The sequence below is a fragment of the Pleurodeles waltl genome, chromosome 5 (assembly GCF_031143425.1).
Source record: "Pleurodeles waltl isolate 20211129_DDA chromosome 5, aPleWal1.hap1.20221129, whole genome shotgun sequence".
NCBI lineage: Eukaryota > Metazoa > Chordata > Amphibia > Caudata > Salamandridae > Pleurodeles > Pleurodeles waltl.
Genome location: NC_090444.1, coordinates 12,886,551 through 13,030,729, shown reverse-complemented (window position 1 = coordinate 13,030,729; position 144,179 = coordinate 12,886,551). Strand labels below are relative to the sequence as shown.

Below are 144,179 nucleotides of genomic sequence, written 5' to 3'. Positions count from 1 at the left end.
AATAAAGGGACTTTATTTTAGTGACAATATGCCAAAAGTATCTCAGAGGATATACTCCCTTAAGAGGTAAGTAAAATACACAAAATATACACACAAACCAAAACCAGGTAAGTAAACAGTTAGAAAAGTAGTGCAAACACTGTAGAATACAATAGGATGCAATAGGAGATAATAGGCCTAGGGGCAACACAAACCGTATACTCCAAAAGTGAAATGCGAACCACGAATGGACCCCAGGGCTAGTTTAGTGTGTAGAGGGTCGCTGGGAGTGTAAGAAAACACTAAGGGTGTCCAAGATACCCCACCCCAAGACCCTGAAAAGTAGGAGTAAAGTTACCCTACTACCCCAGAAAGACAGTAAAGTCGAGATAGGGGATTCTGCAAAGGCAACAACCGACTGCAATGCACTGAAGACGGATTCCTGGACCTGAGGACCTGCAAAGGAAGGGGACCAAGTCCAAGAGTCACGCAAGTGTCCGGGGGGGGGCAGGAGCCCACTAAACCCCGGATGAAGGTGCAAAAGGGCTGCCTCCGGGTGGAATAAGCCAAAGATTCTGCAACAATGGAAGGTGCCAGGAACTTCTCCTTTGGTCAGAAGATGCCCCACGGCGTGCTGGAGGATGCAGAGTTGTTTCCAAGCAGAAAGACCACAAACAAGCCTTGCTAGCTGCAAGAGTCGCGGCTGAAGATAATGGGTGCTGGCCAGGCCCAGGAAGGACCAGGAGGTCGCCCCTTCGAGGAGACAGAGGGGGCGCTCAGCAACAGAGAGAGCCCACGCAGAACCAGGCAGCACCCACAGAAGCACTTGAACAGGCATTCAAGAAATATGAGCACGGTGGTCGTCTCAACACAACAAAAGAGGGTGCCACGAAGTCGGTGGTCAACTCAGCGAGTTGAGCAATGCAGGACAGAGTCCTGGGGACCTGGGCTGTGCTGTGCACAAAGGATTCCTTGCAAAAGTGCACAGAAGCCCTAGCAGCTGCAGATCACGCAGTACACAGGATTACTGGCTGGCGTGGGGAGGCAAGGACTTACCTCCACCAAATTTGGACAGAAGGACCACTGGACTGTCGGGGTCACTTGGATCCAGCTCCTGTGTTCCAGGGACCACACTCGTCAAGATGAGAGGGGACACAGAGGACCGGTGATGCAGAAGTTTGGCGCCAGCGTTAACAGGGGGAAGATTCCGTCGACCCACAGGAGATTTCTTCTTGGGTTCTAGTACAGGGAGAAGGCAGACAGCACTCAGAGCATGCACCCCCAGGAAACAGTCGAGAAAACCGGCAGGATTAGGCGCTACAATGTTGCTGGTAGTCGTCTTGCTACTTTGTTGCGGTTTTGCAGGCGTCCTGGAGCAGTCAGCGGTCGATCCATGGCAGAAGTTGAAGAGAGAGATGCAGAGGAACTCTTGTGAGCTCTTGCATTTGTTATCTGAAGTGAAACCCACAGGAGAGACCCTAAATAGCCCTCAGAGGAGGATTGGCCACCTAACCAGGTAAGCATCTATCAGGAGGGGTCTCAGACGTCACCTGCTGGCACTGGCCACTCAGAGGTCTCCATTGTGCCCTCACACCTCTGCATTCAAGATGGCAGACGTCTGGGACACACTGGAGGAGCTCTGGGCACCACCCCTGGGGTGGTGATGGACAGGGGAGTGGTCACTCCCCTTTCCTTTGTCCAGTTTCACGCCAGATCAGAGGCTGGGGGATCCCTGAACCGGTGTAGACTGGCTTATGCAAGGAGGGCACCATCAGTGCCCTTCAAAGCATTTCCAGAGGCTGGGGGAGGCTACTCCTCCCCAGCCCTTAACACCTATTTCCAAAGGGAGAGGGTGTAACACCCTCTCTCAGAGGAAATCCTTTGTTCTGCCTTCCTGGGACTGAGCTGCCCAGACCCCAGGAGGGCAGAAGCCTGTCTGTGGGTTGGCAGCAGCGGTAGCTGCAGTGAAAACCCCAGAGCTAGTTTGGCAGTACCCGGGGTCCATGCTGGAGCCCCGAGGATATATCGGATTGGCACCCCAATGCCAGATTTGGCATGGGGGGACAATTCCATGATCTTAGACATGTTACGTGGCTATATTTGGAGTTACCATTGTGAAGCTACATATAGGTATTGACCTATATGTAGTGCACGGGTGTAATGGTGTCCTCGCACTCACAAAGTCCGGGGAAATTGCCCTGAACAATGTGGGGGCACCTTGGCTAGTGCCAGGGTGCCCTCACACTTAGTAACTTTGCATCTAACCTTCACTAAGTGAGGGTTAGACATATAGGTGACTTATAAGTTACTTAAGTACAGTGTAAAATGGCTGTGAAATAATGTGGACATTATTTCACTCAGGCTGCAGTGGCAGTCCTGTGTAAGAATTGTCTGAGCTCCCTATGGGTGGCAAAAGAAATGCTGCAGCCCATAGGGGTCTCCTGGTACCCCAATACCATGGGTACCTAGGTACCATATACTAGGGAATTATAAGGGTGTTCCAGTGTGCCAATTAGAATTGGTAATATTGGCCACTAGCCTGCAGTGACAATTTTAGAAAGCAGAGAGCATAAACACTGAGGTTGTGGTTAGCAGAGCCTCAGTGATACAGTTAGGCACCACACAGGTAACACATACAGGGCATACATTATGAGAACGGGGTCCTACCTGGCAGGATCCCAGTGACACATGGGCAAAAACAAACATACATACAGTGAAAATTGGGGTAACATGCCAGGCAAGATGGTACTTTCCTACAGTAGGCACCATCAGGCACCACCCCCACTGCAAAAAGTGATGCCCCAGCAGTGACTGAGACCTGTTGGGTCTGTAACCCACTGATGCCCAGAACCTTTCACATTTTAAAGGTTTGTTTCTGGCACTCCCTGTGCTGAAAATAGTGGAGCTGGCCTCATTTCATCATGTGATTGTGGGCGAGATGACGCATTTATAGGTACGCAAAAGTGTACATTTTTGTAACGTAAAGTAATTTTCATAATGTGATTTCAACCAGTCTCCCTCATACACATGCTCAGCGGGTGCATAAACCAACCAGGCTATCCTACTGGCTTTAGCACAAGTGACCTGCATGTTATCTACAGACCACCCCAGCAGGCACTGGACTTCCTGACCTCTCAGGGGCACTGGACTGTGGAACCTGCAGGTGACAGTTCATGGCAAGGGCTCCACTCACCTGTTCATTGACAGCTTCTCAGCCTCTTTGTGTACAACTCACAGACCTCAGTACTGGGAGAGGTTTGAAGAATGATTCTACCTTTTCCACTACAGTCCACCCTGACACTTGTCTGATCCCCCACAACTCACCCTCAGCTCCACCTCCTTTTGTTTCTCCCATTCTTGTGTGTTTAGTGCTGCACATACAATAAAAACATGCAAAGTAAACACTGAAATACAGTGTTGTGCGTCTTGGAGAGAAAAGGGAAGTGTGTGGGAGAAAGGGGGGCAGAGTGGCGAGGGGGACAGACGCGAGAGGGGAGAGAAGGAGGCAGAGGGGAGAGAGAGGGAGGCAGAGGAGAGAGAGAAGGGCAGAGGAGAGAGAGAAGGGCAGAGAGGAGAGAGAGAAGGGCGGAGAGAGAGAAGGGCAGAGAGGAGAGAGGGGGCATAGGGAACGGGGTGGGGGCAGATTTTTAAAGCACTCTCCAGCCCAAAGCCAACCACACAGTAGCTCTTCTGTAGCCCAATGCTGCTACTCCTAGGAAGGAGGGGCATGGGCAGAGTCAAGCAGGCAGTAAATGGAGATTTGTGCCCGGACCCTTCCGCAGAGGGGGTGGGCGCAGAATGTCTGCTCCTGCTAACTGCTTACTTTCTCTCTGAGTCCTCATGGGGGGCATTTTCAGGGAGCTGAAGCTCGACCTGGGGGTACTGGGGGGCTTTACTTGACACTAGTTACATTACACAAGGACACATTATTCATTTATTTTATGCACAGGGCAATTAAGTGATCTGCCCAGGATCACAGGATGTTGAGCCAGCGCCGAGACTGGATCCTGACTCCCCAGTTCTAAGTCACCAGCTCTGGCGAATTTTAAGCAAAGTTGTCAAAGGAGATTGTTAATGTGAGGAGCTGAGATTTCTTTCCATGGACTCGGTTACCTTCCACCCCCCTGGAAACTGTCCAACAAACTGTGGATTAAACAAGCAGGGCTTTCATGCTGGCAAATCACAGGGTCCTGCGCCCACAAAGGGAATGTAAATGGCGTCGAGGCGCTATCTGCCGCTCTGTACAATAAAGGTTTATGTTGTTAAACTCCCATTGTTCAGGGAAGCTTCTGGAAGTGCAGATGTGTGTGTGGGGGGGGGGGGGGGGGGGGTTCGGGGGGGGGGGCTGCTGAAATGCAGGTGACTCGGCTGCACTTCTAACGTTTCTTCACTTCTCACCTTGCAGGGGCTCCGAGCTCAGGGATACAACCCACAAAAGACTGATCCTGTAACCCACACACATTTCTAAATTCCAGCCCAATATGCTAAAAATAGCAGAAAGTCATTTATAAAACAGACCAATATTTACCAATCCACAACACCGGGAAAAATGTGGCCCCACTGTGCGTGATGTGGACCAACCTGCCCCTTCCCAGGACAGAGGTCACTTTTATACCAACATAGACCAGTGTCAGGGGTCACCGGCCTGAGACCCCCGGGAGCGGGAGGGGTCGGGGAGAAGGAAACCATTCACCGTTTTTATTCCACTAATTACACTGTAAACAGGAGGAGGGAGCAAACCCCCTCACTCAGTGACTTCCCGGCTCCGACCCTCCCACCCCGATAACTCACCCGCAGCAGATCACACGGCGACAAGTCACTCACCCGCAGCAGATCACACGGCCACAACTCACTCACCTGCAGCAGATCACACGGCGACAACTAACTCACCTGCAGCAGATCACACGGCGACAACTCACCTGCACCAGATCACACGGCGACAACTCACTCACCTGCAGCAGATCACACGGCGACAACTCACCTGCAGCAGATCACACGGCCACAACTCACTCACCCGCAGCAGATCACACGGCCACAACTCACTCACCTGCAGCAGATCACACGGCCACAACTCACTCACCTGCAGCAGATCACACGGCCACAACTCATTCACCTGCAGCAGATCACACGGCCACAACTCACTCACTCACCTGCAGCGGATCACACGACCACAACTCACTCACCCGCAGCAGATCACACGGCGACTACTCACCTGCAGCGAATCACACGGCGACAACTCACTCACCTACAGCAGATCACACGGCGCGCTCCCTTCTCACGGAACTTCTGGGTGATAATAATTCACTGTCTGTGTCCATCCAGGGCTTGTGTGGTCGCCCCCACCTCTGCCATTAGGAGGGACTGCGGAAGTGCTTCATCTAGTGGGGGTGGTCTGCACCCGCAATCACCCCCACCCGAGGGATGGTGAAGGGATGCAGCAGGGAGGGATAGGGGGCGCGATGCTCTCTCTCTCCTCACACAATAAATGTGACCTCCCCCCGAGATCTGTGGTTCAGCCTCCCGTAGAGATGAGTGAAGTACCTCCCACACCTGGTGCTTGCACCGCTGTCCTGGCTGCACCCCCACACCTGGTGCTTGCACCGCTGTCCTGGCTGCACCCCCACACCTGGTCCTTGCACCCCGGTCCTGGCTGCACCCCCACACCTGGTCCTTGCACCCCTGTCCTGGCTGCACCCTCACACCTGGTACTTGCCCCCGTGTCCTGGCTGCACCCCCTCACAGCTGGTCCCTGCACCCCTGTTCTGGCTGCACCCCCTCCTAGTGTTTGCACCCCTGTCTTGGATGCACCCCCTCACAGTTGGAGCTTGCACCCCTGTCCTGGCTGCACCCCCACACCTGGTGCTTGCTCCCATGTCCTGGCTGCACGCCCAAACTCCGGGTGCTTGGTCCCCTGCCCTGGATGAACCCCTCACACCTGGTGCTTGCACCCCCCACACTGCTGGTGCTTACACCCCTGTCCTGGCTGCACCCCTTAGACTACAAAACAACTCTTCCCACCAGCCCTGGACCCTTCCCTTCTCCTGCAGACTCCTCCCTCTCCCACAAATTCCTGCGGGAGGGGCTGTTATTCTTTTCTCCCCCTCTCTCCCTCCCTCCCTCGTAGCTCAGTCCAGAATCTGGACCTCGTCACCCGCAAATATGACACAGCCTCGCCCCACGGCCATGTAAACCCTTCTCCTCTGATGAAATATTCCTCTTCGTTTCGGTAATGTCAGCGCTATATGATTGTGCATAAATGAATAAATAAAAAACTCCCTGTAACTCTTCCCGACCGCCCCCATTCGTGCCCCCTGCGGACTCACCCTCCTGCCCCCTCCACGAATGCTTCAGATGGGGGCTGTTATAGTTATCGTTCCCCAGGGGCTCCTCTCTTCATATGTAGTGCTTCGCAGCGCTCTGCTGTGGGAGGGGCCATCTAGAGGGCCTGGGAGGGGCAGGAGCCCCCACTGAGGCCTGGCTACCCGTGTCTGCATGGGGGTCTCTTGGAACCACCCCCGGCTCCGTTTCTGCTATTTGTAAGCACATAGACGAATGGTAGATGAAACTACAAGTCCCAGAATGCAACTTTAAATGTGAAGGGTGCAGTACAAATCATACAGTGTTGTGTGTGTATTTTTGAAGACCTACGGACAGCGAAGGCTGACTGAAGATGGGGGTGATGAGTGGTGGGTGGGGGCTCCCTTGGACAGGGGGGGCAGAGGGGAGTATGTGGCCTCCAACCCCAGAGCACACTGCACAATGCACTGCATTTATTTAATACCAGATCTATGTGAATATTGGGAGCAAACTAACTCAGCCGCAGATAAAACCAGTGGAGACAAAACTCCTGGCTTGCCCTGCACTGGGTTTGTAATCACGTGTCCTGTGAGTGTTCATGTGATGGGCAGTTTCTTATTGGCTTCATGACAAGAGACACAAACATGAGTGAATCTGGAATAACTGCTCAAAAAACGCAAAGAAAGTCTTACAGTGAAAGATTTTTTAAGTTAAGCTACAGCTCTCTGGCATACACGGCGCTTATTTACACAGTCATGAGGAATACTCCAGTGTACGTTTCGTATCCCACTGTGTGTGTACTTCTTGTATAGCAGTGTATGTGTACGTGTGTACTTTTCATATGTCAGTGACTGTGTGCACTTTTCATATGGCAGTGACTGTGTGTACTTTTCATATGGCAGTGTATGTGTGCACTTTTCATATGGCAGTGTATGTGTGCACTTTTCATATGTCAGGGTATGTATGTACTTTTCATATGTCAGTGTATGTGTGCACTTTTCATATGTCAGTGTATGTGTGCACTTTTCATATGTCAGTGTGTGTGTGTACTTTTCATATGGCAGTGACTGTGTGCACTTTTCCTATGTCAGTGTATGTGTGTACTTTTCATATGTCAGTGTGTGTGTGCACTTTTCATATGGCAGTGTATGTGTGCACTTTTCCTATGTCAGTGTATGTGTGTACTTTTCATATGTCAGTGTGTGTGTGCACTTTTCATATGTCAGCGGCTGTGTGTACTTTTCATATGGCAGTGTATGTGTGTACTTTTCATATGTCAGTGTGTGTGTGCACTTTTCATATGTCAGTGTATGTGTGCACTTTTCATATGGCAGTGTATGTGTGCACTTTTCATATGGCAGTGTATGTGTGCACTTTTCATATGTCAGTGTATGTGTGTACTTTTCATATGTCAGTGTGTGTGTGTGCACTTTTCATATGGCAGTGTATGTGTGCACTTTTCATATGGCAGTGTATGTGTTCACTTTTCATATGGCAGTGTATGTGTGTACTTTTCATATGGCAGTGTATGTGTGCACTTTTCATATGGCAGTGTATGTATGCAGTTTTCATATGTCAGTGTATGTATGCACTTTTCATATGGCAGTGTATGTGTGCACTTTTCATATCAGTGTATCTGTGTACTTTACATATGGCAGTGACTGTGTGTACTTTTCATATGTCAGTGTATGTGTGCACTTTTCATATGGCAGTGTATGTATGCACTTTTCATATGGCATTGTATGTGTGCACTTTTCATATGTCAGTGTATGTGTGTATTTTTCATATGTCAGTGTATGTGTCTATTTTTCATGTCAGTGTATGTGTCTATTTTTCATATGACAGTGTATGTGTGTATTTTTCATATCAGTGTATGTGTGCACTTTTGATATGTTAGTGTATGTGTGTACTTTTCATATGTCAGTGTATGTGTGTATTTTTCATTTGCAGTGACTGTGTGTACTTTTCATATGGAAGTGTGTGTGTTCTTTTCATGTCAGTGTATGTGTGTTATTTTCATGTCAGTGTATGTGTGTTCTTTGCATATGGCAGTGACTGTGTGTACTTTTCATATTGTAATTGTATTTTATTAGAATAGTATTTATATAGCGCTTACTACCCCTGACGAGGTGCTGAAGCACTTTTCGGCAAGTAGCACGCTACCCCGGAACCCAAAAGGAATTAGTGGTGGATTGGTATAGGGAAATATGCGTACAGTTTTAGTATTGTTATGAGTTGATTTGAGGGGAGGATATGAGAGTTTGTTAGTTGGATTGACTGGAGTAATGGAGGGGTGGAGGAGGGAAGAATCCAGAAGTGTTAATTCTGAGTTTATGGTAATAGGATTTAGGCTTGGGATGAGTAAAGGGGGGATGGAGGAGGGAAGAGTCTGTGGAAAGGGTTAGGGTGATCTTAGTGGCAGGGTGAGATAAATGAGGGAGAATTTAGTAGGGTAGTTTGGGAGATCATGGTAGTAAAGTGAGGTTTGGGTGAGTTAGATGTGGAAGATGAGGGAAGAGCTTAGGCAGGGTTATTTAGGAGATTAAAGTAGTAGAATGGATTTGCGATGAGTCCGAGTGGGAATGAATGATAGATTGATAGAGACATGACATGGTGATGGGTAGACAAAGTGTGATATAAGGTGAGAGCAGGGATTCATAATCTAACAACTTATCTATGAGTTATGCAATGACCTATGAACATGTTAAGCATAGAATAACATACACATATTATATATATATATATACATATATATATATATGCACACACATACACACACACATGAATACACACATATATGTACAGTACATACATATACCTATTTAAACCATGAGTAAATATACATTAGTTAAACAGGTTTAAAGAGTATGTGTGTAGTTTATTGCTATGACATAGTAGCGATACATTCTTCTTACAGGTGTGGCAGCAGAAGTAGATAAAAAAATGTTCTTGAAGATGTGTGGTGGACAAGGGTCAGAAGGGCAACCAGAAGGTCTGCTTGCTTCGACCAAATCTATAAATTCACCTTGGGATATTTGTTTGAAGGACTGTAGAGGCTGGGTTGGTTTATTCTTAGAGGGTATTTTAGGAAAGGGGTTGGTGCTGATGGTTTTCTTCTGTTTTAAATAGGAGTCCAATGTGTCTCCCTTGGTTGTGTAATGAGTTGCCAGTGTGTTCGTGAAATCTTGAGTAGTGGGATGACTTCCTTCCATACATGTAGGTTTTCAAAATTTATTGAGAATTTTATAAAATTCTTTGGTTGCAGATTTAGCATTTTGAATTCTGTCTGAGTAGTACCTTTTTTTTTAAGCTTTTTTGATGATTTGTATATTCTGTTAAGTTTGTGTAGCTGCAGTTTGTCTTGACTGTTGTTTGTTTTGAGCCAGGTCCGCTGCAACTTTCTGATTTGTTGCTTTATCTTTTTAAGTTCTGTGTTTCTCCAAGGTGTTGGTTTTCTTTTGTCCTGTTTAGTTTTTCTGAGTGGTATTAGGATATCAAAAGCTTCCTGTAGCCACTCATAAAGTTTTGGAACAGAATTATTTGTATCTTGATCTGTGCTGGCTGTTAGTTGTGTTTCTAAGTCATCAAAATTGAGTTTGCTCCAAGGTTGATATGTGCATGTATGTAAGTAGTTGTTGGGTGTATTGATTTGTGGAGTTTTATTTCGGAAAGTTATCAAATGGTGGTCTGACCATGTGATTGTTGTGATTCTATGAACAGTAACTAGTTCAGGCTTAGCAGAAATGACATCTAGGATGCGTCCAGCGATGTGTGTGGGATTGTGTACAATCTGATGTAGGTTCAATGCGACTAGGCTAGTGGTGATATTGTTTGGATGGGGCATATTGGGTTTGTCAAACCAAATGTTTAGGTCCCCGAGAATGCATAGGTTTGAGTATAATGTAATAAGGTTTGAGACTGTATCTAGAAAAGCGTCTGGGAATGTTGAGTTGTTAGGTGGAGGTCTGTAAAGGAGGAGAAAGTTACAGGAGGAAGTTGGAGTAGGGTTGCATCTGGTGAGGAGGGCTTCACAACCTTGTATGGAAATGTTGTCTGTTTTACTGAGATTTATTGCCTGTTTGAATATAATAGCTAGTCCACCTCCTCTCTTGCCTATATGGTTTTGTGTGATGGTTTGATTGTGCGAAGGAAGGGCATTGTGCAACACTGGGGCCATGTCTTCTCCCAACCATGATTGTGTTATGAATAGTAAGTCAGGTTGCGTGTCTGTGAGCAGGTCGTAGATGTGGTGCTTGTTTTTTTAGATTGACCGAGCATTTATGAGCTGGCAGTTTAGAAAAAGTGTGTTAGTGGCGGTGTTGTTTTGCTTAGGAGAAGGGTAAGGAGTATAATCTGAGCTTGAAGCAGGTGTGTTGTTAGTTGTGATAACTGTGTGAGGGTCACAATAGTCTTGTTTTTCAATATAGTGTTCCTCTTCCAGCAGGTTTAGGAGGCATTTTGTTGGGTCTGTGTGTGTGGGTGGTGGACTTGGTGGCTGAGAGAGACATGAAGAGTGTACTTTTTTTGTAGGGTAGCTTTATTATGTAATAGACAAGGGGATGCTAAGTTGTTAAGAGTGGCATGTTGTTTATTTTGTTTGCATCTGTTTAGTGTGGATGGAGCATGGTTTAGGGGTGGTGGGGGAGCATGTGGATCATGATGTGAGGCTCTAAATTGTGCAATGGAGGAGAGGCGAGTGAATGAAAGTTGCTAGGTTGGGGTGCTTGTGGTAGATGTTTGTGAAGAGTGAGGATGTAGGGGTAAAGATAGGACGGGATTTGTATTCTTTGTGTAGTCATGAGGGTGGGAGTGTGTGTGATGATAAGTATAATGAAAGTTTGTGTTGATTTGATGTGCTGATGTGTGTGGTCTGTATTGTTTTTGTAGAATAATGAGAGGGGGTATTGATGTAGTTGTTCTTGGTGAGGGATTTGTATGTGGCTTAGTGCTGGTGAGTGGAATTAGAGTCTTACAGGGGGTGTTGATGTGTTTTTTAGATGAATGTATGAGGTGTGTAAGAGGGGATGGATGTGTGTCAGTGGAGTTTGTGTTAGTTGTGATGAGTGGAAAAGGTAATATGTGTGGTGGAATGGAGTGTGAGGGTTGTGTGTAATTGGTGAAGAGAGGGGAAGGGCGTTTGTAAATGGTGTGTTGGAAGGCTGGGTTTGGGAATTGTTATGATGAAAGGTGGTCTGTGTGGAGCAAACAGAGGATAGTGTTGTTGGTTTGTATGACCTGGGAGTGTGTATCTGGAAGGCTGGAGGTAATGTATAGTGTGGTTTTGTGTTGTGTGGGTGATGGCAGGTTGTGTTAGTGGGAGTGGACAGAGTAGTGTTTGCTGTGAGAATGCAGGGGTTTGACTGCTGTAGATGGGAGGATATGTGTATATGTGTTGTATAAGGGGTATCGTGTTGGATGATGGGACATTGCAATCTGTCTCCGGTCAGTTTGTGATGCACAAGTTGGAAGTCTTTGCAGATAATGTGTTTGCATGTTGATGGATGTGTAGGATGTAAAGTCCTCTCTGTGATAAATTCTAAATTGGGCAGTATTTCTGGCCCTAGGCCCTACCAGTCCCAAACAGGCAACTGCCCTTGTCCTCTCCGCCCTTAGCCTTGACGCCCGGGCTGAGACGCCCTGAGCCCTAGGCTTAAATAGCCCTACTGGCCAATAGAAACCTAGTCCTAACCAATCAGATTTGTAACCCTGATTCAAACAACCAATGAGAGACCCAGCCCTAATCACCAATCATACCCCTAATCCTGACAACCAATCACAACCCCAACCCTAAAAACCAGGAACCAATCAGAGTCTCAGCCCTACCACCAATCACAATCCCAGCCCTAGAACCAGGAACCAATCAGAATCTCAACCCTACTACCAATCACACCCCAAGCCCTAGAACCAGGAACCAATCAGAATCTCAGCCAGACAGAACAACAGCCGAGGCAAACAGTTACAGTATCCTTTGGAATGGTGCTTGAGAGGGACAAGGAATCCAGCAAAAATGCATATAGAACCTTTGTCAACCTTGCAAGGGAAATGATGTGCAAACTAACAGCCGAGGCAAACAGTTACAGTATCCTTTGGCATGGTGCTTGAGAGGGACAAGGAAACCAGCAAAAATGCATATAGAACCTTTGTCAACCTTGCAAGGGAAATGATGTGCAAACTAACAACCTATGATGCCTTTGGTATTACTGTGAACAGGGGGCCAAGCTTCTGAGATACAGCACCACCATATTCACACTTTCCTAAACTTTAACCACAAGTTTAACACAGCTATGGGATTTCAAGGTTTTGGAACATCTCTAAAGTGAAGAAGGTGGACCTTGCCACAGAGTCCTGTCTGGAGTCCACCAGTCAACCACGTGCAGCGGTCACGTACCCTCTGCATCAAATGTTGAACCCTTTTTGTCTAGAACAGTATCAGTGCAATGAGATGTTAGGCCACAGTGCATCATTCAAAATCTGAGTTCCTCTTTTGTGGGAGTAGTTGGAACTCCTGATGCTGAAAGCACTATTAGAAATGGGGCCTTTGGTTGACAGTCAGGTTATCCCCTGGTCAAGCAAGGACCCTCATTCTAGTCAGGGTAAAAGAGAATCACCCTCAGCTAACCCCTGCTTACCCCCTTGGTAGCTTGGCAGAGCAGTAGGCTTAACTTCAGAGTGCTAGGTGTAAAGTATTTGTACCAACATACACAGTAACTTAATGAAAATACTACAAAATGACACAACACCAGTTTAGAAAAATAGGAAATATTTATCTAAACAATACAAGACCAAAATGACAAAAATCTGACATACACAAGTCAAGTTATGAATTTTTAAAGATTAAACTAAAAAATAGAGCTTAGAAACACAAAATGCTTCAATGTGGTGTTAACACTGCGTCGTGTTGGAGTCATTCCCAACAAGCCGACACCAGCGGCGCCGTATGTGGAATTGCGTAGACCCTCAAGTACAGTACTTTTGGTGAAGAGTGAAAACAAGTCGATGCGCGAAGTCGGGGATCGCGACGTCTGTGCGAAACATTGAATTTGTGCACTTCGAGCTGCGTCGGTCATGACGTAATGCAGCAACTTCCACGGAGTCGCAGACTTCAGCGGGGCTGCTGCGGCGTCAGGACTGCGAAGGTCGTCGCGTTCCAGCGAAGATCACGGAGTCAGTTGCAGGCGGCGTCACCAGATTCAGCAGCGGCGGCGGTCCGAAGTCGTCCGAAGTCGATTTCCTTGGATTTCCACCAGCTTTACTTTCAAGGGCCCAGGGACTGGATAGGGCACCACTTGTCAGAGCAGGAGTCTCTCCAGAGACTCGAGGTGCTGGCAGAGAGAAGTCTTTGCTGTCCCTGGGACTTCAAACAACAGGAGGCAAGCTCTAAATCAAGCCCTTGGAGATTTCTTCACAAGATGGAAGGCACACAAAGTCCATTCTTTGCCCTCTTGCTCTGGCAGAAGCAGCAACTGTAGGATAGCTCCACAAAGCACAGTTACAGGCAGGGCAGCACTTCTCCTCAGCTCTTCAGCTCTTCTCCAGGCAGAGGTTCCTCTTGATGCCCAGACGTGATCTAAAGTCTGTGGTTTTTGGGTGCCCTTCTTATACCCAATTTCTCCTTTGAAGTAGGCCTAGTTCAAAGTAAAGTCTCTTGTGAGTGTGAAATCCTGCCTTGCCCAGGCCACGCCCCAGACACTCACCAGGGGGGTCGGAGACTGCATTGTGTGAGGACAGACACAGCCCTTTCATGTGTAAGTGACCACTGCTCCCCTCCCTCCTAGCACAGATGGCTCATCAGGAATTGCAGACTACACCCCAGCTCCCTTTGTGTCACTGTCTAGTGTGAGGTGTAACCAGCCCAACTGTCAAACTGACCCAGACAGGGAATCCACAAACAGGCAGAGTCACTGAAATGGTATAAGCAAGAAAATGCTCACTTTCTAAAAGTGGCATTTTCAAACACACAATCTTAAAATCAACTTTACTAAAAGATGTATTTTTAAATTGTGAGCTCAGAGACTCCAAACTCCACATGTCCATCCGCTCCCAAAGGGAATCTACACTTTAATCAGATTTAAAGGTAGCCCCCATGTTAACCTATGAGAGGGACAGGCCTTGCAACAGTGAAAAACGAATTTAGCAATATTTCACTGTCAGGACATTTGAAAAACACATTACTATGGGGGTCATTACAACATTGGCGGTAAAAGGCGGTTACCGCCGTGCAGAAGACCGCCAATACAACGCCGCGGCGGCGGTATTCCGCCACAGCTATTATGACACACATCTTGGAATCTGCCGAAATTCAGACACCCACACAAGACCGCCACACCAAAGGTCAGTGATAAACTGTCGGAAACAAATCCTCCACCTCCACGCCAACAGAAACACGCCCATGCTATTACGACCCACGAATCCACGCAGCGGTCTTTCAACCGCGGTATTCCATTGGCGGTACACACCGCCGCGCTCAAAATACACACACATTTACAAAACACCGCCACATTGGACAATTCCAAATACACACACCTGATACACATACAAACAACACTCCTACACACCCAATACAATATAAAACACCCACCCACATCACCCACAAAACCCTACGACCAAAAAAACACGAACGAAGGACAGAGAGAGAGCACAGAATAGACAACCCCATCACACAGAGGCACACAACACCATCACCCACACAACATCCACGCACAAAACACCACACACCACTACACTCACCACACTCATCACCACATACACCACCCCACACATCACCCACACCACCCCATGTCACGCCAAAGACACCCCCGCTTCTCTGAGGAGGAGCTCAGGGTCATGGTGGAGGAAATCGACCTGGTAGAGCCACAGCTATTTGGCTCACAGGTACAGCACACATCAATAGCCAGGAAGATGGAGTTATGGTGCAGAATAGTGGACAGGGTGAACGCCGTGGGACAGCACCCAAGAAATAGGGAGGACATCAGGAAGAGGTGGAACGACCTACGGGGAAGGTGCGTTCAACGGTCTCCAGGCAAAACATTGCGGTACAGCGGACTGGTGGCGGACCCCCACCTCCTCCCCCACAACTAACAACATGGGAGGAGCAAGTCTTGACCATCTTGCATCCTGAGGGCCTCGCAGGAGTCGGTGGAGTATGGGACACTGGTAAGTCAAATCTTAACTATCATATCCCCCACCCTACTTGCATGCTATCACACCCCCTCGCCCTCACCCCATCCCCTATCACTACAACTCCTCACTAATGTACCCATGACACAAACCACCCATCCCAACACCAAGCCCTGCATGACACAACTAAGCATGGACACCCATCACTAAAGCATGCCCACTGCACATACCCAGAACACCCTCCAACCATCACCACACAAACCCACACACAGGAATGCTTGCACTGGGGTACACAAACACCCACCCACCCATTGCACACCATTACACACACACATGCAATAATCATGCTCTTATGCCCCTGCAGGAACCCGAAGGACCGTCACCACACCAGAGGGTCCAGACAACTCCACTCCACCCCCAGAAGAGGCCCACAGTGACAATAGCAGCTCTGCCCTACTGGATCCTGATTACCAGCCCGGACCATCGTGGGCCTCGGGACAGTCGGTTCCCCTTGCACAGGCACAGCCCAACACCTACCTTCCACCCTCTGGTAACACCAGCACAGCACCCACCCAGCGGGCCCAAACCTCCCTACCCAGGACAGGTCAATCAGCGGTGTGTCCACCACTACAGGGCACCCAGGGTAACCCACCACCCCAACAACAACAGGGACCTGGGGGCAGTGGTAGTGGGCACACGGTCCAGGGGACGGAGGCACTGGAACACAGGGGAACTGGGAGGGCTGCTGTGCGACAGGGGGCAGACATGCCAAGGGAACCCACTCTCCACGAGGCCCTATCCTCCATCATGGGAGCATACCACTCCCAGGAGACGATGGCCACGGTCCTGGACAAGTTGCAGGAAACCCAGCGCCTGCAGGACGAACTGTATTTGGGGTTCAGGGAGGAGCTCAGGACCATCAGCTCCGCCCTGGGCACCATCGTAGGGGTGCTGAAGGACATACAGCAGACCTTGAGGGACACCATGGCACTCCAAGGGGCCCCTGACACTAGCCAGGACGATGAACTGCCCACCACCTCCGCCGGCGCTAGTGGACAGGACGCCCCGCCACAGGACCAACACACCAGTACCCCACCCCCTGCAGACGGACAACCACCACGCAAGCGGTCCCTGAGATCCAGGAACAGGACAGAGCAAGATGGCAAGACCCCCGCCAGGAAATGGGACCACCCTGATTGTCCTCCCACTGTCCCACTTTGTTACCCTGTCCATACTTAAACTCCACCAGCTCCACTTCCTATGCCCAGATGGGCAGTGCACCTGTGAGACTAATAGACTGGATTCTGCCATGGACATTCCTCCGCCATCACCCATCCTCCTTTTACAAACCCCTCACATTTCAGAGCACTTCACTAAACACCATTGAAACTCAAAACAATCTGGAGTCAGTCTGTGATTTAGTAAATATGTATTATCAATGACAGTGTCATAATGGGTTTACCATTGTAAGGCTAACATACCTATGTCACACATCACAAGCCCTTGAAGGATGCAAGCAGTTGACACGTAGTTAACCACACCTGTGAAACCGTAATGGAAGGGTACAACTCAGTTACCAAATAGTGATTTAAATCAAGAAACAGGATAGAGGTAGACGTGTTAAAGTTAATGTAATGCTAAAAATGAAAATGTTCTCACCTGTGTCTCACTGGAAATATTGCTGTATGACTGACTCCCTGTTGTCGTTGTCTTCTTCCTCAGCTTCATCCTCATCACTGTCCACAGGCTCCACAAACTCCACAGCTGCTACAACACCTTCATCTGGATCATCCTCCTGCAGAAATGGCACCTGGCGTCGCAAAGTCAAATTATGGAGCATGGAGCAGGCGATGATGATGTCGCACATCTTCTTCGGTGAGTAGAATAGGGATCCACCTGTCATATGGAGGCACCTGAACCTGGCCTTCAGGAGGCCGAAGGTGCGTTCGATCACCCTCCTAGTCCGCCCATGGGCCTCATTGTACCGTTCCTCTGCCCTGGTCCTGGGATTCCTCACTGGGGTCAATAGCCAAGACAGATTGGGGTAACCAGAGTCCCCCAATAGCCATACATGGTGCCTCTTGAGTTGACCCATCATATCAGGGATGCTGCTATTCCGCAGGATGTAGGAGTCATGCACTGAACCAGGGAACATTGCATTTACCTGCGAGATGTACTGGTCTGCCAAACATACCATCTGTACATTCATGGAATGATAACTCTTCCTGTTCCTGTACACCTGTTCACTCCTGTGGGGGGGACCAAAGCTGCATGGGTCCCATCAATGGCACCTATGACGTTGGGGATATGTCCAAGGGCATAGAAGACACCTTTCACTGTAGGCAAATCCTCCACCTGAGGGAAAATGATGTATCTACTTACGTGTTTCAGCAGGGCAGACAACACTCTGGACAACACGTTGGAAAACATAGGCTGGGACATCCCTGATGCCATGGCCACTGTTGTCTGAAAAGACCTACTTGCAAGGAAATGGAGCACTGACAGCACTTGCACGTGAGGGGGGATTCCAGTCGGATGGCGGATTGGTGACATCAGGTCTGGCTCCAGCTGGGTACATAGTTCCTGGATAGTGGCACGGTCAAACCGGTAGATGACGATGACACGTCTCTCTTCCATTGTCAACAGGTCCACCAGCGGTCGGTACACTGGAGGATTCCGCCATCTTCTCATATGTCCCAGCTGACGGTGCCTACGAAGGACAACAGCGAAGAACCAGTCATTATTCCTCCAGGTATGTACCCACAGTTACACACAAGACTACACCACTCACAAAACCCTTCCTGTATGTGTGTTGAGTGTAGGCCTAGCTATGTGTGACGCAGTAGTAAATGAAGGCATGTGGACCCCTGAAATGGCAGCTGCCTGACCTCTAAACTGGGACAATGGGATCGTGGGGTAACTGCGCTGGCGTTGCACACCGTCGCAGTAGGCGGTCGTAGACCGCGGCGCAATGCTGCATTGGTTAACATGGGACCCTATGGGTCCCAGGAGCCAATGAACAGGTGCGCCGGCGGTGATGATGCGCACCGCCGCGGACGTCACCGCCGTGGAGGTCACCGCCATTTTCTATCTGTTCACTCACTAGATACCTGACCTTCGACAGGAGAGGACCTACACGGCAAGTGCTGCTGTGACCTCGGTCTGGAAGCACCGATGGCTGCTGCGTCTGGGGAAAGGGCCCCTGCCTTCACTGCACAGGAGTTGGAGAAACTGGTAGATGGGGTCCTCCCCCAGTACACGCTACTCTACGGTCCTCCAGACCAACATGTTAGTACACAGGGAGCACGTTGTATGGGCTAGGCCTGGGTGAAGAGGGCTGGTTGGAAGAGGGAAGGGGGCAGAATGCAGTGAACATGAAGGACTGTGAATGCATGTGCCACATGGCAAGGGCAGGGATGTGGGCCACTCACTTCGACGGTGCTCTTGCTAATTACTTCTCTTCTTCCCCTGTGCATGTCATGTAGGTCAACGCCCACCAGAAGAGGGACATCTGGCGTGCCATCGCCAAGGAGGTCCGGACCCTGGGGGGCCCACCAGAGATGGGGCACCCACTGCCTTAAGAGATGGGAGGACATTCGCCGCTGCAGCAAGAAGATGGCGGAGGCTCAGCTGGGGATGGCCTCCCAACGTGGGAGGGGTGCCCGTTGCACCATGACCCCCCTGATGTTCCGGATCCTGGCGGTGGCCTACCCGGAGTTGGATGGGCGCTTGAGGGCATCACAGCAGACACAAGGGGGTGAGTACAACCTCATTCTGCGGACTTTGCATGCAGTGGAGGTGTCTGGGTGGGGTAGGTGGGCTGTGGGTGTCCCTAGGCCAGCGCGAGTTAGATAGGCCCCTCCGTAATGTAGGCCATGTGGCACTATACCCCACCTCAGCAGAGTGCCAAGTCGAGGTATAGTTGCCCCTGTGGCATCCATGTGCGCAGATGTCCACCATTGCCATATAGGCCATATCCCAGAAATTGCATGTGCAGAGGGCAGGAGCACGGCGTAATGCAGGGGGCTGCTGCGTTTGTCTTGTCCGCCAACGGTAGCGGTATGCCATGCACTAAAACTCTCTTTCTTCTGTCTCCCCCCCTTTTTCTGCTCTCCCTGTCCTTTTGTACATCAGCATCAACAGGCGGAGGTACAGTGGCACCGGAGCACGAGGGAGCTGCATCCCACATGGCCATGGAGGGCCACACCACGGACTCAGAATGCACCAGTGGGACGGAGGGCGAGAGGAGCTTCATGTCGGCCACCGGATCACCAACAGCGACACGGACTCGTCTGCCGATGTGGGCTCCCTTGTGGTGATGGCACCATCTGTGCCCCCCACCTCTACAGGTACAGCCGCCACCTCCCCTACCAGCCCCGCCCTCCCAGCAGCCCCTCAGCGTTCGCCCCGTGCCCGCTCACCCAGGAGGGTGGGCATCACCTTCGCCCCAGGCACCTCAGGCCCTGCCCCAGTCACCCCAGCCGCCCTCAGTGAGTAGGCCATTGACCTCCTCAGGTCACTCACTGTTGTGCAGTCTACCATTGTGAATGCCATCCAGGGTGTAGAACGAGAGTTGCAAACCGGTAATGCATTCCTGGAGGGCATTTATTCTGGTCAGGCTGTCCTTCAGCGAACCCTGCAATCTCTGGCCTCAGCACTGATGGCAGCCATTGTCCCTGTCTCTAGCCTCCCCCCTCCAACTTCCTCCACCCAGACCCAATCTCCTGTACCCCAGCCCATCCCAAGCACACCTACAGACCAGCATGCACACAAGTCAACACACACAAGTAGCTCAAGCAAACATAGGCACCACACACACCACAGGCACTCACGCAAGCCTCACCCACTTACAGACACAGCAACATCCACTGCCTCCACTGTGTCCCCCTCCTCCTCTTCTCCCTCCTCCCTCCCAGTCTCGTCTACACACACACCTGCATGCACCACATCTACAGTCACTATGAATCGCACCAGGACACCCAGCACCACAAGCCGCTCACCTGCACTCACCACCTCCACTGCCATTTACACGTCCCCTGTGTCCTCTCCCAGTGTGTCTGTGACGCCCCCTCCCAAAGTACACAAATGCCGGCAATCACTCACCCAACATCCATCCACCTCACGACAGCCTCCAGTACCTGCATCTGCACCCAAAACACCTAAAGTGACACCTCCGACAACCACCTCCTCTACTCCCAGACCCCCTCCAGCTACCCATCCCAGTGTTCGTCAGAAACTGTCCCTCTGTAAAGTTGATCTTTTTGCCCCCACCCCCCCCTCCAATTCATCAGTCCCGTCGTAGCGCCTCAGCCAAAAAGCCTCCAATACCAGTGGGGCCTGTTCAAGGTTTGTGGAGTGCACCGGCCACCAGGGCAGGCAGTAGGACCCGGAGCCAAGGCACTGGCAGCGCACCCCCTGTAAAGGCTCCAAAATTGGAGAGTGGACAACGGGACCGTGTTAAGACTCCTGGTGGTTATACAACTGACATGGGTTCCAAGGGGATTGGAGAGTCAGCTGTGACTCCACCAAAGGTAGGGAAGGGCCAGAGGAAGTTGAGACACAACCGCCAGCACCGTCGTCACTGGTCCAGAGACCACCGCCAGAGTCACAGCCCAGGAGGGTCCAAGTATCGTCACTGGTCAGGAGACCACCGCCGGAGTCAGTGCCCAGGAGGGCCCAAGTATCGTCACTGGTCCAGAGACCACCGCCAGAGTCACAGCCCAGGAGGGCACAAGTATCGTCACTGGTACAGAGACCACTGCCAGAGTCACAGCCCAGGAGGGCACAAGTATCGTCACTGGTCCAGAGACCACCGCCAGAGTCACATCCCATGAGGGCACAATTATCGTCACTGGTCCAGAGACCACCGTCAGAGTCACAGCCCATGAGGGCACAATTATCGTCACTGGTCCAGAGACCACCGTCAGAGTCACAGCCCAGGAGGGCACAAGTATCGTCACTGGTTAGGAAACCACCGCCGGAGTCACAGCCCAGGAGGGCACAAGTACCGTCACTGGTCCAGAGACCACCGCCAGAGTCACAGCCCATGAGGGCCCAAGTATCGTCACTGGTCAGGAGACCACCGCCGGAGTCAGTGCCCAGGAGGGCACAACTATCGTCACTGGTCAGGAGACCACCGCCAGAGTCACAGTATCGTCACTGGTCAGGAGACCACCGCCACTGCCGGAGTCAGTGCCCAGGAGGGCACAAGTATCGTCACTGGTCAGGAGACCACCGCCAGAGTCACAGCCCATGAGGGCACAAGTATCGTCACTGGTCAGGAGACCACCGCCAGAGTCAGTGCCCAGGAGGGCCCAAGTATCGTCACTGGTCAGGAGACCACCGCCACCGCCTGAGTCAGTGCCCTGGAGGGCCCCGGCTGCCACAGCCCTGCTGGGCAATGATGGAACGTCATGCCACACACCAATGTCCAGTGTAGAGAATGTCATGCCACACAACAATGTCCAGTGTAGAGAACGTCATGCCACATACCAATGTCTGTATCAGAACCGCCATGTCAAAGCACCGCTGAACAGGGCAAAGACCGCCATGGCAAAGCACCGCTGAACAGTCCTGAACCGCCATGGCAAAGCACCGCTGAACAGGGCAAAGACCGCCATGGCAAAGCACCGCTGAACAGTCCTGAACCGCCATGGCAAAGCACCGCTGAACAGGGCAAAGACCGCCATGTCAAAGCACCGCTGAACAGGGCAAAGACCGCCATGTCAAAGCACCGCTGAACAGGGCAAAGACCGCCATGTCAAAGCACAGCTGAACAGGGCAAAGACCGCCATGTCAAAGCACCGCTGAACAGGGCAAAGACCGCCATGTCAAAGCACCGCTGAACAGGGCAAAGACCGCCATGGCAAAGCACCGCTGAACAGGGCAAAGACCGCCATGGCAAAGCACCGCTGAACAGGGCAAAGACCGCCATGTCAAAGCACCGCTGAACAGGGCAAAGACCGCCATGGCAAAGCACCGCTGAACAGTCCTGAACTGCCATGGCAAAACACCGCTGAACAGGGCAAAGACCGCCATGGCAAAGCACCGCTGAACAGGGCAAAGACCGCCATGGCAAAGCACCGCTGAACAGTCCTGAACCGCCATGTCAAAGCACCGCTGAACAGGGTAAGACCGCCATTTCAAAGCACCGCTGAACAGGGCAAAGACCGCCATGTCAAAGCACCACTGAACAGGGCAAAGACCGCCATGGCAAAGCACCGCTGAACAGGACAAGCACCGGGTAGGACTGAATGGACTGCCACATCAGGCATCCTTATCCCATGTGCAGCTGGGACAGTGACAGGACACAACCTTTCACGGGGAGACTCGTCCAGTCTGGGCACCAGTCCCACCCAATACCAGTAGAGACCTGCATCTATTTGAGAGACTGTGGCTTTGCACTCCCCAGGATGGCACAGTGGGCAACCCACCCACTGTAGAGAGTTGAGAGACTGTGGCTTTGCACTCCCCAGGATGGCACAGTGGGCAAGCCACCCACTGTAGAGACTTGAGAGACAGTGGCTTTGCACTCCCCAGGATGGCACAGTGGGCAACCCACCCACTGTAGAGACTTGAGAGACTGTGGCTTTGCACTCCCCAGGATACATCAATGGGCATGGAGCCCCGTCGTGGATCTGGCTTTGCAGTCATCTGGCTGAGGTGCCCACCCTTCGCTTCCCCCTGAGGTGCCTGTAGTATTTCTATCTGATTCCCCGGCAGTGTTCTCTCCGATTGTGGTCAGGTATCGTTAGTGGGCCTCGCCCATGCATTTTTGGACTGTTGGTGCACGGACATTGTTGTGTACATATCTGCACTACTTCTCAGATTGTATGTGTAAATAAGAGTGATTTTGAGATATATATCTGTATATTTTTGTATGACATGTATATTGGCACATTACAATTTTTGTGAATGCATTGGTGTGTATGTTGTAATATGCCAGGGTGAGGGTGGGGGTGTTTGGTGGGTGTCCCCCTAACTTTTGCCTCCCCCTCCCCGTGTCGTAGATGCAGTACTCACCGGTGTCTTCGGTGCCTACATAGTTGTTGGTCGTAGAGGAGCAGAAAGACAAGGGCAGGTAGGATTTGGAGTTCCGGCTCTATGGAGTCGTCGTTCCTCATGGAGTGTGTTCAGGTGAGCGTTTTCCCATAGCAAAAGCTGTTTCCGCTGTGTTTTTATCCACGGAGAATCCGCCCCGGAAAAGGTGGTGGATTGGTGTGTTGTGATAGTGTGGGCGGTACATTGTCTCCCGCCTGTCTGTTGGCGGTGACCGCCAGGCTGTTTGTCTGTACCGCCGTGGCGGGCGGTGTATTAAAGTGGCTGTCTTTGTTGGCGGTTTCCGCCAGGGTCATAATTCCCTTTTTTTGTCCGCCGGCCTGTTTGCGGTATTACCGCACCTTTAACACCGTCCGCCAGGGTTTTAATGACCCCCATAGTTTTATGAGATTGTTTGATTTGTGGAAACAGTATGACCCTCATCTGAGTAAAATCTTAACCGTTTGGTACAAGGTAACCAGAAAAAAACATGAGTTTGAATGGAGTGAAGAGCAGCAGTGTGCTAGTGATTTAGCAAATAAAATAATTCAAGAGGCTTTAGACTTGTGGCCAGTGCAAGAGGGAGACATTGAGTTACAAGTAACTGTTCAGGGACAATATGCAAACTGGAGTATGTAGCAGAAACAGGGGAGGACAAGGGTGCCCCTAGGTCAGTCCAGATCTAAAAATATATTTGATCCTTAATTTTCCAAAAACTACTTAGTAGGGAGCAACTACTCAACCTCATGGGAGTTCTCATCACTATGGCGGAAGAACCTGGACAGACCATCAGCATTGGCGTGTTCTGTACCAGGACGGTGTTCCACCGTAAACTCCATCCCTTGTAGGGAAATGGACCACCTCAAAAGTTTTGGATTCTCACCCCTCATCTGCATTAACCATCTGAGGGGCCTGTGGTCGGTCTGAACTCAGAACTGAGTCCCAAACAAGTAGGGTCTTAGCTTCTTCAGTGCCCAGACCACAGCAAACGCTTCATGTTCTATGGCACTCCACCTACGTTCCCTGGGTAGTAACCTCCTGCTAATGAAGGCTATGGGTTGATCTAGGCCCTCTTCATTAAGCTGTGAGAGTACTGCTCCAATACCATGCTCTGAGGCGTGTGTTTGCATAACAAACTCCTTGGAGTAGTCAGGTGCCTTCAGCACAGGTGCTGTGTGTTGTAGTTTAGCAGCGATTAGATTAAGCATTAGCAGAAGACATCTGTATTTGTAACTATTGTGAACATTTAGCGGAATCCATTTTGTATTCATGGCAGCCATTTTCTCTGTCACATGCTGCCATGTGCTCACCATATGCTCTGTCCTACCTTTCTGTTAACTACTCTTGAAATCTGCCTAGTGACAAGTTATATTTAGCATCTCCCACTTTCGCACATGCTCAGTAAGGTCTGCAGCTGTTAGTCCTTGAAAACTGTTAGCTCCTCCTACCTGTCGACTGTGCGTGCATTTTCCACACGACCTTACATGTGTACAAGTCTTGCTTCTATAATTGTACCACCTCCTTTTAGCCCCTGCGTGGGTATAAAAGGACCATGCTCTCTCAGTTCAGTGTGCTACTTCAGACATTACCTAAGGGTGCTGTTTGAACTGTAGTACCACCTCATGAGGTTAATAAACTTTGTCTTTTATTTCAGTTCCTGTGCCAACTTCTTCCTACATGGTCTGAGGACTTTGTGCAGAGAAAGGTGAACCCTTTGCACTAGTAGGCCTTGCTGAGGCTTACTTCAACAAATTGGCGCCCGAACAGGGACTCATCGGTGACTCGGATGCCCAACGGATTGGTCGCGACGAAGGATTGGGATCTCGCTGCGGACGATCAATGCCTGAGGAGACCAGAGTCTTGGCAACCATGGCGTTTTTCCCTTCTTTGTGATTTGACCATCCAGGTGGCGCCGGTCCTCGACTGAGATCCTTTTTGTTCATTCGTCATGCAGTGACCATTTGGTGGATTTTAGAACTTTGCAGTTGGAACCTGGACACCCTGTGATTGGTAAGAGCCGTTTTACGGCACTTGCTGTGGGTTTTGATGCCTTTGTTTGGTAATGTAGTGTAGCACTACTTACTGTGGCTCTCGTGTTTTGGGTGACTAGTCAATTTGTGTCCTTTGAATTGATATATAAATTGCAATTTATATAGGCATCCGCTCCCAAAGGGAATCTATACTTTAATCAGATTTAAAGGTAAGCCCCCATGTTAACCTATGAGAGGCACAGGCCTTGCACTAGTGAAAAACGAATTTAGCAATATTTCACTGTCAGGACATTAAAACACATTACTATATGTCCTACCTTAACCATACACTGGGGATGGTTTAGGCCTGTCAAGTGGGTACACTTGCCAAGTTGAATTTACAGTTAAAACTGCACACACAGACACTGCAGTGGCAGGTCTGAGACATGATTACAGAGCTACATATGTGGGTGGCACAACCAGTGCTTCAGGCCCACTAGTAGCATTTCATTTACAGGCCCTGGCACCTCTAGTGCACTTTACTAGGGACTTACTAGTAAACCAAATATGCCAATCATGGATAAGCCAATTACATACACATTTTGTAAAGGAAAACGTGCACTTTAGCACTGGTTAGCAGTGGTAAAGTGCCCAGACTAACAAAAACAGTAAAATCAGAGTCCAGCACACATCAACAACCTGGGAAACAGAGGCAAAAAGTTAAGGGAGACCACGCCAAGGATGAAAAGTCTAACAAGCACATTTTAATGTATCGCCAAAGAAGAAAGACTTCACTACTGACTGACTTTGGTACTGTGGAACGAGCTTGGGAACTTTGAGACACAACTTTTTCCCAGCAATGTTAAGTCTAAGCATCCTTCCTGTTGTTTGCCATATATTAGCCCTGTCTATTATGTTCTTGAAAGTGACAAGATGCTTTGAAGTGGTCATTATGGTGGAAAATTGAGTTTTATTACCTAGCTCCTTTTTATTGAAATAGACTGCCCCTCTCCATCTGCCTCTGCCAGGGCACGCTAAATTCAAAAAGATGTCAAAAACATGATTGTTCAATGCTGCTTTCTAAGCTCCTAACAATGCTAACTCTCGTCCTGTTGCGCAAAGTGCCAAGATGCTCTTGTGGGAGTGAGTCGAGCACTAAAATAAAAGCCCTGTAATGTAATATTGCTAACTTTTTAAAGATCTGTGTCACTGTTACTGTTTTTGAATTGGGGTGGAATATGACAGGAGAGCACTACCTCCTCAGGTTGGCTCCACAGTATAAATGTCTTAATTTCCGGCATCTTCATATAAATGGTTCAGTTTCCTGTATCTGCACATGTCAGCGGCTGTGTGTACTTTGCATATGTCAGGGACTGTGTGTACTTTTCATATGTGACTTTGTGTACTTTTTATGTCAGTGTATATGTGTACATTTTGTATGTCAGTGACTGTGTGTACGTTTCATATGGCAGTGCATGTGTGTACTTTTCATATGTCAGTGACTGTGTGTACTTTTCATATGGCAGGGTATGTGTGTACTTTTCATATGGCAGTGTGTGTGTGTACTTTTCATATGGCAGTGTATGTGTGTACTTTTCATATGTGACTTTGTGTACTTTTTATTTTACATTTCGTATGTCAGTGACTGTGTGTACTTTTCATATGGCAGGGTATGTGTGTACTTTTCATATGGCAGTGTGTGTGTGTACTTTTGATATGTCAGTAACTGTGTGTACATTTTGTATGTCAGTGACTGTGTGTACGTTTCATATGGCAGTGCATGTGTGTACTTTTCATATGTCAGTGACTGTGTGTACTTTTCATATGTCAGGGTATGTGTGTACTTTTCATATGGCAGTGTATGTGTGTACTTTTCATATGGCAGGGTATGTGTGTACTTTTCATATGTTATTGACTGTGTGTGCTTTTCATATGCAGGGTATGCATAGATTACTTACTTGTAATGTCATTACTTTGAGTCCAGACTTCCCTTTTCCAATCATTACAAAATGAGGCATTCATGCCTCCACAGACGCTTTCCTAAGCCCAAATTCCTGTAAAATATATACTTAACACAAACCCCACCTCTCCCTCCTGGTACATATAGCTTTGTCTTGCCTGGAAACAGCCTGTAATATACCAAGCTTCATAATCATTTGAATTAAGTACCTGAGGCGGGAGGGAGGGATGTAATGATCGGAACAGGGAAGTCTGAACTCAGAGTAATGACATTATCGGGAAGTAATCTTTGCATTACCTCTTCGTCCCCTTCCCTGATCCTCTCATTACGAAATGAGGTACGCCAACACTATGTTGTCAAATGATTATGAGGACCACACCAAACACATCCTGTTGACCAGAAACATGATCAATTCAGTAATGTCTTACAAAAGTGGGTGATGTAGACCATGTGGCTGCTCCACATATTTCTTTTTTTAGAGAGGTGCCCTGAAACTCTGCCCAGTAAACTGCCACACTCCTTGTGGACCTGCCCTCAATCCCTGCTGGAGGACAAACCCCTCTTAACAGGTATGCTGTAGAAATGATAGATTTCAACAATCTACTGAAAGTCTGTCTGGAAGGACATCCACCCTTTGTTCACTGCACCGAAATTAACAAAAAGAGCTCCTGTAGATCCAAATTGAGAAACCCTCGCCAAATAAATCAAAATGGCTCTCCGCACATCCAATTTATTCCATTCCAGCTCCTCCTGAGACGAAGGATTGGGAAAAAACTCAGGGAGGATGACTTCTTGCTACAAATTAGATGCAGATGGAACCTTCGGGGAAAAAGCTGGGACTACTCCCTATACAATACTATCTGGAAAAGTCCTCAGATAGGGATGATTTGCTGAAAAAGAGCCCAATTTTCTAATTCTCTTGGCTGTGGTAATTGCCACTAGAAAAGACACCCTCCAGGTCTGAAACTTTAGATGCACAGAGTCAAGTGGTTCAAACGGACCCTTTGAGAACATCTAACACTAAGGGAAGATAACATAAGGGCCAAGGATTACTTGTTTCAGGTCTAAGATTAGAGAAACCTTTGAAGAGTCTAGAAACCAAAACCTCACATTCAGAAATATCTATCCAATTTTCCCTGAATGCCTTTATGGCTGCACATTGTAATTTCATGGTAGCACACTTGAGACCCAGATCAAAACTGTCTTGCCAAAATTGTAAGATTGAAAAATTCAGACAGGATAAAGGACCTAGCCGCTTAATCTCACACCACTTCTAGAATGAAGACCAATGATGATTGTAAGATTTCAGAGTTGACCCCTTCCTAGATGCCTGAATTGTTTTAGACAGCCTGTCTGGAACACCTAACCTTTTCAAACCTAACCTCTCAATTTCCAAGCTGTCAGTTGAAGACGTTGAAGAGACCTCAGGGACAATGGCGGAAATACTATGTGAGGTGGAATCAGAGGAAGAGCCCACTCCTGACCCTCATTCATGCTCACTATCAGAGGAAACCAGGATGAGCGGCTCCAGGCTGGAGCAATCAGAACCATTGATGCTTTGTCTGTCTTAACCCTCATGAGAAACCTCGCTAACAAAGGGAATGGTGGAAAGGCATACAACATCCCCTTAGGCCATTGACAGGAAAGAGCATCTACATTCCAAGAGCCCTTCTCCCAGACCCTGGAACAAAACACTGGCAGAAGGGAATAGTCCTGGCTGTCAAAAAGATCTTTCACCAGAGTCCTCCATTTCTTGCAAATTTCTGCAAAAACCAGAGGATCCAGATGATAGTCATGAGATGATGGAAACATCCTGCTTAAGTTGTCTGCTCTCTGATTTGAAATCCTTGAATATAAATAGCAGACAGACTCTGTAGATGTAACTCGTCCCACTGAAAAATCAGAGTTGCACAACCCATCACAGATTTTGATCCTGTGCCCCCTTGTCTGTTCAAATAAGCTTTTGTGGAATCAATCTCTGGAATTTCCTTCATCCCACAATCCCTATGTTGCGGGAAAGTTCACTCAGTGAGTTTTGCTTCAGATTTAGCACTTCTCCTATAAATTGGAGGATTCTCCCTTATTACGCACTTCTGAACCAGGGCTTTAGGCTGTAGGAGACAGATAGCGCCTCCCACGGACTAGCCATAACTCTCTTATTACATCTCTTGTAACTGAAAACTCCTGACAACTTCTCTCCTTCCTCTCTTCACGGTTTGCCAATTATTCCTCTCCTTCTGTCTTTATTCTCTTCTCCTCCCCATTTCACTTTCCACGCTCTCTACCTTTTGTTTTCCCTTTCATTCCTTGTCCTCTCCATCTTTCCTCTTGCCCCGTTTCCTTTTATCTTCTCTGTTTCTGTTCCTAAACTCTACATTTCTTTTTCCTTCCTCACTGCTGTCTCTCCTCTTCTCATACTACCACCTAACCCCTTCTTTTGTCTATGTCTTGTCCTCTCCATCACCCTTTCTCTCTCTTCTCCCATTGTGGCTCTTTCCCTAGTCTCTCCCCTCTTCCCATCTCTCCCTATCAAAAATAAACCTTGTTTAAAGCTTCAGGTGCTAGCGCATAAAAACAGAAGAAGCTCCCACAATCAATGAGACAAAGATTCAAAGTGTACCTCTGACATTTGACAAATTTAGACATCAGTTATTTACAGTGGATCATTAGGTGTTCTCAGAGTTGGATTGGGAAGGGGGGCCTTCGGCCGGTGCTCGAGGCGAGAAGCAGGCCGTTTGTTTCATTCTGAGCTGCAGCAGCCCCTCCCCATCCTAGAAGAAGACATATTGAAGGTCTCCATGCTGCTCATTCCCACATACAGACTGATAAGGGGTCAGCCCCAGCAGGCACAGCACGTGCTGCACCTTCTCTTGTCCTGGCCTTAAGGTACAACAGGGAGGCTTTGCCCCAGGAGGTACTGCTTCTGAGCAGAAACCTTCACACTCACCTCGCAAGGGAGGTGGTGGGGGCATTGATGACATTCTGCTTTTATTGAGGGGCCCAGCTAGCATTGCTAGAGCCTGTGCAGTGCACAGAGGCCCGAGGCAATAGTCTTCCCACCCCACCTGCAATGGCTGCTCTTGCTTTAGCCTCCTGCGTAAACCCCTTTAAACCAATCTTTAAGTGCTCTAAGGAGAAGGCCTGGGTGGTAAACTCCGCTCCACCCTACAGAGTTTGCAGAGTTTTGTCTGCGCTCTGTTTGGAGTGAGGAGTTCAGCAAAAACTATGCCTCCGCTGTGTGGAGGTGTTTTATTGGCACTCACAACTACGGGGACGTTTGTTTTCAGTTCTAAATAAACTTGCACATTCAGTTTGGAAAAACACAGAGCTTCTCTCAGGGCTGGTGCTCCATTTGAAGTGCCTCAAGCCCCCTGCCGCTCCAGGGAATCAACAAACTTGTCTGGCTCCCTGGGAGCAAATGAAGGGAGCAGAGAAAGACAATGGGAGCGGGTGTTGTGTAATATCTGGTATCCCCTTCCAGTCGTGTACCCCCTGCTCTTTGGCTCTTTTCAGAAATGAAACTGCATGGGCAGGATCAGACAGAAGCAGTAGATCTCTTCTCAGGCTGAGATAGGGATACACAATTCAACTTGATGCAAAACTCAGCTCAGGCTATAAATCACCTGAAACTTGTCTAATATTGCAGCGGGTTATGCATAGTTCAATATAAGCCCCACCAGCAGCAAGTGTGCTTTCTACTCTGTCTCCAGGTTGTCCTACTACGCCAACCACAAGTATCTTGTACAGTACAGAGAGTTCCTGTTGTGAGCATCTTCCACATTGAAGTCAGGCAAAATGTCACAGGCTTTTCATTATGTTGATGGGTGAAGTGAAGTTCCTCCTCCTTGAGGAGGGCTTCTCGCCGTACGTTAGTAACTTGTGTTGTTAATATGCCTGATCCTAGCATGGCAGAGGCCATGACGTGGCCCATCCCTTGTGCAGTCTCCAGTGTGCAGTGATAGGGTCTTCAGTATGATGGGGTGTGTGCTGTTACAGCGTCTGCAGAATGCATGAGCGCAGCCAGATAGCTCCTTCTTAGGAGGCAGCGCCTGCCACACGCTGATGCTGCCACTAGGCCAGGACTGTCACCCGGCATGTGGCAGCCAGACACATGGTCTAGGAGCCACTGCCTAACATGCAAAGCTAACATCGCTGATACTGCTTGAACATGAAATACCTTGAAATAAAAACAAGAGACAAGAGGTGTTTGGCAAAACAGGAACAGTTTGTTTAATTAAACATTGTGGCTGGGAGAAGAGATACAGACATAGGGGGGGTCATTACAACATTGGCGGTAAAAGCCGCTTACCGCCTGCAGAAGACCGCCAATACACTGCGGCGGGAGACCGCCACAGCTATTATGACACACATCACGGATTCCGCCGAAATTGAGACACCCACACAAGTCCGCCACACCAAAGGTCAGCGATAAATATGCGGAAACAAATCCTCCACCTCCACGCCAACAGAAACATGCCCATGCTATTACGACCCACGAATCCACGCGGCGGTCTTTCAACCGCGGTATTCCATTGGCGGTACACACCGCCGCACTCAAAATACACACACAGCTCCAAAACACCGCCACATTGGACAATTCCAAATACACACACCTGATACACATACACACTCCACTCCCACACACCCAACACAATATAAAACACACACCCACATCACACACAAACCCCTGCGACCACAAATTAGAGACGAAGGCCAGAGAGACAGCAAAGCAAAGACAACACCAGCACACAGAGGCACACAACACCATCACCCACACAACATCCACGCACAAAACACCACATACCACTACCCTCACCAAACTCATCAACACATACACCACCCCACACATCACACACACCACCCCATGTCACGCCAAAGACACCCCCGCTTCTCCGTGGAGGAGCTCAGGGTCATGGTCGAGGAAATCATCAGGGTAGAGCCACAGCTATTTGGCTCACAGGTACAGTACACATCCATAGCCAGGAAGATGGAGCTATGGCAAAGAATAGTCGACAGGGTCAACGCTGTGGGACAGCACCCAAGAAATAGGGAGGACATCAGGAAGAGGTGGAACAACCTACGGGGGAAGGTGCGTTCAATGGTATCGAGGCACAACATCGCGGTACAGCGGACTGGCGGCGGACCCCCACCTCCTCCCCCACAACTAACAACATGGGAGGAGCAAGTCTTGTCCATCTTGCATCCTGAGGGCCTCGCAGGAGTCGTTGGAGGAACGGACACTGGTAAGTCTAATCTTAACTATCATATCCCCCACCCTACCTGCATGCTTTCACACACCCCCACCCTCACACCCTCCCCTATCACCCTAACTCCTCACTAATCTACCCATAACACCAACCACCCATCCCAACCCCAAGACCTGCATGACACAACTAAACATGGACACCCATCACTAAAGCATGCCCACTGCACATACCCACAACACCCCCCAACCATCACCACACAAGCCCCCACACAGGAATGCCTGCACTGGGGTTCACGCACACCCAATCATTGCACACCATGAAACACACGCATGTAATAATCATGTACTTATATCCCCGCAGGAACCCGAAGGAACGTCACCACACCAGAGGGTCCAGACAACACCACTCCACCCCCAGAAGAGGCCCACAGTGACGACAGCAGCTCTGCCCTACTGGATCTTGATGACCAGCCCGGACCATCGTGGGCCTCAGGACAGTCGGTTCCCCTTGCCCAGCCACAGCCCAACACTGAGCTGCAACCCTCTGGTAACCCCAGCAGAGCACCCACCCAGCAGGCCCATACCTCCCTACCCAGGACAGGTCAATCAGCGATGTGTCCACCACTACAGGGCACCCAGGCTAACCCAACACCCCAACAACAACAGGGACCTGGGGGCAGTGGTAGTGGGCACACAGTCCAGGGGACGGAGGCCCAGGAACACAGGGGAACTGGGAGGGCTGCTGTGCGACAGAGGGAGGACAGGCCAAGGGAACCTACTCTCAACGAGGCCCTTTCCTCCATCATGGGAGCATACCACCACTCCCAGGAGACGATGGCAACGGTCCTGGACAAGTTGCAGGAGACCCTGCGTCTGCAGGAGGAGCAGTATTTGGGGTTCAGGGAGGAGCTCAGGACCATCGGCTCTGCCCTGGCCACCATCGTAGGGGTGCTGACGGACATTCAAAAGACCTTGAGGGACACCGTGGCACTCCAAGGGGCCCCTGACACTAGCCAGGACGATGAAATACCCACCACCTCCGCCGGCGCTAGTGGACAGGACGCCCCGCCACAGGACCAACACAGCAGCACCCCACCCCCTGCAGATGGAAAACCACCACGAAAGCGGGCCCTGAGATCCAAGAACAGGACAGAGCAAGATGGCAAGACCCCCACCAGGAAATAAGACCACCCTGATTGTCCCCCCACTGTCCCACTTTGTTACCCTGTCCAGCTTGGAACTGCCCCAGCTCCACTTCCAATGGCCAGATGTGCAATGTACCTGTGAGACTAATAGACTGGACTCTGCCATGGACATTCTTCCACCATGACCTCTCCCCATTTCACAACCCCCCTACATTTTTATGCACTTCAATAAACACCCTTGAAACCTCAATAATATTGGAGTCAGTCAATGATTGTGAACTTTGTATTGTCAATTACAGTGTTAAAAAAGGTTACCCATTGGAAGGTCAACATACCAATGTCACACATCACAAGCCTTTCAAGGGTGCAAGCTGTTGACACGTAGGTTACCACATTACTGAAACTGAAATGGAAGGGGACAACTCAGTTACCAAATAGGAAGTGAAATGTAGGTACAGGATAGAGGTAGACGTGTGAAATGTAATATAATGTGAAACATGAAATTGTACTCACCTGTGTCTCATTGAAAATATTGCTGTATGACTGACTCCCTGTTGTCGTTTTCATCTTCATCAGCTTCATCCTCATCACTGTCCACAGGCTCCACAGGCTCAACCGCTGCAACAACACCGTCATCTGGATCATCCTCCTGCAGAAAAGGCACCTGGCGTCGCAATGCCAAGTTATGGAGCATGGAGCAGGCGATGATGATGTAGCACACCTTCTTCGGTGAGTAGAATAGAGACCCACCTGTCATATGGAGGCACCTGAACCTGTCCTTCAGGAGGCCGAAGGTCCGCTCGATCACCCTCCTAGTCCGCCCATGGGCCTCATTGTACCGTTCCTTTGCCTTGGTCCTGGGATTCCTCACTGGGGTCAGTAGCCAGGACAGGTTGGGGTAACCAGAGTCCCCCAATAGCCATACACAGTGCCTCTGGAGTTCACCCATCATATCAGGGATGCTGCTATTCCGCAGGATGTAGGCGTCATGCACTGAGCCAGGGAACATTGCATTTACCTGCGAGATGTACTGGTCTGCCAAACAGACCATCTGGACATTCATGGAATGATAACTCTTCCTGTTCCTGTACACCTGTTCATTCCTGCTGGGGGGGGACCAGAACTACATGGGTCCCATCAATGGCACCTTTGACGTTGGGGATATGTCCAAGAGCATAGAAGTCACCTTTCACTGTAGGCAAATCCGCCACCACAGGGAAAATGATGTATCTCCTTACGTGTTTCAGCAGGGCAGACAACACTCTGGACAACACGTTGGAAAACATAGGCTGGGACATCCCTGATGCCATGGCCACTGTTGTCTGAAAAGAGCCACTTGCAAGGAAATGGAGCACTGACAGCACCTGCACGTCAGGGGGAATTCCAGTGGTATGGCGGATTGGTGACATCAGGTCTGGCTCCAACTGGGTACATAGTTCCTGGATAGTGGCACGGTCAAACCGGTAGGTCACGATGACATGTCGCTCTTCCATTGTCAACAGGTCCACCAGCGGTCGGTACACTGGCGGATTCCGCTATCTTCCAATATGCCCCAACTGATGGTGCCTAAGAAGGACAACAGCGAAGAAACTGTCAGCATTCCTCCAGGTATGTACCCACAGTCACACACAAGACTACACCAGAAAATTAACCCATCCGGAAAAGGTTTTGAGTATAGGCCTCGGTATGTGTGATGCAGTAGTAATTGAAGCCATGTGTGCCCCTGAAATGGCGGCTGCCTGACCTCTAATCTGGGACAATGGAATTGTGGGGTAACTGCGCTGGCGTTGGACACCGTCGCGGTAGGCGGTCGTAGAGCGCGGCGCAATGGTGCATTGGTTAACATTGGACCCTATGGGTCCCAGGAGCCAATGAACAGGTGCGCTGGGGGTGATGATGCGCACCGCCGCGGACGTCACCGCCGCGGACGTCACCACCATTTTCTATCTGTTCAATCACTAGATACCTGACCTTCGACAGGAGAGGACCTACACTGCTAGGGCTGCTGTGACCTCGGTCTGGAAGCGATGATGGCTGCTGCGTCTGGGGAAAGGGCCCCTGCCTTCACTGCACAGGAGTTGGAGAAACTTGTGGATGGGGTCCTCCCCCAGTACGCGCTACTCTACGGTCCCCCAGACCAACAGGTTAATACACAGGGAGCACGTTGTATGGGCTAGGCCTGGGTGGAGAGGGCTGGGTGCATGAGGGAAGGGGGCAGAGTACATAGAACAGTCATGCATGGGGATGAGTGGGCCACAGGGCTAGAGTTGGTAGGGGGCCAATTACAACGACGGTGCTGTAGGTAATGACTGTTCCTCTTTCCTTGTGCATGTCATGTAGGTCAGCGCCCACCAGAAGAGGGACATTTGGCGTGCCATCGCCAAGGAAGTCCGGACCCTGGGGGCCCACCAGAGACGGGGCACCCACTGCCGGAAGAGATGGGAGGACATTCGCCACTGCAGCAAAAAGACGGCGGAGGCTCAGCTGGGGATGGCCTCCCAACGTGGGAGGGGTGCCCGTCGCACCATGACCCCCCTGATGTTCCGGATCCTGGCGGTGGCCTACCCGGAGTTGGATGGGTGCTTAAGGACATCACAGCAGACACAAGGGGGTGAGTACAACCTCATCCTATGGACTTTGCGTGCAGTGGAGCTGTCTGGGTGGGGGTGGTGGGCTGTGGGTGTCCCTAGGCCAGAGCGAGTTAGGTAGGCAAGGCCCCTCCGTTATGTAGGCCATGTGGCACTTTACCCCAACTCAAAATAAAGGCAAATTGATGTATAGTTGCCCCTTTGCCATCCATGTGGGCAGATTTCTACCATTTCCATATAGGCCATATCCCAGAAATTGCATGTGCAGAGGGCAGGAGCACGGCGTAATGCAGGGGGCTACTGCGTTTGTCTTGTCCGCCAACGGTAGCGGTATGCCATGCACTAAAACTCTCTTTCTTCTGTCTCCACCCTTTTTCTGCTCTCCCTGTCCTTCTGTACATCAGCATCAACAGGCGGAGGTACAGTGGCACCGGAGCACGAGGGAGCTGCATCCCACATGGCCATGGAGGGCCACACCACAGACTCTGAATTCACCAGTGAGACGGAGGGCGAGGGGAGCTTCACGTCGGCCACAGGATCATCAAACAGCGACACGGACTCGTCCGCCGATGGGAGCTCCCCTTTGGTGGCAGCACCATCTGTGCACCCCACTTCTACAGGTACAGCCGCCACCTCCCCTACCAGCACCGCCCTCCCAGCAGCCCCTCAGCGTTTGCCCCGTGCCCGCTCACCCAGGAGGGTGGGCATCACCTTCGCCCCAGGCACCTCAGGCCCTGCCCCAGTCACCCCAGCTGCCCTCAGTGAGGAGGCCATTGATCTCCTCAGGTCACTCACTGTTGGGCAGTCTACCATTGTGAATGCCATCCAGGGTGTAGAACGAGAGTTGAAACACGGTAATGCATTCCTAGAAGGCATTCATTCTGGTCAGGCTGTACCTTCAGCGAACCCTGCAATCTCTGGCCTCAGCACTGATGGCAGCCATTGTCCCTGTGTCCAGCCTACCCCCTCCAACTTCCTCCACCCAGACCCAATCCCCTGTACCCCAGCCCATCCCAAGCACACCTACAGACCAGCATGCGCACAAGTCAACACACACAAGTAGCTCAAGCAAACATAGGCACCACACACACCACAGGCACTCACACAAGCATCAGACCCATACAGACACAGCAACATCCACTGTCTCCACTGTGTCCCCCTCCTCCTCTTCTCCCTCCTCCCTCCCAGTGTCGTCTATACACACACCTGCATGCACCACATCTACAGGCACTAGGACTCGCACCAGGACACCCAGCACCACAAGCCGCTCACCTGCACTCACCACCTCCACTGCCATTTACACGTCCCCTGTGTCCTCTCCCAGTGTGTCTGTGACGCCCCCTCCCAAAGTACACAAACGCCGGCAATCACTCACACAACATCCATCCACCTCACGACAGCCTCCAGTACCTGCACCTGCACCCAAAACAGCTAAAGTGACACCTCCTACAACCACCTCCTCTTCCTCCACTCCCAGACCCCCTCCAACTACCCATCCCAGTGTCTGTCAGAAACTGTCCCTATGTCAAATTGACCTTTTTGCCCCCACCCCCCCTCCAATTCATCAGTCCCGTCGTAGCGCCTCAGCCAAAAAGCCTCCAGTACCAGTGGTGCGTGTACCAGGTTTTTGGAGTGCCCCCGTCCACCAGGGCAGGCAGTAGGACCCGGAGCCAAGGCACTGTCAGCCCACCGCTTGTAAAGGCTCCGAAATTGGAGAGTGGACGACGGGACCGTGTCAAGACTCCTGGTGGAACAAACAGTGAAATAGGATCCAAGGCGACTGGTGAGTCATCTGTAACTCAAGAGAAGGTGGGGAGGGCCCTGAGGAAGTCTCCCCAATCTGTTGTGAGTGTCAGGGTGGTGAAGTGCGCCATCATTTCCGGCGGTCCAGACACAACCGCCAGCACCGTCGTTACTGGTCAGGAGACCACCGCCGGAGTCACAGCCCAGGAGGGCTCAAGTATCGTAACTGGTGAGGAGACCACCGCCGGAGTCACAGCCCAGGAGGGCTCAAGTATCGTAACTGGTCAGGAGACCACCGCCAGAGTCACAGTCCAGGAGGGCTCAAGTATCATAACTGGTCAGGAGACCACCGCCGGAGTCACAGCCCAGGAGGGCTCAAGTATCGTAACTGGTCAGGAGACCACCTCCGGAGTCACAGCCCATGGGGGTCCAGAATCCCACAGCCTCGCTGGGCAATGATGGAACGTCAAGCCACACACCAACGTCCAGTTTGGAGTTCGTCATGCCACACACCAATGTCCAGTGTGGAGATCGTCATGCCACACACCAATGTCCAGTGTGGAGATCGTCATGCCACACACCAATGTCCAGTGTGGAGATCGTCATGCCACACACCAATGACCAGTGTGCAGTTCGTTATGCCACACACCAATGTCCAGTGTGGAGATCGTCATGCCACACACCAATGTCCATTGTGGAGATCGTAATGCCACACACCAATATCCGTACCAGAACCGCCATGGTAAAGCAACGCTGAACAGGGCAAAGACCGCCATGGTGAAGACCGCTGAACAGGGCCAAGACTGCCATGGCAAAGCACCGCTGAACAGTCCATAGCCAGCCATGGCAAAGCACCGCTGAACAAGGACAAGACCGCCATGGTGAAGACTGCTGAACAGGGCAAAGACCGCCATGGTGAAGACCGCTGAACAGGGCAAAGACCGCCATGGTGAAGACCGCTGAACAGGGCCAAGACTGCCATGGCAAAGCCCCACTGAACAGTCCATAGCCAGCCATGGCAAAGCACCGCTGAACAAGGCCAAAGACCGCCATGGTGAAGACCGATGAACAGGGCCAAGACGCCATGGCAAAGCACTGCTGAACAAGGCCAAGACCGCCATGGTGAAGACCGCTGAACAGGGCAAAGACCGCCATGGTGAAGACCGCTGAACAGGGCCAAGACTGCCATGGCAAAGCACCGCTGAACAAGGCCAAGACCGCCATGGTGAAGACCGCTGAACAGGGCAAAGACCGCCATGGTGAAGACCGCTGAACAGGGCCAAGACTGCCATGGCAAAGCACCGCTGAACAAGGCCAAGACCGCCATGGTGAAGACCGCTGAACAGGGCCAAGACCGCCATGGTGAAGACCGCTGAACAGGGCCAAGACTGCCATGGCAAAGCGCCGCTGAACAGGGCAAAGACCGTGTGGGTATGAATAGTCCAGCACATCAGGCATCCTTCTCCCATGTGCAGCTGGGACTGTGACAGGACATGTACTTTCACGGGGAGACTCATCCAGTCTGGGCACCAGTCCCACCCAGTACCAGTAGAGAACTGCATCTACTTGCGAAGATGTGTCTTTGTACTCCCCAGGATGGCACAGTGGGCAAGCCACCCACTTGTGAGACTTGAGAGACTGTGGCTTTGCACTCCCCAGGATGTAACAGTGGGCAACCCAGCCACTGTAGAGACTTGAGAGACTGTGGCTTTGCACTCCCCAGGATGGCACAGTGGGCAACCCACCCGCTGAAGTGACTTGAGAGACTGTGGCTTTGCACTCCCCAGGATACATCAATAGGCATGGAGCCCCGTCGTGGATCTGGCTTTGCATTCATGTGGCTGAGGTGCCCCCCCTTCCCTTCCCCCTGAGGTGCCTGTATTGTTTCTATCTGATGCCCCGGCAGTGTTCTCTCGGATTTTGGTCAGGTATCTATTGTGGGCCTCGCCCATGCATTTTTGGACTGTTGGTGCACGGACATTGTTGTGTACATCTCTGCACTACTTCTTGTATTGTACATTTATTTTTGACAGATTTCGTGATATATATATATATCTGTATATTTTTGTATGACATGTATATTGGCACATTATAATGTTTGACCAAATTTCGCATTGTCTTTGCATTCTTCCGGGGGGGATTGTGGGTTGTTCTTGTGATTTTTGTGAATGCATTGGTGTGTATGATGTAATATGCGAGGGTGGGGGTGGGGGTGTTTGGTGGGTGTCCCCGTAACTTTTGCCTCCCTCCTCCCCTGTGTCGTAGGTGCTGTACTCACCGGTATGTTCTGCGCCTACGTCGCTGTTGGTCGTAGATGAGCAGGAATGCAAGAGCAGGGAGTATTTGTAGTTCCGGCTCCATGGTGTCCTCGTTCCTCGTGGGATGTGGTGAGGTGAGCGTTTTCCCATAGCACAAGCTGTTTCCGCCGTGTTTTTATCCACGGTGAATCCGCCCCGGAAAAGGTGGCGGATTGGTGTGTTGTGATAGTGTGGGCGGTACATTGTCCTCCGCCTGTCTGTCTGTACCGCCGTGGCGGGCAATGTGTTAAAGCGGCTGTCTTAGTTGGCGGTTTCCGCCAGGGTCGTAATTCCCTTTTTTTGTCTGCCGGCCTGTTTGCGGCATTTCCGCAGCTTTAACACCGTCCGCCAGGGTTGTAATGACCACCAGGGTCTGCAGACTGTCTCAACTTACAATCGATCTGAGATGTATGTATATACAATTCATTGACTGCCATAAATGATTCTGGCGATCATTGTATGGTAAGGAATGTAAGTTGCTTCCTTTAGAGTTGTGAATTAATTTATTCGATATAGGATCCAGGTGGGCCTCGACCTTGTGTGCGCACACTGCAGCCACTGGGTAACGTGTCCAGATATCTGGCATGGGAGTGCACGATTACTGTGTGTACCGTATGTGCTGTGTCCTGATTGGCTATATGTTTCTAAATTATGTGGCATCTGACTTTATAGTCTCTTGGGAGTGTGAGTTTCCCTCTGGTCACTGCTCCTATCTGTGGGATTGATCTGGGATTTCCTGTTCGAACGTTTGTCTGCCGGCTACGTGCCGCCCCACCTCTGACCTGTTAATCAGTGACCTCAGGCCTAGGACTCAGAATCTTCCTCACTACTGCTTGAGCAGGCTGACCAGCTGTGCACAGGGAGAGAAGGGGCTGAGCCCGCACATGTCCGATTACAGGGCCATGGATTTCAAGATCATCAGATCGCTTAGTAGAAGGTGAGTGCCATCATACGCTTTTTCATAGGATGGACGAGCAATACTCTGCTGTCGTACAGAACTCCGCAGAATTTAGCTGAGTTTTTTGGTAACTCCACAGAATTCCGCAAAGTGAAACTCCGTGAGCTCAGACCATGCCTGTTAAGGAGGAATGCATCTGGCAGTATTGCAGAGGCTGATGGTATTGTTGTTTAGCCATTTTAGCTATAGCTCCATGCACGTTAGTTTAATACACTAGGCCGCTGTGCACTTTGACGTAGATATATTTTATTCGGCCTCGCATTGTTATTTTTACAATAACCAGTTTTACGGTCTTGTTTTAATTTCTTCTATCTAACTGTTTTGCTTGGCCCAGCACTGTGTCCTCAAACAAGACATTCTTGATCACTTTGTGCTTAAGTCAAGGCTACAGTTTGGTACATTGCCGGTGAACGTGGTAGAAGTTTAGTCTCCAACATTCGTAGAAAAATCCTTACAAAGGGAGATTTTCTTAGAACATTAGCTGTGTTATTATAAAAACACTTCCTAGTCCCATTACACGTTAAGAGGGAGATGCCAGCCAGGGAACCACGACTGTATGCGATTGCTGAATGCTTTTCTGCAGATTCTAACGCAGACTACAGGCCTTTGCCCAGGTATGAGGGTCAATGTCCTCCCGGGGGAACCTGAAAGGCAGATTTAGGGCTTAACATGTGGTGCTCAAATTATGACTCAGATAGAAAGTAGTCCATCAATTCTAGTGGCAATATGATAGCGTTATTCTTATGCTTCACTCTCATCGTCACCATTTTAATATTGTCATGTTGTGTCATCCTGGTTATTGCAGCTCACGCTTTGCTATATAAAATGCAGTTGTTTTATTAAACCAGTCTTTAAAACACATACTGCTTTTATTGTCATTTATATCTGAGACTGAATTGCGAATGAGAGAACCGGATGTGACTTTAGTGACCACGACTTCCCTGAGAAGTATGATATGTCATTCGAGGTACTGCTAGTTAGCCGGAGCAAAACCCAGATTTGGAGCGACAGGTGTCACCCACTGTGGCATTAGCAACACAAAAGGATGATGGACGGAGTGCTGACAATGCAAACACTCACCCCCAGTCACAGATCTGGGTTTAATCCATCGTTTTTTTGCTGCCCATGCCATTCCAGTTTGGACCCAGCCATATGCAAATCAGTCTTGACCCTGTTCCCCATGGGAACAGTCCAGCCCGAACTGCCAGGCCAGGTCAGACTCAGTCTCCCACACCGTGGATGATCTTGCTGCTCAAAATCCAGTAGTCTCATTAGAATAATGAGAGCCTACGCGACATGGCGCCGCCAACGTTTGGCCAGGCTCTAATTTTCGGGTCCTCCGGAGTATCTCTGTCTCATTATTATTATATATAATGACACCTCAATGCCGTATGCGGAGACGTCCGTGGTACTGAGGATTTTCACCACAGCTGTGTAGGTAATCCTACTACAACTGGTGGTTGTTCAAGCTTGAACTTTAAAAGGAGACCCCATTTTGGTGTGCCTTCTCTGAACTAATAGTGTTACTATCATGGCGAATCCCCAACATGTACCAATAGCTGTTAACATGAGACAACCTATCACAGCACACTTACTAGCAAATGGCCTAACAGCCTAGGGAGGTCCAGTCACATTTGTGGTGGACGCCCATGCAGCTTATAGAACAGAACTTTTTTACTCTTGGGTCACATCTGCAGCAGTCGATTCGAACACTAATACATTTCATCAATATACACCTGCGAACACGCCTGGACAATACAGAGCGGACCCATATTTAGAGATACCTCTATCTTATCAAGAACATAATAATTGGCTTGATGGCGCCCTACCCCACACAATATTGCCAGTAAGGTTAGGTCCACTAAGTAATGACTGTCCTTTATTGGCCACCTATACACCACATCCTGCAGTTGGAAATTTTGCAGTACCTGAGGTTCGTCTCTTATACATTGAATTAACAGCAATATATAGACGATTAGTACAATTTGTGATGGAAACATTTAATACAAACCCAGCACGTGCTGCTCCTGCACATCCACATGCAGTAACGCCAGGTATAAATCCTGCGACTGTACATTTGATTATGGGTAAAGTACGTGCCAAATGAGAGGAAACTCCGTTTTGGTTAGCACAGAAAATGAATACGCTGGAGGCAGTATTTCCCCATATGGGACCTCAGGATAAACACAGAATATTAACGATGTGCTTGCCTTTCGGGATGGTCCCTACAGTAGAAAACTGTAATACCTGGGGCACGGTATTTGCCGCGCTCTACACAACCGCATATGGTACACCGATACTCGCCAATTTACCAGAAGCGCTGAAACAAATTTAAGATGAATATGGGGCTGCCCTGGCCATAGATTTGGGGATGCAATTGATGGGCAATTTTGCCACCGTGTCCTCAATCATTTTAAGTAAACTTAAAGGGAAAGCAGTCTCACTTGCAGTGCGCATGCGGCTTTGTGACTTTCTGCAACAAGATCAAGAATGCGAGCTGCCTAAAATAATAGCAGAGACCTATTCAGGTACTGGTTGAGATAGCCTAGGGGCCAGACCACAAAAACCTCAATTGCAGGGTAAATTAAATAAAGTTACCCCCAAACAAACACCTGAGGGTAATAAGAAACGCTGGGATAAAAAGCAACAAACGCCTAAAAAAGAAAGGGGAGAGTCTCCGCGCACGGAGACCCCACAGATTAGGTATAATCTCAGAAATAGAGATAATATCAGAACGCCTGATAGCTATCAATATACTGATACACGCCAATCTCATTCCTTTCAGGACTCATCGGAAAAGAGAAATGAGAGAGGTGGGCAATCAGAGCCAAGAACAGAGTACGTGAAACCGAGACAGGAATCACAAAGCTCTTCAGAGATTTCTGTTAAAAAGGAAGAGAAACCCACCCAACAAAAACAACAATTTAAAAGAAAAAAGGTGGCAGCAGTCGCAGTCCGACATACCACACAGGAAGAGGGTCCTCTTGAAGAACAATAATTGGGCTCTAGCCTTGCTAGACAGCGCAGCAGAGGTCACAATAGTTCGGCACAATCTTCTAGATCATCTGGAGGTGAAAGCAACTGATGACTTTATACAAGGAGAAACAGCTGACATGCGTGTCTCTAAGCCTGATAGGGTTTACAAAGTAATGCTACAGTTAGAAGGAGACATTGAACGCTCAATAGACGCAATCCTTTGGGATTGCATAGTAAAAGTGTATGATGTCTTGTTGGCCGAACAAGATTGGACACCTGACTTTGTCCGTACCTGCCCATATGGAGAAGATATCATTAAGCCTTCCTTCTCGCCCTTGTTCCAGAGGAACTAGCTGAATCCTATTCCATTGAATGGGCTCTAGCACAAGCACCTGCATTATACAGAAATCAGGCAGGATGGGATAAGGAATCCCCCTACCATGTAATTCCAATTAAAAGTGAACCCCAGCCACAACCGCAGTATCCTATAAAACATGAAGCAAAAGCACCAGTGAGAGAAATACTCACGGAATTAGAGTACCAGGGTGTGATTGTACCCTGTGTGTCTCCACAATGAATAACCCTTTATTCCCCGTAGCTAAACCAGACCATTCATACAGAATAGTCTTAAACTACAGACATATAAATAGTCATACACGTACCTATGCTATACAAAACTCACATAGCACTGCACTAATGAGCAACATAGTGGGTAAAAAATACAAAACAACACTAGACATTTCCAAAGGGTTTTTCTGCCAGAATATAGCGCCTGAAAGTAGAAACATAACAAGCTTTAGCGCACTAGGCTCTCTGAAAAAATTCTGTAATTTATCTCAGGGGTATAAGAACAGTCCAGGACTGTTTGCGGCTCGTGTCACTGCTATTTTGCACAAGATCGACCCTGAAGCATTGTCCTATGTAGATGATATATATCTCATGGATGATGAACTTCTACAACATTTAAGATGGGTAGCGTGCATTATTGTAGGGTTTGCCGAATTTGGCTACAAATTTAACTTCAAAAAAACAAAAATAGCCTTCCTCAGCGTCCTGTTTCTAGGATACGAGCTGTCAAGTGAAGGGAAGAGCCTAGCAACACAATTCTTAGAAAAGTGCGCACAGTTACAACCACCGAATACGATTAAAAAAAAACTCCAATCATTATTGGGTTTCTTTAATTTTGGCAGAACCTACATTTCAGATTATGCTACGTGCATAAAACCTTTATAGGACCTAATACGTCCCGATTTTTCAGGTAAATTCTGGACAATTGAACATACACGTATTCTTATAGAATTGCAGACAGACATGCTTGCAGCCCAACATTTACACACAAGGGACAACAAAACACATTTGTTCATCAGAGTAATAGCTGGAGCCATCGGTTTCACCTATGTGACATTTAATGAAGGTGAGACAGTCCCAATTGCATACAAATCACATTCGTATTCAGCAGCTGAACAACGCTTTGCTCCCACAGAGAACATTCTCACTGCTGTACAGATGGCTGTCATTAAAGAAAGACCTCTTGCCCAAGGAAAACGCATTATTGTCGTTTCTCCAATCTCAGCCCTAGAGGCTGTTATAAAAGCTAGAGTTCCAAACGCAAAAGCACTACATCCACGTTGGATACAATGGGCTATGTTTCTGACAGCCACTGATGCAGACTACATTTTCGACCCAAAGCTACAAACTCAGGAATTTCTACAATATGAAGTAGAATATCCAGTTCCAGCAAATACTTTGCCTATTGATCAGTATCATAGAGTCATGTACAACGATGGCTCTGAACAACCTGCAATTGGAACTAAACATCAAAATTCTGCTGCTTGCACAGTCGTAAGTGGCTATATGGAAGGGGATACATTTTGTCCTCTACATACCTATACACAGACCTTAGGGGATTGTACAGCACAATTGGCTGAGCTAAAAGCTCTGCTGATGGCACTGGAACACACAGATCCGGCACAGCCTACGTTGGTTGTTTGTGATTCATATTACTGTGTCCAGTCCTTTAATGAATACCTGCATTATTGGTGCCAGAATGGGTTCAGAGACTCCAAAGGCAACACCATTAAACACAGACCACTGTGGGAGAAAGTAGCTGACCTGAAAGAGACACTACTGAATGTCCATGTTGTACATACACTGGGACACCAACGCGTTGGAATACATGTTGCTGGAAACACATTGGCTGATAAAGCCGCAAAGTCAGCAGTGGCAGTAGCCACTGTAGCTGCAGTGACTCACTCGAGTTCAAAACCAGACGCAGACATTTGGGCTGCTGTGAAAGCTACGGCTGATGGTAAGCTCCATCCTAAAGGATTTGCTAACAAATATTATTATCATATGGGAAGTATGCTGAACACTGAAGTTAAGATACCAGGCATAGGTGTACGAGACATCCCTAACAAAGATATAAGACCACAATTGATTAAAGCAGCACATGAGGGGGTAGCATCTGCACATGCTGGTGTGGCGGCTACAGTTTCGATCTTACAGGCCCGTTATTGGTGGCCAGGTCTCTACAAAGAGACTGAGCAGTATGTTCTTTGTTGTGACATCTGTCAACAAATCAAAGTTTCCATTGCCAAACGCCCGCCGTAGACACTCCTCTTAATTTCAAACAAACTGTTACAATGTGTGTACTTGGACCACTGTGGTCCCCCAACACCTGATAGTGCATACAAATATATAGTAGTGGTTGTTGATTCATGCTCCAGATTTGTATGGGTGTGGCCACAATGCTCGGCTGACGCTCGGACTGTTATTAAAGATTTGCAATTCTTTATCGGTACATAAGCAGTTGCAACCTTTCATTCGGACCAGGGCCCTGCTTTTGCCTCAAGGGCATTCATAGATACCATTGCTTCATTGGGGGACCAACTCCAGTACTCGTCTCCATTTCATCCCGATGGAAATAGTGTTTTGGAGCGATTAAATCACGATTTAAAGCAATCCTTAACAGCCAGAGTCTTAGGTACGGGTCGTAGTTGGCTTAATCACCTGTATGGAGTCCAGAGAGCACTAAATAACCTGCCTAGAAGGTCCCTGGGGGGTCGTACTTCATATGAGTGCCTGTTCAGAACTCAAATGTATGTTCCAGATCTTGATGGTCCTGGCGTGGAGGAATTGCAACCGTTCTGTGATGATAATTCTTCCAAAAGTGCCGCCTCCACAAGAATTAAGGATGTGCCAGTAACATCTACCAGCTGGATTCCCAGAGTTGGGTATCTTGTACGTGAAAAAGTCACAGTGAAAAAGGAATTTGGCCCTTCTTATCAAGCACCAGTCCCTGTACTAGGAATACACGGTACAGAACTGTTATTCTACCACCGTTGGCAGGTGCCGAAGAAAATCGTTTTGTCTCTATTGACAATGTCAAATTACACCATGTGGCCGATCCTGCATAGCTGACCAAGAGGAACATCCAGTAGTTTCCGAATCCCTCTCACTACTGGCGAAGAAGTTCCACTACAAGTTGTTTACACCAACACCGACACCTCTCCGAGCTTGGGGAGGGTGGAAGAAGATCTTGCATTAGTTCCACTAACGTCAACTAACTTAGAAAGATTTGATCAAGTCAATTTGACTTCAAGCCAAACGGATGGTGCTGCCTATAGTGTGCCACCGCAGGAAAGACCAACTCCACCGCTGACAACGGCTCTGCCATTTGCACTAACTGGCTCTGGTTATTTTGCTGACTTCAACGATGATTTCTCAGACTCATTCGCCTCTTCGACAGCTGATTTGTCAAGTGCACGTAAGCTAACAAACTGGCTTAAAGAAACGTATTTCATTTTTCCATGGAACTATCTATGGTTTTTTCTGACTGTCCTAGCCTTTCTACTTTGGATTGGGTTTGTTATTACCTTTTTATTATTAAAACATGGTCATTTTCTTCCTGAAAGATCAACAGTTGAACAGGTGGAGGAGGTATGGAAACCACATTTTTTGTCACACAAAGTCCGAAGAGATTTATCCTTTGTGAACATTTCCGCAGTGCCAATTCCTGATGGGATTGTTTGGGACAAAGTAATGTTTGATATATATGGTCCCACGGAAATTATTCAAATAACGTATGTGTTCAAATTATCACTGAATGATATAGTGATACGAGGCATTGTATAAGATGATTGGGATGTGAAAACAGTTGATTCTATGATGACAGAATTGTAATATTATACTGTCTTTGAAAACGAAGATGTTTACCAATTAAAAGAAAATTATGGTGATATGTTTTGCTATAATTATTATGTGCACTACTTCATACATAGAGCGAGCAGTCCCAAAATGGTATTTAATTACATGCAATGGGAACATTATCCAACTCCACCGCAAGGGAGTTCTAAAACATATTCTGAAAAGTTTGCATATTTTTCTGTGCACAACCAAAAGAATGCTGAGTCATATTACTTTAAGATACCACCTACTAAGGATATACACATGCTATTGACCAATACAAAATGTATATATTCAGAATCCTTTGTTTCCCGATTATCCATAGAAGGCTATGACTATTGGTCTAAATCAATTGATCTGAAAAGTGTCTGGGGAACAAAAAATTGTCAAATTAAGGGGAAAGAAACATTGTTTAGAGCATGTCTTATTTCTGTTCAAATGATCTTCTTAAATGAAACAGTCCAACAAACGAGTTGTTTAGGCTTAGCAACAATCAGGGAATTAAACATGCCCAGTGTACCTGCCCCTGTTAAATTTTACAAATGGCAAAAATATACGATTGCAACTAAAGATGAGCTCGATGAGTGGGTCCAGAATGGTACGTTTAATGCTTCACTGACACGTCCTGGTGGGTGGTTATTGTGGCCAATAGATACCAATGGGTGTCATCAACATTTTATTAACTCCTCAGGGGGTTTTAGGACAAGTAGGCCAGACCCTCGCTGTATATCTCCAGAGCATGCAGATATCATCACAACATATAGGCCCTCATTACAACCCTGGCGGTCGGTGTTAAAGTGGCGGTAAAACCGCCAACAGGCCGGCGGTAAAAAAAATGGAATCACGACCGTGGCGGAAACCGCCAACATAGACAGCCACTTTAACACTCCGACCGCCATGGTGGTAGAAACAAACAGCATGGCGGTCACCGCCAACAGACAGGCGAAAGACAATGTACCGTCCACAGTATCATGAGAGGCCAATCCGCCACCTTTTCCGGGGCGGATTTAATGCAAACAAAAACACGGCGGAAACAGGACTTGGAAGAGAAAACGCTCACCTCTACGCACCCCACGAGGAACCAGGACGCCATGGAGCTGGAACTCCATGTTCTACCTGCCATTGTCTTCCTGCTCCTCTACCAGGAGCACGAACTCCGGCGGCGAAGACCACGGGGAGTACTGCACCTATGACACAGGGGAGGGGGCAGGGAAAAGAGAGTGACACACACATGCAACACGCAAAACCCCCACCCTCACCCACTATAACACACACACAAATACATGTTGATACATTACAGTTACACCCCCCCAACTCCCCCTGGAAGAAAGCAAGGACAAAAGGAAATGAGTTGAACGATTGTAATCAATAAAAATCCATTACTCAAAAATATATATACACTATTAACAGATATATACACCAAGAATGTAAGTCCATGTACTGCACCTACATAGTCCGTGGACCTCTGGGCCCAAAATGCATGGGCGAGGCCCACACAAGTTACCCAATCAAAACGGAGAGAACACTGCAGGGGCATCAGGTCAAAATTAAACTGGCACCTCAGAGAGGAAGGGAAGGGGGGGCACTTCAGCCGGATGAGTGTACGACGCCAGCTCTACGAGGGGGCTCCATGCCCATTGATGTATCCTGGGGAGTGCAAAGCCACAGTCTCTCAAGTCTTTTCAGTGGGTGGTTTGCCCACTGCTTTATCCTGGGGAGTACAAAGCCACAGTCTCTCAAGTCTTTTCAGTGGGTGGTTTGCCCACTGCTTTATCCTGGGGAGTGCAAAGCCATAGTCTCTCAAGTCTCTCCAGTGGGTGGTTTGCCCACTACTTTATCCTGGGTAGTGCAAAGCCACAGTCTCTCAAGTGGATGTCATTCTCCACTGGTTCTGGACGGGGCTTGGTGCCCAGAGTGCTTCATCCTGCCAAGGACTGAGGTAGTGGATGTCAATCTCCACTGGTTCTGGAGGAGGCTTTGTGCCCAGAGTGCTTCATCCTGCCAAGGACTGAGGTAGTGGATGTGACACTCCACTGACGGTGGGCCTACATGGAAGCTGTCCAGGCCCCTGGAACTGACCACCAGCTTCGTACGATTGACCACTGGGGATGGCAGCCATGTCTGCAGTGATGTGGCGTGGCCGCTGGCGGTGCTTGCAGCAGCCTCAGTAGCGGTGGTGCTTGCGGCGCTCATTGGCCTGCGGTGCTGGTGGTTGGCTCGGTGAGCGTGCTGCTGGCGGCGGTGTCCTGGGCAGCGACGCTTGTTGGTCGTTCAGTGAGCTTGCTGGTGACGGTGGTGTCCTGGGAAGCGGTGCTGGTGGCGGCGGTGTCCTTGACAGCTGTGCTGGTGGCGGCGGTGTCCTTGGCAGCGGTGCTGCTGGCGGCGGTGTCTTTGGCAGCGGTGCTGGTGGCGTGGTGTCCTTGGCAGCGGTGCTGGCAGCGGTGCTGGTAGCGGCGGTGTCCTGAGAAGCGGTGCTGGTGGCGGTCTTGTCCACCATGCAGGTTGGCAGCGACTTCCCTTTCTTTCCCTGAACCTTCCCCACCTTGGATGGTGGCGCAGCTGTCTTACCACTCCCAACTGTAGTCCTGAGAGAGCCCTTGGTGGCAGGTGTTTTACCCTTCTCCCGCCGGGCTGTGGCCAACTTCTTATGTTTCTGCGGTGGGGAACTGTCCGTGGCCTGGCTCCTTGGCACACTGGCTGCCCTGCTGCTTGGTGCACTCCAGAAGCCGGTTACTGCTGGCACCACTGTTCCCTGTGATGTGGTGGCTGAGGTGCTGGGTTGGGACCTGGAAAGGCATGCCCTAGTGGACGGAAGGGGTGTGGGAGGTGAGGGGAAGAGGTCAAGGTTTGACAGGAAAAGTTTTTTAGACACACTGGGATGGGTAGATAGAGGGGGTTTGGGAGTGGAGGAAGAGGTAGTGGTTGTAGCAAGTGTTTGTTTGCTCACTTTGGGTGAAGGTACATGGGCTGGAGGCTGTCGTGAGGTGGATGGCTGTTGGGTGGGTGTGTGACTGCATTTGTGTAGTTTGGGAGGTGGGCTCACAGACACACTGGGAGAGGACACAGGGGATGTGTGAATGGTAGTGGGGGTGGTGAGTGCACGTTAGCGGTGTGTGGTGATGGGCGTGCTGGTGATGGACGTAGTGGCTGAAGATGTAGTGCATGCAGGTGTGAGTGTAGACGTGACAGGGAAGGAGGAGGGAGACTAGGAGGAGGGGGACACAGTGGAGGCAGTGAATGTTGGTATGTGTGCATGGGTATGATGCTTGTGTGAGTGCCTGTGGGATGTGTGGTGCTTATGTTTGCCAGAGCTAGCCTTGTGTGTTGAGGTGTGTGCATGCTGGTCTGATGGTGTGCGTGGGATAGGCTGAGGTACAGGGGATTGGAAGATGGAGGGGGGAGGCTGGGCACAGGGACAATGGCTGCCATCAGTGCTGAGGCCAGGGTCTGAAAAGCTTGCTGTTGGGCTGCCTGACCAGAATGAATGCCCTCCAGGTATGCATTTGTCTGTTGCAACTGCCTCTCTTCACCCTGGATGACATTCAGAATGGTAGACTGCCCAACAGTGAGGGATCTGAGTTTGTCAATGGCCTCCTCACTGAGGGCAGCAGGGCTGACAGGGGCAGGGGCTGAGGTGCCTGGGGTGAAGGAGATGCCCACCCTCCTGGGTGAGCGGCCGTGGGGCACACGCTGAGGGGCTGCTGGGAGGGCGGTATTGGTAGGGGGGATGGCGGCTGTACCTGTAGATGTGGGAGGCACAGAGGGGCCCGCCACCCAAGGGAGCTCCCATCAGAGGAGGAATCAGTGTCGCTGGTCTCAGCTCCTGTCCCCGCAGTGGAGCGCCCCTCCGTCCCACTGGTGAATTCGGAGTCCGTAGTCTCGCCCTCCAGGGCCATGTGGGATGCAGCTCCATCCTGCTCCAGTGGCACTGCTCCTCCGCCTGATGATGCTAATGCACACAAGAACAGGTAGACCACAAAAAGGGGGGAAAAGAAAGTCGAAAGACAAGTTCAGTGCATGGAATACCGCAGCCGCGGACACTACAGACACAGGAGCCCTCTGCACTATGCCATGCACTTAGAGTTCCCTAATTACTCACAGGGACATGGGGTACAAGGCCTATGCCCAATTGCTGCACACATGGAAGTCACAGGAGCCTGACTAGGGGTAGATGGCTCTTAACACTGGTGGGGTGGGGTGCCACATGGCCTGCCTTACGAAGGGGCCTTGCCTGCATAACTCGCCCTGCCCCAGGGGTACCCACAGCCCACCTCCCCCACCCAGACACCTCCAATGCGCGCTGATTCAGCTGAATGAGAGTGTACTCACCCCCTTGTGGCTGCTGTGATGCTCTCAAGCGCCCATCCAACTCCGGATATGCCACCGCCAGGATCCGGAACATCAAGGGGGTCATGGTGCGACGGGCACCCCTCCCACTTTAGGGGGCCATCCCCAGCTGGGCCTCCGCCATCTTCTTGCTCCAGCAGCGAATGACCTCCCATCTTTTCCGGCAGTGGGTGCTCCGTCTGTGGTGGACCCCCAGGGTCCGGACGTCCTTGGCGATGGCACGCCAAATATCCTTCTTCTGGTGGGCGCTGACCTACAGGAATAGTACAGGGGAAAAGGAGAAGATATAACCGTCCGGACCGTCACAGTCATTGGCCCACGTTCCTACCCTTGCCATGATGCACATACACTCACCGTTGTTTCATGCACGCCTCATTCTCCCCCCCAATCTCACATCCACACCACTCCAAACAGGCATTGCCCATACAGCATGCTCACAGTGTACTCACCTGTTTGTCTGGAGGACCGTAGAATAGCGTGTACTGGGGGAGGACCCCATCCACTAGTTTATCCAACTCCTCTGATGTGAAGGCAGGGGCCCTTTCCCTAGACACTTGAGCCATCATCGCTTCCAGACTGAGGTCACAGCAGCACTTGCAGTGTAGGTCCTCTCCTGTTGAAGATCAGGTATCAAGTGAGTGAACAGAGAGAAAATGGCGGTCACGTCCACGGCGGTGCGTACCATCACCACTGGCGTACATCGTCATTGGCTCCTGGGACCCATAGGGTCCAATGTTAACCAATGCAGGATTGCGCCGCAGTCTTCGACCACCTACCCCGACGGTGTACAACGCCAGCGCAGTTACCTGATATCCCCTTGTCCCACTTTACAGTTCAGGCAGCCGCCATTTCAGGGGGCCACATGGCATTAATTTTAAATGCGTAACACATATCTAGGCCTTGCATACACACTAAGACAGGCACATAGCGGATTGACAAATGTGTGGAATAAAATTGTGTTTTCGTACCTCAGTGTTGGCTGACCCTCTGCTCGCTGTTCTCATCCATAGAGCACGTCCGCTGGGGCAGGTGAGGAGATGGAGGCATCCTCCGGTGTACAGACCGCTGGTGGACCTGTCGACAATGGAAGAGCGACATGTTATTGTCACCTACAGACTTGACCGTGCCACAATCCATGAACTGTGTGCCTAGTTGGAGCCAGACCTGATGTCAGCTATCCGCCATCCCACAGGTATCCCCCCTCTAGTGTAGGTTGTCCCTAAGGGTTAGTGTGTGTCTAACAGTTGTCCCTCGACATTTGCACGTGACTCTGGCTACCCCAACCTGTCATGGCTACTGACCCCAGTGAGGAATCCCAGGACAAGGGCAGAGGAACGCTACAGTGAGACACATGGGCGAACTAGGAGGATTGAAGGCCAGGTTCAGGTGCCTCCATATGATAGGTGGTTCCCTATTCTACTCACCAAAGAAGGTGTGCCAGATCATCGTGGACTGCTGTATGCTACACAACTTGGCTTTGCGACGACAGGTGCCTTTTCTGCAGGAGGATGGTCCTGAAGGAGGTGTTGTGGCAGCTGTGGAGCCTGTGGACAGTGAAGAAGAGGAGGCAGAAAAAGAGGATATCGACAACAGAAACACAGTGATTCAACAATACTTCCAGTGAGACACAGGTAAGAAGACATCACTGCCTGCTACATCTAATAAAATTGTTCGACCTCTCATCTCTCTGTCACTTTCACCCAGTGTATGGACCCTGATTTGTCACATTCCCTTTCGATTTCACAGACGTGGGTCCCACTGTATGACCTCTGCTATGTTTCCTCATAGACTAGAGCTGTGTGACATAGTTATGTTGACAATACAACGGACATTGCTATTTCCCTCAGTTATTGCAAATACACATTTGTGAAAGCACAGACTGACTCCAGATAGTTTTGTGATTTAAGGGTGTTTATGTAAGTGCTAAATAGTGAGGGGGTTGTAAAATGGTCAGGGGTGATGGTGAAGGAATGTCCATGGCAGAGTCCAGTCTATTAGTCTCACAGGTGCATTGTCCAAAGGGGCATAGGAAGTGGAGCTGGGGCAGTTTAAGGATGGACAGGGTGACAAAGTGGGACAGAAGGATGACAATCAGGGTGGTCTCATTTCTTGGCGGGGGTCTTGGCATTGTTCTCTGTCTTGGTCCTGGATCTCAGGGACCGCTTGCGGGGTGGTTCTCCATCTGCAGGGGGTGGGGTGCTGGTGTCGTAGTCCTGTGGCGGTGCCTCCTGTCCACTAGCGCCGGCGGAGGTGGTGGGCAGTTCATCGTCCAGGCTAGTGTCAGGAGCCCCTTGTTGTGCCACAGTGTCCTTCCTGGTGTTCACGAGTTTCTTCAGCACCCCTACAATGGTGCCATGGGTGGTATTGATGGAGTTGAGTTCCTCCCTGAACCCCAAATACTGTTCCTCCTGCAGCCGCTGGGTCTCCTGAAACTTGGCCAGTACCGTTGCCATCGTCTCCTGAGAATGATGGTAGGCTCCCATGATGTTGGAGAGGGCCTCATGGAGAGTGGGTTCCCTGGGCCTGTCCTCCCCCTGTCGCACAGCAGCCCTCCCAGTTCCCCTGTGTTCCTGGGCCTCTGTCCTCTGAACTGTGTGCCCACTACCACTGCCCCCAGGTCCCTGCGGTTCCCTGTAGTGGTGGACACACTGCTGCTTGACGTGTCTTGGGGACAGAGGTATGGGCCCGCTGGGTGGGTGCTGTGCTGGTGTTTCCAGAGGGGGGAGGCACTGTTGTGGCTTGTGCCAGTGTGAGGGGAACCGACTGTCCCGAGGTCCCAGATGGGCTGGGCTGGTCATCTAGATCCAGTTGGACAGAGCTACTGTCATCACTGTGGGCCTCTTCTGTGGGTGGAGTGGACATGTCTGGAACCTCCTGTCTGGTGACGTTGGGTAGGGGTCCTGCAGGGGTGTAAAGGCATAGTTTTAGTATCTGTGTGTGCCATGGTGTGCAATGGGTGTGTGACCCTGTACCCCAGTGCTTGAATTCCTGTGTAGGACCTTGTTTGCTAATTGTTTAGGGGTGTGTGTGGGTATGTGCAGTGGACATGCATTGGTGATGGGTGTCAATGCTTTGTTGTTGCATGCAGGGCTTGGTGTTGGGATGTGTGGTTTGTGATAGTGGGACATATGTGAGGAGTTGGAGTGATGGGGGTGAGGGTGGGGGTATGTGATGGCATGCAGGTAGGGTGGGGGATGCAATAGTTAAGATTTGACTTACCAGAGTCCATTCCTCCAGCTACTCCTGTGAGGCCCTCAGGATGCAGTATAGCCAAGACCTGCTCCTCCCATGTTGTTAGTTGTAGGAGAGGAGGTGGGGGTCCGGCGCCAGTCCTCTGAACCGCAATGTGATGTCTTGAGACCACGGAACGCACCTTCCCCCGTAGGTCGTTCCACCTCTTCCTGATGTCATCCCATGTTTTTGGGTGCTGTCCCACTGCGTTGACCCTGTCCACGATTCTGCACCATAGCTCCATCTTCCTAGCTATGGTGGTGTGCTGCACCTGTGATCCGAATAGCTATGGCTCTACCCGGATGATTTCCTCCACCATGACCCTGAGCTCCTCCTCAGAGAACCTGGGGTGTTTTTGTGGTGCCATGGGGTGGTGTGGGTGATGTGTGAGGTGGTGTGTGTTGTGATGTGTGGGGTGATGTTTAGGGGTGTGTGGTGTTTTGTGCGTGGATGTGTATGTGTGATGGTGTTGTGTGCTTCTGTATGCTGGTGTTGTCTTTGCTGTGCTGTGTCTCTGACCTTCATCAACATTTTAGGTAGTAAGGGTTTATGGGTGATGTGGGCGGGTGTTTTATATTGTGTTGGGTGTGTGGGAGTGGTGTGTGTAGGGGTATCAGGTGTGTGTATTTAGAATTGTCCAATGTGGTTGTGTTTTGTAAAAATGTGTGTATTTTGAACGCGACGGTGTGTACCGCCAATGGTTTACCGCGGTTGAAAGACTGGTACGGGTTGTGATAGTGTGGGCATATTCCTGTTGGCGTGACGGTGTCGGGTTTGTTATCGCTAGTTTATCACTGACCTTTGGTGTGGCGGACTTGTGTGGTTGTCTAGATTTTGGCAGATTCCGAGCTGTGGGTTGTACTAGCTGTGGCGGAATTCCGGAGCCGCGATGGTGTGATGACGGTCTTCTGCACGGTGGTAAGCGGCATTTACCGCCAATGTTGTAATGAGGGCCATAGTGTAGGAAAATTATGCCAACAGTGGGTAAAATCATCCTCACTGAATGTGTTTAGAGAACACCTCAATCTCCTGTCTAACTCCACTGACTTACTAGATTTCTTGTCAGGCCCCAGAACACCACGTAGGAAGTGTTTCTTATATGCAGTATACAATGAAATATGGAAACTTTCCCAACAAGAGGCTGATGCCCGGTTAAGGCAAATAGATCAGGAAAATCTAAAAAAGGCATTAGCTGTTGTGGATAATGGGATTAACACCTTGTCCGACTGGATATATACAATTAACAACATTGTCTCTTCTGCTATAGACATTATACAATCTGATATGTCTTCTTTATACCATGGAGAGAGTCAGATCAGGTCCATTATGCAGTTGGGTTGGACGCTTCAAACATTGAAGGCGGGTTGCGTTCCATGGCAGCACGTCAGTGCAAGGGAGATATTTTCTTCTTTTAATCTAACACAACAACAACAACTAATGGCTAAGAAAGAAGCGACTTATGTCATGCTTAACATTGAGAAATTAGAAAAGTTGCTTTTTACCGTGGCCAAAATACCATCGGCTGAGTGGTTAATACATGGGGTTATTAATCTGCCTATTTCAACACTATAATTCACCTCCTGTTTAAAACACAATATGAAAAGCTGGGAGATAGTCACATCCATGAGGTGTGGGAGCTTCCCTTCTCGTACAAATGCTTCAATGGCATGAAAGAGGTCTTTCTTAGCGGCAGTGAATGCGAGACTTCAGTCAGCCATTCGATGATTTGTAAACAGGTGTCCTTGCATGGGGCGTTTAACGCCTCGGCTGCAAACTTGAGTTGTTATTTTAAGGGAGTTCCAGTCCCCTTGATTAGACCTATGTTCCAGGTGCTTTCAAACGGCAGCTACGTCCTTCTCAGTAGTGAAGGCTGTTGTGGCATTCGGACCAAAATAGTTTACGTTGTTTCGGTCTCTAAGGTCATTACATGCTGCAGGAATGTACTGTTTTCCCCCACTAAAATTAAGGAGGTAGCTGATATCTGGCCTTACATTGCTACTTCAAACGTGAATTTTGACAAGTTAAGTAGACTCAAGGCTTTATTGTTTCAAAAGCATGTGGCCGTTACATCTGCACGCGAGACCTACGCACTTCAAGTGGCAAGGTCATCAGCAGAAATACAGTCCCTGTTAAATACAAACTTTCCGAGATACTTTGGTGAACTCGTGGGACGAATATTTAATGCGTCCAGCACGACTGGAATAGCAAATTTTTTGAAAGCTGTAGGTTGTGGTTCGTTCACACTTTTTCCTCCATATTCGGTTTGATACCTTCAGCTATCCAATCAATTTTCGGTAGTATTTTTGGGGGATTTCCGATAACATTAGCTGGCATCCTGCTGTTGCTGTTGTTTATGCGCAATGGCTGTCCCGCCACAACGAGGACAAATGACAGCGCTCCCATAAACGCAGCTGTGTCGTGAACGTATGATGCAGCATTTTGGAGCAACACTCCTGGAGCATTTGGAGTGTGACTGGTCTTTGTCATTCAGACCGGTTCTGTATTGTGTGCAGCCTGTGTTCCGGTGCCTCTGGTACTCTTTCGAACATGCACTGGAAGTTTGTCTTTCACAGCAGCACCCCCCAGCAATAGATGCTGATCTGTTGATGTTCTTGCTGAGGGTTCATTACCAGACATGCGCACTGAGGCTGCGTTTGCTACGCAAGGCTTCCTGGAGGAAGTTGCCAACAGCTCATCAATGGGCACTCCATGGGATGCCGTCTTCGTTGACACTGGGGCTATGGAACTTGCTCCTTGATCATTTTTGGTGCGGACTTTCCCGTTCTGTCACCTGCCGAAGTGGAAGATCTCCTGTTCTCCATGGCTCGTACTTAATTTGGAACTTTTCTAAATTGACATAATCATTGAATTTGGTTATAAGCCAAATGCTCATGTTTTAAATTGCCAAGTAGTATGCTTGTGTGTCCTTTTAACTTGTCAAAATTGTTCTGGTTTTTATATATATCTTAGATTGAGTTTTCTTTAAGCAATGACATTTTAGTTATGGCTTTCAACCACTTTAACCGACGAGGGTGTTGTGTAGCCATTTTAGCTATAGCTCCATGCACGTTCGTTTAATACAGTAGGCCACTGTGAACTTTGACCTAGATATGTTTTATTCGGCTTTGCATTGTTATTTTTACAATAACCAGTTTTACGGTCTTGTTTTAATTTCTTCTATTTATTTTGTTTTGCTTAGCCCAGCACTGTGTTCTCAAACAAGACATTCTTGATCACTGTGAGTTTCAGTCAAGTCTACAGGTTGGTACATTGCCGGTGAACGTGGTAGAAGTTTAGGGCCGTATTTATACTCTGGTTGCGCCGAATTTGCGTAGTTTTTTTCGACACAAATTCGACGCTAAACTAACGCCAACTAACGCCATATTTATACTATGGCGTTAGACGCTTCGGGCGCCAAAGTGCCCGGAGTGTGCGTCATTTTTTAGCGTGAACCCCTTCCTTGCGTTAATGATATGCAAGGGAGGCGTTCCCGTCTTAAAAAATGACTCCCAGGCCTTTACGTGGTATTTATACTCCCGGGCAAAAATGACGCCCGGGAGTGGGCGTGGCCAAAAACGGCGCATTTGCGCCGCTTTTTAACGCCTGGGTCAGGCATGGCGTTAAGGGACAAGTGGGCTCAAAATGAGCCCAGAGTGCCCTCCCCTGCCCCCAGGGACCCCCCCTGCCACCCTTGCCCACCCCAGGAGGACACCCAAGGACGGAGAGACCCATCCCATGGACATTAAGGTAAGTTCAGGTAAGTATTTTTTTTTTTTTTTTGTGGCATAGGGGGGCCTGATTTGTGCCCCCCTACATGCCACTATGCCCAATGACCATGCCCAGGGGACAGAAGTCCCCTGGGCATGGCCATTGGGCAAGGGGGCATGACTCCTATCTTTACAATGATAGGAGTCATGTTGATGGGGGATGGGCGTCGTGAAAAAATGGGGCAAGTCGGGTTAAGACGATTTTTTCGACGCAACCTGACTTGCCCCATTTTAAGACGCCCATACGCCATTTTCCCCCTACGCCGGCGCTGTCTGGTGTACGTGGTTTTTTTCCACGCACACCAGGCAGCGCCGGTCTGGTAGCGCCGGCTAATGCCATTCAATAAATACGGCGCCTGCATGGCGCTTCAGAATGGCGTTAGACGGCGCTAAATTTTTTGACGCTAAACTGCGTTAGCGCAGTTTTGCGTCAAAAAGTATAAATATGGCCCTTAGTCTCCAACATTCGTAGAAAATACACATCCTTACGTAGGGACATTTTCTTAGAACATTAGCTGTGTTATTATAAAAACACTTCCTAGTCCCATTACACGTTAAGAGGGAGATTCCAGCCAGGGAACCACGACTGTATGGCAATTGCTGAATGCTTCGCTGCAGATGCTAACGCAAACTACAGGCCTTTGCTCAGGTATAAGGGTCGATGTCCTCCCGGGGGAACCTGAAAGGCAGAATGAGAGCTTAACATGTAGTGCTCAAATTATGACTCAGATAGAAAGTAGTCCATTGAATCTAGTGGCAATATGATAGCGTTATTCTTATGCTTCTCTCTCATCGTCACCATTTTAATATTGTCATGTTGTGTCGCTCTGGTTATTGCAGCTCACGCTCTGCTATCTAAAATGCAGCTGTTTTATTAAACCAGTCTTTAAAACTCATACTGCTTTTATTGTCATTTATATATGAGACTGAATTGCGAATGAGAGAACCGGATGCAACCTGAGTGACCACGACTTCCCTGAGAAGTATGATATGTCATGCGCTCGGCTGCCCAATCATCTCTACCTTTCGGGAGAGACGCGTCACTGCTAGTTAGCCGGAGCAAAACCCAGATTCAGTCTCCCACACAGTGGACGATCTTGCTACTCAAAATCCAGTAGTCTCATTAGAATAATGAGAGCCTACGCGTCAGTATGACGGATTGGTAGAAGACAGCCTATAAACTGAGGGTTTTCATTTTATTGTAATATAAGGATTAGCATGGGCAAAAGGAGATCCATGGACCTAATGATGAGCTCCAGTTGATCGGTGGATAAGATGCAGTGGAAAAATTGAGTTTTAATTCCTATCCAATGTTACTGGTCCTCCAGGCTATCAAAGGTTTTATTTACCACAGTGTTCTCACAAAATTAGCGCTATGCTAACCACGCAATGCTTCAACCAAGGTTGCGATCCACAAAGTTGAGCCACTTTTTTTAGGAGGAGCCCGGGCCACTTATTGTCCCTAATCTGACTCTGTTTGCTTTGTGACTCCGTGGTTTAGGACACTGTGCTGGGATGCCACAGACTCTATTTCTCTTTATAAAATATCATTAAACATGAGACTTACACTGCAACTGCAGACATGCCAAATTTCCTGACGCAGGCATGATGTTCCCGGACCTGAGCACTGCTGACCCTTCTTGACAGAGGATCACAGAAATACGATTTCCATTGCTTTTGCTTTGGAGTCCAGTGAATTACAGAGAGTGATCTCAGAAGCTGCTACTTCTGTGGCAAGCTGCACCTCTGCCCTTAGGTGGTCACTGGGAACAGAAACAGTCTTTGCAGCCAGTCCAGTCAGGCTGTTCAAGAGCCACAAACCTTAAAGCAAACATTCCCTACATTAGTTTGCACACATCATTGGCTGTTCATGCTGGCCAAGACCAAGAGATCCACCAAACAAACCAGCTGGTTTATACCAGAACTCAGGACCATAAAACACGACTGCAAACACCTAGAAAGACAATGGCGCATCAGCAAAGGTCCCACAGACCAAGCTACTTTCAAGTCAGTCCTCAATCGATACCATCAACGCCTGAAAAACATGCAAAGATGCACCCTGGTGGACCATATCAAACACAGCTCCAACCACAAGAAGGAACTCTTCAACATCATCCGAGAGCTCTCCTACTCTTCAGTCACGGAGTAGCTGCTTTCCTCACAGAGGTTGCCTTCCTCTGTGCATGTTGGGCCTGGGCTCTGGTAAAATCTTGAGGCTGGTGCAGCACTTAAACTGTGCTCCCGGCTGAGGTAGACAGAGACAGAACTGTGCTGGGGCTGGGACAAGTGGACAGAAGCTTGTTTTATTCATATTTATATGTGGAACCAGATCCAAGTGGGAAGTCAGAGCTGGGCATTAAGGCCACACCTTCACTGTGAAAGTTATAAAAAGTAATTGTGAAGTAAATCCCATAGCCAGTCATCACTCACCAACGGGTGACTTCTCCGTGACCTGGTCTGGTTCATACTGACTGGGTTGTAGCAATAAGTGCTCTGGCTGCTTTGTTTGCTATAATCCATAGAGTTGCCTGCAGTGCCGCGTCAACCAGGTGGGAGCTACTAAATGCGTGACATTAGCATTTTATTGTGGTGTTGCGGACACCAGCATAAAATGTGCCCCTAAAGCATGGTGCCTGGCACAGCTGGAACAGAAGGCAGTGCACTGGAGGCAGGGGCACAAGACACAGAAATAGAGGGCACAAGACACAGGACACAGGAGTAGAGGGCACTAAAGATGCGTACAGGGCAATGGTGCAGGAGATGGGACTTAGGCCCTCATTCCAACATTGACGGGCGGCGGAGGCCGCCCGTCAATGTTGCGCGTCAGGAATACCGCTCCGCGGTCCAGAGACCGCGGAGGGTATTCCAAGTTTTCCCCTGGGCTGGCGGGCGGCCGCCGAAAGGCCGCCCGCCAGCCCAGGGGAAAACGACCTTCCCACCATGAAGCCGGCTCGTAATCGAGCCGGCGGAGTGGGAAGGTGCGATGGGTGCTACTGCACCCGTCGCGTATTTCACTGTCTGCTATGCAGACAGTGAAATACATTTTGGGGCCCTCTTACGGGGGCCCCTGCAGTGCCCATGCCGTTGGCATGGGCACTGCAGGGGCCCCCAGGGGCCCTGCGACTCCCCCTCCCGCCATCCAGTTCCCGGCGGGAGAACCGCCAGGAACTGGATGGCGGGAGGGGGAGTCGGAATCCCCAAGCCGGCGCAGCAAGCTGCGCCGGCTTGGAGGATTCCTTGGGGGCAGCGGGAAACCGGCGGGAGACCGCCGGTTTCCCTTCTCTGACCGCGGCTAAGCTGCCGCGTCAGAATGCCCCGCGGGGCACCGCCGGCCTGTCGGCGGTGCCACCGTGTCCCGCGGCCCTGGCGGAAGTAATCCGCCAGGGTCGTAATGACCACCTTAGTTGCACAGGAGGGGTCACTAAGGAAGAAGGCACAAGAGGAGGGCACAGCTGGGATGGACAATGGAGACAGATGCATAGCACACAGGAGAGGAGGGCACAGGAGGCAGGAGTACAGCAGGAGGGAGTACTACAGGCAAGGACACAGAAGGAGGATTGAGGAGGCAGGAGCACAACAGGAAGGAGTACTACAGGCAAGGGCACAGGAGGAGGATTCTGGAGGCAGGAGCACAGCAGGGATGGAGTACTACAGACAAGGGCACAGGAGGAGGATTCTGGAGGCAGGAGCCCAGTAGGAACGGAGGTTACAGGTGGCAGAGGTACAGAAATCGGGGACACAGAAGTCAAAGCACAATAGACATGGGCACAGGAGAACGAAGACACAGGAGGTAGTGGACACAGGATCAGATAAGACTATCTGCTGTGCTGGAGAATGGGGGAAAGAGGAATGATGGGGCAGTGTAGGAAAATACCCTCTTTCTGGCATGTTATCCCCAATTTCTGCCTGATGTCAGTGTGTTTGACTGTGTCACTGGGATCCTGCTAACTAGGACCCCAGTGCTTATGCTCACTCGCTTCTCAAATTTGTCACTACATACTGGTAACCCAGTATTTCATCCCAAATTAGCATACTGGTCATCCCTTATAAGTCCCTAGTATACGGTACCTAGGTACCTTTGGCATTGGGGTTCCAGGGGATCCCTGTAGGCTGCAGCATTTCTTTTGCCACCCATAGGGGGCCCATGCAAAGGCTTCTACAGGACTGCCATTGCACCCTGTGTTAAATGGTGCATGCGCCATTGTACAGCCATTTACACTGCACTGGGTCACTTATAAGTCACCCATATACCAGGCCTTCCAACCCTGAAGGCTGGGTGCAAAGTACCTGTGTGTGAGGGCACCCCTGCACTAGCAGAGGTGCCCCCACGTTGTACTGGACCATTTTCCTAGACTTCGTGAGTGCAGGGATGCCGTTTTACGTGTGCACTGGACATAGGTCAATACCTATGTCCAGCTGCATAATGGCAACTCCGAATATGGCCATGTAAGGTGTCTAACATCTGGGATTTATACCCCAATGCTGATTCTAGCATTGGTTGTATAATTTCACACACTCTGGGGGCTCCGCAGTGGACCCCCAGTACTGCCATACCAGCCTTCTGAGGTTTTCCAGGCAGTTCCAGCTGCTGCCACCTCACAGACAGGTTTCTGCCTTCCTGTGGCTCAAGCAGCTTCTTCCCAGGAAGGCAGAACAAAGCATTTCCTTTGGGAGAGAGGTGTTACACTTTCTCCCTTTGGAAATAGGTGTTACAGGCAGGGAAGTGGTAGCCTCCCAGAGCCTCTGGAACTGCTTTGAAGGGCACAGATGGTTCTCTCCTTGCATAATCCAGTCTGTACCAGTTCTGGGACCCCCAGTCCCTGCTCTGGCATGAAACTGGACAAAGGAAAGGTGAGTGACCACTCCCCTGAACATCACCACCCCAGGGGTGGTGCCCAGAGCTCCTCCAGCGTGTCCCTGGGTTTTGCCATCTTGGCTTCCAAGGTAGTGGGGCACTCTGGGAGCATCTGAGTGGCCAGTGCCAGCAGGTGACGTCAGAGCCCTCCCCTGATAGGTGCTTACCTGTTTAGCTGACCAGTCCCGCTTTCAGGGCTATTTAGGGTCTCTCTCTTGGGTGGTTCTTCAGATTTGAATAGCAGGACTCCAGCAGGAACCCTCTGCATCCTTTACTTCACCTTCTTACGGAAGAAAGTGCATCTGGGCCCTCTAGGAACGCTACAACGGCAACAAAGACACAAAGACGACTTCTGCAACATTGTATTTTCAGCTCCTGCCAGCAACTGCAACTGTTTCCCGGTTATTCATCCTCAGAGGACAGCCAGTCTTCACCCTGCACCAGAAGAACAAAGGAATCTCCCTTGAAGTGAAGGAGTCACTTCCCTGCTTCAGCGGGCACCCCTCTGCAGTGACAAACGTGGCTTGGGCCCCCTCTCCTGAAGAAGTGCCTGGATCCAGCAACACGGGTGGTGGACTGAAGTGGTCTCAATGATCCTAAAGTCTAGCTGTCCAACTTTGGTGGAGGTAAGAGCTTGCTTCCCCATGCAAGACAGTACCCCCTTGCACTGCGTGTTTTGGATTTGCAAGGCTTGTTGTCATCCTTCCATGAAGTTCTTCATGCAATGTGCAGCTCTGGTCCCCAGCACTCCTTTCCGTGATGCACAGCCTCCAGCGTGGTTCTCCGGTGGCGTGGGATCCCTTTGTGTAGTGCTGCGTGGGCCTCCTTTTGCACCTTCCTTGTCCACATGCTGTGGGACTCCTGTGCACTCTGCCTGGTCTTCTGAGGGCTCTCTGAGTTGCTGAAAGCCCCCTTTCACTTTCCCCTCCTGGGTAGAGTCCACCAGGTCCCTCCTGGTCCCGGGCAGCGCCATTTTCCTCCAACTGCGAGCTTTGCATGTGCATAGGCTTGTTGGCGGAATCCAGTGATGCAAACAAGACTGCAATCCCCCATCTGGCGTCGGACATCATCTGCACCAACCAGGAACCTGCATCCTTCTTCTTGGGTGCAGTAATGACTGTTGTTCTTCACTGGTGGTTCTTCTTTTGCGCCTTCATCCGGGTTAGCAGGGTCTCCTGTTCTCCCTGGACTCTTCAGCGCTTGTTGGAGTTGGTCCCCTTCTTCCACAGTTCTTCAGGTCCAGGAATCCATTGTTGGTGTCTCGCAGTCTCTCTTGGTTCTTGCAATATCTTCTTTCTCATGTTCTTGTGTGTTCTAGGAAAGTTACTGTGATTTACTCCTGCTTTCCTGAGCTCTGGGGTGGGTTCTATTATTTACCTTTGGTGTTTTCTTACACTCCCAGCACCCCTCTACACACTACACTTGCCTAGGTGGGAACCCCACTTTCGCATTCTACTATTTTAGTATATGGTTTGGGTTCCCCCTAGGCCTATATCTAACTATTGTGATTTTCACTAATTGCACTGTTTTCTAACTGTTTTTACAGCTATTTCTGCATGTGTATACACTGTGTATATTACTTACCTCCTAAGGGAGTATAGTCTCTAAGGTAATTTTGGCATTTGTGTCACTAGAATAAGGTACCTTTATTTTTGTAACACTGAGTATTTTCTTTCATGTGTGTGAGTACTGCGTGACTACAGTGGTATTGCATGAACTTTGCATGTCTCCTAGTTAGGTCTTGGCTGCTCATCCACACTACCCCTAGAGAGCCTGGCTTCTAGACACTGACTACATTTCACTGATAAGGGATGACTGGACCTGGTATAAGGTGTAAGTACCATAGGTACCCACCACAAACCAGGCCAGCCGCCTACATTGGTGGTGCAGCAGTGGGATAAGTACTTGCAATTGCCTTATCACTCTGTCACCGGTGCTTTCCACAGGAAAGTGTACTCTATATCTAGGGCTATACACATATACCTAGTTCAAGGGATCTAGTCTCTTACTTTCCTTTCTAAGAGACTAGGGGTTAGGTAGAGTTGGTTTGTTTTCCACTTACACTACTCTAACACTCACTACACTATATTTACTGCTGGGCCTAGCTCTGAGGTCATGGGTACTCCCTATGAGGGCATGACCTTCAAAGAACTCCAGGGGCTTTGCTCAGAGAGGAGCTTAGATGTGGGGAAGAACCCTAATAAGAAGTTTCTTGTGAGCCTTCTTCTCCAGGATGATCAGGAGCATGCTGGTAATCAGGAGGGGGAGAGAGAGTGTGACCCCTTAGAGTCAGGGAATCATCCTGAATATTCAGGGTAGGGCTCTTCAAAAGATCTCCCACTAGCAAACCATCTGGTGTGGCTGGCAGTGGGAGTGGTAGTCACTCTGGGAGGGCTCCCTTCACACCTAGAGGTCAGGTTACCAGGGTTAGTAAGGTTAGGGAAAGATCTACCTCTGCCCACTCTCATATCACCTCAGTTTCTGAGGGATCCCACAATTCTACTCCAGGTGATGACTCCATAGATAGGAAGCTCAGGAAACTGAGACTGGAGGAAGCCAGGCTGAGGCTGCAGCAGCAACAGCTAGCCCTAGATAGGGAGGCCTTAGCTGTGGAGAGAGAGAATCAGACAATGGGGTTAGTTCCCCACGGTGGCAACAGCAGCAGTTTCAGGAATTATGGTGTTAGGGAGAATACTTTTGATTCCAGAAATCTGCATTGAATTGTTCCCCCTTACAAGGAGGGGGTAACATCTATAAGTGGTTTTCTTCACTTGAGAGGGCCTGTAAAGTTTAGAGGGTCTCTGAAGGACAGTGGGCTGCTAATCTGTGGTTGTTCTTTTCTGGCAAGGGGAGGGACAGACTTCTCACTGTCAGGGAAGAAGATTCAGACAACTATAGTATTCTGAAGACAACACTCTTGGATGGATTTGGCTTAACCACTGAACAATATAGGATAAAGTTCAGAGAGACCAGAAAAGAGTCTTCACAATATTGGATAGACTTTGTGGACTGTTCTGTGAAGGCTTTAGAAGGTTGGGTACATGGCAGCAAAGTGTCTGACTATGAGGGTCTTTATAATCTAACTCTGAGAGAGCATATTTTGAATAACTGTGTGTCTGACTTGTTGCACCAATACTTGGTAGACTCAGATCTGACCTCTCCCCAAGAATTGGGAAAGAAGGCAGACAAATGGGTCAGAACAAGGGTGAGCAGAAAAGCTCATACAGGGGGTGACAAGGACAAGAAGAAAGATGGTAAGTCTAATGACAAAGGTGGGGACAAAGATAAAAAGCAAGAGTCTTCATCAGGCCCACAAAAATCCTCTGGGGCTGGGTCTCAATCCTCTTCCAACCAACAGAATAAAAAGCCTTGGTGTTACATGTGTAAAAACAAAGACCATTGGGCAAGTGACCCCACTTGTCCCAAGTAAAACACCAAAGCTCCCACCACCACAACCCCCACTGCTTTCACTAGTGTCCCTAGTAATAGCAGTGGTGGTGGGAAAAACACTACAAATAACCAGTCCAAGGGTGTAGCAGGGCTCACTTTGGGTAATGTAGTGGGGGTTGGTTTAGTTAGGGAAAGCACTGATGCTGTTTTAGTCTCAGATGGTGGCATTGACCTTGCCACCCTTGTTGCTTGTCCCCTTAACATGGATAAGGACAAGCAACAACCCCTAATCAATGGTGCTCAGGTTGAGGCCTACAGGGACAAATGTGCCAGTGTCACAATGGTGATGGAAAAGCTGGTAGCCCCTGAGCAACACCTACTTGGTCATCAGTACCAAGTGACTTGCGCCCACAATAACGCTGTTAGCCATCCCATGGCTGTTGTGAATCTCAACTGGGGGGGGGTTGTGGTCCAAAGAAAGTTGTGGTGTCCATCGACCTACCTGTAGAGTGTCTACTTGGCAATGATTTGGAAACTTCAGCTTGGGCTGAAGTGGAATTGGAGGCTCATGCAGCAATGCTGGGCATTTCTGGGCGCATCTTTGCTTTGACAAGGGCTCAGGCCAAGAAGCAAAAAGGACAGGGAAACGTGGATCCTGGAACAATAGAGTAAGTGCTCCCAAAAACTAGGGGTTGAAAGGATAAACCCTTATCCACTATCCCTCCCTCCACTGAAGATTTCCCTTTTGATGAGGAGGAGTCTACTTTCTGTGCAGAACCTCCACCAGAGGAGCTTCAGGCTGACACAGCTGAGCTCTTGAGTGCAGGGGGGCCTGCCAGGGAGGAGTTGAGTGTGGCGCAGCAGACCTGTCCCACACTAGAGGGTTTGAGACAGCAAGCTGTCAAACAGGAAGCAGGGGATGTCAGTGACTCTCACAGAGTGTATTGGGAAAGTAATCTCCGTTATACAGAGGCAAGGGACCCAAAACCTGGTGCAACCCGGAGACTGGTCATTCCCTTGCAGTATGGGGAGTTTCTTCTGACACTAGCACATGACATCCCCCTTGCTGGACATTTGGGGCAAAGCAAGACCTGGGACAGACTGGTCCCTCACTTTCACTGGCCTCATATGTCAGAAGACACTAAAGAGTTTTGTCGATCTTGTGTCACTTGCCAAACCAGTGGTAAGACTGGTGGCACCCCAAAGGCCCCCTTGATCCCACTGCCTGTGGTTGGGGTGCGCTTTGAAAGGGTAGGGGTTGGCATAGCTGCCCCCCTTGACCCTCCTACTGCTTCTGGCAATAGGTCTATCTTTTCCAGGGTGGGCTTTCGAAAAGCGGTCGAATCAGACAGGGGTAGCAACTTCTTGTCTGCATACTTGAAAGCAACGGGGAAAGAGTGTGGTGTAACTTATAAATTCACCACACCTTACCATCCCCAGACAAATGGGTTGGTTGAGAGATTTAACAAAACTCTCAAAGGTATGATTATGGGACTATCTGAAAAGCTCAGAAGGAGATGGGATGTCCTATTACCATGCCTCATTTTTGCCTACAGGGAGGTACCCAAGAAGGGAGTCGGCTATTACCCCATTTTAACTCCTTTTTTGTCATCCTGTTAGGGGTCCATTAGCTCTTGTGAAAGAGGGGTGGGAGCGACCCTTGAAGCCCCCTAAACAAGATACAGTGGATTATGTACTTGGCCTAAGATCCAGAATGACTGAGTACATGAAAAAGGGCACTAAAAACCTACAGTCAAGACAGGAGTTGCAAAAACAATGGCATGACCAAAAGGCTGTCCTGACTGAGTACCAAATGGAGTGGCCCACATCTGATAGTAGAAGAGAAGGGTGGGGTCATGCATTTAGTGGACCTAGGCACTTCCAGAAGTCCTCTCAGAGTACTTCATGTGACCCACCTGAAACCCTACTATGATAGGGCTGACTTAACCCTACTCATGGCCACTGATGAGGCATAGGAAGAAGAGAGTGACCCTCTCCTTGATCTCTTCTCCAACACTGCAGCTGATGGCTCAGTGGAAGGAGTTGTTCTTGCAGATGGTCTTTCTGAAGAGCAGAAGGAGATTTGAAGGAACCTCCTAGGCCATATCTCTGAACTTTTCTCTGACACCTGGTCAGATCACGTGGGGTAAACACACCATAGATACTGGAGACAGTTTACCTGTCAAAAGTAAGATTTATAGACAGCCTGACCATGTCACAGACTGCATTATTAAATCTGAGGTTCAGAAGATATTGGACGTAGGAGTGATTGAACACTCAGATAGCCCGTGGGCCAGCCCAGTGGTGCTAGTACCCAAGCCTCATTCTCAGAATGGGAAAAAGGAAATTAGGTTTTGTGTAGATTATAGAGGGCTCAATGCAGTCATAAAGACTGATGCTCACCCTATACCCAGGGCAAATGAGCTTATAGATACACTGGCATTTCGTAGTATATCAGCACCTTTGACTTGACTGCATGGTATTGGCAGATCAAGCGATCAGAAGATGCAAAACCTAAAGCTGCTTTCTCTACCATTGGAGGGCATTACCAGTTCACTATTATGCCCTTTGGTTTGAAGAATGAACATGCCACTTTTCAGAGACTGGTGAATACAGACCTCCAAGGTCTGGAAGTTTTCAGTGCAGCATATCTTGATGATATTGCTATATTCAGCTCCACCTGGGATGACCACCTGGTGCACCTCTAGAAAGGTTTGGAGGCCCTCCAAAAGGCAAGCCTCACTATCAAGGCTTCAAAGTGCCAGATAGGGCAGGGGAAGGTGTTTTATCTGGGACATCTAGTTGGTGGGGAACAGATTGAACCACTGCAGGGGAAGATCCAGACTATTTTAGACTGGTATCCCCCTACTACACAGACCTAGGTCAAAGCCTTTCTTGGTCTCACTGGGTACTACAGGAGGTTTATTAAGAATTATGGCTCCATTGTTGCCCCCTTAATGACCTCACTTCTAAAAAGGTGCCTAAGAAGGTATTATGGACAGCTAGCTTCTGAGGAGCTTAAGCAGGCTAATACCCTGTCCTAAAGAGCCCACATTATTCAAAGACGTTTATTGTCCAGACAGATGCTTCAGAGGTAGGGGTTGGGGCAGTGCTATCACAACTCTATTCAGAGGGCCAGGATCAACCTGTTGCTTTTATTCGTAGAAGGTTGACCCCTAGAGAAAAGCGTTGGTCAGCCATAGAGAGGGGGGTCTTTGCTGTAGTCTGGGCCCTGTAGAAGTTGAGACTATACCTCTTTGGTACTCACTTCATAGTTCAGACAGACCACAAACCTCTCTTATGGTCAAAACAAATGAAAGGTGAAAACCCTAAATTGTTGAGGTGGTCCATTTCCCTACAGGGGGTGGACTTCACAGTGGTACATAGAGCTAGCAGTAACCATTCCAATGCCGATGGACTCTCCAGATATTTCCACTTAGACAAGGAAGACTCATCTGGGCAAGGTTAGCCTTATTGTCCCTCATTTGGGGAGTGAGGGAGTTGTGTAGAAAATTACCCTCTTTTTGGCATGTTACCCCCAATTTATGACTGTTGTCAGTATGTTTGACTGTGTCACTGGGATCCTGCTAACCAGGACCGCAGTGCCCATGCTCTCTCTCCTCTCAATTTTGTCACTGTATAATGTTAACCCAGTATTTCATCACAAAGTGGCATACTGGTCACCCCGTATACGTCCCTAGTATATAGTACATAGGTACCCAGGGTATTGGGGGTCCAGAGGATCCCTATGGGCTGCAGCATTTCTTTTGCCACCCATAGGGAGCCCATGCAAAGGATTCTAGAGGCCATTACAGCCTATGTGAAATCGTGCATGCACCATTTCACAGCCATTTACACTGCACCAGGTCACTTATAAGTCACCCATATACCAGACCTTCCAACCCTGAAGGCTGGGTGCAAAGTACCTGTGTGTGAGGGCACCCCTGCACTAGAAGAGGTGCCCCCACATTGTCCAGGATCATTTACCCGTACTTCGTGAGTGCTGGGACGTCATTTTTGCCTGTGCACTGGACATAGGTCAATACCTATGTCCATCTGCATAATGATAACTCCGAATATGGTCATGTAAGGTGTCTAACATCTGGGATTTACACCCCAATGCTAATTCTAGCATTGGTTGTATAATTCCACACACTCTGGGGGCTCAACAGTGGACCCCCAGTACTGCCATACCAGCCTTCTGAGGTTTTCCAGGCAGCCCTAGCTGCTGCCACCTCACAGACAGGTTTCTGTCCTCCTGTTGCTCAAGCAGCTTCATCCCAGGAAGGCAGAACAAAGCATTTCCTTTGGGAGGGGGGTGTTACACCCTTTCCCTTTGGAAATAGGTGTTACATGCATGGGAGGGGTAGCCTCTCAGTGCCTCTGGAAGTGCTTTGAAGGTCACAGATGGTGCCCTCCATGCATAATCCAGTCTACACCGGTTCAGGGACCCCCAGCTTCTGCTCTGGCGCGAAACTGGACCAAGAAAAGGGGAGTGAGCACTCCCCTGTCCATCACCACCCCAGGGGTGGCGCCCAGAGCTCCTCCAGAGTGTTCCTGGATTTTGCCATCTTGAATTCCAAGGTACTGGGGCACTATGGGACCATCTGACCATCTGAGTGGCCAGTGCCAGCAATTGACGTCAGAGGACTCCCCTGATAGGTGCTTACCTGTGTAGCTGACCAATCCCCCTTTCAGGGCTATTTAGGTTCTCTCTCTTCAGTTGTTCTTCAGATTCAGATTGCAAGACTCCAGCAGGAATCCTCTGCATCCTTTACTTCACCTTCTTACCGAAGAAACTGCATCTGGACCCTCCAGGAACTCTACAACTGCAACAAAGAAGCAAAGACGACTTCTGCAACATTGTATCTTCTGCTCCTGCCATCAACTGCAACTGTTTCCTGGTCGTGCATCCTCAGAGGACAGCCAGTCTTCAGCCTGCACCAGAAGAATGAAGGAATCTCCCTTGAAGTGAAGGAGTCTCCTCCCTGCTTCTGCAGGCACAGCTCTGCAACAACGATCGGTGGCTTGGGTCCCCTCTCCTGAAGATGTGTGTGGATCCAGTAACACAGGTGGTAGACTGAAGTGGTGCCCATTGTCCTAAGGTCCAGTTGCCCAACTTTGGTGGAGGTAAGAGCTTGCCTCCCCATGCAAGACAGTACCCCCATGCACTGTGTTTTTTGGAGGTTCCAAGGCTTGTTGGCATCCTTCAACAAACTTCTTTGTGCACAGTGCAGCTGCATCCCCCAGCACTCGTACCTGTGACGCACAGCCTCCTGCGTGGTTCTCCGGCGGCGTGGGATCCCTTTGTGTAGTGCTGTGTGGGCCTCCTTTTGAACCTTCCTTGTCCCCATGCTGTGGGACTCCTGTCTGTGCTGCCTGGTCTTCTGAGGGCTCTCTGAGCTGCTGAGAGCCCCCTCTGACTTCCCCTCTTGGGTAGAATCCACGAGGTCCTTCCTGGTCCGGGGCAGCGCCATATTCCACCAACCACGAGCTTTGAATGTGCCTAGGCTTGTTGGCGTAATCCAGCGATGCAAACCAGACTGCAATCATCCATCTGGCATGGGACATCATCTGCACCAACCCGAAACCTGCATCCATCTTCTTGGGTGCAGTACAGACTGTTGTTCTTCACCAGTAGCTCTTCTTTTTCACCTTCATCAGGGTTAGCATGGTCTGTTCTCCCTGGACTCTTCAGTGCTTCTTGGACTTGGTCCCCTTCTTCCACAGGTCTTCAGGTCCAGGAATCCATTGTTGGTGTCTCACAGTCTCTTCTGGTTCTAGCAATATCTTCTGTCTCGTGTTCTTGTGTGCTATAGGAAAGGTACTGTGATTTACTCCTGCTTTTCTGGGCTCTGGGGTGGGTTCTATTACTTACCTTTGGTGTTTTCTTTCACTCAAAGCACCCCTCTACACATTACACTTGCCTAGGTGGGAACCCACATTCGTATTACATTATTTTAGTATATGGTTTTTGTTCACCCTAGGCCCATTTCTAACTAGTGTGATTTTCACTAGTGTGAATTTGCACTGTTTTCTAACTGTTTTTACAGCTATTTCTGTATTCTAGTGTATATACTGTGTATATTTCTTACCTCCTAAGGGAGTAAAGTCTCCAAGGTATTTTTAGCATTTTTGTCACCAAAAAAAGTACCTTTATTTTTGTTACACTGAGTATTTTCTTTCATGTGTGTGAGTAATGTGTGACTACAGTGGTCTTGCATGAGCTTTGCATGTCTCCTAGTTAGGACTTGGATGCTCAACCACACTACCCCTAGAGAGCCTGGCTTCTAGACACTGACTACATTTCACTAATAAGAGATAAATGGACCTGGTATAAGCTGTAAGTACCATAGGTGCCCAGACATGGGCACAGGAGAACAAAGACATAGGAGGCAGTATCAGATAAGTCTATCTGGTGTGCTGGAGAATGGGAGGAAGACGGATGATGGGGCAGAGAATGAATGCACAGGGGCGGGAAGAAGGAGATGGGAACAAATGAGACAAGGAGCAAGAGGCTGTAGATGAGGAGCCAGGAACAGGTGGCTCTGTCTGCTGCACCCAAAAATACAAAGAGAGAGATAAAGGCAGAGGGACAAGAGATAGGAGCACAGAAACAGGCGATAAGGAGACAGGGACAGGAGCCAGGGGCACATGGACAAGAGATAGGGACATAGAGACAGAAAATGGGGACACAGACCGGAGATATGGGGACACAGGGACAGGAAATAGGGAGACAGGGACAGGAGATGGAGACACAGGGGCATGTGATGGGGACACAGGGAGAGGAGATAGGGGCACAGGGCATGTGATAGGGACTCAGGAGTATGTGACAGAGATACAGGGACAGGAGATGGGAGCACAGAGATAGGTGATAAAGAGGCAGGGACAGGAGATGGGGACACAGGGAGAGGAGAAAGGGAGACAGGGATGGCAGATAGGGGCACAGGGGCATATGATGGGAACACAGGGACAGGAGATGGAGGGACAGGAGTTGGGGACACAGGGACAGGTAATAATAACATGAGGTGGGGACACAGGGACAGGAAATGGGGACACACGCAAAGGCAATAAGGAAATGAGATGGGGACACAGGGACAGGAGATAAGGACGTGATGGGGACACAGGGACAGGAGATGGGAGCACAGGGACAGGATTTGGGAGCACAGGGACATGAGATGGGGACACAGGGACAGGAGATGGGGACACAGGCAAGAAGGACATGATATGGGGACACAGGGAGAGGAGATGGGAGCACAGGGACAGGAGAACTGAGCACAGGGGCATGTGATGGGGACACAGGGACAGGAGATAGAGAGACAGGAACAGAAGGTAGGGGCACAGGGGCATGTGATGGGGACACAGCAGAATGTGATAGGGACATGTGAATGGGACACAGGGGCATGTGAAGGGGACACATGGACAAGAGATAGGGACACAGGGATATTAGGTAGGGACACAGGGGCATGTGATGGAGACACAGGACAGGAGAAATGGGGACACGGACAGGAGATAGGGACACAGGGGCATGTGATGGGGACACAGGGACATATGATATGCACACAGGGGCATGTGATGGGGATATATGGACAGAAGATGGAGCGACAGGAGATGGGGACACAGGGACAGGAGATGGAGGGACAGAGAAGGAGGGACAGGAGATGGAAGGATAAGAGATGGAGGGACAGGAGATGGGACCACAGAGACAGGAGATGGAGGGACATGAGATGGGGGACAGGAGATGGGGACACAGAGACAGGAGATGGGACAGGAGATGGGATACAGAGACAGGAGAAGGAGGGACAGGAGATGGGAGCACAGGAGAAGGAGGGACAGGAAATGGGAGCACAGTGAGAGGAGATGAAGGGACAGGAGATGGTAACACGGGGACAGGAGATGGGAGCACAGGGACATGAGATGGGGACATGGGGACAGGAGATGGGGACACACGGACAGGAGATGGAAGCACAGGGACAGGAGATGGGAGCACAGGGACAGGAGATGGGGGACACAGGGACAGGAAATGGGAGCACAGGGACAGGAGATGGGGGCACAGGCACAGTAGATAGGTAGGCAGGGACAGGAGATGGGAGCACAGGGGCATGTGATGGGGAAACAGGGACAGGAGATAGGGAGACAGGGACAGGAGGTAGGGGCAAAGGGGCATGCGATGGGGACACAGCAGAATGTGATAGGGACACAGGGACATTTGAATGGGACACAGGGGCATGTGAAGGGGACACTTGGACAAGAGATAGGGACACAGGGACAGGAGGTAGGGACAAAGGGGCATTAGATGGAGACACAGGACAGGAGAAATGGGGACACAGACAGGAGATAGGGACACAGGGGCATGTGATGGGGACACAGGGACATGTGATAGGCACACAGGGGCATGTGATAGGCACACAGGGGCATGTGATGGAGACCCTGGGGCATGTGATAGGGACACAGGGGCATGTGATGGGGATATAGGGACTGGAGATGGAGGGACAGGAGATGGGATACAAGGATAGGAGATGGAGGGACAGAGATGGAGGGACAGGAGATGGAAAGACAGGAGATGGGACCACAGGGACAGGAGATGGAGGGACATGAGATGGGAGCACAGGGACAGGAGATGGGGACACAGGGACAGGAGATGGAGGGACATGAGATGGAGGGACAGGTAATGGGGACACAGGGACAGGCAACAAGGACATAAGATGGGGACACAGGGAAATGAGATGGGGACACAGGGACAGGAGATGGGGACACAGGGAAAGGAGAGGGAGGGACAGGAGATGGGAGCACAGGGACGGCAGATGGAGAGACAGAAGATGGGGACTCAGGGACGTGAGATGGGGACACAGGGACAGGAGATTGAGGGACAGGAGATGGGGACACAGGGACAAGCAGTAATAACATGAGATGGGGACACAGGGACAGGAGATGGGAGCAAAGGGACAGGAGATGAGAACACAGGGACAGGAGATAAGGACATGAGATAGGGACTCAGGGACAGGAGATGAGAACACAGGGACAGGAGATGGGGACACAGGGACAGGAGATGGAGACACAGGGACAGGAGATGGGAGCACAGGGACAGGAGATGGGGACACAGGGACAGAGATGGGGACATAGGGACAGTAGATGGGGACACAGGGAAAGGAGATGGAGGGACAGGAGATGGGAGCACAGGGACAGCAGATGGAGAGACAGAAGATGGGGACTCAGGGACACAAGGACAGGAGATGGGGACACAGGGACAAGCAGTAATAACATGAGATGGAGACACAGGGAGAGGCAATAAGGGCATGAGATGGGAGCACAGGGACAAGAGATGAGAACATAGGGACAGGAGATGGTGGGACAGGAGATGGGGACACTGGGACAGGAGATGTTGACACAGGGACAGGCAATAAGGACATTAGATGGGGACACAGGGACAGGAAATGGGGACACATGGACAGGAGATAAGGACACAGGGACAGGAGAAGGGGGCACAGGGACAGGAAATAAGTACATGAGATGTGGACACATGGACAGAAGATGGGAGCACAGGGACATGAGATGGGGACAGAGGGACAGGAGATGGGGACACAGGGAAAGGAGATGGAGGACAAGAGATGGGAGCACAGGGACTGGAGATGGAGGGACAGAAGATGGGGACACAGGGACATGAGATGGTGACACAGGGACAGGAGAATGATGGACAGGAGATGGGGACACAGGGACAGGCAATAATAACATGAGATGGGGAAACAGGGACAGGCAATAAGGACATGAGATGGGGACAGAGGGACAGGAAATGGGGACACAGGGACAGGAGATAAGGACATGAGATAGGGACACAGGGACAGGAGATGAGGACACAGGGACAGGAGATGGGAGCACAGGGACATGAGATGGGGACAGAGGGACAGGAGATGGGGACACAGGGAAAGGAGATGGAGGACAAGAGATGGGAGCACAGGGACTGGAGATGGAGGGACAGAAGATGGGGACACAGGGACATGAGATGGTGACACAGGGACAGGAGAATGATGGACAGGAGATGGGGACACAGGGACAGGCAATAATACTATGAGATGGGGAAACAGGGACAGGCAATAAGGACATGAGATGGGGACAGAGGGACAGGAAATGGGGACACAGGGACAGGAGATAAGGACATGAGATAAGGACACAGGGACAGGAGATGAGGACACAGGGACAGGAGATGGGAGCACAGGGACAGACGATGGGAACACAGGGACAGGAGATGGGGGACATGAGATGGGGACACAGGGACAGGCAATAAGGCCATGATATGGGAACACAGGAGATGGAGGAACAGGAGACGGGAGCACAGGGACAGGAGATAGAAGCACAGGGACAGGAGATAAGGACAGGAGATGGGAGCACAGGAGATGGGAGCACAGTGACATGCAATGGGGACACAGGAGATGGGAGCACAGGGACAGGAGATGGGAGCACAGGCACAGGCAAGAAGGACATGATATGGGCACACCGGGACAGGAGATGGGAGCACAGGGACAGGAGACAGGGACAGGAGATGGGAGCACAGGGGCATGTGATGGGAACACAGGGACAGGAGATAAGGAGACAGGGACAGGAGCAGAGGAGTGTGTGATAGGGACACAGGGACATGTGAATGGGACACGGGGCATGTGATGGGGACACAGGGACATGTGAATGGGACACGGGACACGGGGCATGTGATGGGGACACAGGGACATGTGAATGGGACACAGGGCATGTGATGGGGACACAGGGACAGGAGATAGGGACACAGGGACAGGAGATAGGGACACAGGGGCATGCGATGGGGACACTGGACAGTAGATATGGGGACACGGACAGGAGATGGGGACACAGGGGCATGTGATGGGGACACAGGGACATGTGTAGGGACACAGGGACATGTGATGGGGACACAGGGGCATGTGATAAGGACACAGGAGCATGTGACGGGGACACAGGGACAGGAGCTATAGTGACAGGAGATAGCAACACAGAGGCATGTGATGGGGACACAAGGGCATGTGATAGGGACACAGGGAAATGTGGTGGGGACACAGGGAAATGTGATGGGGACACAGGGAAATGTGATGGAGATATATGGACAGGAGATGGGAGCACAGGGACAGGAGAAGGAGGGACAGGAAATGGGAGCACAGGGAGAGGAGATGGAGGGACAGGAGATGGGAGCACAGGGACAGGAGATGGGGACACAGGGACAGGAGATGAGGACACAGGGACAGGAGATGGGAGCACAGGGACAGGAAATAGGAGCACAGGGACAGGAAATAGGGACACAGGGACAGGAAATGGGAGCACAGGGACAGGGGATGGGAGCACAGGGACAGGGGATGGGAGCACAGGGACAGGAGATGGGGACACATGCACAGGCAAGAAGGACATGATATGGGAATACAGGGACAGGAGATGGAGCACAGGGGCATGTGATGGTGACACAGGGACAGGAGATAGGGAGACAGGGACAGGAGATGGGAGCACAGGGGCATGTGATGGGGACACAGGGACAGGAGATAGGGACAGGGATAGGGGATAGGGGGTAGGGGCACTGGGGCATGTGATGGGGACATAGAAGATTGTGATAGGGACACAGGGACATGTGAATGGGACACAGGGGCATGTAATGTGGACACTTGACTGGAGATGGAGGGACAGGAGATGGGACCACAGGGACAGGAGATGGAGGGACAGGAGATGAGATCACAGGGACAGGAGATGGGGACACAGAGACAGGAGATGGAGGGACAGGAGATTGGGACACAGGGACAGGAGAAGGAGGGACAGGGGATGGAGTGACAGGAGTTGGAGGGACAGGAGTTTGGAGCACAGGGATCGGAGATGGGGACACAGAGACAGGAGATGGAGGGACAGGAGATGGGGACACAGTGACAGGAGAAGACGGGACAGGAAATGGGAGCACAGGGACAGGAGAAGGATGGAAATGAGATGGGAAGACATGGGCATGAGATGGGAGCACAGAGACAGGAGATGAGGACAGAGGGACATGAGATGGGGACACAGGGACTTGAGATGGGGACACAGGTGCTGAAGTAAGCCTCAGCAAGGCCTACTAGTGCAAGGGGTTCGCCCTTCTCTGCACCAAGCCCTCAGACCATATAGGAAGAAGTTGGCACAGAAACTGAAATAAAAGACAAAGGCCCTCATTCCGACCCTGGCGGTTTCAAACCGCCAGGGTGGAGGGCAGAGGAAGCACCGCCAACAGGCTGGCGGTGCTTCCCGGGCCATTCTGACCGCGGCGGTAAAGCCGCGGTCAGAAAAGGGGAACCGGCGGTTTCCCGCCGGATTTCCCCTGGCCCAGAGAATCCTCCATGGCGGCGCTGCTTGCAGCGCCGCCTTGGGGATTCCGACCCCCTTCCCGCCAGCCTGTTCCTGGCGGTTTACAACGCCAGGAAGAGGCTGGCGGGAACGGGTGTCGTGGGGCCCCTGGGGGCCCCTGCACTGCCCATGCCACTGGCATGGGCAGTGCAGGGGCCCCCTAACAGGGCCCCATTAAGATTTTCAGTGTCTGCTTTGCAGACACTGAAAATCGCGACGGGTGCCACTGCACCCGTCGCACCCCTGCAAATCCGCCAGCTCCATTCGGAGCCGGATTCCTCTTTGCAGGGGCTTTCCCGCTGGGCCGGCGGGCGATCTTTTGGAGATCGCCCGCCGGCCCAGCGGGAAAGTTGTAATGACCCCCGCGGTCATTTGACCGCGGTGCGGTCTTTTGGCGGTTTCCACCCGGCGGGCGGTGCCCGCCGCCCGCCTGGGTCGGAATGACCCCCAAAGTTTATTAAACCTCATGAGGTGGTACTACAGTTCAAACAGCACCCTTCGGTAATGTTTGAAGTAGCACACTGAACTAAGAGAGCATGGTCCTTTTATACCCACGCAGGGGGTAAAAGAAGGTGGTACAATTATAGAAGCAAGACATACATTCATATAAGGTCATATGGAAATGCACAGTCGACAGGTAGGAGGGGCTAACAGTTTCAAGGACTAGTTGACACATTACTATCTGTTACTGATTACTAACAGCTGCAGATCTTACTGGGCATGTGCGAAAGTGGGAGATGCTAAATATAACTTGTCACTAGACAGATTTTCAAGAGTAGTTAACAGAAAGGTAGGACAGAGCACATGGCGAGAACATGGCAGAGAAAATGGCTGCCATGAATAAAAAATGGATTCTGCCAAATGTTCACAATAGTTGCTAAATACAAGATGTCTTCTGCTAATGCTTAATCTAATCACTATTAAGTTACAACACAGGGACAGGAGATGTGGGGAGAGGGACAGGAGATGGGAGCACAGGGACATGAGACGGGGACACAGGGACAGGAGATGTGGGGCCAGGGATAGAAGATGAGGGACAGGAGATGGGAGCACAGGGAGCACAGGGACAGGAGATGGGGACACAGGGACAGGCGATGAGGACACAGGGACATGCGATGGGAACACAGGGACATGAGATGGGAACACAGGGACATGAGATGGGGACACAGGGAGAGGAAATGGGGCACAGGGACAGGAAATAGGGACATGAGATGAGGACACAGGGACGTGAGATGGGGTCATAGGGACATGAGATGGGGACACAGGGACAGGCAACAAGGACATGATATGGGGACACAGAGACAGTAGATGGAGGGACAGCAGACGGGAGCACAGGGACAGGAGATGGAAGCACAGGGACAGGCAATAAGGACATGAGACAGAGACACAGGGACAGGAGATAAAGACATGTGATGGGGACACAGGGACAGAAGGTGGGCGCACAAGGACAGGAGATGGGAGCACAGGAGATGGGAGCACAGGGACATGCGATGGGGACACAGGGACAGGAGATGGGAGCACAGGGACAGGCGATGGGGACACAGGCAAGACGGACAGGAGATAGGGACACAGGCACAGGGACAGGAGATAGAAGCACAGGGACAGGAGACAGGAGATGGGAGCACAGGGGCATGTGATGGGGACACAGGGACAGGAGATAGGGAGACTGGGACAGGAGATAGGGGCAGAGGGGCATGTGAATGGGACACAGGGGCATGTGATGGGGACACGAGATAGGGACACAGGGACAGGAGATAAAGACACAGGGGCATATGATGGGACACAGGGACAGGAGATAAAGACACAGGAGCATGTGATGGGACACAGGGACAGGAGATATAGAGACAGGAGATAGGGACACAGGGGCATGTGATGGGGACACAGGAAAATGTGGTGGGGACATAGGGGCATGTGATAGGGACACAGGGGCATGTGATGGGGATATAGGGACAGGAGAAGGAGGGACAGGAGATGGGAGCACAGGGACAGGAGAAGGAGGGGCAGGAATTGGGAGCACAGGGAGAGGTGATAGAGATGGGGACACAGGGACAGGAGATGGGAGCACAGGAACAGGAGATGGGAGCACAGGAACAGGAGATGGAGATGGGAGCACAGGGACAGGAGATGGGGAGACAGGCACAGGTAGAGGGACAGACAATAAGTACATGATATGGGGACACAGGGACAGGAGTTAGAGGGCCAAGAGATGGGAGCACAGGGACAGGAGATGAGAGCACAGGGACAGGAGATAAGAACACATGGACATGTGATGGGGACAAAAGGACAGGCGAAGGAAGTACAGGGACGTGGATAGGTGATGGGGACACAGGGAAAGGAGATGAAGAGACAGGAGATGGGAGCGCATGGACAGGAGATGGAGGGACAGAAGATGGGGACACAGGGACAGGCAATAATAACATGAGATGGGGACACAGGGACAGGAAATGGGGACACAGGGACAGGCAATAAGCACATGAGATGGGGGCACAGGGACAGTAGATGAGAGCACAGGGACAGGAGATAAAGACATGATATGGGGACACAGGGACAGGAGATGGGAGAACAGGGACAAGAGATGGGAACACAGGGACAGGAGATGGAGGGACAGGAGATGGGGTGACAGGGACATGAGATGGGGCCCCAGGGGCAGGAGATGGAGGGACAGGAGATGGGGACACAGGGACAGCCAATAATAACATGAGATAGGGACGCAGGGATAGGCAATAAGGACATGAGATAGGGACACAGGGACAGGAAATGGGGACATAGGGACAGGCAACAAGGATATGAGATGGGAACACATGGACGGGAGATGGAGGGACAGAAGATGGGGACACAGGGACAGGACATGGAGGGACAGATGATGGGGACAAAGGGACAGGAGATTGAGGGACAGGAGATGGGGACACAAGGACAGGCAATAATAACATGAGATTGGAACACAGAGACAGAAAATGGGGACACAGGGACAGGCAATATGGACATGAGATGTGGGCAGAGGGACAGGAGATGGGAGCACAGGAACAGGAGATAAAGAGATTCGATGGGGGCACAGGGACAGGAGGTGGGAGAACAGGGACAGGAGATGGGAACACAGGGACAGGAGATGGGAGAACAGGGACAGGAGATGGGAACACAGGGACAGGAGATGGAGGGACAGGAGTTGGGGACACAGGGACAGGAGATGGGGACACAGGGACAGGCAATAAGGACATGAGATGGGGACAAAAGGACAGGAAATGGAAACACACGGACAGGAGATAAGGACATGAGATGGGGCCACAGGGAAAGGTGATGAGGACACAGGGATAGGAGATGGGAGTACAGGGACAGGCAATGGGGACACCGGCTCAGGAGATGGAGGGACATGAGATGGGGACACAGAGATAGGAGATGGAGGGACAGGAGATTGGGACACAGGGACAGGCAATAATAGCACGAGATAGAGACACAGGAAATAGGGACAGAGGGACAGGGAAAAAGGACAGGAGATGAGTTGACAGGGACGTGAGATAGAGACACAGGGACAGGAAAGGGGACACAGGGACAGGCAATAAGGACATGAGATGGGGCACAGGGACAAGAGATGGGAGCACAGGGACAGGAGGTAAAGACATGAGATGGGGACACAGGGACAGGAGATGGGAGAACAGGGACAGGAGATGGGCACACAGGGACAGGAGATGGGAGAACAGAGACATGAGATTGGAACACAGGGACAGGAAATGGAGGGACAGGAGATGGGGACACAGGGACAGGCAATAAGGACATGAGATGGGGACAAAGGGACAGGAGATGGGAGCACAGGGATAGGAGATGGGAGCACAGGGACAGGAGATAAGGACACATGGCCATGTGATGGGGACACATGGACAGGTGAAAGAAGTAGTGGGACGTGGACAGGAGATGGGGACACAGGGAAAGGATGTGGCGGGACAGGAGATGGGAGCACAGTGACGGGGATGGAGGGACAGAAGATTGGGGCACAGGGACATGAGATGGGAGCACATTGACAGGAGATAAGGACATGAGATGGGGACTCAGGGCCAGGCAATTATGACATGAGATGGGGACACAGGGACAGGATATGGGAGCACAGTGACAGGAGATAAGGACATGAGATGGGGACAAAGGGACAGGAGATGGGAGCACAGGGACAGGAGATGGGGAGACAGAGGCAGGAGATAGAGGGACAGGAGATAGGGACACAGGGACAGGAGATGGGGACACAGGCAAGAAGGACATGATATGGGGACACAGGGAGAGGAGATGGGAGCACAGGGACAGGAGAACTGAGCACAGGGGCATGTGATGGGGACACAGGGACAGGAGATAGAGAGACAGGAACAGAAGGTAGGGGCACAGGGGCATGTGATGGGGACACAGCAGAATGTGATAGGGACATGTGAATGGGACACAGGGGCATGTGAAGGGGACACATGGACAAGAGATAGGGACACAGGGATAGGAGGTAGGGACACAGAGGCATGTGATGGAGACACAGGACAGGAGAAATGGGGACACGGACAGGAGATAGGGACACAGGGGCATGTGATGGGGACACAGGGACATATGATATGCACACAGGGGCATGTGATGGGGATATATGGACAGAAGATGGAGCGACAGGAGATGGGGACACAGGGACAGGAGATGGAGGGACAGAGAAGGAGGGACAGGAGATGGAAGGATAAGAGATGGAGGGACAGGAGATGGGACCACAGAGACAGGAGATGGAGGGACATGAGATGGGGGACAGGAGATGGGGACACAGAGACAGGAGATGGGACAGGAGATGGGATACAGAGACAGGAGAAGGAGGGACAGGAGATGGGAGCACAGGGACAGGAGAAGGAGGGACAGGAAATGGGAGCACAGGGAGAGGAGATGAAGGGACAGGAGATGGTAACACGGGGACAGGAGATGGGAGCACAGGGACATGAGATGGGGACATGGGGACAGGAGATGGGAGAACAGGGACAGGAAATGGAGGGACAGGAGATGGGGACACAGGGACAGGCAATAAGGACATGAGATGGGGACATAGGGACAGGAAATGGAAACACATGGACAGGAGATAAGGACATGAGATGGGGCCACAGGGACAGAAGATGAGGACACAGGGACAGGCGATGGGAGCACAGGGACAGGCAATGGGGACACCGGGACAGGAGATGGAGGGACGTGAGATGGGGACACAGAGATAGGACATGGAGGGACAGGAGATGGGGACACAAGGACAGGCAATAATAGCACGAGATAGAGACACAGGGACAGGAAAGGGGACACAGGGACAGGCAATAAGGACATGAGATGGGGCACAGGGACAAGAGATGGGAGCACAGGGACAGGAGGTAAAGACATGAGATGGGGACACAGGGACAGGAGATGGGAGAACAGGGACAGGAGATGGGCACACAGGGACAGGAGATGGGAGAACAGAGACATGAGATGGGAACACAGGGACAGGAAATGGAGGGACAGGAGATGGGGACACAGGGACAGGCAATGAGGACATGAGATGGGGACAAAGGGACAGGAGATGGGAGCACAGGGATAGGAGATGGGAGCACAGGGACAGGAGATAAGGACACATGGACATGTGATGGGGACACATGGACAGGTGAAAGAAGTAGAGGGACGTGGACAGGAGATGGGGACACAGGGAAAGGAGGTGGCGGGACAGGAGATGCGAGCACAGGGACAGGAGATGGAGGGACAAGTAATGGGGACACAGGGACAGGCAATAATAACATGAGATAGGGACACAGGGACAGCAAATGGGGACACAGGGACAGGCAATAAGGACAGGAGATGGGGCACAGGGACAGGAGATGGGAGCACAGGGACAGGAGGTAAAGACATGAGATGGGGACACAGGGACAGGAGATGGGAGAACAGGGACAGGAGATGGGCACACAGGGACAGGAGATGGGAGAACAGGGACATGAGATGGGAACACAGGGACAGGAGATATAGGGACAGGAGATGGGGACACAGGGACAGGCAATAAGGACATGAGATGGGGACAAAGGGACAGGAAATGGAAACACACGGACAGGAGATAAGGACATGAGATGGGGCCACAGGGACAGAAGATGAGGACACAGGGACAGGAGATAGGAGCACAGGGACAGGCAATGGGGACACCGGGACAGGAGATGGAGGGACGTGAGATGGGGACACAGAGATAGGACATGCAGGGACAGGAGATGGGGACACAAGGACAGGCAATAATAGCACGAGATAGAGACACAGGGACAGGAAAGGGGACACAGGGACAGGCAAAAAGGACATGAGATGAGGAGACAGGGACGTGAGATGGGGTCACAGGGGCATGAGATGGGAACACAGGGACAGGAGATAAAGACATGAGATGGGGACACAGGGACAGGAGATGGGAGTACACAGACAGGAGATGGGAGCACAGGGACAGGCAATAAGGACATGAGATGGGGACACAGGAACAGGAGATAAGGACATGTAATGGTGACACAGGAGATGGGTGCACAAGGACAGGAGACAAGGTAAATAGATGGGGACACAGGGACAGGAGCTGGGAGCACAGGGGCAGGACATGGGAGCACAGGACAGGAGATGGCAACACAGGGACGGGAGTTGGGGACACAGGAGATGGGGACACATGGACAGGTAATGGGGACACAGGGAAAGGGAATAAGGACATGAGAAGGGGACACAGGGACATGAGATGGGGACACAGACAGGAGATGGAGGGACAGGAGATGGGGACACAGGGACAGCCAATAATAACATGAGATAGGGATGCAGGGATAGGCAATAAGGACATGAGATAGGGACACAGGGACAGGAAATGGGGGCATAGGGACAGGCAACAAGGATATGAGATGGGAACACAGGGACATGAGATGGGCATAGGGACAGGAGATAAGTAGATGAGATGGGGACACCGGGACAGGAGATGGGAGCACAGGGACAGGAGATAGGGACACAGGGACATGCAATAAGTACATGATTTGGGAACACAGGGACAGAAGATGGAGGGCCAAGAGATGGGAGCACAGGGACAGGAAATAAGGACACATGAGCTTGTGAAGGGGACACAGGGACAGGTGAAGAAGTACAGGGACGTCAACAGGAGATGGGGACACAAGGAAAGGAGATGGAGGGACAGGAGATGGGAGCACATGGATGAGAGATGGAGGGACAGAAGATGGCGACACAGGGACAGGAGTTGGAGGGACAGACGATGGCGACACAGGGACAGGCAATAATAACATGAGATAGGGACACAGAGACAGGAAAAGGGGACACAGGGACAGGCAATAAGGACATGAGATGGGGACACAGGGACAGGAGATGGGAGAACAGGGACAGGAGATGGGAACACAGGAGATGGAGGGATAAGAGATGGAGACACAGGGACAGGAGGAGGTGGCACAGGAGATGGGGACACAGGGACAGGGAATAAGGACATGAGATGCGGACACAGGGACAGGAAATGGCAACACAGGGACAGGAGATAAGAACATGAGATGAGGACACAGGGACACAAGGTGGGAGCACAGGGACCAGCGATGGGGACACAGGGACACGAGATGGAAGGACATGAGAGGGGGACACAGGGATTGGAGATGGAGGGACAGAAGACAGAGGGGCAGAAGATGGAGGGATAGGAGATGGGAGCACAGGGACAGGAGATGAGAGCACGGGGACAGGTGATGTGGACACAGGGACGGGAAATGGAGGGGTAGGAGATGGGGACATATGGACAGGTAATGGGGACACAGGGAAAGGCAATAAGGACGTGAGAAGGTGACACAGACAGGAGATAGAGGGACAGGAGATGGGGACACAGGGACAGCCAATAATAACATGAGATGGGGACACAGGGACAGGCAATAAGGACATGAGATTGGAACACAGGGACATGAGATGGGGGCATATGGACAGGAGATAAGTAGATGAGATGGGGACACAGGGACAGGAGATGTGAGCACTAGGGCATGAGATGGGGACACAGGGAAAGGAGATGGGGACAAAGGGAGAGGAGATGGAGGGACAGGAGATGGGAGCACAGTGACGGGGATGGAGGGACAGAAGATTGGGGCACAGGGACATGAGATGGGAGCACAGTGACAGGAGATAAGGACATGAGATGGGGACTCAGGGCCAGGCAATTATGACATGAGATGGGGACACAGGGACAGGATATGGGAGCACAGTGACAGGAGATAAGGACATGAGATGGGGACAAAGGGACAGGAGATGGGAGCACAGGGACAGGAGATGGGGAGACAGAGGCAGGAGATAGAGGGACAGGAGATGGGGACACAGGGACAGGAGATGGGGACACAGGCAAGAAGGACATGATATGGGGACACAGGGAGAGGAGATGGGAGCACAGGGACAGGAGAACTGAGCACAGGGGCATGTGATGGGGACACAGGGACAGGAGATAGAGAGACAGGAACAGAAGGTAGGGGCACAGGGGCATGTGATGGGGACACAGCAGAATGTGATAGGGACATGTGAATGGGACACAGGGGTATGTTAAGGGGACACATGGACAAGAGATAGGGACACAGGGATAGGAGGTAGGGACACAGGGGCATGTGATGGAGACACAGGACAGGAGAAATGGGGACACGGACAGGAGATAGGGACACAGGGGCATGTGATGGGGACACAGGGACATATGATATGCACACAGGGGCATGTGATGGGGATATATGGACAGAAGATGGAGCGACAGGAGATGGGGACACAGGGACAGGAGATGGAGGGACAGAGAAGGAGGGACAGGAGATGGAAGGATAAGAGATGGAGGGACAGGAGATGGGACCACAGAGACAGGAGATGGAGGGACATGAGATGGGGGACAGGAGATGGGGACACAGAGACAGAGACAGGAGATGGGACAGGAGATGGGATACAGAGACAGGAGAAGGAGGGACAGGAGATGGGAGCACAGGGACAGGAGAAGGAGGGACAGGAAATGGGAGCACAGGGAGAGGAGATGAAGGGACAGGAGATGGTAACACGGGGACAGGAGATGGGAGCACAGGGACATGAGATGGGGACATGGGGACAGGAGATGGGGACACACGGACAGGAGATGGAAGCACAGGGACAGGAGATGGGAGCACAGGGACAGGAGATGGGGGACACAGGGACAGGAAATGGGAGCACAGGGACAGGAGATGGGGGCACAGGCACAGTAGATAGGTAGGCAGGGACAGGAGATGGGAGCACAGGGGCATGTGATGGGGACACAGGGACAGGAGATAGGGAGACAGGGACAGGAGGTAGGGGCAAAGGGGCATGCGATGGGGACACAGCAGAATGTGATAGGGACATTTGAATGGGACACAGGGGCATGTGAAGGGGACACTTGGACAAGAGATAGGGACACAGGGACAGGAGGTAGGGACAAAGGGGCATGTGATGGAGACACAGGACAGGAGAAATGGGGACACAGACAGGAGATAGGGACACAGGGGCATGTGATGGGGACACAGGGACATGTGATAGGCACACAGGGGCATGTGATAGGCACACAGGGGCATGTGATGGAGACCCTGGGGCATGTGATAGGGACACAGGGGCATGTGATGGGGATATAGGGACTGGAGATGGAGGGACAGGAGATGGGATACAAGGATAGGAGATGGAGGGACAGAGATGGAGGGACAGGAGATGGAAAGACAGGAGATGGGACCACAGGGACAGGAGATGGAGGTACATGAGATGGGAGCACAGGGACAGGAGATGGGGACACAGGGACTGGAGATGGAGGGACATGAGATGGAGGGACAGGTAATGGGGACACAGGGACAGGCAACAAGGACATAAGATGGGGACACAGGGAAATGAGATGGGGACACAGGGACAGGAGATGGGGACACAGGGAAAGGAGAGGGAGGGACAGGAGATGGGAGCACAGGGACGGCAGATGGAGAGACAGAAGATGGGGACTCAGGGACGTGAGATGGGGACACAGGGACAGGAGATTGAGGGACAGGAGATGGGGACACAGGGACAAGCAGTAATAACATGAGATGGGGACACAGGGAGAGGCAATAAGGACATGAAATGGGTACACAGGGACAGGAGATGGGAGCACAGGGACAGGAGATAAGGACATGAGATAGGGACTCAGGGACAGGAGATGGGAGCACAGGGACAGGAGATGAGAACACAGGGACAGGAGATAAGGACATGAGATAGGGACTCAGGGACAGGAGATGAGAACACAGGGACAGGAGATGGGGACACAGGGACAGGAGATGGGGACACAGGGACAGGAGATGGGAGCACAGGGACAGGAGATGGGGACACAGGGACAGAGATGGGGACATAGGGACAGTAGATGGGGACACAGGGAAAGGAGATGGAGGGACAGGAGATGGGAGCACAGGGACGGCAGATGGAGAGACAGAAGATGGGTCTCAGGAACACAAGGACAGGAGATGGGGACACAGGGACAAGCAGTAATAACATGAGATGGAGACACAGGGAGAGGCAATAAGGGCATGAGATGGGAGCACAGGGACAAGAGATGAGAACATAGGCACAGGAGATGGTGGGACAGGAGATGGGGACACTGGGACAGGAGATGTTGACACAGGGACAGGCAATAAGGACATTAGATGGGGACACAGGGACAGGAAATGGGGACACATGGACAGGAGATAAGGACACAGGGACAGGAGAAGGGGGCACAGGGACAGGAAATAAGTACATGAGATGTGGACACATGGACAGAAGATGGGAGCACAGGGACATGAGATGGGGACAGAGGGACAGGAGATGGGGACACAGGGAAAGGAGATGGAGGACAAGAGATGGGAGCACAGGGACTGGAGATGGAGGGACAGAAGATGGGGACACAGGGACATGAGATGGTGACACAGGGACAGGAGAATGATGGACAGGAGATGGGGACACAGGGACAGGCAATAATAACATGAGATGGGGAAACAGGGACAGGCAATAAGGACATGAGATGGGGACAGAGGGACAGGAAATGGGGACACAGGGACAGGAGATAAGGACATGAGATAGGGACACAGGGACAGGAGATGAGGACACAGGGACAGGAGATGGGAGCACAGGGACATGAGATGGGGACAGAGGGACAGGAGATGGGGACACAGGGAAAGGAGATGGAGGACAAGAGATGGGAGCACAGGGACTGGAGATGGAGGGACAGAAGATGGGGACACAGGGACATGAGATGGTGACACAGGGACAGGAGAATGATGGACAGGAGATGGGGACACAGGGACAGGCAATAATACTATGAGATGGGGAAACAGGGACAGGCAATAAGGACATGAGATGGGGACAGAGGGACAGGAAATGGGGACACAGGGACAGGAGATAAGGACATGAGATAGGGACACAGGGACAGGAGATGAGGACACAGGGACAGGAGATGGGAGCACAGGGACAGACGATGGGAACACAGGGACAGGAGATGGGGGACATGAGATGGGGACACAGGGACAGGCAATAAGGCCATGATATGGGAACACAGGAGATGGAGGAACAGGAGACGGGAGCACAGGGACAGGAGATAGAAGCACAGGGACAGGAGATAAGGACAGGAGATGGGAGCACAGGAGATGGGAGCACAGTGACATGCAATGGGGACACAGGGACAGGAGATGGGAGCACAGGGACAGGAGATGGGAGCACAGGCACAGGCAAGAAGGACATGATATGGGCACACCGGGACAGGAGATGGGAGCACAGGGACAGGAGACAGGGACAGGAGATGGGAGCACAGGGGCATGTGATGGGAACACAGGGACAGGAGATAAGGAGACAGGGACAGGGACAGGAGCAGAGGAGTGTGTGATAGGGACACAGGGACATGTGAATGGGACACGGGGCATGTGATGGGGACACAGGGACAGGAGATAGGGACACAGGGACAGGAGATAGGGACACAGGGGCATGCGATGGGGACACTGGACAGTAGATATGGGGACACGGACAGGAGATGGGGACACAGGGGCATGTGATGGGGACACAGGGACATGTGTAGGGACACAGGGACATGTGATGGGGACACAGGGGCATGTGATAAGGACACAGGAGCATGTGACGGGGACACAGGGACAGGAGCTATAGTGACAGGAGATAGCAACACAGAGGCATGTGATGGGGACACAAGGGCATGTGATAGGGACACAGGGAAATGTGGTGGGGACACAGGGAAATGTGATGGGGACACAGGGAAATGTGATGGAGATATATGGACAGGAGATGGGAGCACAGGGACAGGAGAAGGAGGGACAGGAAATGGGAGCACAGGGAGAGGAGATGGAGGGACAGGAGATGGGAGCACAGGGACAGGAGATGGGGACACGGGGACAAGAGATGCGGACACAGGGACAGGAGATGGGAGCACAGGGACAGGAAATAGGAGCACAGGGACAGGAAATAGAGACACAGGGACAGGAAATGGGAGCATAGGGACAGGGGATGGGAGCACAGGGACAGGGGATGGGAGCACAGGGACAGGAGATGGGGACACATGCACAGGCAAGAAGGACATGATATGGGAATACAGGGACAGGAGATGGAGCACAGGGGCATGTGATGGTGACACAGGGACAGGAGATAGGGAGACAGGGACAGGAGATGGGAGCACAGGGGCATGTGATGGGGACACAGGGACAGGAGATAGGGACAGGGATAGGGGATAGGGGGTAGGGGCACTGGGGCATGTGATGGGGACATAGAAGATTGTGATAGGGACACAGGGACATGTGAATGGGACACAGGGGCATGTAATGTGGACACTTGACTGGAGATGGAGGGACAGGAGATGGGACCACAGGGACAGGAGATGGAGGGACAGGAGATGAGATCACAGGGACAGGAGATGGGGACACAGAGACAGGAGATGGAGGGACAGGAGATTGGGACACAGGGACAGGAGAAGGAGGGACAGGGGATGGAGTGACAGGAGTTGGAGGGACAGGAGTTTGGAGCACAGGGATCGGAGATGGGGACACAGAGACAGGAGATGGAGGGACAGGAGATGGGGACACAGTGACAGGAGAAGACGGGACAGGAAATGGGAGCACAGGGACAGGAGAAGGATGGAAATGAGATGGGAACACATGGGCATGAGATGGGAGCACAGAGACAGGAGATGAGGACAGAGGGACATGAGATGGGGACACAGGGACTTGAGATGGGGACACAGGTGCTGAAGTAAGCCTCAGCAAGGCCTACTAGTGCAAGGGGTTCGCCCTTCTCTGCACCAAGCCCTCAGACCATATAGGAAGAAGTTGGCACAGAAACTGAAATAAAAGACAAAGGCCCTCATTCCGACCCTGGCGGTTTCAAACCGCCAGGGTGGAGGGCAGAGGAAACACCGCCAACAGGCTGGCGGTGCTTCCCGGGCCATTCTGACCGCGGCGGTAAAGCCGCGGTCAGAAAAGGGGAACCGGCGGTTTCCCGCTGGTTTTCCCCTGGCCCAGAGAATCCTCCATGGCGGCGCTGCTTGCAGCGCCGCCTTGGGGATTCCGACCCCCTTCCCGCCAGCCTGTTCCTGGCGGTTTACAACGCCAGGAAGAGGCTGGCGGGAACGGGTGTCGTGGGGCCCCTGGGGGCCCCTGCACTGCCCATGCCACTGGCATGGGCAGTGCAGGGGCCCCCTAACAGGGCCCCATTAAGATTTTCAGTGTCTGCTTTGCAGACACTGAAAATCGCGACGGGTGCCACGGGTGCCACTGCACCCGTCGCACCCCTGCAAATCCGCCAGCTCCATTCGGAGCCGGATTCCTCTTTGCAGGGGCTTTCCCGCTGGGCCGGCGGGCGATCTTTTGGAGATCGCCCGCCGGCCCAGCGGGAAAGTTGTAATGACCCCCGCGGTCATTTGACCGCGGTGCGGTCTTTTGGCGGTTTCCACCCGGCGGGCGGTGCCCGCCGCCCGCCGGGGTCGGAATGACCCCCAAAGTTTATTAAACCTCATGAGGTGGTACTACAGTTCAAACAGCACCCTTCGGTAATGTTTGAAGTAGCACACTGAACTAAGAGAGCATGGTCCTTTTATACCCACGCAGGGGGTAAAAGAAGGTGGTACAATTATAGAAGCAAGACATACATTCATATAAGGTCATATGGAAATGCACAGTCGACAGGTAGGAGGGGCTAACAGTTTCAAGGACTAGTTGACACATTACTGTCTGTTACTGATTACTAACAGCTGCAGATCTTACTGGGCATGTGCGAAAGTGGGAGATGCTAAATATAACTTGTCACTAGACAGATTTTCAAGAGTAGTTAACAGAAAGGTAGGACAGAGCACATGGCGAGCACATGGCAGAGAAAATGGCTGCCATGAATAAAAAATGGATTCTTCCAAATGTTCACAATAGTTGCTAAATACAAGATGTCTTCTGCTAATGCTTAATCTAATCACTATTAAGTTACAACACAGGGACAGGAGATGTGGGGAGAGGGACAGGAGATGGGAGCACAGGGACATGAGACGGGGACACAGGGACAGGAGATGTGGGGCCAGGGATAGAAGATGAGGGACAGGAGATGGGAGCACAGGGAGCACAGGGACAGGAGATGGGGACACAGGGACAGGCGATGAGGACACAGGGACATGCGATGGGAACACAGGGACATGAGATGGGAACACAGGGACATGAGATGGGGACACAGGGACAGGAAATGGGGCACAGGGACAGGAAATAGGGACATGAGATGAGGACACAGGGACGTGAGATGGGGTCATAGGGACATGAGATGGGGACACAGGGACAGGCAACAAGGACATGATATGGGGACACAGGGACAGTAGATGGAGGGACAGCAGACGGGAGCACAGGGACAGGAGATGGGAGCACAGGAGATGGGAGCACAGGGACATGCGATGAGGACACAGGGACAGGAGATGGGAGCACAGGGACAGGAGATGGGGCACAGGCAAGACGGACAGGAGATAGGGACACAGGCACAGGGACAGGAGATAGAAGCACAGGGACAGGAGACAGGAGATGGGAGCACAGGGGCATGTGATGGGGACACAGGGACAGGAGATAGGGAGACTGGGACAGGAGATAGGGGCAGAGGGGCATGTGATAGGGACACAGGGGCACGTTAGAGGGACACAAGGACATGTGAATGGGACACAGGGGCATGTGATGGGGACACGAGATAGGGACACAGGGACAGGAGATAAAGACACAGGGGCATATGATGGGACACAGGGACAGGAGATAAAGACACAGGAGCATGTGATGGGACACAGGGACAGGAGATATAGAGACAGGAGATAGGGACACAGGGGCATGTGATGGGGACACAGGAAAATGTGGTGGGGACATAGGGGCATGTGATAGGGACACAGGGGCATGTGATGGGGATATAGGGACAGGAGAAGGAGGGACAGGAGATGGGAGCACAGGGACAGGAGAAGGAGGGGCAGGAATTGGGAGCACAGGGAGAGGTGATAGAGATGGGGACACAGGGACAGGAGATGGGAGCACAGGAACAGGAGATGGGAGCACAGGAACAGGAGATGGAGATGGGAGCACAGGGACAGGAGATGGGGACACAGGCACAGGTAGAGGGACAGGCAATAAGTACATGATATGGGGACACAGGGACAGGAGTTAGAGTGCCAAGAGATGGGAGCACAGGGACAGGAGATGAGAGCACAGGGACAGGAGATAAGAACACATGGACATGTGATGGGGACAAATGGACAGGTGAAGGAAGTACAGGGACATGGATAGGTGATGGGGACACAGGGAAAGGAGATGGAGGGACAGGAGATGGGAGCACATGGACGGGAGATGGAGGGACAGAAGATGGGGCACAGGAGATGGAGGGAGAAGGGATGGGGACACAGGGACAGGCAATAATAACATGAGATGGGGACACGGACAGAAAATGGGGACACAGGGACAGGCAATAAGGACATGAGATTGGGGTACAGGAACAGGAGATGGGAGCACAGGGACAGGAGATGGGGACACAGGGACAGGAGTTGAGAGAACAGGGACAGGAGATGGGAATACAGGGACAGGAGATGTGAATACAGGGACAAGAGATGGGGACACAGGGACAGGAGATGGAGGGACAGGAGATGGGGACACAGGGACAGGAGATGGGAGCACAGGGACAGGCAATGGGGACACAGGGACAGGAGATGAGAGAACAGGGACAGGAGATGGGAACACAGGGACAGGAGCTGGGAATACAGGGACAGGAGATGGGGACACAGAGATAGGAGATGGAGGGACAGGAGATGGGGACACAGGGACAGGCAATAATAGCAGGAGATAGAGACAGAGGGGCAGGAAATGGGGACACAGGGACAGGCAAAAAGGACATGAGATGAGGAGACAGGGGCATGAGATGAGGTCACAGGGTCATGAGATGGGACACAGGGACAGGAAATAAGAACATGATATGGGGACACAGGAGACGGAGGGACAAGAGAGGGGAGCACACAGACAGGAGATGAGAGCACAGGGACAGGCAATAAGGAAATAAGATGGGGACACAGGGACAGGAGATGGGCGCACAAGGACAGGAGATAAGGAAGTGAGATGGGGACACACGGACAAGCAATAATAACATGAGATGGGGACACAGGGACAGGAAATGGGGACACAGGGACAGGCAATAAGGACAAGAGATGGGGACACAAGAGACAGAGGGACAGGAGATGGGAGTACACGGACAGGAGGTGGGAGCACAGGGACAGGCAATAAGGACATGAAATGGGGACACAGGAGACGGAGGGACAAGAGATGGGAGCACACAGACAGGAGATGGGAGCACAGGGACAGGCAATAAGGAAATAAGACGGGGACACAGGGACACGAGATGGGCGCACAAGGACAGGAGATAAGGAAGTGAGATGGGGACAAACAGACAGGCAATAATAACATGAGATGGGGACACAGGGACAGGAAATGGGGACACAGGGACAGGCAATAAGGACATGAGATGGGGACACAAGAGACAGAGGGACAGGAGTACACGGACAGGAGGTGGGAGCACAGGGACAGGCAATAAGGACATGAAATGGGGACACAGGGACAGGAGATAAGGAAATGTGATGGTGACACAGGGACAGGAGATGGGAGCACAAGGACAGGAGATAAGAGCACAGGGACAGGAGATGTAAGGACAGGAGATTAGGACACAGGGACGATAGATGGAGGGGCAGTAGATGGGGACACATGGACAGGTAATGGGGTCACAGGGAAGGGCAATACGGAAATGTGAAGAGGACACAGGGACGTGAGATGGGGACACAGACAGGAGATAGAGGGAAAGGAGATAGGGACACAGGGACAGCCAATAACATGAGATGGGGACACAGGGTCAGGCAAAAAGGACATGAGATGGGAACACAGGGACATGAGATGGGGAATATGGCAGGAGATAAGTAGATGAGATGGGGACACAGGGACAGGAGATGGGAGCACAGGGGCATGAGATTGTGACAAAGGGACAGGAGATGGGGTCACAGGGACATGAGATGGGGACACAGGGACAGGCAATAAGTACATGATATGGGGACACAGGGACAGGAGTTGGAGGGTCAAGAGTTGGGAGCACAGGGACAGGAGATGGGAGCACAGGGACAGGAGATAAGGACACATGGACAGGTGAAAGCAGTAGAGGGACGTGGACAGGAGATGGGGACACAGGGAAAGGAGATGGAGGGACAGGAGATGGGAGCACATGGACGGGAGGTGGAGGGACAGAAGATGGGGACACAGGAGATGGAGGGACAAGGGATGGGGACACATGGACAGGCAATAATAACATGAGATGGGGACACAGGGACATAAAATGGGGACACAGGGACAGGCAATAAGGACAGGAGATGGGGCACAGGGACAGGAGATGGGAGCACAGGGACAGGAGGTAAAGACATGAGATGGGCACACAGGGACAGGAGATGGGAGAACAGGGACAGGAAATGGAGGGACAGGAGATGGGGACACAGGGACAGGCAATAAGGACATGAGATGGGGACAAAGGGACAGGAAATGGAAACACATGGACAGGAGATAAGGACATGAGATGGGGCCACAGGGACAGAAGATGAGGACACAGGGACAGGCGATGGGAGCACAGGGACAGGCAATGGGGACACCGGGACAGGAGATGGAGGGACGTGAGATGGGGACACAGAGATAGGACATGGAGGGACAGGAGATGGGGACACAAGGACAGGCAATAATAGCACAAGATAGAGACACAGGGACAGGAAAGGGGACACAGGGACAGGCAATAAGGACATGAGATGGGGCACAGGGACAAGAGATGGGAGCACAGGGACAGGAGGTAAAGACATGAGATGGGGACACAGGGACAGGAGATGGGAGAACAGGGACAGGAGATGGGCACACAGGGACAGGAGATGGGAGAACAGAGACATGAGATGGGAACACAGGGACAGGAAATGGAGGGACAGGAGATGGGGACACAGGGACAGGCAATAAGGACATGAGATGGGGACAAAGGGACAGGAGATGGGAGCACAGGGACAGGAGATGGGAGCACAGGGACAGGAGATAAGGACACATGGACATGTGATGGGGACACATGGACAGGTGAAAGAAGTAGAGGGACGTGGACAGGAGATGGGGACACAGGGAAAGGAGGTGGCGGGACAGGAGATGCGAGCACATGGACGGGGGATGGAAGGAGAGAAGATGGGGACACAGGGACAGGAGATGGAGGGACAAGTAATGGGGACACAGGGACAGGCAATAATAACATGAGATAGGGACACAGGGACAGCAAATGGGGAGACAGCGACAGGCAATAAGGACAGGAGATGGGGCACAGGGACAGGAGATGGGAGCACAGGGACAGGAGGTAAAGACATGAGATGGGGACACAGGGACAGGAGATGGGAGAACAGGGACAGGAGATGGGCACACAGGGACAGGAGATGGGAGAACAGGGACATGAGATGGGAACACAGGGACAGGAGATATAGGGACAGGAGATGGGGACACAGGGACAGGCAATAAGGACATGAGATGGGGACAAAGGGACAGGAAATGGAAACACACGGACAGGAGATAAGGACATGAGATGGGGCCACAGGGACAGAAGATGAGGACACAGGGACAGGAGATAGGAGCACAGGCAATGGGGACACCGGGACAGGAGATGCAGGGACGTGAGATGGGGACACAGAGATAGGACATGCAGGGACAGGAGATGGGGACACAAGGACAGGCAATAATAGCACAAGATAGAGACACAGGGACAGGAAAGGGGACACAGGGACAGGCAAAAAGGACATGAGATGAGGAGACAGGGACGTGAGATGGGGTCACAGGGGCATGAGATGGGAACACAGGGACAGGAGATAAAGGCATGAGATGGGGACACAGGGACGTGAGATGGGGACACAGACAGGAGATAGAGGGAAAGGAGATAGGGACACAGGGACAGCCAATAACATGAGATGGGGACACAGGGTCAGGCAAAAAGGACATGAGATGGGAACACAGGGACATGAGATGGGGAATATGGCAGGAGATAAGTAGATGAGATGGGGACACAGGGACAGGAGATGGGAGCACAGGGGCATGAGATTGTGACAAAGGGACAGGAGATGGGGTCACAGGGACATGAGATGGGGACACAGGGACAGGCAATAAGTACATGATATGGGGACACAGGGACAGGAGTTGGAGGGTCAAGAGTTGGGAGCACAGGGACAAGAGATGGGAGCACAGGGACAGGAGATAAGGACACATGGACATGTGATGGGGACACATGGACAGGTGAAAGCAGTAGAGGGACGTGGACAGGAGATGGGGACACAGGGAAAGGAGATGGAGGGACAGGAGATGGGAGCACATGGACGGGAGGTGGAGGGACAGAAGATGGGGACACAGGAGATGGAGGGACAAGGGATGGGGACACATGGACAGGCAATAATAACATGAGATGGGGACACAGGGACATAAAATGGGGACACAGGGACAGGCAATAAGGACAGGAGATGGGGCACAGGGACAGGAGATGGGAGCACAGGGACAGGAGGTAAAGACATGAGATGGGCACACAGGGACAGGAGATGGGAGAACAGGGACAGGAAATGGAGGGACAGGAGATGGGGACACAGGGACAGGCAATAAGGACATGAGATGGGGACAAAGGGACAGGAAATGGAAACACATGGACAGGAGATAAGGACATGAGATGGGGCCACAGGGACAGAAGATGAGGACACAGGGACAGGCGATGGGAGCACAGGGACAGGCAATGGGGACACCGGGACAGGAGATGGAGGGACGTGAGATGGGGACACAGAGATAGGACATGGAGGGACAGGAGATGGGGACACAAGGACAGGCAATAATAGCACGAGATAGAGACACAGGGACAGGAAAGGGGACACAGGGACAGGCAATAAGGACATGAGATGGGGCACAGGGACAAGAGATGGGAGCACAGGGACAGGAGGTAAAGACATGAGATGGGGACACAGGGACAGGAGATGGGAGAACAGGGACAGGAGATGGGCACACAGGGACAGGAGATGGGAGAACAGAGACATGAGATGGGAACACAGGGACAGGAAATGGAGGGACAGGAGATGGGGACACAGGGACAGGCAATAAGGACATGAGATGGGGACAAAGGGACAGGAGATGGGAGCACAGGGACAGGAGATGGGAGCACAGGGACAGGAGATAAGGACACATGGACATGTGATGGGGACACATGGACAGGTGAAAGAAGTAGAGGGACGTGGACAGGAGATGGGGACACAGGGAAAGGAGGTGGCGGGACAGGAGATGCGAGCACATGGACGGGGGATGGAAGGAGAGAAGATGGGGACACAGGGACAGGAGATGGAGGGACAAGTAATGGGGACACAGGGACAGGCAATAATAACATGAGATAGGGACACAGGGACAGCAAATGGGGAGACAGGGACAGGCAATAAGGACAGGAGATGGGGCACAGGGACAGGAGATGGGAGCACAGGGACAGGAGGTAAAGACATGAGATGGGGACACAGGGACAGGAGATGGGAGAACAGGGACAGGAGATGGGCACACAGGGACAGGAGATGGGAGAACAGGGACATGAGATGGGAACACAGGGACAGGAGATATAGGGACAGGAGATGGGGACACAGGGACAGGCAATAAGGACATGAGATGGGGACAAAGGGACAGGAAATGGAAACACACGGACAGGAGATAAGGACATGAGATGGGGCCACAGGGACAGAAGATGAGGACACAGGGACAGGAGATAGAAGCACAGGGACAGGCAATGGGGACACCGGGACAGGAGATGCAGGGACGTGAGATGGGGACACAGAGATAGGACATGCAGGGACAGGAGATGGGGACACAAGGACAGGCAATAATAGCACGAGATAGAGACACAGGGACAGGAAAGGGGACACAGGGACAGGCAAAAAGGACATGAGATGAGGAGACAGGGACGTGAGATGGGGTCACAGGGGCATGAGATGGGAACACAGGGACAGGAGATAAAGGCATGAGATGGGGACACAGGGACGTGAGATGGTGACACAGACAGGAGATAGAGGGAAAGGAGATAGGGACACAGGGACAGCCAATAACATGAGATGGGGACACAGGGTCAGGCAAAAAGGACATGAGATGGGAACACAGGGACATGAGATGGGGAATATGGCAGGAGATAAGTAGATGAGATGGGGACACAGAGACAGGAGATGGGAGCACAGGGGCATGAGATTGTGACAAAGGGACAGGAGATGGGGTCACAGGGACATGAGATGGGGACACAGGGACAGGCAATAAGTACATGATATGGGGACACAGGGACAGGAGTTGGAGGGTCAAGAGTTGGGAGCACAGGGACAGGAGATGGGAGCACAGGGACAGGAGATAAGGACACATGGACATGTGATGGGGACACATGGACAGGTGAAAGCAGTAGAGGGACGTGGACAGGAGATGGGGACAAAGGGAAAGGAGATGGAGGGACAGGAGATGGGAGCACATGGACGGGAGGTGGAGGGACAGAAGATGGGGACACAGGAGATGGAGGGACAAGGGATGGGGACACAGGGACAGGCAATAATAACATGAGATGGGGACACAGGGACATAAAATGGGGACACAGGGACAGGCAATAAGGACAGGAGATGGGGCACAGGGACAGGAGATGGGAGCACAGGGACAGGAGGTAAAGACATGAGATGGGCACACAGGGACAGGAGATGGGAGAACAGGGACAGGAAATGGAGGGACAGGAGATGGGGACACAGGGACAGGCAATAAGGACATGAGATGGGGACATAGGGACAGGAAATGGAAACACATGGACAGGCAAAAAGGACATGAGATGAAGAGACAGGGACGTGAGATGGGGTCACAGGGGCATGAGAGGGGGACACAGGGACAGGCAATAAGAACATGATATGGAGACATAGGAGACGGAGGGACAGGAGATGGGAGCACACGGACAGGAGATGGGAGCACAGGGACAGGCAATAAGGAAATGAGATGGGGACACAGGGACAGGAGATAAGGACGTGATGGGGACACAGGGACAGGAGATGGGTGCACAAGGACAGGAGATGGTGGGACAGGAGATGTGGACACAGGGACAGGAGATGGGAGAACAGGGACAGGAGATGGGAACACAGGGACAGGAGATGGTGGGACAGGAGATGGGGACACAGGGACAGGAGATATAGGGACAGGAGATGGGGACACAGGGACAGGCAATAAGGACATGAGATGGGGACAAAGGGACAGGAAATGGAAACACACGGACAGGAGATAAGGACATGAGATGGGGCCACTGTGACAGGAGATGAGGACACAGGGACAGGAGATGGGAGCAGAGGGACAGGAGATGGGGACACCGGGACAGGAGATGGAGGGACATAAGATGGGGGACACAGGGACAGACAAAAAGGACATGAGATGAGGAGACAGGGACGTGAGATGGGGTCACAGGGGCATGAGAGGGGGACACAGGGACAGGCAATAAGAACATGATATGGGGACATAGGAGACGGAGGGATAGGAGATGGGAGCACACGGAGAGGAGATGGGAGCACAGGGACAGGCAATAAGGACATGAGATGGGGACACAGGGACAGGAGATTAGGACATGTGATGGTGACACAGGGAAAGGAGATGGGCGCACAAGGACTGGAGACAAGGAAATGAGATGGGGACACAGGGACAGGAGCTGGGAGCACAGGGGCAGGATATAGGAGCACAGGACAGGAGATGGCAATACAGGGACTGGAGATGGCAACACAGGGACAGGAGTTGGGGACACAGGGACAGGCAATAAGGATATGAGATGGGGACACAGGGACAGGAGATGGGAGCACAGGGACAGGAGATGGGAGCACAGGGACAGGAGATGGCGTTACAGGGACAGGAGATGGAGACACATGGACAGGTAATGGGGAGGCAGGGAAAGGCAATAAGGACATGAGAAGAGGACACAGGGACATGAGATGGGGAAACAGACAGGAGATGGAGGGACAGGAGATGGGGACACAGGGACAGCCAATAATAACATGAAAGGGACGCTGGGACAGGCAATAAGGACATGAGATGGGGACACAGGGACAGGACATGGGGACATAGGGACAGGCAATAAGGACATGAGATGGGAACAGAGGGACATGAGATGGGCATAGGGACAGGAGATAAGTAGATGAGATGGGGACACCGGGACAGGAGATGGGAGCACAGGGACATGATATGAGGACACAGGGACATGCAATAAGTACATGATTTGGGGACAGAGGGACAGAAGATGGATGGCCAATCGATGGGAGCACAGAGAAAGGAGATGGGAGCACAGGGGCAGGAGATAAAGACACATGGACCTGTGAAGGGGACACAGGGACAGGTGAAGGAAGTACAGGGACGTAAACAGGAGATGGGGACACAGGGAAAGGAGATGGAGAGACAGGAGATGGGAGCACATGGATGGGAGATGGAGGGACAGAAGATGGGGTCACAGCGACAGGAGTTGGAGGGACTGGAGATGGGGACACAGGGACAGGAAAAGGGGAAACAGGAACAGGCAATAAGGACATGAGATGGGGATACAGGGACAGGAGATGGAAGGACATGAGATGGGGACACAAAGATTGGAGATGGAGGAACAGAAGACGGAGGGGAAGAAGATGGAGGGATAGGAGATGGGAGCACAGGGACAGGAGATGAGAGCACAGGAGATGGAGGGACAGGAGATGGGGACACATGGACAGGTAATGGGGACACAGGGAAAGGCAATACGGACATGAGTAGAGGACACAGGGACATGAGATGGGGACACAGACAGGAGAAAGAGGGACAGGAGATATGGACACAGGGACAGCCAATAATAACATGAGATGGGGACACAGGGACAGGCAATAGGATCATGAGACGGGAACACAGAGACATGAGATGGGGGCATATGGGCAGGAGATAAGTAGGTGAGATGGGGACACAGGAACAGGAGATGGGAGCACAGGGACAGGAGATTGCAGCACATGGACAGGAGATAACGACACATGGACATGTGATGGGCACACATGTACAGGTGAAGGAAGTACAGGGAGGTGGACAGCAGATGGGGACACAGGGAAAGGAGATGGAGGGACAGGAGATGGGAGCACATGGACGGGAGATGGAGGGACAGAAGATGGGGACACATGGACAGGAGATGGAGGGACAGGAGATGCGGACACAGGAGATGGGGACACAGGTACAGCAATAATAACATGAGATGGGGACACAGGGACAGAAAATGGGGACACAGGGACAAGCAATAAGGACATGAGATTGGGGTACAGGAACAGGAGATGGGAGCACAGGGACAGGAGATGAAGACATGAGATGGGGACACAGGAGATGGGAGAACAGGGACAGGAGATGGGGACACAGGGACAGGAGTTGGGAGAACAGGGAAAGGAGATGGGAATACAGGGACAGGAGATGGGAATACAGGGACAGGAGATGGGAACACAGGGACAGGAGATGGAGGGACAGGAGATGGGGACACAGGGACAGGAGATGGGAGCACAGGGACAGGCAATGGGGACACAGGGACAGGAGATGAGAGAACAGGGATAGGAGATGGGGAAACAGGGACAGGAGCTGGGAGAACAGGGACAGGAGATGGGAATACAGGGACAGGAGATGGGAATACAGGGACATGAGATGGGACACAGAGATAGGAGATGGAGGGACAGGAGATGGGGACACAGGGACAGGCAATAATAGCAGGAGATAGAGACAGAGGGACAGGAAATGGGGACACAGGGACAGGCAAAAAGGACATGAGATGAGGAGACAGGGACATGAGATGAGGTCACAGGGTCATGAGATGGGACACAGGGACAGGAAATAAGAACATGATATGGGGACACAGGAGACGGAGGGACAGGAGATGGGAGCACACGGACAGGAGATGGGAGCCCAGGGACAGGCAATAAGGAAATGAGATGGGGACACAGGGACAGGAGATAAGGACATGTGATGGTGACACAGGGACAGGAGATGGGCGCACAAGGACAGGAGATAAGGAAGTGAGATGGGGACACACAGACAGGCAATAATAACATGAGATGGGGACACAGGGACAGGAAATGGGGACACAGGGACAGGCAATAAGGACATGAGATGGGGACTCAAGAGACAGAGGGACAGGAGATGGGAGTACACGGACAGGAGATGGGAGCACAGGGACAGGCAATAAGGACATGAAATGGGGACACACGGACAGGAGATAAGGACATGTGATGGTGACACAGGGACAGGAGATGGGAGCACAAGGACAGGAGATAAGAGCACAGGGACAGGAGATGTAATGACAGGAGATTAGGACACAGCTACGGGAGATGGAGGGGCAGTAGATGGGGACACATGGACAGGTAATGGGGACACAGGGAAGGGCAATACGGAAATGTGAAGAGGACACAGGGACATGAGATGGGGACACAGACAGGAGATAGAGGGAAAGGAGATAGGGACACAGGGACAGCCAATAACATGAGATGGGGACACAGGGTCAGGCAATAAGGACATGAGATGGGAACACAGGGACATGAGATGGGGCATATGGGCGGGAGCTAAGTAGATGAGATGGTGACATAGGGACCGGAGATGGGAGCACAGGGGCATGAGATTGTGAGAAAGGGACAGGAGATGGGGTCACAGGGACATGAGATGGGGACACAGGGACAGGAGTTGGAGGGTCAAGAGTTGGGAGCACAGGGACAGGAGATGGGAACACAGGGACAGGAGATAAGGACACATGGACATGTGATGGGGACACATGGACAAATGAAAGAAGTAGAGGGACGTGGACAGGAGATGGGGACACAGGGAAAGGAGATGGAGGGACAGGAGATGGGAGCACATGGACGGGAGATGGAGGGACATAAGATGGGGACACAGGGACAGGAGATGGAGGGACAAGGGATGGGGACACAGGGACAGGCAATAATAACATGAGATGGGGACACAGGGACAGAAAATGGGGACACGGGGACAGGCAATAAGGGCAGGAGATGGGGCACAGGGACAGGAGATGGGAGCATGGGACAGGAGGTAAAGACATGAGATGGGGACACAGGGACAGGAGATGGGAGAACAGGGACAGGAGATGGGCACACAGGGACAGGAGATGGGAGAACAGGGACAGGAGATGGGAACACAGGGACAGGAAATGGAGGGACAGGAGATGGGGACACAGGGACAGGCAATAAGGACATGAGATGGGGACAAAGGGACAGGAAATGGAAACACACGGACAGGAGATAAGGACATGAGATGGGGCCACAGGGACAGAAGATGAGGACACAGGGACAGGAGATGGGAGCACAGGGACAGGCAATGGGGACACCGGGACAGGAGATGGAGGGACGTGAGATAGGGACACAGCGATAGGCCATGGAGGGACAGGAGATGGGGACACAAGGACAGGCAACAATAGCACGAGATAGAGACACAGGGACAGGAAAGGGGGACACAGGGACAGGAAAAAGGACATGAGATGAGGAGACAGGGACGTGAGATGGGGTCACAGGGGCATGAGATGGGGACACAGGGACAGGCAATAATAACATGAGATGGGGACACAGGGACAGGAGATAAAGACATGAGATGGGGACACAGGGACAGGAGATGGGAGTACACAGACAGGAGATGGGAGCACAGGGACAGGCAATAAGGACATGAGATGGGGACACAGGAACAGGAGATAAGGACATGTGATGGTGACACAGGGACAGGAGATGGGTGCACAAGGACAGGAGACAAGGAAAAGAGATGGGGACACAGGGACAGGAGATGGGAGCACAGTGGCAGGATATGGGGACACAGGAGAAGGGGACACATGGACAGGTAATGGGGACACAGGGAAAGGGAATAAGGACATGAGAAGGGGACACAGGGACATGAGATGGGGACACAAACAGGAGATAGAGGGACAGGAGATGGGGACACAGGGACAGCCAATCATAACATGAGATAGGGACGCAGGCATAGGCAATAAGGACATGAGATAGGGACACAGGGAAAGGAAATGGGGACATAGGGACAGGAAACAAGGATATGAGATGGGAACACAGGGACATGAGATGGGCATAGGGACAGGAGATAAGTAGATGAGATGGGGACACCGGGACAGGAGATGGGAGCACAGGGACATGAGATGGGGACACAGGGACATGCAGTAAGTACATGATTTGGGGACACAGGGACAGAAGATGGAGGGCCAAGAGATGGGAGCACAGGGACATGAGATAAAGACACATGGGCTTGTGAAGGGGACACAGGGACAGGTGAAGTACAGGGACGTCAACAGGAGATGGGGACACAAGGAAAGGAGATGGAGGGACAGGAGATGGGAGCACATGGATGGGAGAATGAGGGACAGAAGATGGCTTCACAGGGACAGGAGTTGGAGGGACAGACGATGGCGACACAAGGACAGGCAATAATAACATGAGATGGGGACACAGAGACAGGAAAAGGGGACACAGGGACAGGCAATAAGGACATGAGATGGGGACACAGGGACAGGAGATGGGAGAACAGGGACAGGAGATGGGAACACAGGGACAGGAGATGGAGGGATAGGAGATGGGGACACAGGGACAGGAGGAGGTGGCACAGGAGATGGGGACACAGGGACAGGGAATAAGGACATGAGATGGGTACACAGGGACAGAAAATGGCGACACAGGGACAGGAGATAAGGACAGGAGATGAGGACACAGGGACACAAGGTGGGAGCACAGGGACCGGCGATGGGGACACAGGGACATGAGATGGAAGGACATGAGAGGGGGTCACAGGGATTGGAGATGGAGGGACAGAAGACGGAGGGGCAGAAGATGGAGGGATAGGAGATGGGAGCACAGGGACAGGAGATGAGAGCACGTTGACAGGAGATGGGGACACAGGGATGGGAAATGGAGGGGTAGGAGATGGGGACATATGGACAGGTAATGGGGACACAGGGACAGCCAATAATAACATGAGATGGGGACACAGGGACTGGCAATAAGGACATGAGATGGGAACACAGGGACATGAGATGTGGGCATATGGACAGGAGATAAGTAGATGAGATGGGGACACAGGGACAGGAGATGTGAGCACAAGGGCATGAGATGGGGACACAGGGAAAGGAGATGGGGACAAAGGGAGAGGAGATGGAGGGACAGGAGATGGGAGCACAGGGACGGGGATGGAGGGACAGAAGATTGGGGCACAGGGACATGAGATGGGAGCACAGTGACAGGAGATAAGGACATGAGATGGGGACTCAGGGCCAGGCAATAATGACATGAGATGGGGACACAGGGACAGGACATGGGAGCACAGTGACAGGAGATAAGGACATGAGATGGGGAGTCAGGGACAGGAGATGGGAGCACATGGACAGGAGATGGTGGGACAGGAGATGGGGAGACAGGGACAGGCAACGAGGACATAAGATGGGGACACAGGGACAGGAAATGGGGACACAGGGACAGGAGAAAAGGACAAGAGTTAGGGACACAGGGACAGGAGATTAGGACACAGGGACAGGAGAGAAGTAGATGATATGGGGACACAGGGACAGGAGATGGGAACACAGGGACATGAGATGGGGACACGGACAGGAGATGGGGAAACAGGGAAAGGAGATGGAGGGACGGGAGATGGGAAGCAGATGGACGGGAGATGGAGGGACAGAAAATGGAGGCACAGGGACATGAGATGGTGACACAGGGACAGGAGATTAAGGGGCAGGGGATGGGGACACAGGGACAGGCAATAAACAGGCATTCATGACATGAGATGGGGACACAGGCACAGGAGATGAGAACACAGGGACTGGAGATGGAGGCACAGGAGATGGGGACACAGGCAATAAGGACATGAGAGGGGGACACAGGGAGAGGAAATGGGGACACAAGGACATGAGATGGGGACACAGGGACAGGCAATAAGGACACTGCATGGGGACCCAGGGCCTGGAGATGGGAGCACAGGGACAGGAGATGGGAGCACAGGGACAGGCAATTAGGACATGAGATGGGGACACAGGGACAAGAGATAAGGACATGTGCTGGGGACACAGGGACAGGAGATGGGCGCACAAGGACAGGAGATGGGAGCACAGGGACAGGAGATGGTGAGACAGGGACATGAGATGGGGACACAGGGACATGCAGTAAGTACATGATTTGGGGACACAGGGACAGAAGATGGAGGGCCAAGAGATGGGAGCACAGGGACAGGAGATAAGGACACATGGGCTTGTGAAGGGGACACAGGGACAGGTGAAGTACAGGGACGTCAACAGGAGATGGGGACACAAGGAAAGGAGATGGAGGGACAGGAGATGGGAGCACATGGATGGGAGATGGAGGGACAGAAGATGGCTTCACAGGGACAGGAGTTGGAGGGACAGACGATGGCGACACAAGGACAGGCAATAATAACATGAGATGGGGACACAGAGACAGGAAAAGGGGACACAGGGACAGGCAATAAGGACATGAGATGGGGACACAGGGACAGGAGATGGGAGAACAGGGACAGGAGATGGGAACACAGGGACAGGAGATGGAGGGATAGGAGATGGGGACACAGGGACAGGAGGAGGTGGCACAGGAGATGGGGACACAGGGACAGGGAATAAGGACATGAGATGGGGACACAGGGACAGAAAATGGCGACACAGGGACAGGAGATAAGGACAGGAGATGAGGACACAGGGACACAAGGTGGGAGCACAGGGACCGGCGATGGGGACACAGGGACACGAGATGGAAGGACATGAGAGGGGGTCACAGGGATTGGAGATGGAGGGACAGAAGACGGAGGGGCAGAAGATGGAGGGATAGGAGATGGGAGCACAGGGACAGGAGATGAGAGCACGTTGACAGGAGATGGGGACACAGGGATGGGAAATGGAGGGGTAGGAGATGGGGACATATGGACAGGTAATGGGGACACAGGGACAGCCAATAATAACATGAGATGGGGATGCAGGGACAGGCAATAAGGACATGAGATGGGAACACAGGGACATGAGATGTGGGCATATGGACAGGAGATAAGTAGATGAGATGGGGACACAGGGACAGGAGATGTGAGCACAAGGGCATGAGATGGGGACACAGGGAAAGGAGATGGGGACAAAGGGAGAGGAGATGGAGGGACAGGAGATGGGAGCACAGGGACGTGGATGGAGGGACAGAAGATTGGGGCACAGGGGCATGAGATGGGAGCACAGTGACAGGAGATAAGGACATGAGATGGGGACTCAGGGCCAGGCAATAATGACATGAGATGGGGACACAGGGACTGGACATGGGAGCACAGTGACAGGAGATAAGGACATGAGATGGGGAGTCAGGGACAGGAGATGGGAGCACATGGACAGGAGATGGTGGGACAGGGGATGGGGAGACAGGGACAGGCAACGAGGACATAAGATGGGGACACAGGGACAGGAAATGGGGACACAGAGACAGGAGAAAAGGACAAGAGTTAGGGACACAGGGACAGGAGATTAGGACACAGGGACAGGAGAGAAGTAGATGATATGGGGACACAGGGACAGGAGATGGGAACACAGGGACATGAGATGGGGACACAGGGACAGGAGATGGGGAAACAGGGAAAGGAGATGGAGGGACGGGAGATGGGAAGCAGATGGACGGGAGATGGAGGGACAGAAAATGGAGGCACAGGGACATGAGATGGTGACACAGGGACAGGAGATTAAGGGGCAGGGGATGGGGACACAGGGACAGGCAATAAACAGGCAATAATGACATGAGATGGGGACACAGGGACAGGAGATGAGAACACAGGGACTGGAGATGGAGGCAAAGGAGATGGGGACACAGGCAATAAGGACATGAGAGGGGGACACAGGGAGAGGAAATGGGGACACAGGGACATGAGATGGGGACACAGGGACAGGCAATAAGGACACTGCATGGGGACCCAGGGCCTGGAGATGGGAGCACAGGGACAGGAGATGGGAGCACAGGGACAGGCAATTAGGACATAAGATGGGGACACAGGGACAAGAGATAAGGACATGTGCTGGGGACACAGGGACAGGAGATGGGCGCACAAGGACAGGAGATGGGAGCACAGGGACAGGAGATGGTGAGACAGGGACAGGAGATGGTGAGACAGGGACAGGAGAGGGTGACACAGGGACAGGAAATGGGGACACGGACATGCAATAAGGACATGAGATTAGGACACAGGGACAGGAAATGGGGACACAGGCAATAAGGACATGAGATGGGGACAAAGGGATAGGAGATGGGAGCACAGGAACCGGAGATAAGGACATGAGATGGGGACACAAGGAGAGGAGATGGGAGCACAGGGACAGGAGATGGGAACACAGGGACAGGAGATGGTGGGACAGGAGATGTGGACACAGGGACAGGAGATGCGAGAACAGGGACAGGAGATGAGAACACAGGGGCAGGAGATGGAGGGACAGGAGATATAGGGACAGGAGATGGGGACACAGGGACAGGCAAGAAGGACATGAGATGGGGACAAAGGGACAGGAAATGGAAACACACGGACAGGAGATAAGGACATGAGATGGGGGCCACTGTGACAGGAGATGAGGACACAGGAGATGGGAGCAGAGGGACAGGCAATGGGGACACCGGGACAGGAGATGGAGGGACATGAGATGGGGACACAGGGAAGAAGGACATGAGATGAGGAGACAGGGACGTGAGATGGGGTCACAGGGGCATGAGAGGGGGAGACAGGGACAGGCAATAAGAACATGATATGGGGACATAGGAGACGGAGGGAGAGGAGATGGGAACACACGGACAGGAGATGGGAGCACAGGGACAGGCAATAAGGAAATGAGATGGGGACACAGGGACAGGAGATGGTGGGACAGGAGATGGGGAGACAGGGACAGGAGATAGAGGGACAGGAGATGGGGACACAGGGACAGGCAACAAGGACATAAGATGGGGACACAGGGACAGGAGAAAAGGACAAGAGTTAGGGACACAGGGACAGGAGATTAGGACACAGGGACAGGAGAAAAGTAGATGATATGGGGACACAGGGACAGGAGATGTGAACACAGGGACATGAGATGGGGAACCAGGGACAGGAGATGGGGAAACAGGGAAAGGAGATGGAGGGATGGGAGATGGGAAGCAGATGGACGGGAGATGGAGGGACAGAAGATGGAGGCACAGGGACATGAGATGGTGACACAGGGACAGGAGATTGAGGGGCAGGGGATGGTGACACAGGGACAGGCAATAAACAGGCAATAATGACATGAGATGGGGACACAGGGACAAGAGATGAGAACACAGGGACTGGAGATGGAGGCACAGGAGATGGGGATACAGGGACAGGCAATAAGGACATGAGAGGGGGACACAGGGAGAGGAAATGGGGACACAGGGACATGAGATGGGGACACAGGGACAGGCAATAAGGGCACAACATGGGGACCCAGGGCCTGGAGATGGGAGCACAGGGACAGGAGATGGGAGCACAGGGACAGGCAATTAGGACATGAGGTGGGGACACAGGGACAAGAGATAAGGACATGTGATGGGGACACAGGGACAGGAGATGGGTGCACAAGGACAGGAGATGGGAGCATAGGGACAGGAGATGGTGGGACAGGAGATGTGGACACAGGGACAGGAAATGGGGACACGGACATGCAATAAGGACATGAGATGGGGACAAAGGGATAGGAGATGGGAGCACAGGAACCGGAGATAAGGACATGAGATGGGGACACAAGGACAGGAGATGGGAGCACAGGGACAGGAGATGGGAACACAGGGACAGGAGATGTGGACACAGGGACAGGAGATGGGAACACAGGGACATGAGATGGGGACACAGGGACAGGCAAAAAGGACATGAGATGAAGAGACAGGGACGTGAGATGGGGTCACAGGGGCATTAGAGGGGGACACAGGGACAGGCAATAAGAACATGATATTGGGACATAGGAGACAGAGGGACAGGAGATGGGAGCACACGGACAGGAGATTGGAGCACAGGGACAGGCAATAAGGAAATGAGATTGGGACTCAGGGACAGGAGATAAGGACGTGATGGTGACACAGGGACAGGAGATGGGTGCACAAGGACAGGAGATGGTGGGACAGGAGATGTGGACACAGGGACAGGAGATGGGAGAACAGGGACAGGAGATGGGAACACAGGGACAGGAGATGGAGGGACAGGAGATGGGGACACAGGGACAGGAGATATAGGGACAGGAGATGGGGACACAGGGACAGGCAATAAGGACATGAGATGGGGACAAAGGGACAGGAAATGGAAACACACGGACAGGAGATAAGGACATGAGATGGGGGCCACTGTGACAGGAGATCAGGACACAGGGACAGGAGATGGGAGCAGAGGGACAGGCAATGGGGACACCGGGACAGGAGATGGAGGGACATGAGATGGGGACACAGGGACAGACAAAAACGACATGAGATGAGGAGACAGGGACGTGAGATGGGGTCACAGGGGCATGAGAGGAGGACACAGGGACAGGCAATAAGAACATGATATGGGGACATAGGAGATGGAGGGAGAGGAGATGGGAGCACACGGACAGGAGATGGGAGCACAGGGACAGGCAATAAGTACATGAGATGGGGACACAGGGACAGAAGATTAGGACATGTGATGGGGACACAGGGACAGGAGATGGGTGCACAAGGACAGGAGATGGGAGCACAGGGACAGGAGATGGTGGGACAGGAGATGTGGACACAGGGACAGGAAATGGGGACACGGACATGCAATAAGAACACGAGATTAGGACACAGGGACAGGAAATGGGGACAGAGGGACAGGCAATAAGGACATGAGATGGGGACAAAGGGATAGGAGATGGGAGCACAGGAACCGAAGATAAGGACATGAGATGGGGACACAAGGACAGGAGATGGGAGCACAGGGACAGGAGATGGGAACACAGGGACAGGAGATGTGGACACAGGGACAGGAGATGGGAACACAGGGACATGAGTTGGGGACACAGGGACAGGCAAAAAGGACATGAGATGAAGAGACAGGGACGTGAGATGGGGTCACAGGGGCATTAGAGGGGGACAAAGGGACAGGCAATAAGAACATGATATGGGGACATAGGAGACAGAGGGACAGGAGATGGGAGCACACGGACAGGAGATTGGAGCACAGGGACAGGCAATAAGGAAATGAGATGGGGACTCAGGGACAGGAGAGAAGGACATGATGGTGACACAGGGACAGGAGATGGGTGCACAAGGACAGGAGATGGTGGGACAGGAGATGTGGACACAGGGACAGGAGATGGGAGAACAGGGACAGGAGATGGGAACACAGGGACAGGAGATGGAGGGACAGGAGATGGGAACACAGGGACAGGAGATATAGGGACAGGAGATGGGGACACAGGTACAGGCAATAAGGACATGAGATGGGGACAAAGGGACAGGAAATGGAAACACACGGACAGGAGATAAGGACATGAGATGGGGGCCACTGTGACAGGAGATCAGGACACAGGGACAGGAGATGGGAGCAGAGGGACAGGCAATGGGGACACCGGGACAGGAGATGGAGGGACATGAGATGGGGACACAGGGACAGACAAAAAGGACATGAGATGAGGAGACAGGGACGTGAGATGGGGTCACAGTGGCATGAGAGGAGGACACAGGGACAGGCAATAAGAACATGATATGGGGACATAGGAGACGGAGGGAGAGGAGATGGGAGCACACGGACAGGAGATGGGAGCACAGGGACAGGCAATAAGTACATGAGATGGGGACACAGGGACAGGAGATTAGGACATGTGATGGTGACACAGGGACAGGAGATGGGCACACAAGGACAGGAGACAAGGAAATGAGATGGGGACACAGGGACAGGAGCTGGGAGCACAGGGGCAGGATATAGGAGCACAGGGACAGGAGATGGCAACACAGGGACAGGAGTTGGGGACACAGGGACAGGAAATGGGGACACAGGGGCAGGCAATAAGGATATGAGATGGGGACACAGGGACAGGAGATGGGAGCACAGGGACAGGAGATGGGAGCACAGGGACAGGAGATGGCATCAAAGGGACAAGAGATGGAGACACATGGACATATGATGGGGACACAGGGACAAGAGATGGAGACACATGGACAGGTAATGGGGACACAGGGAAAGGCAATAAGGACATGAGATGGGGACACAGACAGGAGATAGAGGGACAGGAGATGGGGACACAGGGACAGCCAATAATAACATGAAAGGGACGCAGGGACAGGCAATAAGGACATGAGATGGGGACACAGGGACAGGAAATGGGGACATAGGGACAGGCAATAAGGACATGAGATGGGAACACAGGGACATGAGATGGGCATAGGGACAGGAGATAAGTAGATGAGATGGAGAAACCGGGACAGGAGATGGGAGCACAGGGACATGAGATGAGGACACAGGGACATGCAATAAGTACATGATTTGGGGACACAGGGACAGAAGATGGATGGCCAATCGATGGGAGCACAGAGACAGGAGATGGGAGCACAGGGGCAGGAGATAAGGACACATGGACCTGTGAAGGGGACCGAGGGACAGGTGAAGGAAGTACAGGGACGTCAACAGGAGATGGGTACACAGGGAAAGGAGATGGAGAGACAGGAGATGGGAGCACATGGATGGGCAATGGAGGGACAGAAGATGGGGTCACAGCGACAGGAGTTGGAGAGACTGGAGATGGGGACACAGGGAGAGGAAAATGGGACACAGGAACAGGCAATAAGGACATGAGATGGGGACACAGGAACAGGAGATGGGAGAACCGGAGATAAAGACATGAGATGGGGACACAGGGACAGGAGATGGGAGAACAGGGACAGGAGATTGGAACAGAGGGACAGGCAATAAGGACATGAGATGGGGATAGAGGGTCAGGAAATGGGGACACAGGGAGAGAAGATAAGGACATGAGATGGGGACACAGGGACAGGAGATGAGGACACAGGGACACAAAATGGGAGCAAAGGGACAGGCAATTAGGACATGAGATGGGGACACAGGGACAGGTGATAAGGACATTTGATGGGGACACAGGGACAGGAGATGGGCACACAAGGACAGGAGATGGGAGCACAGGGACAGGAGATGGGGACACAAGGACAGGAAATGGGGACACAGACATGCAATAAGGACATGAGATGGGGACACAGGGATAGGAGATGGGAGCAAAGGAACCGGAGATAAGGACATGAGATGGGGACACAAGGACAGGAGATGGGACCACAGGAGATGGCAGCACAGGGACAGGAGATGGTGGGACAGGAGATGTGGACACAGGGACAGGAGATGGGGGGACAGGAGTTGGGGACACAGGGACAGGAGATGGGAGCACAGGGACAGGAGATGGAAGCACAGGGACAGATGGGGACACAGGGACAGGAGATGGGGACACAGGGACAGGAGGTAGAGGAACAGGAGGTTGGAGCACAGGGACAGGAGATGGGGACCCAGGGACAGGAACTAAGGACATGAGATGGGGACACAGGGACAGGAGATGGAGGGATTAGGAACAGGAGATAAGTACATGAGATGGGGACTTAGGGACAGGAGATGGGACCCCAGGGACATGAGATTGGGACACAGGGACAGGAGATGGGGTCACAGGGACATGATATGGGGACACAGGGACAGGAGATGGAGGTCCAAGAGATGGGAGCACAGGAGATGGGAGCTCAGGGACAGGAGATAAGGACACATGTGATGGGGACATAGGGACAGGTGAAGGAAGAACAGGGACGAGGACAGGAGATGGGGACATAGGTAAAGGAGATTTAAGGGACAGAAGATGGGAGCATATGGACAGGAGATGGAGGAACAGAAGATGGGGACACATGGACAGGAGATGGAGGGACAGGAGATTGGGACACAGGAGATGGAGGGACAGGAGATGGGGACACAGGGACAGGCAATAATAACATGAGATGGGGACACAGGGACAGAAAATGGAGACACAGGGACAGGCAATAAGGACATGAGATGGGGCACAGGGACAGGAGATGGGATCACAGGGACAGGAGATAAAGACATGAGATGGGGATACAGGGACAGGAGATGGGAACACAGGGACAGGAGATGGGGGGACAGGAAATGGGGACACAGGTACAGGAGATGGAGGGACATGAGATGGGAACACAGGGACAGGAAATGGGGACACAGGGACAGTGTTGAAGTAAGCCTCAGCAAGGCCTACTAGTGCAAGGGGTTCGCCCTTCTCTGCACAAAGTCCTCAGACCATATAGGAAGAAGTTGGCACAGAAACTGAAATAAAAGACAAAGTTTATTAAACCTCGTGAGGTGGTACTACAGTTCAAACAGCACCCTTCGGTAATGTTTGAAGTAGCACACTGAACTAAGAGAGCATGGCCCTTTTATACCCACGCAGGGGCTAAAAGAAGGTGGTACAATTATAGAAGCAAGACTTACATACATATAAGGTCATATGGAAATGCACAGTCGGCAGGTAGGATTGGCTAACAGTTTTCACACATTACTGTCTGTTACTGATTACTAACAGCTGCAAATCTTACTGGCCATGTGCGAAAGTGGGAGATGCTAAATATAACTTTTAACTAGACAGATTTTCAAGAGTAGTTAACAGAAAGGTAGGACAGAGCACATGGCAGAGAAAATGGCTGCCATGAATACAAAATGGATTCTGCGAAATGTTCACAATAGTTGCTAAATACAAGATGTCTTTTGCTAATGCTTAATCTAATCGCTACTGACTTACAACAGACGACCCTTTCAGCATTAGCTGAAGACATTTGTCTTTCTGGGATAATCTAAATATTCATCTTGTATATTTATGCTCATCATTTCAGCTATTTCCTGATCTAACATGTGTTGTGCTTTCATTTCTGTAATATTTCTTTTGGTAGGCATACAAGCAGTAATACACATGGAGCAGAACATTGGACCACACTGAATACAGATACAGCATGTGAAAAATATTGCAATCATTACACACAGGATAGTCAGTAGTTTCCAGCCCCAAGCGAAAACAAGATCCCAAAACCATCCAGAAAAATTCCAAGTACCAGTCTCTGTGTGGATTTCTGCAACAATTTTATGCATCATATACTGAAGGTGAGTGATCTGGAATGAAAACGCAGCAACTACTACTGATGATGCGACATGCACCACCTCGATCAGCTAATATCACATCTAGTACCATATGATTTTGGAGCGCTACAATCCTCACAATTTGGAGCGCCTCTGTAATATTCCCAAGTGCCAGAGCTGCCTGATTGGTAACAGCTTCCACAACCCTAGTCAAACGTCTCACTTTCCTACTGTTTAACGCAGCACCCACAAAGGAGAACAACCCTAAATTAAAATCAGCATATTTTTGCAGGCTAGTGTCCGTTTGCTCTACCTCATTTGTACTTATTGTCCTTTTATATCTATTTTTAATGATGTAATTGAACAGTTTAAAATCTTGGTGATATGATGCAGGGGCCAAAAACACTGACCACCCAACAGTTAGTTGGTAATATCCATAGTTACCACAAACAAAATATGTATTATATGAAGCTGTAAAACTACTATTATTTACACCCTCAATAGTTAAAATCAAGGTACAATCGCTTATCCCCACTGGAATTCCCCCAATGCTACATATACATAAATCTGCTTTAGTTTTTGTGACAGAAATCACAAATTGTTCTTTCTTGTCAGAGTCTCTTATATTTGTGAAGACATATGGTATTGAAACATTGTCCGGTTGATACTCTTCCCATTCCCATTTAGCTCCTTTGGCTTGGGGATACCCATCTTTGTCTTGGTAGCATACTTTATGAAGGCGAAAAAGAAGTCCGCACTCTGTACGTTTTCCAGATGCAAACAAAAGCATATACTAAGCTTGACAAGAACCATTGTGTGAAAAAGGAAGAGGAATGAAAGGTGTTCCTCCTTTCTTTTGATGCGCAGGTATCATTCCACATACCCAACAGTTAGTAGTATTTGTAGCATTATGAGTATGATGCAACATCTGAATGAAAGTATTATTAAAGTACGATTGAAGGTGCTTCTGCTCCTTATAGGGAAGAGTAAAGTAATAGTGATCCTCTGGTACTGGGGTAGTGGCAACAAAAAACTCACGAGCAGAAGCCTTCTTTTCAACAAACCAGGTGATTATTGCTTTAACCACCAAAACAACAACAAACCCCATAATACTACTGATCAGTTTGTTATTCATTTTAGCAACAGTGATAATCTACCTTTTCAGAAATTAATTAAAAACAATTGTTGGAGCTCTTATCCCTGGGCAGCCGCTGATTTCTTCACCACGGGCCAAGATGAGTGTCATTACTCTAATGCATGGCTGATCCTCCCCTTGCCACTTTGGCTCTCTGTTTCACTAACCCAGGGCGTTAGCTCAACCAGTTTTTTCCAGCACTACGGGGTCTTTCCTCGGTCTCAAATTATGTCGCGACACTCCAGAAATCGTATGGTCCGGGAAGAACTCCGCAGATTCATCAGGTGATATAGCACTGCCTTTCTCCGTAGTCAAAATCTCTTGATAATCGGTCAGAACAGCAGGTTCCACCAAGGTAGGTAGCACTCTCTTGCAGTGAGTACTATGGACCCAATTCTTTCGGTACGTCACTCGAATTGCTGTCCTTGTTGCAAGGAGCACCTGCTCTGGGCCTCGACACCTTGGTTCCAAGCTGCTTGATCTTTCAAAGGACTTAGGGGCATATTTATACTCCGTTTGCGCCGGAGTTGCGTCGTTTTTTTTGACGCAATTTCGACGCAAAACTAACTCCATATTTATACTTTGGCGTTAGACGCGTCTAGCGCCAAAGTCCATGGAGTTTGCGTCATTTTTTAGCGTGGACACCTACTTTGCGTTAATGAGATGCAAGGTAGGCGTTCACGTCTAAAAAATCGACTCCGAGGCATGTGCGTCGGATTTATACTCCCGGGCAAAATTCACGCCCGGGAGTGGGCGGGTCCAAAAAAATGACGTACGGCCGCTTTTGCGCCGTTTTTTAGCGCCTGCAAAAGGCAGGCGTTAAGGGACCTGTGGGCTCTGAAGGAGCCCAGAGGTGCCCTCCCATGCCCCCAGGGACCCCCCCTGTCACCCTTGCCCACCCCAGGAGGACACCCAAGGCTGGCGGGACCCATCCCAGGGACATTAAGGTAAGTTCAGGTAAGTGTTTTTTTTTTTTTTTTGTGGCATAGGGGGGCCTGATTTGTGTCCCCCTACATGCCACTATGCCCAATGACCATGCCCAGGGGACAGAAGTCCCCTGGGCATGGCCATTGGGCTAGGGGGCATGACTCCTGTCTTTGCTAAGACAGGAGTCATTTCTATGGGGGTTGGGAGTGAAAACAAAATGGCGCAAATCGGGTTGAGGCGTAAAAATTGCCTCAACCTGACTTGCCCCATTTCTTGACGCCCAAGCCCCATATACCCCTACGCCGGCGCTGCCTGGTGTATGTCGTTTTTTTCCACGCACACCAGGCAGCGCCGGCGGCTAACGCCGGCTAACGTCATTGATTAAATACGGCGCCCGCATGGCGCTTCAGAATGGCGTTAGCCGGCGCTAATTTTTTTGACGCAAAACTGCGTTAGCGCAGTTTTGCGTCAAAAAGTATAAATATGGTCCTTAATCATCACCTGGTCACCAGATCGGAGTTCATGGCCTTCACCTGTAGATCTGCCAGGAAGTGCTTCTCAAACCTGTTGATGAATAGAAACCAAATTGTCAGTTAATTGTGCCAAATAATCATTCATCAGGACACAAGGTACATCATATACAGAATTTGGCTTACGAACTCCCCAAATGTTCATTGGCCTTCCAAATACTATTTCATAGGGCGTAAGGCCTATTCGAGAGTGTGGCACTAACCTAATAGACAATGATGCCAACGGTAATGCATCCGGCCAAGTTAAAGATGTGGAAGCCTGTATCTTCGCTAACTTCAGCTTCAAAGTATCATTTTACCTTTCCACCAACCCTGCTGATTGTGAGTGGAAAACCGCATGGAACTTCTGATTGATCCCTAATCCTTTCAGGACATACTTAATAACTTCCTCAACAAAATGAGGTCTGTTATCATTCCATAAAAGTCTGCAAACACCAAACCTAGGGAAAAATACTTTCAAAAGCACCTTCACTGTGGTAATGGCAGTATTAACCTTTGTGGGGTACGCCTCTATCCATTTACTGAAGGCACATACCACCACCAAGTCATACTTTAAATTGTTGCAGCGTTCAAGCTGAATATAATCCATTTGTAGAACTTCGAAAGGTGCAGTTGGTGTAGCATACCCTCCCGCAGGAGTTTGTGTCCCTTTTCCAGTTTGTATTGTAAACAGATCAAACAAGACTGTACTACTCTCTTAGCTGTACTGAAAATGTCTGGATGCTCCCAAACTTGCGTTATTGTTGAAGCTCCAACATGTGCCAGCCCATGTGCCATCTGAACTATAGGTTGTACAAAAGCTATAGGCAATTTCCATTTATCCACCTGCTTATTCCGCCAACAGCCCTCATCATCCAATTCTCCATTTTCAGACCATTGCTCACGTTCTTTCACAGAAGCAGATTTCTGTATATCTAATATGTCTTGTCTAGCATTATGCCAACGTTCAGCTTGTGACTTCACTACATACATAGAAGTAGTACTTCGCTGCATCGCAGTCTCACGTGCTACGCGGTCCGCAAGGGCATTACCTTGCCCTATCTTATCGGTCACTTTCTTGTGTGCACTACATTTCACAATAGCTAGTTTCTTTGGATATGTCAATGCAGTCAAGAGGTTATGCACTAATTCTCCGTGCATTATCTGCATCCCGTGGGATGTGAGAAAGCCTCTCTCCTTCCAAAGCAAACCAAAATCATGAGCTACTCCAAAAGCATAGTGGCTGTCTGTATAAATGTTCACACATAAGTCAGTACTATGCTCACATGCTCGTGTCAAAGCTATTAGTTCAGCTGCTTGAGCTGACTTCTGTAGTATACGAGCTGTCTCCACTACTGTGTGTATTGTGGTGATTGCATATGCAGCTTAGGTGGTACTATCTGGCAACTTCAAACAAGACCAATCAACCCACAATTCCCCGTCTACATCTGAAAGGGGCGTATCTTGTAAATCAATACGACCCTTTGTCTGTTCTTCGGTAAGGAATATACAATCATGTGTTTCTTGTGACTGAGGCTGAGTCATCGGATATGGCAACAAAGTGGCTGGATTTAGTGTTGCACATCTCTTCAGTGTAATGTGAGGAGCCAGCAATGTCAATTCATATCCTGTCAGGCGAGCGCTAGTTAAATGTTGCGTCTTTGTTTGATTTAAAAGAGCATCAACCGCATGTGGTACTAACACCAACAGCTTATGTGACAAAACTATCCCTTCACTCTGACGTATTGACACAGCTGTTGCGGCATCTGAACGAAAACACCCAGGCAACGCTCAAGCGATAGGATCAAGTACTGCTGAAAAATATCCACAGGGAGGCTGCTTATTGCCATGTGTCCGTACTAAAACTGACAATGCACATCCATCTTTCTCATGTACATAAAGTGCAAAAGGCTTCGTGTAATCTGGAGTACCTAACACTTGTGCTGAACAAAGGGCTTGTCGTAGCTGCCGGAAAGCAGTCTCACATTCACCTGTCCATGGGAGGGGCATTGGAGTATCTTTAGTCAAAAGTGTTAGCAAAGGTTTGACAATGTGTGAAAACCTTAATATCCATTGCCTACAAAAAGAAGTAAGACCAAGGAATGCACAAACATCTTTCTGAGTAGAGGGTACTGGTGTGTCTAAAATTGCTTGAATACGATCTAATGTAAGTGCACCGCCCTCCTTAGACAAAAGGTGACCTAAATAGGTAACCTTTGGTCTACAATATTGCATTTTTTTTCGTGACACTTTATGATGGTGTGAAGCAAGAAAAGAAAGTAGGGACAAAGTGCACTTTTCACATTGCTCAGGGGTATCAGCTGCCAACAAAATATCATCAACATATTGTATGAGATCCACACCTTCAGGCAAAACAAAAGAATCAAGTTGTCGTTTTAACGCTTGACTATAAATACTAGGACTCTCAGTATAGCCTTGAGGAACTCTGCAAAATCTATATGATCGTTTATTCAAAGTAAAACCAAACAAATATCGGCTGTCAGGATGAATAGGGATCGAAAAGAAAGCATTCTTCAAGTCTATCACAGAGAACGTAGTTGCTGTTGGGGGAACCAAAGTAAGAAGTGTCATGATGTCAGATACCACAGGATATTGTGGTACCACAATTTTATTGACTTCTCGTAAATCAATAATGAATCGGTAAATCCTAGTATCAGTATCCTTTTTCAGAATAGGAAGAATCGGACTGTTACAAACACTATACGTAACTTCCTCAACAACACCAACTACAATAAGATCATGCACAATTCATGTGAGTGCTTCTTCGCCCTCCTGTGAAATTTTGTATTGAGGCAAACGTGGCAATACAGCTCCCTCTTTGACACTAATATGTACCAGTGGAATAATCATTTGTCCCACATCAGTATCTGAAGTAGCCCACAAAGTACTAGGGAGTGAAGCTAATTCAATATCCTCTTTAACAAGACAAACACTTTCCATCACAGGATGATTATCATTCAAAATAACACTCACCCCTTCAGGAGAGCATCGTATTGTAGCCCTGAAATACTTGAGCATATCAAGACCCACAATATTGTCTGGTGTATTTGAAGAAAGCAAAATGGACATGGAGCAGTAAATTTATCAACATGGAATGCAAGTGGTTGTGACAATGGGCTAGGGGAAGGTGTTCCATCGAAACCTATCGATGTAATGGTTAAGCCATACAGGGAAGCCCTTGGAATCAATTGTTTAGACAAGGCGCTACAAGCAGCTCCTGTATCAACCAGAAACTGATCAGTAGAACCCAAAAAATGTGCTGTAACATAGGGACCCCTCTGACCTACTGGAACTTGAACTGATTCCGTACCCCATCCTAGGCAATCCTATGCATAAGCAGAATCTTGGAAATCAGGCTGCACATAGACATCTGGTATTGGTTCCGTCTATCAAGAGTGTTAAACCCATCCTGCCCTCGTACATTAACATCAACCCTAGCATGATCATTTGTGCTTCCTCTAGGCCCTGAATATCCTGAGCGATTTCTCATTTGTTCCTGACCACGTGAACACTGCTGAACACGTAGTGCTGGACAATCGGCAGCCCAATGCCCAAATTTCTTACAATACGCACACTGATCAACAGACAAATTCGAACGAGTGTAAGAAGAACCGTAAGATCCACGTCCACCTCTATCATTACCTCTAAAAGGTGGACCATAAGCTTGAGCCAACATAACCTTCGTCTTTAATTCTTTAATCTTTTTATCCTCGCTACCTTTTGCTTCTAATTCCTGACGTTCATAATACTGAGCCATAGTCAAAAGAGAAACCGGAGTAGAGGTAGTCCATGAACTTTCACTAGCTTTTAGACGAATAGCTATTCCTGGTAACAGATTTGCAACATATTTATCGACAAACAAATGTCTGCCCATATCATCTGACAATAACTGCCTGCTAAAATCATGAAATGCTTCTTCAAAGCGTGTAAAGAAATCAGAGACCGATTCATCTGCCTTTTGCTTACAAGATGCTAAAACAGTCCAATCTATCTTTTTAGGGGGAATAATTGTTTTTAACTTAACTAATATGGCTGCGGGAAGATCTAGAATCAACTGATATGGCTTTTTCGCAGGTTCCCTATCCCCATCCATCTGTTCTAATTCTTTCTATGATGCCCCAAAAACTGCACGATCATCAACTTTACGTACAGTTCTCCACATATCTGGCGGTAATATCAATCCGAAAAATAAATCAATGTCAGTCAAAGTCATAGTACAAGAACTAATTGCTCCCTCAACTTCCTCATAAAAGGCGACTGGATTTTTCCGCGGGTGAGGTAATGTTGTTGTAAGTGCCATTACATCTGCCCTATTCCAAGGAGTATACACCCAATTATAAATAAAATAACCCTTAGCATCAACAGAAGTTTTATCATCACTTGTACCCAATCCTTTAGGAGGAACATACAAAGGCGCGGCCTCCCGCATTGGTTTCGCGTGAACTATCATAGTCTTATCTGTTCCGAAGATGGAAACTTGTACCCCACCGGTCTGAGTTGTCCGTGCAACTACGTCCACGGCCCTTTTCTCCTCTTGCAAACGGACTGCCACTACACATAATTTCACCAAACGACTGATTGCATCAGCCACCTGGGAGAAAACAAAAAGACAGTCACGCATTTGGTTATGATCAGCTGCTACATCTTCGGGCTCTAACTCATCACAATATTTCCGAAATAGTTCAATAACTTCTGTGCCAAATGCCCGAGTAAAATATAGCTGCTCCTTCTCCGTTCAACCTTTCATGTTGTCTAAAAGTTCAGAAGCAGAGACAACGCTACAAATTGTTTTACGAGAAATAGATCTAAGCTCAGACGCACAGTCAGCAGGCAACATAGAGCGACTGTCTCATATCTTCTGTTGCTCCGAACCAGAGACCTCCGCTAACTCATGAGGGGCAGAAGGAACGACATACGGAGGTGGAGGGCGATCTAGTAACAAAAAAATCATTGTGTGGTTTATTAAGGATAGGATAGAGAGGTTGCCTAACAGTGTATTGGCCAGTTACCTGTAATTTACGTTCTCTCTCTTCTTGCTCCTTTAAGTCATTTATTTCTTTCTTTCTCATTTCCAATGCTTTCACATATACATTCTTCTGCTGCTCTTTCTCAAGCAAGGCTTGCTCACGCTTCACTCGTCCACACACTTCTTTCTCCCACATTCGTACACAGTCAAACATATCTTGCCTAGACCTTCGCTTACACATTCAGTGTTCCACATACTCAATCTTTCCCAAATCAAATGACCCATGCATAGGACAATGTAACTCAGGATCCGCAATAGTGTATTTATTACATATACATTATAGAAGAAAGACCATGTTTAACACACATATCTCTATTGGGCGTCCCCTCTGGGGGTGCCGGTTGCGATTCTTCCAATCTCAAATTGGTACCATTACAAAAGCAACACATCCTACGAAGTGCGCTAAAAACAGGCATGCCAAAAATAGTGCAGAATATGCAATATTATAATCAAAGTAGCACTTAAGGTGCCAATCAAATCATAATTAAATTGGAGAAAATTCTCTGCATTACCTGCCTATATAAATTGCAATTTATATATCAATTCAAAGGACACAAATTGACTAGTCACCCAAAACACGAGAGCCACACTAAGTGGTGCTAAACTTCATTACCAAACAAAGGCACCAAAACCCACAGCAAGTGCTGTAAAACGGCTCTTACTAATCACAGGGCGTCCAGGTTCCAACTGCCAAGTTCGAAAATCAACCAAATGGTCACTGCATGACGAATGAACAAAAAGGATCTCAGTCGAGGACCGGCGCCACCTGGATGGTCAAATCAGAAAGAAGGGAAAAACGCTGTGGTTGCCAAGAATCGGGTCTCCTCAGGCATTGATCGTCCACAGCAAGATCCCAATCCTTTGTCGCGACCAATCCGTCGGGCGTCCGAGTCGCTGATGAGTCCCTGTTCGGGCGCCAATTTGTCGAAGTAAGCCTCAGCAAGGCCTACTAGTGCAAAGGGTTCGCCCTTCTCTGCACAAAGTCCTCAGACCATATAGGAAGAAGTTGGCACAGAAACTGAAATAAAAGACAAAGTTTATTAAATCTCATGAAGGTGGTACAATCATAGAAGCAAGACTTACATACACATAAGGTTATATGGAAATGCACAGTCGACAGGTAGGAGGGGCTAACAGTTTTCAAGGACTAGTTGACACATTACTGTCTGTTACTGGTTACTAACAGCTGCAGATCTTACTGGGCATGTGCGAAAGTGGGAGATGCTAAATGTAACTTTTTACTAGACAGATTTTCAAGAGTAGTTAACAGAAAGGTAGGAGAGAGCACATGGCGAGCACATGGCAGAGAAAATGGCTGCCATGAAAACAAAATGGATTCCGCTAAATGTTCACTATAGTTGCTAAATACATAGGGGGTCATTCTGACCTCGGCGGTAAAAGGCCCTTACCGCCGGTCAGAAGACCGCCATAACACCGCCGCGGCCGCGGTCAACCGCCACGGTCATTCTGACCCACAACGGCCAAACCTCCAAAATTCCGTCCTCCACTGCAGGCCGCCACATCAGCGGGCAGCGATAAACTGGAGATGACCAAACCTCCACCGTCACGCCAACAGAAATACGCCCATGCCATTACGACCCACGAATCCACACGGCGGTCATTCAAACGCGGTATTCCATTGGCGGTACACACCGCCGCGGTCAGAATACACACACATCACCAAAACACAGCCACATTGGACAATTTGAAATACACACACCTGATACACATACACACACCACTCCCACACAATCAACCAACTATAAAACACACACCCACATCACCCACAAACCCCTGCGACCATAATTACTGAGAGAAGGAGAGAGAGACACAGCAGACAATCCAAAGCAAGACACACTGAGGCACACTACACCATCACACACACCACATAGTAGCACAAAGCACCACTCACCAACATACTTATCATCACATACACCACCCCACACCACACCCACGGCACCCCAAAGGCACCCACGCTTTTCGGACCAAGAACTCCGGGTCATGGTGGAGGAAATCCTAAGAGTGGAACCCCAGCTCTTCGGCTCGCAGGTGCAGCACACCAGTATAGCTAGGAAGGCGGAGCTATGGCAGCGGATCGTGGACAGGGTCAACGCGGTGGGACAGCATCCCAGGAATAGGGAGGACATACGCAAAAGATGGAACGACCTACGGGGGAAGGTCCGATCGATGGTCTTCAGGCACAACATCGCGGTCCAGAAGACTGGCAGCGGACCCCCACCCACCCCTCCCGAATTCACATCGTGGGAGCAAGAGGTCTTGAACATCCTGCATCCTCAGGGCTTCGCAGGAGTAGCCGGAGGAATGGACTCTGGTAAGTCCAATCTCAACTACTAGATCCCCCCCACCCCACCAGCATGCCAACCCACACCCCCACCCTCACCCCCAACCCCCCAGCACACATCCTCCCTGACAATGTCTCACCAGCACAACCCACCCATCCCAACACCAACTCCTGCATGCCAACACAAATCATGGGCACCCATCACCTAAGCATGACCACTGCACTAACCCCCCCCCCCTAACTACCCTCACAACACCTCCCTCAAGGGAATGCCTGCACTGGGGGACAAGGGCACCCATAACACGCACGCTATTGCACACACAGAAACAATAACCAAACTCTCTTACCCCATGCAGGACCCGAACGACAACACACCAGCCAGGAGGGTCCAGAAGTGTCCATCCCACCACCGGAACAGGCCCACACTGAGGATAGCAGCTCTGTCGACAGTGAACCTGATGACCAGCCCGGACCATCGGGGACCTCTGGGCAGTCGGTTCCCCTCAGGCAGCCACAGGCCACACCAGACCCGACCCCCTCTGCCAACACCAGCACAGCTCCCACCCAGCGGGCCCATGCCTCTGTCTCTAGGACAGCTCAATCAGCGGTGTGTCCGCCACTACAGGGCACCCAGGCTAACCCAACACCCCAACAACAACAGGGACCTGGGGGCAGTGGTAGCGGGCACACCGTCCAGGGGACAGAGGCCGGGGGAAACCGGGCAGCTCGGAGGGCTGCTGTGCGACAGGGGGGGGAGGAGAGGCCCAGGGAACCCACTCTCCAAGAGGCCCTCACCACCATCATGGGGGCATACCACCACTCCCAAGAAACGATGGCGACGGTACTGGCCAGGTTCACTGAGATCCAGGCACAGCAGGAAGAACGCTACATGGGGTTCAGGGAGGAGCTGAGAATCATCGGGACCGCAATGGGGACCATCGTCCTGGCCCTCCACAGGATAGAGGACGCGTTGCGGGACCATGGTGCACCACACAGGGCCCCTGTCACTAGGCCGGACCAGGAACAGCCTACCACCTCCGCCGGCGCTAGTGGACAGGAGGTCCCAACACCTCGACAGCCCCCCAGAACCCCACCTCCTGCTGAAGAACAACCACCCCGTAAGAGGAGCCTGAGACCAAAAAAAAAGACAGAGTAGGATGTCAAGACCCCCGCCAGCAGGACATACCCCCTCAAGTCTTCCCACTGTCCCACATTGCCACCCTGTCCAACCATGAACTGCCTATGTTCCATCCTTCCACAGGCAAAAGAACAATGCACCTGTGAGACTGAGAACTGGACTCTGCCATGGATATTCCTCCACCCCCACCCATCACCCTTAGAATCACATGTACCGATATCTAGCACTGTAAATAAATCACATTTTGCACACAAATCTGTTTTGAGTCATGCTGTATTATTAACAAATGTAATACATATTACTGTTCAATTTCTGTTCTGTCAATTAGTCATGACAACATACCAATGTCAATACGCTGTATTTCATGGGCGAACCAAGCAAAAGTCAGGTACTGAGTCAGACAGCACTGAGAAGGGAAGGGAAAGGCAAAAATTAATTAAAAACATCTGTGGGGAACTACAGAAAGTACAGATGCAGGAGGCTATAAGCAATTGTGAAATGGCGTGGGTGAATCTTACCTGGGTGTTACTGGAAATACTGTTGTATCACTCTGTCCCTATTGTCTGTGTCGTCCTCAGAGTCTTCCTCCTCTTCACTCTCCACAGGCTCCACGGCTTCTACAACACCACCATCTGGACCATCCTCCTGCAGGAAAGGCACCTGGCGTCGCAAAGCCAGGTTGTGGAGCATACAGCACGCCACGATGATATGGCACACCTTCTTTGGTGAGTACATTAGGGATCCACCTGTCATATGCAGGCACCTAAACCTGGCCTTCAGGAGCCCAAAGGTTCGCTCAATCACCCTCCTAGTACGCCCATGGGCCTCATTGTACCGTTCCTCTGCCCTTGTCCGGGGATTCCTCACTGGGGTCAGTAGCCACGGAAGGTTGGGGTAACCAGAGTCACCTATTAGCCACACACGTTGTCTCTGTAGCTGTTCCATCACATAGGGAATGCTGCTATTTCGCATAACATACGCGTCATGCACTGACCCTGGGAACTTGGCATTTACATGGGAGATGTACTGGTCAGCCAAACAGACCACCTGGATATTCATTGAATGGTAATTCTTCCTGTTCCTGTACACCTGTTCATCGTCATTTGGGGGGACTAAAGCCACATGGGTCCCATCAATTGCACCAATGATGTTGGGGATGTGTCCAAGGGCATAGAAATCAGCTTTCACTGTAGGCAAATCACCCTCCTCTGGGAAAATGATGTAGCTCCGCATGAGTTTCATCAGGGCAGACAACACTCTGGATAAGATCTTGGAAAACATAGGCTGAGACATCCCAGATGACATGGCCACTGTTGTCTGGAATGAGCCAGTTGCAAAGAAATGGAGGACTGACAGAACCTGCACCAGAGGGGGAATTCCTGTGGGTTGGCGGATGGGGGACATCAGGGCTGGCTCCAGCTGGGCACACAGTTCATGGATGGAGGCATGGTCAAGTCGGTATCGTAGTATTATATGGCGTTCTTCCATTGTCGACAGGTCCACCAGCGGCCGGTACACGCGAGGATTCCTCCTTCTCATCGCTAGTCCCAGCGGACGGTGCCTAGGAAGGAGAATATGGAGTACAGAGGCAATCCACTCACAGGTACGTACAACACAGATTGCACAGTACAGGTAAATTTATGGTTTGATATGTTTGTATGTGTGCCATTGCAAGGCCTAGGCCTGTGTGACGCATTAGAAATTAAGCCATGTGGGCCCTTGAAATGGCCGATGCCTGACCTGTGAAGTGGGACAATGGGATGTGAGGTCACTGCGCTGGCGGGGCACACCGTGGCGGTAGGCGGTCGAAGACCGCTGTGCGAAGACGCATTGGTTAACATTCAAGCCTATGGGTTTCAGGAGCCAATGACGATGTGCGCCGGCGGTCGCGGGACGCACTGCCGCGGTACGCACCGCTGCGGGCGTGACCGCCATTTTCTATCAGCTCAATCATTCGAGACCTGATCATCCACAGGAGAGAACCTATACTGCAAGTGCTGCTGTGAACTCGGTCTGGAAGTGACAATGGCTGCTGCTACTGGTGAAAGGGCCCCCGCCTTCAGTTCAGAAGAGTTGGAGAAGCTCGTGGACGGGGTCCTCCCCCAGTATGCGCAACTCTACGGTCCTCCAGACCAACAGGTGAGTACACTCAGTGCACATTGAATGGGTTATGCCTGTGTGGAGGGGGGGGATGTAAGTTGGTGGGGTGTGGAGGGAATGGGGAGTGCAACGCACGACAGATGAGAGAATGGGAACCATGACAAGGTTGGGGAGGGGGGGGCATGTACTCCCAACATGCAGATATGTGACGGTTTCTCTTTCCCACCCTGTACATGTCAAACAGGTGAGCGCCCACCAGAAAATCGATATTTGGCGTGCCATCGCCGAGGAAGTCCGGAACTTGGGGGTCCACAACAGACGGGGCACCCACTGCCGCAAGAGGTGGGAGGACATCCGCCGCGGAACGAGGAAGACCGCAGAAACACTGCTGGGGATGGCCTCCCGACCTAGGAGGGGTGCCAGTCGCACCATGACCCCCCTGATGTCCCGGATCCTGGCGGTGGCCTACCCTAATTTGGATGGGCGCTTGAGGACAGCACAGCAGACACAAGGGGGTGAGTATCCGCACATTCTCCTATCTGTATGCGCATTGGAGGCGTCTGGGTGGGGGAGGAGGGCTGTGGGTGACATTAGGCCCGGGCGCTCTCTGTAGTGTAGTCCGCTCCCTTAGGCATGGCCCTGTGCCCCGCCCCCCACCTCTGTAGGGTGCCAAGTGCAGCTACCCATGCTCCCGCATCACCCATGTGCGCGTGTGTTGTCCCTAGACCTGTTTGCCTAGTCAGAAGTACTGAGTAGTGTACCCCAAGTTTGCGACTTAGTGCACGAGGCACCTGTGTCTGTCCTCTCCGCAAAGGGTATTGCTAAGGCATGCACTCAACTTTGTTTAATTTCTCCCCCCACCCTAAATCTTTGTCTTCTTGTGTTTTAGCATCATCAGGCGGAGGAGATTTGGCGTCGGAGCAGGAGGGAGCTGCAGGTCACCAGGCCCCGGTGGGCACTGACACAGACACCGAGGGCACCAGTGATCCGGAGGGCGAGGGGAGCACCACAACGGGGGCCGGTGGAGACACCAGCGACACGGACACGTCCTCGTTTGGGAGCTCCCTAGCGGGGGCGGAACCATCTGTGCCCCCCGCAACAACAGGTACAGCCGCCACCCAGCGCACCAGCACCGCCCTCCCAGCAGCCCCTCAGTCTTCGCTCTGTGGCCGCTCGGCCAGGAAGGCGCGCGTCTCCTTCGCCCCAGGCACCTCAGCCCCTGCCTCTGTTACCCCTGCTGCCCTCAGTGCGGAGCTCATTGACCTGGTGAGGACGCTCATTGTTGGGCAGACTACCCTTCTGAATGCCATCCAGGGGGTGGAAAGGGAGGTGCATCGGAGCAATGCCTACCTGGAGGGCATTCATTCGGGTCAGGCTGCCCATCAACGAGCGTTCACTGCTCTGGCCTCAGCACTGACGACAGCCATTGTCCCTGTCTCCAGTCTCCCTCTTCTATCTGCCTCCACCCTTTCTCTGTCTCCTGTACCTCAACCTATCCCATCCACACCATCAGACCAGCCTGCACACACCTCAACACCCAAGGCCAGCTCATCCAAACATAAGCACCACAGAAAACACAAGCATTCACCCAAGCAACACAAAGATGCAGACATATCAACAGTCACTACCACCTCTGTGTCCCCGTCCTCCTCGTCTCCCTCCTCCCTCCCTGTGACGTCTACACTCACACCTGCATCCACCCCAACATCAGCCAGTTCTTCCACCACCAGCAAACCCTCCACTACAGTCCGCACACCTGCAGTCACCACCCCCACTGGCATTTACACGTCCCCTGTGTCCTCTCCCACTGTGTCTGTCACCCCCTCTTCCAAGACACATAAACGCAGGCAGACACCCAAACAACAGCCAACCACCTCACCACAGCCTACGTCCCAGTCACCTGCACCCAAGGACAGCACACCTGGCTCTCATACAACCACATCCTCTTCCTCCACTTCTCTCACCACTACTCCTACCCCTTACCTTGGTCCCAAGAAAAATTACCTCTCCACTTTTGACCTCTTTCCCTCCCCCGACCCACCCCCTCCAACTGGGAAAAGTCCCAAGGGCACCTCAGCCACCACCAGCCCAACTACTACAGTGCAAGTGGTGCATGGCATGTGGAGTCCACCCTTTGGCGGCAGTAACACTTCGGTGAGCAGCAAGGGGACAGCCAGCCCCGCCCCAGGCAAGAGGACCCGGAAATTGAAGGGCCGCCGTGAGCGGACAGAGACGGCTGCCCCCAAGGAGGTGACTCCGGCCACTTCACCGGCCACAGCAGCCAGGGGAGGCAAGGGCCCGAGAGCCCCATCTAAGGAGCGGAAGGACAGCAGGGCGGAGAGGACAACCACCAGGAGCGCGGAGCAGGAGGGCCCCACAAGCCCCATCCCGGCTGCAAGGGACGACACCAAAGGGCCCAGGACTCACTCCCCGAAGGGGCCTGACACAGCACGGTCGGAGGGCGACTGAGCAGGGTGTCCAGGCCAGGTATGACTCCCTTGACATACTGCAAGAGCACCGCTGAAGAGGGCCCCGCCGTGAAGACAGGTACCGCTGAACAGGGCCCCGCCGTGAAGACAGGTACCGCTGAAGAGGGCCCCGCCGTGAAGACAGGTACCGCTGAACAGGGCCCCGCCGTGAAGACAGGTACCGCTGAACAGGGCCCCGCCGTGAAGACAGGTACCGCTGAAGAGGGCCCCGCCGTGCAGAAGAGCACCGCTGAAGAGGGCCCCGCCGTGCAGAAGAGCACCGCTGAAGAGGGCCCCGCCGTGCAGAAGAGCACCGCTGAAGAGGGCCCCGCCGTGAAGACAGGTACCGCTGAACAGGGCCCCGCCGTGCAGAAGAGCACCGCTGAAGAGGGCCCCGCCGTGAAGACAGGTACCGCTGAAGAGGGCCCCGCCGTGAAGACAGGTACCGCTGAACAGGGCCCCGCCGTGAAGACAGGTACCGCTGAAGAGGGCCCCGCCGTGCAGAAGAGCACCGCTGAAGAGGGCCCCGCCGTGAAGACAGGTACCGCTGAACAGGGCCCCGCCGTGCAGAAGAGCACCGCTGAAGAGGGCCCCGCCGTGAAGACAGGTACCGCTGAAGAGGGCCCCGCCGTGAAGACAGGTACCGCTGAAGAGGGCCCCGCCGTGCAGAAGAGCACCGCTGAAGAGGGCCCCGCCGTGCAGAAGAGCACCGCTGAAGAGGGCCCCGCCGTGAAGACAGGTACCGCTGAACAGGGCCCCGCCGTGAAGACAGGTACCGCTGAAGAGGGCCCCGCCGTGAAGACAGGTACCGCTGAAGAGGGCCCCGCCGTGAAGACAGGTACCGCTGAAGAGGGCCCCGCCGTGCAGAAGAGCACCGCTGAAGAGGGCCCCGCCGTGAAGACAGGTACCGCTGAACAGGGCCCCGCCGTGCAGAAGAGCACCGCTGAAGAGGGCCCCGCCGTGCAGAAGAGCACCGCTGAACAGGGCCCCGCCGTCTCAAGCACCGCTCCGCTGGGCCCTGCCGTCTCAAGCACCGCTCCGCTGGGCCCTTCCTGTCAAGCACCGCTCTGCTGGGCCCCGCCGTCTCAAGCACCGCTCCGCTGGGCCCTTCTGTCAAGCTCCGCTGGGCCCCGCCGTCTCAAGCACCGCTCCGCTGGGCCCTTCCTGTCAAGCACCGCTCCGCTGGGCCCCGCCGTCTCAGGCACTGTTTATGGTTCACTGTGCCCACCATGCCTCCTCCTTGACCAGTGGACTCTGTAATCCACCTGAGAGACTGTGGCTTTGCACTCCCCAGGATGGTCCAGTGGGCAACCCACCCACTGTAGAGACTTGAGAGACTGTGGCTTTGCACTCCCCAGGATGGTCCAGTGGGCAACCCACCCACTGCAGAGACTTGAGAGACTGTGGCTTTGCACTCCCCAGGATGGTACAGTGGGCAACCCACCCACTGTAGAGACTTGAGAGACTGTGGCTTTGCACTCCCCAGGATGGTCCAGTGGGCAACCCACCCACTGCAGAGACTTGAGAGACTGTGGCTTTGCACTCCCCAGGATGGTCCAGTGGGCAACCCACCCACTGCAGAGACTTGAGAGACTGTGGCTTTGCACTCCCCAGGATGGTACAGTGGGCATGGTGGCTCCTCGTGGATCTGGCGTCGTGGACTCATGTGGCTGTGGTGGCCCCCCTTCCCTTCCCCCTGAGGTGCCTGTAGTTTTGACATCGGATGCCCCTGCAGTGTTCTCTCCAAAGGACTCAGGTCTCGTGTGTGGGCTTTGCCCTTGTTTCGCAGAACCTTGGCCCACGTACATGTTAGATTCGTAGGATGTGCAGGACTTGTTACTTCAGTGATACACTGATGTGTATATCTTTTTGGTTTTCGTAAATATTTTTCACGGTTGCTCAATTATTTCCAGGTGCTTTTTTTGTAAATGAAAATTTATTCCAAATTTGGTTGTGTCATTGTATTTTTAAAGGGTCTTTGTGTGGTGTCACTGTGACTTCCTGCTCTGCATTGGTGTGTACATATTGGGGGGGTCGCATATGTGTATGCCCGTAACCTTTCTTCCTCCCCCCTCCCGTGTGTCGTAGGTGCAGTACTCACCGTTGACGTCTGCGCCGGAGTTCATACTCGTGGTAGATGAGCAGGTAGACGAGAGCAGGTATGATGTTCAATTCGGGTTCCATGCTGTCCGGATTCCGCGTGGAGTGTCTCGAGGTGAGCGTTTTCCATTGGAAATGTCTGTTTCCACCGTGTTTTTATCGGCGGTGCTCCCGCCCCGGAAAAGGTGGCGGATTGGTGGGTCGTGATAGGGTGGGCGGTACATTGTCTGCCGCCTGGCTGTTGGCGGTGACCGCCGCGCTGTTTGTTTGTTCCGCCGTGGCGGTCGGAGTGTTAATGCGGCGGGCTGTGTTGGCGGTTCCCGCCAGGGTCAGAATTGCATTTTTGTGACCGCCGGCCTGTTGGCGGGTTGGCCGCCGCTTTATCACCGACCGCCAGGGTCAGAATGACCCCCATAATGTCTTCTGCTAATGCTTAATCTAATCGCTGCTGACTTACAACAACAGGAGATAAAGACATGAGATGGGGATACAGGGACAGGAGATGAGGACACAGGGACAGGAGATGGGAGCACAGGGACAGGCGATGGGGACACAGGGACAGGAGATGGAAAGACCTGAGATGGGGGCACAAGGATTGGAGATGGAGGGACAGAAGACGGAGGGGCAGATGATGGTGGGATAGGAGATGGGAGCACAAGAACAGGAGATGAGAGCACAGGGACAGGACATGGAGGGACAGGAGATGGGGACACAGGGACGGGAGATGGAGGGACAGGAGAAGGGGACACATGGACAGGTAATGGGGACAGAGGGACAGGCAATAAGGATATGAGATGGGGACACAGGGACGGGAAAGGAGGACACAGGCGCAGGAGATAAGAACATGAGATAGGGATACAGGGACAGGAGATGAGGATTCAGGGACAGGAGATGAAAGCACAGGGACAGGCAATGGGAACACAGGTACAGGAGATGGAGGGACATGAGACAGGGACACAGGGACAGACAATAGGGACATAAGATGGGGACACAGGGACAGGAAATGGGGACACGGACAGGCAATAAGGACATGAGATGGAATACAGGGACATGAAATAGGCACAGGGCAGGAAATAAGTACATGAGGTGGGGACAGAGGGACAGGAGATGGGAGCACAGGGACATGCGATGGGGACACAGGTACAGGAGATGGGGACACTGGGAAAGGAGATGGAGGGACAGGAGATGGGAGCATAGGGACGGGAGATGGAGGAACAGAAGATGGGGACACAGGGACATGAGATGGTGACACAGAGATAGGAGATTGAGGGACAGGAGATGGGAACACAGGGACAGAAAATAACATGAGGTGGGGACACAGGGACAGGCAATAAGGACGTGAGATGGGGACACAGGGACAGGAGATGGGAGCACAGGGACAGTAGATAAGGACATGAGATGGGGAATCAGGGACAGGGGATGGGAGCACAGGGACATGAGATGAGAACACAGGGACAGGAGATGGTGGGACAGGAGATGGTGGGACAGGAGATGGGGACACAGGGACAGGCTAAAAGGACATGAGATGGGGACACAGGGACGGGAAAGGAGGACACAGGCGCAGGAGATAAGAACATGAGATAGGGATACAGGGACAGGAGATGAGGATTCAGGGACAGGAGATGAAAGCACAGGGACAGGCGATGGGAACACAGGTACAGGAGATGGAGGGACATGAGACAGGGACACAGGGACAGACAATAGGGACATAAGATGGGGACACAGGGACAGGAAATGGGGACACGGACAGGCAATAAGGACATGAGATGGAATACAGGGACATGAAATAGGCACAGGGCAGGAAATAAGTACATGAGGTGGGGACAGAGGGACAGGAGATGGGAGCACAGAGACATGCGATGGGGACACAGGTACAGGAGATGGGGACACTGGGAAAGGAGATGGAGGGACAGGAGATGGGAGCACAGGGACGGGAGATGGAGGAACAGAAGATGGGGACACAGGGACATGAGATGGTGACACAGAGATAGGAGATTGAGGGACAGGAGATGGGAACACAGGGACAGAAAATAACATGAGGTGGGGACACAGGGACAGGCAATAAGGACGTGAGATGGGGACACAGGAACAGGAGATGGGAGCACAGGGACAGTAGATAAGGACATGAGATGGGGACTCAGGGACAGGGGATGGGAGCACAGGGACATGAGATGAGAACACAGGGACAGGAGATGGTGGGACAGGAGATGGGGACACAGGGACAGGCTAAAAGGACATGAGATGGGGACACAGGGACAGGAGAGGAGGACATAGGGACAGGAGATGGGGCACAGGAACTAAGTACATGAGATGGGGAAACAGGGACAGGAGATGGGAGCACAGGGACATGAGATATGGACACAGGGACAGGAGATGGGGATACAGGGAAAGGAGATGGAGGGACAGGAGATGGGAGCACAGGGACGGGAGATGAAGGGACAGGAGATGGGGGCACAGGGACAGGCAATAATAACATGAGATGGGGACACTGGAACAGGCAGTACAGAAATGGGATGGGGACACAGGGACAGGAAATGGGGACACAGGGACGGGAGAAAAGAACATGAGATAGGGACACAGGGATAGGAGATGAGGACACAGGGACAGGAGATCAAAGCACAGGGACAGGCGATGGGAACACAGGGACAGGAGATGGAGGGACATGAGATGGGGACACTGGGATAGGAAATGGGGGCACAGGAAATAAGGACATGAGATGAGGACACAGGGATGTGAGATGGGGTCACAGCGACATGAGATGGGGACACAGGGACAGGCAACAAGGACATGATATGGGAACACAGGGACAGGAGATGGATGGAAAGCAGACGGGAGCACAGGGACAGGAGATGGAAGGACAGGAGATGGGGACACAGGGACAGGCTAAAAGGACATGAGATGGGGACACAGGGACAGGAGAGGAGGACATAGGGACAGGAGATGGGGCACAGGAACTAAGTACATGAGATGGGGACACAGGGACAGGAGATGGGAGCACAGGGACATGAGATATGGACACAGGGACAGGAGATGGGGATACAGGGAAAGGAGATGGAGGGACAGGAGATGGGAGCACAGGGACGGGAGATGAAGGGACAGATGATAGGGACACAGGGACATGAGATGGTGACACAGGAACAGGAGATTGAGGGACAGGAGATGGGGGCACAGGGACAGGCAATAATAACATGAGATGGGGACACTGGAACAGGCAATACAGAAATGGGATGGGGACACAGGGACAGGAAATGGGGACACAGGGACGGGAGAAAAGAACATGAGATAGGGACACAGGGACATGAGATGAGAACACAGGGACAGGAGATGGTGGGACAGGAGATGGGGACACAGGGACAGGCTAAAAGGACATGAGATGGGGACACAGGGACAGGAGAGGAGGACATAGGGACAAGAGATGGGGCACAGGAACTAAATACATGAGATGGGGACACAGGGACAGGAGATGGGAGCACAGGGGCATGAGATATGGACACAGGGACAGGAGATGGGGATACAGGGAAAGGAGATGGAGGGACAGGAGATGGGAGCACAGGGACGGGAGATGAAAGGACAGATGATAGGGACACAGGGACATGAGATGGTGACACAGGAACAGGAGATTGAGGGACAGGAGATGGGGGCACAGGGACAGGCAATAATAACATGAGATGGGGACACTGGAACAGGCAATACAGAAATGGGATGGGGACACAGGGACAGGAAATGGGGACACAGGGACGGGAGAAAAGAACATGAGATAGGGACACAGGGATAGGAGATGAGGACACAGGGACAGGAGATGAAAGCACAGGGACAGGCGATGGGAACACAGGGACAGGAGATGGAGGGACATGAGATGGGGACACTGGGATAGGAAATGGGGGCACAGGAAATAAGGACATGAGATGAGGACACAGGGATGTGAGATGGGGTCACAGCGACATGAGATGGGGACACAGGGACAGGCAACAAGGACATGTTATGGGAACACAGGGACAGGAGATGGAGGGAAAGCAGACGGGAGCACAGGGACAGGAGATGGAAGGACAGGGAAAGGCAATAAGGACATGAGACGGGAACACAGGGACAGGAGATAAGGACATGTGATGGGGACACAGGGACAGAAGGTGGGCGCACAAGGACAGGAGATAAGGACAGGAGATGGGAGCACAGGGACAGGAGAAGGGGACACAGGCACATGAAAGAAGAACAGGAGATAGGGAACAGGGACAGGAGATAGGAGCACAGGGACAGGAGACAGGGACAGGAGATGGGAGTACACGGGCATGTGATGGGGACACAGGGACAGGAGATAAGGAGACAGGGACAGGAGACAGGGGCAGAGGAGCATGTGATAGGGACACAGGGGCACGTGATAGGGACACAGGGGCATGTGAATGGGACACAGGGGCATGTGATGGGGACACAGGAACACAAGATAAAGTCACAGGGATAGGAGATAAGGAAACAGGAGCATGTGATGGGGACACAGGGACATGAGATATAGAGACAGGAGATAGGCTCACAGGGGCATGTGATGGGGACACACGGGTATGTGATAGGGACACAGGGAAATGTGGTGGGGACATAGGGGCATGTGATAGGGACACAGGGGCATGTGAATCGGTGTTAGAAATTGGGTTTTTGGTTGGCAGTCAGGTTACCCTCTGTCCAAGCAAGTAAGTCACACACATTCCAAAATCAGCCTGTTCCCACCCTCTGGTAGCTTGGCACGAGCAGTCAGGCTTAACTTAGAAGGCAATGTGTAAAGTATTTGTGCAATAAATCATACAATACCATAATATAGCACCACAAAAATACACCACACAGTGTTTAGAAAAATATATACTATTTATCTGGGTATATGCAGGTCAAAACGATCAAAGATGCAATATGAATTTGTAAAGATATCACAGAAAAGTGATATAAAGTGTCTTATGTCTTTAAAAAGCAACCAAAGTCTCTTTCAAGCACAAAGTACCTGGTTTGGAGTGGAAAATCTCTGCAAAGGGCCGCAGAAGAAGAGATACGTGGAAAAATGGTGTGTGCGTCAATTTCTCCCCAGCACACACAGACTTGTGTAGTTATTTTTCACACGGGGAAGTCGTGCGTCGTTTTCCGGCGTGCGGACAGTCTCTTTCTGTGGGTCGCAGGGATTACCAGATGTCCCGGGTTTGTGCGTGGATTCTCCTGCTTGTTTTCCGGCTGCACGTCGTTCCGTGGGGCTGTGCGTCGAAGTTTCGCTCTCACGGCAGGCCTCGCATCGATTTCCCCTCTGGAAGTCGGGCGGCGTTGTCCTTGCGAGGCCGTGCGTCGAAGTTCCGGTCGCCCCGAAGGCGTTGCGTCGATCAGCATCAGTGTGCGGTGTTTTTCTCGCCGCGGAACAAGCTGTGCGTTGACATTTTCAGCACACGAATAGTCCAAATGAAAAAGAGAAGTCTTTTTGCTCCTGAGACTTCAGGGAACAGAAGGCAAGCTCTATCCAAGCCCTTGGAGAGCACTTTTACAGCTAGACAAGAGTTCAGCAAGGCAGCAGGCCAACAGCAAGGCAGCAGTCCTTTGTAGAAAATCAGACAGGTGAGTCCTTTGAGCAGCCAGGCAGTTCTTGGCAGGATATAGTTTCTGGTTCAGGTTTCTTCTCCAGCAAGGCCCTGTTTTATACTAAATTGTGCCTTTGAAGTGGGGGTGACTTCAAAGAGTGTCTAAGAAATGCACCAGGTCCCCTTTCAGTTCAATCCTGTCTGCCAGGGTCCCAGTAGGGGGTGTGGCAGTCCTTTGTGTGAGGGCAGGCCCTCCACCCTCCCAGCCCAGGAAGACCCATTCAAAATGCAGATGTATGCAAGTGAGGCTGAGTACCCTGTGTTTGGGTTGTGTCTGAGTGAATGCACAAGGATCTGTCAACTAAACCTAGCCAGACATGGATTGAAGGGCACAGAAAGATTTAAGTGTAAAGAAATACTCACTTTCTAAAAGTGGCATTTCTAGAATAGTAATAAATCCGACTTCACCAGTCAGCAGGATTTTGTATTACCATTCTGGCCATACTAAATATGACCTTCCTGCTCCTTTCAGATCAGCAGCTGTCAACAATGTATGAGGGCAGCCCCAATGTTAGCCTATGAAGGGAGCAGGCCTCACAGTAGTGTAAAAACAAATTTAGGAGTTTTACACTATCAGGACATATAACTACACAGGTACATGTCCCGCCTTTTACCCACACAGCACCCTGCTCTAGGGGTTACCTAGGGCACACATTAGGGTTGACTTATATGTAGAAAAAGGGGAGTTCTAGGCTTGGCAAGTACTTTAAAATGCCAAGTGAAAGTGGCAGTAAAACTGCACACACAGGCCTTGCAATGGCAGGCCTGAGACAAGGTTAAAGGGCTACTGAGGTGGGTGGCACAACCTGTGCTGCAGGACACTAGTAGCATTTAATCTACAGGCCTTAGGCACATATAGTGCACTCTACTAGGGACTTACGAGTAAATTAAATAGCCAATCATGGATAAACCAATCAATAGCACAATTTACACAGAGAGCATATGCACTTTAGCACTGGTTAACAGTGGTAAAGTGCCCAAAGGTCAAAAGCCAACAACAACAAGTCAGAAAAAATAGGAGGAAGGAGGCAAAAAGTTTGGGGATGACCCTGTCAAAAAGCCACGTCCAACAATGGGGATATAGGGACAGGAGATGGGAGCACAGGGACTGGAGAATGAGGGACAGGAATTGGGAGCACAGGGAGAGGTGATAGAGGGACAGGAGATGGGAGCACAGGGACATGAGGTGGGGACACAGGGACAGGAGATGGGGACACAGGGACAGGAGATAGGAGCACAGGGACAGGAGATGGGAGCACAGGGACATGAGATGGGAACACAGGGACGGGATGGGAGCACAGGGACAGGAGATGGGGACACAGGCACAGGCAAGAAGGACATGATTTGGGAATATAGGGACAGGAGATGGGAGCACAGTAGATAGGGAGACAGGGACGGGAAATGGGAGCACAGGGGCATGTGATGGGGACACAGGAGATAGGGAGACAGGGACAGGAGATAGGGGCACAGGGGCATGTGATGGGGCCACAGGGGAATGTGATAGGGATACAGGGACATGTGAATGGGACACAAGGGCATGTGATGGGGACACAGGGACAGGAGATATAGAGACAGGAGATAGGGACATAGGGGCATGTGATGGGAACACAGGGACATAAGATGGGGGATAGGGACATGAGATAAGTAGATGAGATGGGGACACAGGGACGGGATATGGGAGCACCGGGACATGAGATTGGGACACAGGGACAGGAGATGGGGTCACAGGAACATGTGATGGGGACACAGGGACAGGTGAAGGAAGTACAG

At 51.4% G+C, this 144,179-nt stretch overlaps 1 protein-coding gene across 2 annotated transcripts in view; it reads right to left on the bottom strand.

The window, feature by feature from the left end:
• The window catches only part of LOC138295269 (zinc finger protein 23-like), a 13,571-nt gene extending 7,107 nt beyond the window's left edge, over positions 1 to 6,464 (bottom strand). The window contains exon 1 of one of the 2 annotated variants that reach the window (XM_069233459.1): positions 6,303 to 6,464. The gene's annotated coding sequence lies outside the window, so the exon portion shown is untranslated. Of the gene's footprint in view, positions 1 to 5,224; positions 6,030 to 6,302 lie in introns of those variants that run through there. The other variant, XM_069233458.1, reaches the window with a different exon arrangement.
• Positions 6,465 to 144,179: the final 137,715 nt, after the last annotated feature.